At 42.1% G+C, this 144,179-nt stretch overlaps 2 protein-coding genes across 2 annotated transcripts; both read left to right on the top strand.

Moving 5' to 3' along the window:
* The first annotated feature begins 43,206 nt into the window (after window positions 1-43,206).
* Window positions 43,207-44,510, top strand: LOC106582867 (uncharacterized). The gene has a single exon (XM_014166433.3). It carries the CDS (start codon window positions 43,305-43,307, stop codon window positions 44,412-44,414), a length of 1,110 nt encoding a protein of 369 aa, XP_014021908.2. The 5' UTR covers window positions 43,207-43,304; the 3' UTR covers window positions 44,415-44,510.
* Window positions 44,511-49,705: 5,195 nt separating this feature from the next.
* On the top strand, window positions 49,706-143,968 carry LOC106582866 (caM kinase-like vesicle-associated protein). The gene is made up of 11 exons (XM_045705730.2): window positions 49,706-49,960; window positions 127,951-128,058; window positions 128,359-128,490; window positions 129,618-129,692; window positions 130,919-131,057; window positions 134,512-134,632; window positions 134,875-134,950; window positions 136,890-137,026; window positions 138,529-138,607; window positions 138,929-139,016; window positions 139,651-143,968. Exons 2-11 carry the CDS (start codon window positions 127,964-127,966, stop codon window positions 140,059-140,061), a joined length of 1,353 nt encoding a protein of 450 aa, XP_045561686.1. The 5' UTR covers window positions 49,706-49,960; window positions 127,951-127,963; the 3' UTR covers window positions 140,062-143,968.
* Window positions 143,969-144,179: the final 211 nt, after the last annotated feature.

The following is a 144,179-nucleotide window of genomic DNA, read 5'->3' as shown; positions in this document are numbered from 1 at the left end:
TGTTCCATTTATTAAAAGGGGCCAGTGATCCGTGTATATAGGCAGCAGCCTCTCTGTGCTAGTGATGGCTAATTAACAGTCTGATGCCCTTGAGATAGAAGCTGTTTTTCAGCATCTCGGTCCCAGCTTTGATGCACCTGTACAGACCTTGCCTTCTGGATGATAGCAGGGTGAACAGGCAGTGGCTCGGGTGATTGTTGTCCTTGATGATCTTTTTGGCCTTCCGGTGACATATGTGTCCTGGAGGGCAGGTAGTTTGCCCCCAGTGATGCGTTGTGCAGACCACACCACCCTCTGGAGAGCCCTTCGGTTGCGGGCAGTGCAATTCCCATACCAGGCTGTGATACAGCCCGACAGGATGCTCTCAATTGTGCATCTGTAAAAGTATGTGAGGGTTTTAGGTGACAAGCTAAATTTCTTCAGCCTCCTGAGGTTGAAGAGGCGCTGTTGCGCCTTCTTCACCATACTGTCTGGAACAGTTAGCCATATCCTCCTCATTCTCCTCCACCTTAACAGGACACACACTAGGCCTACATGCTGCAGGAGCTGTCAACTGCTCCTCAACGACCAGAAGTGACAAAACCGGTGGATCTGGCTTTTCCACCAAACTCACTTCTTCAAGCTCCTGATTCAAGACACAGCAGTGTCACCCCACAAAATACAGATCGGGTCTTCCAGCAGATCCTCACTAAACTCAATGAGAAGTGTGTCAGCTAAATCAAAACCTGACACCCAAATAACCTCACGGTCAGCCTGCTGAGTAACCACAACTTCCTCTGTGGCAAAGATTGTGTCAGCTAAAGGACAAAAGACTCACTGACAAACTGATTTCAACAAATCACTTGGAGGAACCAACTAATTTCTCAGATCATAAATAGAACCTAGTGGCTCAGTGTCACTCAACCACCAAAGAAATTGACACTCGACTCAACCTGCAGAGGGTACATTACATATCTCTGCTAGAGACACACATGAATCACATTCCTCACTAGGGAGAACCATTTCCTGGGAACCACTGTTTAGTTTGGTAAAGAATGTTTCTTTCATTCTCATCTGGCTTGCCATCATCACTCTACAGACTGAGTAACTTCACACACTGAGGATACCTCAACTCTCCTTGAGACTTTTCCCCCTGAGACACCTGATTTTTAACTGGGGTTACATGAACCTCATCACTTTGGTAAACTAGCGTATCACTGCTCACTGTAGAAAAAAATGCTTTATTAACAAGACTGTCTGACTGGTAACAAACTCCCCCCTCTATAATGTCCTTCATTTATCTGCTTTTTCCAAGTCCTATTTCCTCTAGCCTTGCAATTTCCAACAAGTCTTCCTCCTGACCTTTAATTTGCACAACTCCTCTGCCATTTCAACCTATAGCATTTATGTCACTTGACATAACTGATTCCTTGTTAGCTTGGAGAGAGCGAGCGAGATCATGAGCAGATTTTTCAGCATGTTTTAACAAAAAGATAGATAAACTTGGACATATACAGGACACTACCCTCCACAACAACCTTCACTCCAAATCAAAACTCCAAACTGATTTTGGACAAAATTAATTGGAAGGATGCCTCATACTAAAGATTCTTAATTCCAAGGTCTATACAGCAAATGCACTGGCAAACCAACCAGCAAAATAAGAACAAGAAACCTGAAAAAAAACATCCAACCTGGAACTGCGTGAGTAATGATTAGTCTGAAACTACTTTTAAAGCCAAGAAAAATACATTACAATTATGTATTTTACTTAAGGATGGAATGCTAAGTTAAGGCTACCAAGCTTTCTAGGACAGAACAGATCTGGCTGCAACTTCAGTTAGCACTGAGGTGTGAAGTGAGGTGTCACAGCCCTTTCAACTAACAATGGCAGGAGGGTTTCACAGCCTCCCCCACCCAAATGCTTTGAAGCGCCTTCCATCTGTGCAGAGGTCATTACAATACAGTACCCCCTGTATTCATCTCTATTTTGAACTGATATGCAGCCAGGACACTTCAATTGTAAATTACCTCAATAAGAAACAATATTGTTGCTTTGATCACATCAAAAGAGATCCTCCTCACAATCTCAAAACAACAACAGCCACAGGACAACTTTGTTTGGATGTTGTAAAGGACCATTCGCCGAAACTGAAGAGATATAGCTAGCTAACCACCTCCCTTTCCACGTGGGAAAAAAAATGTTGGCCAGAGACTTGCTAGCTGTGTTAGCTAGCTGGGATATTCTAGAAGGAAACTATCTCCTGAAAAAAGCTTATCTCAAGTGGGCGGGACACCTACTCCCGTTGGAATCCAAGCAGCAATGCAGCAGCCACCTGGCGATCTGTTCACCGTTTGCCTTGGCCTGTCTCCCCATCTGGTACAGGTACCCCTGCCACACTCCTCCGTCTCTTATGAGCTTTCGCTTACCTCCAGCACACACGCACTGTTGGGGCAAGTGACTCTGAACTTACAATGGCTAGCCCCAAGTCGTTATATTTTTTCTTGTGCTTTATGATTCCTGCATGCTTTGTTGACTATGAACTTGCTTGTTTACCTAACCCGTGGGACAGACTCTTCCCCCCCCCCCCCCCCCCACACACACACACACTCGGGACTCTGACTTTTGGTTACACAGACTCTTGGCATCGCATCCTATTCTAACTACCTCTCGCCAGCTTTGTATTCATGTTACCTGATGAAATTGCTGTACAACATGATCTTGTTGCCATCTGATGCACATGTCAAAAAGAAAATCAACACCGCAAAGCTCTCCTTGTCCTCTGCCGTGCCCTGATTGTGTTACTGCTGATGGCATCTGGAATTGTGCATGTACCCCCTGGCCAATCTACTGTTGCTAGCTCCAATACTGACTTGTGCTCTGATATCTGGTTCACTGATTTCTGCTCTCGTAAAAGCCTGGGTTTTCAGCACATTAACACTAGAAGCGTATTACCTAAAATTGATCAATTGAAAGTGGGTTCACAGCTCCAATCCAGATGTGTTGGTCATTACTGAGACGTGGTTTTGAACACTGATAACCTTTCTCAGCAAGACAGATCTTCCAAAGGTGGTGGAGTGGCAACTTTACAAATGAACACCTTCAGTGCTTGGTTGTCTCCACCAAGTCTGTCCCCAAACAATTTGATCTGTTGGTTTTAACATTACACTTTCAAATAGCTTTTTGTTGACTGTTGCTGATTGTTATCGTCCACCATCAGCACCGGCCTGTACCATAAATGCCCTAAGCTCTCTCCTGGCCCCTTACACTAAGTCTGAATTTGTCCCACTAGGTGACCTAAACTGGGACATGCTTAAACTACCTGACCAAGTCCTAAAGCAATAGGCCTCCCTAAATCTTTCTCAGATTATTACCAATCCCACAAGGTATGACTCCAAACACCTAGAAAAGGCTACTTCACTTGATGTTTTCCTCACAAATAATCCTGATAGGTACCAGTCTGGTGTTTCCTGTAATGACCTTAGTGATCACTGTTTTACAGCATGTGTTCGTAATGGCTGCTCAGTGAAATGACCTGTCCTGATTTGTCGTAGAAGCTTGCTAAAAAAACTTTCATGAAGGAAGGCTTGTTCATTACTTGGCCTCTGTAAATTGGTATAGAATCAGCTTGATCCCCTTTTGTCGAAGATGCTTGGACTTTTTTTTCTCCCAAATATATTTTCAGGGGTATTGTTAACAAACATGCCCCCATAAAGAAATGTTGATTTAAAAACAGGTTCAACCCTCTTAGGCCTCACTCCCCCCTATCTGAGATACCTACTGCAGCCCTCATACTCCACACGACACCCGTTCTGCCAGTCACATTCTGTTAAAGGTCCCCAAAGAACACATCCCTGGGTCACTTCTCTTTTTAGTTCGCTTGCGACTGGAACGAGCTGCAAAAAAAACACTAGAAACTGGACAGTTTTATCTCTATCTCTTCATTTAAAGACTCAATCATGGACACTCTGGCAGTTGTGGCTGCTTCACATGATGTACTGTTCTCTACCTTCTTGCCCTTTGTGCTGTTGTCTGTGCCCAATAATGTACCATGTTTTGTGCTGCCATGTTGTCACGTTGTGTTGCTACCAAGCTGTGTTGTCAGGTGTTGCTGTCATGCTGTCTTAGGTCTCTCTTTATGTAGTGCTGTCTCTCGTCGTGGTGTGTTTTGTCCTATATTTTTTTTTAAACAATTAAATAGCTTGAGAAAACACTAACTATCCTCTAAATCTGCCCAAAACACTACTAGTCAAAACAGCACGCTAAAGAGAACCAATAGACTGACAAGTCAGTTAGCCACTAGCTCACCGCTAACTGACCAATATATGCACACGCGCCAAATCCCAGAGATAAACACTCCTACCAGGCAAAAGCCAAACCAGAATGCCATACACAAATGCTAAAATCTATAGTCACAGTTAGCCACTAGCCTAGCACTAACATATGTGCCACGGAGTCCTCCAGACTCCAAACTGGGAAATCTAATCCTGCACACAGCACTAAGAAAACCATAGCCAGAGTAGTCAACATAAAATGTTTTGGGCCCTGAGCAAAATACCTCATCAACCCTACAGTAGCTAAAACAAATACCAGCTGAAAGCAATTGAATACCATCGTGGGCTTGGCCACACCACACATTTCTGTTGATCAAAGCCATCAGCTATCTTGCTAACATGCAACTCACACTAGCACTGCTGAAAACCTTACCTAGCATGCTAGCTCAACACAAACACCTGCTACAAACTTTGTCAACCAATGCCCAACCACACTGGTTTACAACCACCCGGACTACAACCACATATGTTAACATTTATCCCAGATGAGCCCCAATATGTTACAAACCCCAAAACTAGCCTCCTAATATTGTTGCAATCACTAAGACAAGGGATCATAAGCATAGTTACATGGTCTATAACCTGAATGAAAGTGTGTATTTATGTGAGAAATCAGTGTATGTGCCTATGAAGACAGCAACCTTACCTTGGTCCAGGGCCAGCTCTGTCTCTTTTTGATCACCAGTTCAAACAGATTATTATTTGTTCAGATGGTGACAAAACACAAATATGTACAAAAATACTCTGACAATTCCCTTTAATTGGCAGTACCTGATGTGCTTCTCAAGCTTTGGCTCAGAACCTAGACCTGGTTGCTGCCACCTGGGGATGGACTGTGGAAGTGTATCCTGGATAGTGTGATAAAGGAGATTATTACCTGCAGGGCTCCAGTAGTGTCTCCCGCTTCTTCAGTTTCTCCAGTTCAGCTGTAGTTGGCATGGTAATGTTCATTTTCTGTTGGGCCAGAGCATCTTTCAGTGGTTGTTGGTTTCTGTGTCAAAGCTTGACCATTTCCAGAGTGGAATTCCATCTCCTTCTGTTGCCCATTTGCATCTTGCTGTTGTCCTAGGTCGGCAGCTTTTGGTGGGCTGTGTTTGAAATTCCCAACAACATTTCAGCATTAGGCTAGGGCATTGTCAAACCCACTGTTCACAGTCTTCACAAACACTGCTGCTGCTCTGTTTATTATCTATCCTGATTGCCTAGTCACTTTTACCCCTACATACAGTACATGTATATATTACCTTGTACCCCTGCACATTGACTCGGTACCGGTACTCCTTGTATATAGCCTCGTTATTGTTATTTTATTGTTTCTTACTTTCTAACTCTGCATTGTTGAGAAAGGGCTCGTAAGTAAGCATTTCACTGTAAAGTCTACTGCCCTACAAAGGCAAAACGCAGTAATTATTTAAAAGAAAATCTGACTTCAAAGTAGTTTTCTGTCTAGACAAACAGCAATTTCCAATACTCCATGATATATTCTGATCAACTGGCTTGTTCTTGTGTCACGAAACTAAATACCACATTAATCAGATAATATACCTGGCTATTACAACAGATCAAAGATTTTTGACTCTGTTTTGCCTTTGTAGGGCAGTCCGCACCTGTTGTATTCGGCGCATGTGACAAATCAAATTTGACTTGATTTGTGCTATATTAAAGGGCATGTGTTCAAAAGGCAGGTGTCTCGCAGCTGCATTCACGTTCCGTGCACGGTCTGTGCCAAGTGTGGTAACTTTCTGGTCAATGTTCCACTGTTTTGCTACATCCTCTCAGCAAAGTGCGCTGTAACCCCGAGGTAGCTGTGTTTACTCACCGACGTCCAGTGGTCTCCTGTGAGAGCAACAGCCGTTGCATGTTTAAACTCTTCCGCTTTTGTAGCCCTTTCGTTTTCATACAGCTTGTGTATTCACCTACGGTGGATCTCGAGGGTAAATCATCTGTGAAATTCTTCGATGTGATCCAAATGATATCCCTCAAGCCTTCATCCTCCACAATGTGAATTGGCTTGCAAGCTGTAGCTATCCACTATGCAGCTTTTGTTAACTTGCTGCTCCTTGACTTGTGCATAGGCCTCCCGCTCGCACTCTCGTCTAGAGTAGCCTACCGAAGATATCTACTGCCGGCCCTCTCACTACTAACGTTACTAGTATTGACGGCCTCAACGGTGTGTTTTGCTTGTAAATGCTACCTGAGACCTTTTGCAGTTTTCTCCATCACTCACTCATAGCAAGTGGGTGACAAAGCAAACTAGCGTGAGCGTGTGGGCTTGAATTTGATCTATTTAGGTTCAAAGGGTAAAAAATATGAAAATGCATTAATGGCGTCCCAAAAAATTATGCTGTTGTGCATTTTAAATTAATTGCACACATTAACACGTTAACTGTGACAGCCCTACTATTTACTGTTGGTAATAGTTCATGATATTTTTTAACATTTTTATCTAGCCTTGATCTATATAGTCCTTTTAATATAGTCCTTTATGTTTAAACAGTCCTTGGGAAGAAAGAGAGGGGGAAGAGAAATCTGGAATGATGGATGATGCTACACTTGAGTGTGTGAGATAACATCCTCTCTATGGTCTAAACAGCATGCATTATGAATGGTTTTGTGCAGCTCAAATGTCATTTCTTCATCTGAACATGCTGAGCATCTCTAACTGCACCTAATCCAGAACCTTGGAGACAGGCAGTCTTTCATTCATGGCTGCACTCTGCTGTGGCCCAAAGAAGATACACTTCGTGTGAGGATTCATTCATTTATATTTTTAGCAGAACTCCAATGATTAATTTGTAATCTTAGATACTTTTTTATTTATTTTTGACAATCTATGTAGGTGCACCTACGAATCTGAAATGAGGCAGCATTATTATTTTGTGCCTCTCCAAAATTCAAATCTCGATCTAACAACATCTCACCCATTGAGTCACCAGCTTGGAACTGTTTCAGGCAGCACTCAACAAACTTTCATCCTGTTTTCTTCTCTGCATCCTCTTAACCAGAGAGGAGGAGAGGAGAGAGTGAGTGTGTTATAGCCAGAAGGCCTGGTTGTCTAATGGTGCGTGCCAGTGGGAAGTGTGTTGTGGTCCAGCAGGTCCCTGCAGGGCGCTACTGACTGTCACTCCTCCCCCAGGGCTGTGCCTGTGCCACCATCACTTCCTGCCCCTCAGGCAAACAGGCTCTGTTACTCTGCTCTTAATGCTTTATTGCTCAAATCAATAGTGATACTTGCATGGCAGGAGGCATAGTGTGTGTGTGCACATAGAGGGACAATGCCTGAGTTGACAGACTAATCGGGATCAGCTCCTGCATAATCAATGCAAAGGAAAGAGTAATGCTATTCAAATATACAGTAGTCTGCCTATGATTTACCCTCCATTCCTTTAGGAACAAAGAATGTCACAATGTCATATACAGGATTGGATATTATGTAATCATGGGTCATCAAATCACACTGACAGCTTTATGTTAGAACAAGAATGCAGACTTGAGCAATATTAATTTAATTTGTCAAGATTACAGACTGGGTCTTTTTCAATATAATTAATGTTGCACATGAAACTCCTCATTGTACATTATTTAAAAATATGCTGAATTCAGCTCTGAGAGAGGTCTGTTGCTGTAGTTGATTCCATTTCTCGTCACCTTTTCCACAAAGGCCAAAAGCACTTCCAAACCCCACAGATTTGGATGCTTATTGCATTATCCGCTATATGCCCAGGTTTACCCTCACACCTGTACACCCCCTGGCAGCGTTGTAGTCTCCACACACTGAGCTTACTGAGCTTTTTCAAAGAACAAGTTAACTACTGACTTTCAGCATGCATATACGGAAGGTCACTCAACTTGTACTCCACTGACTCAGATGACTGATGATTGGCTAAAGTAAATGGATAGTAAGATGATAGTTGGAGAGCTGTACTGTTAGATTTCAGTGTAGCCTTTGATGTTATTGATCATAATTTGTTATTGAAAAAACTCATCTGTTATGGCTTTACATCACCTGCCATCACATGGTTGGAGAGTTACTTATCCAATAGGACTCAGATTATTCTTTAATGGAAATTCTTTAACATCAGATATGTACAGTGCGACCGTTACTCTTCTCTATTTTACAAATTATTTTCCACTTGTTTGACAAGAAGCTAAAATGTATGCTGATGATTGCACACTACACATCAGCACCTACAGCCTGTGAGCTCACTGAGACTCTTAGCAAAGTGTGTCAGAATGGGTCTTATAGTTAGAGTCAGAATAGGTCACTAACAATAAACTGGTCTTAAATACATCTAAAACCAAAAGCATTGTATTTGGTTCAAAACCTCAACTGGAGTTGTGCATACATGGGGTTACCATTGAACAAGTTGAAAAAGCTGAACTCCAATAAGTAACTATGGATGGTTAGTTATTATGGTGAAGTCATATTGACAAAGTTTTGTAAATATGGGGGAGGGTATATCTGAAGAGTGCTGTAGGATTAGTTAAGATACTCTTTGAAGAGGTAGGGTTGATGTTTTCGGAAGATGGGCAGGGACTCTGCGGTCCAAGCTTCAGAGGGAAGCTGGTTCCACCATTGGGGTGCCAGGACAGAGAATAACTTGGACTGGGTTGAGCGGGATCTGCCCTCCCGTTGGGGAGGGCAGATCCCCAACGGGATCTGAGGTGGCAGAACAGAGTGTTCGGGTTGGGGTGTAGGATTTGAGCATAGCCTGAAGGTAGGGAGGGGCAGTTCCTCTTGTTGCTCCGTAGGCAAGTATCATGGTCTTGTAGTGGATGGGACATTCGACTGGAGGCCAGTGGAATATGCAGAGGAGCAGGGTGACATGGGAGAACTTGGGAATGTTGAACACCAGACAGGCTGCAGCATTCTGGATAAATTGCCGCGGTTTGATGCAGAAGCGGGGAGCCCAGCCAACAGCGAGTTGCAGTAGTCCAGACGGGAGATGATAAGTGCCTGGATTAGGCGCTGCTTCCTGTGTGAGGTAAGGTCATACTCTACGGATGTTTTAGAGCATGAACTTGCAGGAGCGTGTCACTGCTTTGATGTTTGCAGAGATTTATTTTGTATTTTTATTTCACCAGGTAGGCCAGTTGAGAACAAGTTCTCATTTACAACTGCGACCTGGCCAAGATAAAGCAAAGCAGTGCGACACAAACAACAACACAGAGTTACACATGGAATAAACAAACGTACAGTCCAATAGCACAATAGAAAAGTATATATACAGTGTGTGCAAATGAAGAAAGATTAGGGAGGTAATGCAATGAATAGGCCATAGTGGCGAAATAATTACAATTTAGCAATTAAACACTGGAGTGATAGATGTGCAGAAGATTAATGTGCAAGTACAGATACTGGGGAGAAAAAAAAACAGTATGGGGATGAGATAGTTGGGTGGGCTATTTACAGATTGGCTATGTACAGGTGCAATGATCTGTAAGCTGCTCTGACAACTGATGCTTAAAGTTAGTGAAGGAGATATGCAATTCGTTCCAGTCACTGGCAGCAGAGAATTGGAAGGAAAGGCGGCCAAAGGAGGAATTGGTTTTTGGGGGTGACCAGTGAAATATACCTGCAGGAGTGCTGGCAAATGGTGGGTGCTGCTATGGTGACCAGTGAGCTGAGATAAGGCGGGGCTTTACCTTGCAAAGACTTATAGATGACCTGGAGCCAGTGGGTTTGGCGACGAATATGAAGTGAGGACCAGCCAACGAGAGCATACAGGTCGCAGTGGTGGGTAGTATATTGGGCTTTGGTGACAAAATGGATGGCACTGTGATAGACTGCATCCAATTTGCTGAGTAGAGTGTTGGAGGCTATTTTGTAAATGACATTGCCGAAGTCAAGGACTGGTAGGATAGTCAGTTTTACGAAGGTATTTTTGGCAGCATGACTGAAGGAGGCTTTGTTTTGCGAAATAGGAAGCTGATTCTCGATTAACTTCTATGGGCTACGTGGGATGCTAGCGTCCCACCTGCAGGACACAGCCAGTGAAATATCAGGGCGGCAAATTCAAAAACAACAAAATGTCATAATTAAACTTTCTCAAACATACAACTATTTTACACCATTTTAAAGATACACTTCTCCTTGATGTAACCACATTGTCCGATTTCAAAAAGGCTTTACAGCGAAAGCAAAACATTAGATTATGTTAGGAGAGTACATAGACAAAAATAATCACACAGCCATTTTCCAAGAAAGGACATGTGTCAATAAAACCCAAAACACAGCTAAATGAAGCACTGACCTTTGATGATCTTCATCAGATGACACTCCTAGGACATTATGTTGCACGATACATGTATGTTTTGTTCAATAAAGTTCATATTTATATCCAAAAACAGCATTTTACATTGGCGCGTGATGTTCAGAAAATGTATTCCCACCAAAACTTCCGGTGAATGTGCACATCAATTTACAAAATGACTCATCATAAATGTTGACAAAATATATAACAATTATTTAAAGAATTATAGATAGACTCTCCTGGATGTAACCACTTTGTCAGATTTTAAAATAGCTTTACGGAGAAAGCACATTTTTCAATATTCAGAGTACATAGCTCAGCCATCACAGAGAGCTATACAGACACCCGCCAAGTTTGGGGCAACCTAAACTCAGAATTAGTATTAGAAATATTCTCTTACCTTTGCTGATCTTCGTCAGAATGCACTCCCAGGACTGCTACTTCCACAAGAAATGTTGTTTTTGTTTGAAATAATCCATATTTATGTACAAATACCGTTTTGTTCGTGCGTACAGATCACTTATCCAAAGGCATAGCGCGCGAGCGCGGAACCAGAGACGAAAAGTCAAAATGTTCCATTACCGTACTTAGAAGCATGTCAAACGCTGTTTAAAATCAATCTTTATGGTATTTTTAACGTAAAATTGCGATAATATTCCAACCGGACAATAGCATATTCATTCAAGAAGAAAAAGAAGGAACGGCACGCTCGCGTGACCGCGCATATCCAATCCCTTTGTTGCCAGGCAGACCACTCAGTAACTGAGCTCCTATACTCTGCCCAGTGACAGGAGAATGCTCAAACCACTTTCTGAAGACTTTTGACAGCCAATGGAAGCCTTAGGAAGTGCAACGTAACCCCACAGATACTGTAGTTTTGAAAGGGACTAGAAAGAAGAACTACAATTCTCAGATCCTCCACTTCCTGGTTGACTTTTTCTCAGGTTTTTGCCTGCCATATGAGTTCTGTTATACTCACAGACACCATTCAAACAGTTTCAGATACTTCAGAGTGTTTTCTATACAAATCCACTAATAATATGCATATTCTATTTTCTGGGCCAGAGTAGTAACCTATTTAAATTGGGTACGTTTTTCATCCGGCAGTGAAAATACTGCCCCCTTGCCCAGACAGGTTAAATTTTGGATTGGATATGCTTAATGTGAGTCTGGAAGGAGAGTTTACAGTCTAACAGACACCTAGGTATTTGTAGTTGTCCACATATTCTAGGTCAGAACCGTACAAAGTCGTGATGATAGAAGGGCGGGCAGGTGCGGGCAGTGTTCAGTTGAAAAGCATGCATTTAGTTTTACTTGCATTTAAGAGCAGTTGGAGGCTATGGAAGGAGAGTTGTATGGCATTGAAGCTTGTCTGGAGGTTAGTTAACACTGTGTCCAAAGAAGTGCCAGAAGTATACAGAAGGGTGTCGTCTGCGTAGAGGTGAATCAGAGAATCACCAGCTGCAAGAGCGACATCATTGATGTATACAGAGAAAAGAGTCGGCCCGAGATTGAACCCTGTGGCACCCCCATAGAGACTGCCAGAGGTCCGGACAACACGCCCTTCGATTTGACACACTGAGCTCTGTCTGAGAAGTAGTTGGTGAACCAGACGAGGCAGTCATTTGAGAAACCAAGGCTGTTGAGTCTGCCGATAAGAATGTGGCGATTGACAGAGTCGAAAGCCTTGGCCAGGTCAATGAATATGGCTGCACAGTATTGTCTTTTATCGATGGCGGTTATGATACCATTTAGGACCCTGAGCGTGGCTGAGGTGCACCCATGACCAGCTCTGAAACCAGATTACATAGCGGAGAAGGTACAGACTGGGAACCCTCGCTGGAGGCTCCGGACTAGGAACCCTCGCAGGAGGCTCTGGACTGGGAACCCTCGCAGGAGGCTCTGGACTGTCGACCGTTGCTGGAGGGTCTGGACCGCCGACCGTCGCTGGAGGCTCTGGACCGCCGACCATCGCTGGAGGCTCTGGACTGCCGAACATCGCTGGAGGCGCTGGACTGCCGACCGTCGCTGGAGGTCTGGTGCGTGGAGCGGGCACAGGACATACCGGGCTGGGGAGACGCACAGGTGGCCTGGTGCATGGAGCTGGCACAGGACATACCGGGCTGGGAAGACGCACAGGAGGCCTGGTGCGTGGAGCTGGCACAGGACGTACCGGGCTGTGGAGGCACACTGGAGGTCTGGAGCGTAGAGCTGGCACAACGTGTCCTGGACAGATGACAACCTTCGCACGGCAAGTGCGGGGAGCTGGCACAGGACGTACCGGGCTGTGAAGGCGCACTGGAGACACGGTGCGTAGAACCGGCACACATTGTAGTGGAATGATAACACACTCCTCAAAGTAATTTGAGTGAAGGACTTGCGGGGCTGGGAAGGCGTACTGGAGACCTGGTGCGTGGGGCCAGCACAGTCTTCACCAGACGGCTAGTACGCTCCTCAGGACGAGTATGGAGAGCTGACTCAGGTGGCATTAAACTAAGGACACGCTCCTTAGTGCGAATGTCGTGCCTCATGCACCAACACAACAGCTCTCTCATAACTCTCTCCTCCAATTTCCCCATCAACTCCTTAACTGTCTCTGATTCACTCCCTTCACTCCCCTCCAAGTTCACCTTCCTCTCCCAGACTGGCTCTGGTTCACACCTTGGCTCCTCTGACCACCCCGTGTGGACTGGCTCTGGTTCACACCTTGGCTCCGCCAACCACCCCGTGTGCCCCCCCAAAAAAGTTTTTGAGGCTGCCTCTCGGGCTTCCTACGTTGTGGCCGCGAGCCCCAATGTCGTCACCTTTCCTCCTTCGCTGCTTCCGCCTGCTTCCATGGCAGGCTTTTGTCTCCTGCCATTATTTCATCCCAAGTCCATCGATGTCCTCCACTCCTGGCTTTCCTCCCAGGCTCAGGATCCCTGCTGCTCCTGGGCACGCTGCCTGGTCCGTGGGTGGTGGGATCTTCTGTAACGAACGTCGTTGTAATGATGGTCGGACCAAGATGCAGCATTTGGTAGGTTAATCATATTTATTAATGATAACCAGCAACAAAACAATAAAGAGTAACCAACGAAACGTACAGCTCTGTAGGGCTAAAAGCTACAATACAAAATCAAGATCCCACGAACAACAGGTGGGAAAAGCCTGCCTAAATATGATCCCCAATCAGAGACAATGATAGACAGCTGCCTCTGATTGGGAACCATACCAGGCCCACATAGAAATACAAAAAACTAGAGTACCCACCCTAGTCACACCCTAACCTAACCAAAATAGAGAATAAAAAGGCTCTCTAAGGTCAGGGCGTGACAGGCAGTTAGGAAAGCAAAGGCTAGCTTTTTCAAATAGAAATTTGCATGCTGTAGCACAAACTCCAAAAAGTTCTGGGACACTGTAAAGTCCATGGAGAATAAGAGCACCTCCTCCCAGCTGCCCGCTGCACTGAAGCTAGGAAACAATGTCACCACCGATAAATCCACGATAATTGAGAATGTCAATAAGCATTTTTCTACGGCTGGCCATGCTTATTTAAGATGGTGAGGAAAACACTTTAAAAAAATAACCAGGCATCCTCTACTGATGGAATGAGGTCAATATCCTTCCAGGATACCCGGGCCAGGTCGATTAGAAAGGCTTGCTCGCTGAAGTGTTTTAGGGAGCGTTTGACAGTGATGAGGGGTGGTTGTTTGACCGCGTACCCATTACGGATGCAGGCAATGAGGCAGTGATTGCTGAGATCCTCGTTGAAGACAGCAGAGGTATATTTAGATGGCAGGTTGGTCAGGATGATATCTACGAGGGTGCCTGTGTTTACAGATTTGGGGTTATACCTGGTAGGTTCCATGATAATTTGGGTGAGATTGAGGGCATCTATCTTAGATTGTAGGACGGCCGGGGTGTTAAGCATATCCCAGTTTACGTCACCTAACAGTACGAGCTCTGAAAATAAATGGGGGGCAATTCATTCACATATGTTGTCCAGGGCACAGCTGGGGGCTGAGGGGGGTCTGTAACAAGTGGCAACAGTGAGAGACTTGTTTCTGGAAAGGTGGATTTTTAAAAGTAGAAGCTCAAACTGTTTGGGCACAGACCTGGATAGCATGACAGAACTCTGCAGGCTGTCTCTGCAGTAGATTGCAATTCCACCCCCTTTGGCAGTTCTATCTTGGCGGAAAATGTTGTAGTTGGGGATGGAAATTTCAGAATTGTTGGTGGCCTTCCTATGCCAGGATTCAGACATGGCTAGGACATCCGGGTTGGCAGAGTGTGCTAAAGCAGTGAAAAAAACGAACTTAGGGAGGAGGCTTCTGATGTTAACATGCATGAAACCAAGGCTTTTACGGTTACGGAAGTCAACAAATGATAGTGCCTGGGGAATAGGAGTGGAACTGAGGGCTACAGGGCCTGAGTTAACCTCTATATCACCAGAGGAACAGAGGAGGAGTAGGTTAAGGGTATGGCTAAAGACTATAAGAGTGCGTTGGGGACAGAGAATAAAATGAGCAGATTTCTGGGCATGGTAGAATAGATTCAAGGCATAATGTACAGACAAGGGTATGGTAGGATTTGAGTACAGTGCATTGCATAACGATGAGAGAGGTTTCATCTCTGGAGGCATCAATTAACCTTGGTGAGGTCTCATGTGTGTGGGGTGGGACGAAAGAGTTATCTAAGGCATTTTGAGCGGGACTGAGGGCTCTACAGTGAAATTAAACAATAAAAACTAGCCAAGACAGCAGTAGACAAGGCATATTGATATTAGAGAGAAGCATAAAGCAATCACAGCTGTTGATCAGGAGAGATAAGACAACAATGGGTAAATGGTGATGAATGGGCAGAGTGGGTCAGTTAGGTACATACAGGACTGAGTTCGATGCTGGGGCTGACAGGTAAACAAAGTGATGTACCGTGTTGTTGAAACAGTCCAGGGGGCATCAGCTGTGTAGCCGAGTGATCATAGGGTCAAAAGAGCAACAATAGGTGAGTCAGGATGCTGTTCGGTAGTCACTACTAGCTGGGCGAGCAGGGGACACAGTGTTCAGAAAAGTTAGCGGGCCAGGGCTAGTAGATGGTTCTGCGGCGATATCATAACAGAATAGCCTGTTGAGACCACATCGGGCGATCACGTTGGCAGTCCAGTCGTGATGGATTTGCGGGGCTCCGTGTCGACAATACTGGGTCCAGGCCAAATGGCAAAGGAGGTATTATAGCCCTAGAATTAGCTGGCATTTGGGCCTAGCCCGAGGCTAGCTCAAGGCTAGCTGGTGCTTGCTCGGGACAGAGGCGTTAGCTAACAGTAGCCACTCGTTTGCAGCTAGCTAGCTATGATCTCGTGTGATGATCCAGAGTGGCAGGAATCTGGTGATATGGTAGAGAGAAGCAGTCCGATATGCTCTGGGTTGATATCGTGCTGTGTAAGACTGGTAGGTGTTGTCCAAGCTAAGGCTGGCTGATGCCGGGGGAAAAAAAGGTGAGGACCGCTAGCCATGGCTAACAAAGACTAGAAGCTAGTTAGCTGACTAGCTCCTGATAGAAGTTCCAGTTATAAGGAATAAAAATAGCAGATCCGTACCACATTGGGTGAGGCGGGTTACAGGAAAGTATATTTAGTTTGTAAATAGAAAGTGAGATTAAGATATATAGGAAAAAGACCGGATATTTACAAGGGATAAGACATGGGATAAGACAAAGACAGATATACACGTCCTACTGTCTAGGGTCACGCCAAGGTTCTTTGAACTCTGGGAGGGGGACCCCGTGGAGTTGTCAACAATGATAGAGAAGTCTTGGATTGGACAGGCCTTCCCCTGGAGGAAGAGCAGTTCTGTCTTGTTGAGCTTGAGGTGGTGGGCCGACATCCAAACTGAGATATCTGTCGCCACCTGGGTGTCAGAAGGGGGGGAAGAAGAAAAGTAGTTGATTGTCATCTGCATAGCAATGATAGGAGAGACCATGTGAGGATATGACGGAGCTGAGTGACTTGGTGTATGGAGAGAAGAGGGCCTAGAACTGAGCCCTGGGGGACACCAGTAGTGAGAGTATGTGGTGTTGCAGACAGAGGTTTTCTGTCCATTATATAATTTCAAGTCTTTTTACATTGTGTTTTTTGTGATTTTATCTTGGTTTGGTAATATAATTTCTTCTTTGTTTTGTTAAATAAAGACTCAGTAAGTCTTATTTATGTAAATTGTGATTATGAAATATCAAACTGTCAGGGCAACAAAACAATCCCAGTCAAGACATAATGTAAACAAACAAAGACAAGACATCATAAGGTGCTCTATCTGAGAGCTCCAGCGGCCGCTGGGCCAGCCCTCCTTCGATCAGTCAGTATCAGACAGCTGGTATTCTCAGTTGCTTGTATCCTACAACAAGCATGTAGATTACGCTACTGTATCAAAATTACAATTTACAAGTGGAGTCAGCTATGGACGTTACAACAGTAAAATGTTATTCTAATTTGCATTGACAAGTTCAACAATATAGGCCGCCAACTGAGGTTCAACGGTTGAGTCATTATCAGCTTGATCTCTTGATGTGCAAACACTTGCCTGGAAAAGTCGACCCTCAGCAACTATAGGGTTGAATAACTTCGCTATCAAAAGGTTGCAATATTAAACTCCATATCCAATAGGAAATCAATTAGCCAGCTAGCATCTCCAGCAAAGTTTGCAAGTGCATGAACGTTTATTTGGCTTTTGGCTAATCACCCACCGATAGGCTGTGGACATTTGCAAGCAATGTGTGTGGATCAATCTGTTTGCTAGCTTGCTTCACTTATCAGTGAACAGAGCTGGCTTTCGTGATTATTATCCATAGTGTCCAGTATGCTGCTGGCAATGGTCATGCTGAAAAGTCTCAAATATGGTTCAACTAGCAAGTGTTGTGCTAGGAAAATATTCTCAATCTCTTGATGAATTTCACCCACAATTCACCCACAATTCCAGTTTTTATTCAAAAACTCAAGTTAGCAACAAAGCAACTTTGTAACAACAGACCCAATAGTGTTTTCAAATCTGTGCTCCTGTGTATCGTCAGTTGTCGCACAGACAGGCAGACGCACAGACGGACTGACAGCCAGGAGCCAACATTATTAAACGTTGCGACATGCATGTGTCAGCTACATGCTAATTCTGAATCACTCAACTCTCATTTATGAGTCTATGAGGGATATAGCTACAGTTGAAGTCGGAAGTTTACATACACCATAGCCAAATACATTTAAACTCAGTTTTTCACAATTCCTGACGTTTAATCCTAGTATAAATTCCCTGTCTTAGGTCAGTTAGGAACAATGTGAAATGTCAGAATAATAGTAGAGAGGATGATATATTTCATCTTTTATTTCTTTCATCACATTCCCAGTGGGTCAGAAGTTTACATACACTCAATTAGTATTTGGTAGCATTGCCTTTAAATTGTTTCACTTGGGTGAAACATTTCCCACAATAACTTGGGTAAATTTTGGCGTTAGTGTATGTAAACTTCTGACCCACTGGAATTGTGATACAGTGAATTATAAGTGAAATAATCTGTCTGTAAACAATTGTTGGAAAAACTACTTGTGTCATGCACAAAGTAGATGTCCTAACCGACTTGCCAAAACTATAGTTTGTTAACAAGAAATTTGTGGAGTGGTTGAAAAACAAGTTTTAATGACTCCAACCTAAGTGTATGTAAACTTATTGTCACGTCCTGACCAGTATAGGGGTTAAATCAAGTTCAATCAAGTTCATATTTATATCAAAAACCAGCTTTTTACATTAGCATGTGACTAGCATGTGACTAGCATTCCCACCGAACACTGCCGGTGAATTTACTAAATTACTCACGATAAACGTTCACAAAAAGCATAACAATTATTTAAAGAATTATAGATACAGAACTCCTCTATGCACTCGATATGTCCGATTTTAAAATAGCTTTTCGGTGAAAGCACATTTTGCAATATTCTCAGTAGATAGCCCGGCATCACAGGGCTAGCTATTTAGACACCCAGCAAGTTTAGCACTCACCAAAGTCAGATTTACTATAAGAAAAATGTTATTACCTTTGCTGTCTTCGTCATAATGCACTCCCAGGACTTCTACTTCAATAACAAATGTTGGTTTGGTTCAAAATAATCCATTGTTATATCCAAATAGCGGCGTTTTGTTCGTGCGTTCAAGACACTATCCGAAAGGGTAAATAAGGGTGGCGAGCATGGCGCAATTCGTGACAAAAAAATTCTAAATATTTCATTACCGTACTTCGAAGCATGTCAACCGCTGTTTAAAATCAATTTTTATGCCATTTTTCTCATAAAAAAAGCGATAATATTCCGACCGGGAATCTGCGTTTAGGTAAACAGACGAAAGAAAATAAAGCATGGGGTCGACTCGGGCACGCGCCTAAGCCCATAGTACTCTGATCGGCCACTTGCCAAATGCGATAAAGTGTTTCAGCCAGAGGCTGCCTCGATATCGTTCAGCTTTTTCCTGGGCTCTGAGAGCCTATGGGAGCCGTAGGAAGTGTCACGTTATAGCAAAGATCCTCAGTCTTCAATAAAAAGAGCCAAGATGAAACACAATTTGTCAGACAGGCCACTTCCTGCATGGAATCTTCTCAGGTTTTGGTCTGGCATATGAGTTCTGTTATACTCACAGACACCATTCAAACAGTTTTAGAAACTTTAGGGTGTTTTCTATCCAAAGCCAATAATTATATGCATATTCTAGTTACTGGGCAGGAGTAGTAACCAGATTAAATCGGGTATGTTTTTTTATCCGGCCGTGTCAATACTGCCCCCTATCCCTAACAGGTTAATGCTCCTTGGTTGGGGTCTGAGCAGATTATTTGTTGCAAACGCAATAAAATGGTGGTCCGATAATCCAGGATTATGAGGAAAAACATTAAGATCCACCACATTTATTCCATGGGACAAAGCTAGGTCCAGAGTATGACTGTGGCAGTGAGTAGGTCCAGAGACATGTTGGACAAAACCCACTGAGTTGATGATGGCTCCGAAAGCCTTTTGGAGTGGGTCTGTGGACTTTTCCATGTGAATGTTAAAGTCACCAAAAATTAGAATATTATCTGCTATGACTACAAGATCCGATAGGAATTCAGGGAACTCAGTGAGGAACATTGCATATGGCCCAGGAGGCCTGTAAACAGTAGCTATAAAAAGTGATTGAGTAGGCTGCATAGATTTCATGACTAGAAGCTCAAAAGACGAAAACGTCATTGTTTTTTTTTTTGTAAATTGAAATTTGCTATCGTAAATATTAGCAACACCTCCGCTTTTGCCGGATGCACGGGTGGTATGGTCACTAGTGTAACCAGGGGGTGAGGCCTCATTTAACACAGTAAATTCATCAGGCTTAAGCCATGTTTCAGTCAGGCCAATCACATCAAGATTATGATCAGTGATTAGTTCATTGACTATAACTGCCTTGGAAGTGAGGGATCTAACATTAAGTAACTCAATTTTGAGATGTGAGGTATCACAATCTCTTTCAATAATGGCAGGAATGGAGGAGGTCTTTATACTAGTGAGATTGCTAAAGCGAACACCGCCATTTCTAATTTTGCCCAACCTAGATCGAGGCACAGACACGGTCTTGAGCTGGTAACTTAATAACCAGGTAAAACTCTGGACCTTATACGGTATGGCGTGATTCAGCTCTTGTAAAAAGGTTTAATATGGGCTATGATGGGACCAGAGTTTTTCAAATAAACTCCTGGCCTTGGGGAAGATGAAAACCTTGTCAAACTGCAGCAACCTTGTACTTGTTCATATTACTTATACTGTATTTTAAAGAAGAACTAGTGGGGTTTCCTATACAGAGACACCAGTGGCGGTCGGTGCCATTTAAGATGAGGGAGGAAGATTTTATGAGCATGGCCTTATTTCTATTACAGCATATTGGATGACTGTCATTCATATTCCATTCACCCAGCTCAATGTAACTTCGATAGGTTTAGGCTACTACATGATACTCACATTTTCCCTGTACCCATCATGAGGTTGCTATAACCTAGCCTATGAATTAAAGTTTGCAACGTAGGTGCACAGGTCGAGAGAATTTTGAGTAATCAAGATGACAGGCAGTGACACATTCAATACCACCTTGCACACTCTTGTCTGCATCTAGCTGATCTTGGGTGTAATCATTAGTCCAACAGTTGCAGATGAGAGTTTCTTTTGGACAAATTCAGGTATGTTTATCCCCATTTCATTCCGTTTAAGAAACGCTTTTCAAAGGAACCCCTGATCACACGCAAACTGTTAACACGTTACGGCTCGATCATACCGACAGCATCATTGCGCAAAATGGTATGCAGCATCATCTGGATATGTTTGCAACAAGAGTTGCACCACACAGAACGCCCTCTGCAATGCAATGCTGCAAGGTAAACACAGAGTTCCATTGGAAATGAATCAACTTCTGGTGTACCAAAACACAATGTCATTGTCGGTGTGATCGAGGCGTTAATACATCTGCTACAATCATGCAGTACAGTGTACGGTTAGAAAGCAGTGGGCCCCGATGGCAATAAATTAATGAAACCAAAAGCTTTCCTTGACTTGGAAGAGTTCCAGTGTTGGATAGCCATAGTCAGCTAGCTAACATAGCATGCATCTCTGATTGAGCTAGGTGTTTGAGTAGGCTAAACTAGCTAGCTGCATTTGCTAGCTAAGTGAAAGTTAAATATCTCTCTCTCTCTTGCTTCTCCTTAATTTTCGAAGAAATGAATTTGTTCAAAACTGTTGTCTTTCATTCTCTGATCATTGATTAGGTGGACAAGAGCTCTGATAGGTTGGAGGATGTCCTCCGGAAGTTATCCTTATTACTGAATAAGTCTATGAAAGGGGGTGAGAACCATGAGGACAAAAGCTCGCTAGCAACACCATGTTGCTACCCTACAGAGTGCTGCTGAGGCTACTGTAGACCTTTATTGCAAAACATTTACATTTTAGTAATTTAGCAGACGCTCTTATCCAGAGCTACTTACAGTAGTGAATGCATACATTTAATTTCATGCATTTTCTTTTTTTTTTGGACTGGGAATCAAACCCACAACCCTGGTGTTGCACACACCATGCTCTACCAACTGAGCCACAGTTGTGTTTTAATCAATTATTTGGTTACATGTGAATATATTTTGTATAATTTTTATATTTTGCTCAATCTAATATTTATATATTTCTTAATTCCATGATTTAACTTTTAGCTGTGTGTGTATTGTTGTAAATTGTTAGATTCCACTGCACTGTTGGAGCTACTGTAGGAACACAAGCATTTCGCTACACCCACAATAACATCTGATAAATATGTGTATGTGACCAATAGAATTTGATTTTGATTTGAGTATAGTTTTATCTAAAAATAATAACTTTTTTAAATGTTTCACAAATTTTTATGAAGTTCAGTGAGGAGGCTGGTCCTCCACTTCCTCCTCTGAGGAACCTCCACTGAAAGACACAGAGAAAGCAACATGATTGTACAATAAAACTCCCAGGGCTGAGCTTGCTTTATGAAGGCTTGCATCGTGTAGTCCTGCCCTATGCAACTGTAGGCCTAATTAAAAATTAACGCACAGTCTATCTAAGCTATTGTGTTTATTGTTTAATTCCAGTTAATAATTTTGAATTTGAAAAAGTCTAGTTAGCGTAATCAGCCCAAGTTTTAATATAAACCAAGTTTGATCCCATTCACATTTTATGACAAACAAATGGGCTATATATACACAAGGTTACCGATTAATTTACCATTGCCAGAGGGACAGGGTGCGTACTATAGTAGCTTAGACTATGCAGCTGCTGTTGTTAGTAGCCTACAGTTGATCAGGCTGAAAAACAGTCTCGTTTCTATGCAATATACCATGTCAGATCACTAATGTTTAGGTGTAAAGGCTGCTACATTTTGTATGATCTTTTATAAGTTACTTTATGCCCAACCTTTAGCACTTTGACATTCCTTGTTATTGCCACAATGTTATGGTCACTACATCAAATGGGAAATGATATTACTGTGGAGCAAAGCTTTGCAGTATTAGTGAAGATATGATCAATACAAGTGGATGTCACAGATCCAACACTATTGATATGCACTCTAGTTGTTTGAGTGATAACCTGGGTCATATTGCAGGCATTAGTCACAGTTAGAAGCTTCCTCTTGGGAGGACAGCTAGTTGCTAATCAGTCAATATTCAGGTCAACCAGAAAATAGACCTCTCTGTTAACATCACACACATTATCAAGCATTGCACACATATTATCCAAATACTGACTGTTAACACTTGGTGGCCTAAAAGAAGAGACTTTAGATGAGGCAGGTGAACTTGCAACCACAGCACTTCAACAACGTTTGACATGAGATCCCCTCTAAGCTTTACAGGAATATGGCACTGGACACATACAGCAACACCTCCCCCATAGACATTCATATATTTCCTGTAGATGTTTTATCCTTATATTGCTACTGCATTATAATCAAAGGAAATATCTAAGTGAGTTCCAGAGATGGCCAGTGTGTGAATGTTATCCGATGTTAGCAAGTTATTGATTTCATGAACCTTATTTCTAAGGCTACATACAGTATATTAATATGGGCTATTTTTGGCCAATTCCTGGGTAGCTCATTGGAGATAGACATAATATGGAGAAAATAAATAAAAACATTGTTTGGCTAATAGTCAGTCAATCAGGCACTTGTCAGTGCTAGTTGGTGTATGTGTGTGTGTGTGTGATGTTGGGCTGAAGCTATGGACTCAGAAGCTTGGCTCTCTCACTCCTCCCAGGCTTTTGGGAGGGAGGGTGGACAATGAGCTTTTCGTAGCGTATGTAAGCAATGTCCCCACACTCTCTGGCAGCTTTCTTTGCTGGGATAGGTCCTTTCTGCCTTTGGCGCACAGCTTCAGAGAAGCCCTCATTGATGTTGCCCATTGGGCACAGATGTCAATTCAACGTCTATTCTGAGTTGGTTCAAAGTAATTTCATTGAAATGATGTGGAGACAACGTTTATTCAACCAGTGTGTGCCCAGTGGGTGGTTCCTCTCAAGTTCTAGGCTCTCTCCAGAACAGACATCTTGCATTGAACCTTAGGAACTTGATCACTATAGGCCTGGGTCTGTCACCTGGGCTGGTTACAGGTTTTCCAGACCTTTGGGCGTGCTCCACCTCAATCTTCCTATGATCCATCTGCAGTTTTTCGGTAATAATTTCTTACTTTCTCCATCTGGGTCTCATGTGGAGACTCAAGGATGTCATCCACAACAGTGTTATTGTTCCTGGATTGTCCCTCTAGATATGTTTTCCCAGTCTTACAGTTTGTTGTAATTTTGCTTCAAGTCTTTTTCAGGACATCCACCTCTCCCCGGGAGAAATGCAAACTGTTCTTAATGTCTTAGACCTCTTTGGTCAGATCGTCCTGTCACGGATCCCCCCGGTACTGCTGCTAATTCTGTTCACCAGTCTACGTCACCGGCTTTCTAGGCTTCACTGAACGGGATTCATTATCATCAACACCGGACTGTCTTGTCTGATTATACACACCTCGTTCCCATTTCCCCTGATTAGTATGTTATATATGTGCCCTCTGTTGCCTTTGTCGGTTATTGTTCCCATGTCTGTTGGTCGTGTGAACACCTGTGTTGGTGCAGCTGTTATGCTGAGGGCTTTATATATTGTGTATTACAGATATCGTCCCGTGTCGTTCAACGAGGTTTACCCTCGCTTTTTTGTTTGGGTACAGCCCAGTGTTTTTGTACACATGTTTGTTTTGGGTGGATTAAAAACCCCTATTGTGTATTCCTGCGCCTGTCTCCAAATCCATTATACCAGCGTGACACATCCTTTCTTTTCTTTGTTGAGCACCAGTATTTGGACAAAGCTCTTGAAGCTATTTTACTGTTGCTGTAACAATGGCTTGTAAATATATTTTGTATTGATTTAACCCTTGTGTGGTGTTTTTGTTTTCACCCAATGTTCACGGGTCTGATGGACGCACAACATTATTGAGTTTTTAAAACAATTCAGCCATAACAATTTATGTAAAAATACTTAATTCTTAGATGTTGAGTTATATCAATTACAAGCACTACAGACAGCATACATGGTTAATATTTGCCATTTACCTCTGCTAGATCACATTTATCAATAAAAGCACATAGTTTTCTTTATAAAATGTGGTGTGTGTGTAAACAAAAATCAATTATAATCAAGACATGGGTGGAATAAATCATGTTTATCTTTATCAAATATAAATTAAACAATGTTTTCATCACTATTGATGTTTATTGCTTTGCACTGAACAAATTGGAAGGACAAATTTTACATACAGTATTTTTGGGAAATGATAAATGAGCTCCATTGAACACAAATTAAGGCCCATCTACACACCACATGTGGGACAGAGTTTTACTGTCTGTGTGTTGCAAATGTATTTCTTGCCCTTGATGCATGTGTACCCTGTCTTCCTGTCCTTTTTGGGTCCACACACATTGCAGCGCTTCTTCTTGTTGCTACCGGCTAAAATCTAGAATGAGGAAAACACTAAGACCAGGCCATTCCAAGACATTTAAATGTTTCCCCTTAAACCACTCGAGTGTTGCTTTAGCAGTATGCTTAGGGTCATCGTCCGGCTGGAAGGTGAACCTCTGTCCCAGTCTCAAATCTCTGGGAGACTGAAAAATGTTTCCCTCAGTAATTTCCCTGTATGTTGCGCCCTCCATCATTCCTTCAATTCTGACCAGTTTCCCAGTCCCTGCCAATGGAAAAACATCCCTGTGGAAAAATATCCCGATGGAAAAACATCCCATGTGGGGATGGAGTTTTCGGGGTGATGAGAAGTGTTGGGTTTTCTATTTGAATTTCATGTAATGGACATACACAAAATAGTCCAAATTGGTGAAGTGGAATAAAAATGTGAAAAGTGGTGTGTGCATATGTGTTCACCCCCTTAGCTATGAAGCCCCTAAATAAGATCTGGTGCAACCAATTACCTTCAGAAGTCACATAATTAGTTAGATTGCACACAAGTGGATTTTATTTAAGTGTCAAATGATCTGTCACATGATCTCAGTATATATACATCTGTTCTGAAAGGCCAAAGTGTCTGCAACACCACTGAGCAAGGGGCACCACCAAGCAAGCGGCACTATGAAGACCAATATCTGAAACTTTGAACATCCCATGGAGCACCATTAAATCCATTATTAAAAAAATGGAAAGAATATGACACTACAACAAACCTGCCAAGAGAGGGCCAGCCACCAAAACTCACGGACCAGGCAAGGAGAGGGCATTAATCAGAGGGGCAACAAAGAGACCAAAGATAACCTTGAAGGAGCTGCAATTTGCAATCGTTTTCTCAAATTTGAAAGTGTTCATTGACACTTTGAGCCATTCTGCAAATGAGGGTGATTGTTCCTCTTTCCAATTCCTTAAAATGACAATTTTAGCCAGGAGAGTTAGTTACCTGAGCATTCAAGCATTTGGTGTATTTACTGGGAGGTTAATTCCCAGCAAGATAAAGGCTGCATTTGTGTGTATTCCATTTTCTATTGCTCCTTGAAATAGAGAGAATATAATTTTCCAATATGGTTCCAATTTAGGAAACTTGACCAACATATGCACAAGCCCAGTATCGTCTGATTTACATCTCCAACATATGCTATTGGTTGTCATTTTTGCCTTGTACATTTTAGAGGGAGTCTAGTAAGTTCTATTCATTATATTACACTGAACAATGTGTTTTAGACTCTCTGCACATTTTAAAACAGTTATTCCACACCTTTTTCCATTACATTTCTGGTAGAGTCATCTTCAAATCTTTACCCCATTTCTCTCTTTGGGGAAGGTATAGTCCCCTTGTTTTTTTCATTTAGGAATATATACACCCTAGATGCCAGGTGTTTTTTGGAATGCATATCCTTTATGAAACTTTCCTATTTGTTCAATTCATGTTTAAATGAAATTGTTCTATCTGCTGACTTGACTGCCTATAAAATCGGAATTATTCTCAAATGGTTGGTAAACCTGGTCTTATCCTGTAGTTCATTCAGTTCCATAATTTTACCATCTTTACACAAATCAGAAACTGTTGAGAAAATCTGGCTATTTTGATAGCTAGCAGCTAGGCTAGCTGCTTTGCCAAGCAGCAGCTCTTCAGGCTCTTCAGACTGGAAAAGTGCTTGGCTGAAGGCAGTATCTACTGGCCCCAATGAACTCTGGCCCCAATGACCAGTGTTTGAATATACACTGACAGACGAATGTGTTTGACTGAGGGCTTTGAAGGTGTGTCTCACTGCAAAGGTCATGCACTGTGTATCTGTGGCTCAATCCATCAATATCTCCCCCACTCCTGTAGAGCAGCTGAGGCAGTGATGGATAAAGTGATGTGGTGGATATGGAGCTGTACAAGGCAGCAGAGCGTCAGGGAACCATTGCCTGTAAGGCCTGGCCTGAATTACAGAGTGGCTCATTGAGACCAAAAGTCATTCTGAGACAGAGGTAAAATAAGGATAACGGTCTTGCTCTAGTCTAAAAGCATACTGGTGGGTGTAAACGCATAAATCTCCCTCTAGTATCCTCTCCTTTCCATTAGAACAATATACAGGAGCTCCCTCAGGGACTGTGTGCTGTGGTTCAGATGGGTGTGAGTGGGTGTGACTGTCTGGGAGTGGCCTGTCACGTCTGTTTGAAGCCTCTCTGGCACCCTGACTTGGGAGACCCGTGGGATGTAATCTCTTTCACTCACGGTAGCATCCCACCTCAATGAGATTTGGATTAGCAAGTCAATAAAGGTTCATTGATATTATATGGGTTACTTATCATATAGCCCATCTGATTGACACTACACTAGACAACAACTATAGATTGAAAATACCCCCCATTCTGCCATTTTCCAATGAAATGTGAAAAAGTGAAAGACACCAGTTTAGTAAAGATTCAATTTCCTATATACAGTATACTACACTACTGTCTTATTTTTCTCTGTGTGCGTTTGTGTGAGTGTGCAGGGATTTTGTTGCCTCTGAATCTATCTATCTGAATAATATAGTATTTCAGGGGAATGTGTTTATGCACTTGGTGAAATTGGATTTGGACTGTTATTTGACACACAGTCTCCAATACCTTTTGCCCACACATTGATTCAACTCATGGATGTATTGAATTTGTATTGATAGTGTGGAATATGGGCTATATTACAAGGTCCTCATAGTGGAGGTAGTATCTGCACCTTACACAACACTGGTTTATTCATTTTATTTAATTTATTTATTTCACCTTTATTTATAGCTTTATTGGTTTATTCATAATTGATATGGGTTGACAGTTGAATAGAATCATATTCAGATATAGCATGTTTTCTAGTACACAGATGTTGTTTCTCAGCCTCTGAGGCAAGATCCATTAGAACAAACTCCATCGAAGGTCAATGCAAACCTGTGTCATAATTACAGCTGTATGATAGTGCCAATCACTATCACTGCCAGTGTGTGTGTGTGTGTGTGTGTGTGGAGAGAATCCCTTCCTTTTCCCCCCCACCACTGAGTGTGTTGAAAGTGAGGACACAGAGAAGTGAGGTTGGATGCCATAACACACATGGATCCAGGAGTACGTGATGAGGATAAAGTGCTGATCCAGTTTCTCCTCTCTACAGCTCCTGTTACACGTATGCTGGGCCAGCCAGGCTCCTGAGAAACCTACCATGTCAGTAATCACCTCTCCATGCTGAAATATTCATGCCCTGCCTTGAAGCTGGGAAAAGCTCAAAATTCCAGTTTTCAACACAGCTTCATTAAAAGAGCTGGTGACAAAGAGAGACGGATGGTGCGAGAGATAGAGCCACTGCGCCGGAGGCGTACAGTACATTATCCCTTTTCTCTCAGGAATCGCTTTTAATTAACAGGAGAAAAGGAGGCCGTTCCTGGGGTCAGTTCCTCTCCCCTCCACCTCTTATCCACCCCCCACCCACCCCGGGTTGTGGAGGATCTCAAAGACCCATGGGAGTAGAGGCTTTTAATTGCAACTTCCATTGCATCCTGCATAGAAACCTGGTTGTTACACTTTATAGTTCCACCAATAACGGAGCAGAAATGCCAGCAAATAGGCAGTGGAAAGACAGTGCTCGTGACTGAGTAATAGGGTTAGATTAACATAAAGAGTGTGATTAAAAGTTGGGTGAATCAAGCTTTCATGGTCGAATTGCTGCAAAGAAACCACCACTAAAGGACACCAATAATAAGAAGAGACTTGCTTTGGCCAAGAAACACGAGGAATCTGTCCTTTGGTCTAATGTTTCCAAATTTGAGATTTTTGGTTCCAACCGCCGTGTCTTTGTCAGACGCAAAGTAGGTGAACGGAACAGAATAGATGATCATCTCATCTTGTTTGCGCTTAGTGGGACTATCATTTGTTTTTCAACAGGTCAATGACCCAAAACACACCTCCAGGCTGGGCTATTTTAAGGGCTATTTAAGGGATATTAAGGGCTATTTTACCATGAAGTAGAGTGATTGAGTGCTGCATCAGATGGCCTGGCCTCCACAATCACCTGATATCAACTCAATTGAGCTGGTTTGGGATGAGTTGGACCGCAGAGTGAAGTAAAAGCAACCAACAATTGCTCAGTATACAGTGCCTTGCAAAAGTATTCATCCCCCTTGGGGTTTTTACTATTTTGTTGCATTACAACCTGTAATTTAAATATATTTTTATTTGGATTTCATATAATGGACATACACAAAATAGTCCAAATTGGTGAAGTGAAATGAAAAAAATGTTGTTTGTTTAAAAAAAATTCTAAAAAAAAAAAACGGAAAAGTGGTGTGTGCATATGTATTCACCCTCTTTGCTATGAAGCCCCTAAATGCCCCTAAATGAGATCTAGTGCAACCAATTACCTGTGTGCAATCTAAGTGTCAAATGATCTGTCACATGATCTCAGTATATATACACCTGTTCTGAAAGGCCCCAGAGTCTGCAACACCACTAAGAAAGGGGCACCACCAAGCAAGCGACACCATGAAGACAAAGGAGCTCTTCAAACAGGTCAGGGACAAAGGTGTGGAGAAGTACAGATCAGGGTTGGGTTATAAAAAAAACATCTGAAACTTTGAACATCCCACAGAGCACCATTAAATCCATTCTAAAAAATTTCAAGAATATGGCACCACAACAAACCTGCCAAGAGAGGGCCGCCCACCAAAACTCACGGACCAGGCAAGGAAGACATTAATCAGAGAGGCAACAAAGACACCAAAGATAACCCTGAAGGAGCTGCAAAGCTCCACAGCGGAGATTGGAGTGTCCATAGGACCACTTTAAGCTGTACACTCCACAGAGCTGGGCTTTACGGAAGAGTGGCCAGAGAAAAGCCATTGCTTAAAGAAAAAAATAAGCAAACATGTTTGGTGTTCTCCAAAAGGCACGTGGGAGACTTTTCAAACATATGGAAGAAGGTACTCTGGTCAGATAAGACAAAAATGTAGCTTTTTGGCCATCAAGGAAAATGCTATATCTGGTGCAAACCCAACACCCCGAGAACACCATCCCCACAGTGAAGCATGGTGGTGGCAGCATCATGCTGTGGGAACGTTTTTCATCGGCAGGGACTGGGAAACTGGTCAAAATTGAAGGAATGATGGATGGTGCTAAATAGAGGGAAATTCTTGAGGGAAACCCGTTTCAGTCTTCCAGAGATTTGAGACTGGGACGGAGGTTCACCTTCCAGCCGGACAATGACCCTAAGCAGACTGCTAAAGCAACACTCGAATGGTTTAAGGGGAAAGACTTAAATGTCTTGGAATGGCCTAGTCAAAGCCCAGACATCAATCCAATTGATAACATGTGGTATGACTTAAAGATTGCTGTACACCAGCAGAACCCATCCAACTTGAAGGAGCTGGAGCAGTTTTGTCTTGACGAATGTGCAAAACTCCCTGTGGCTAGATTTGGAAAACTTACAGATACATACCCCAAGAGACTTGCAGCTGTAATTGCTGCAAAAGGTGGCTCTGCAAACTATTGACTTTGGGGAGCGTGAATAGTTATGCACACTCAAGTTCTTTTTTTTGTCTTATTTCTTGATTGTTTCATAATAAAAAATATTTTCCATTTTCAAAGTGGTAGGCATGTTGTGTAAATGAAATGATACAAATCCCCCAAAATCCATTTTAATTCCCAGTTGTAAGGCAGCAAAATAGGAAAAGGGGGTGAATACTTCCGCAAGCCACTGTATGTCGGAACTCCTTCAAAACTGTTGGAAAGGCATTCCTCATGAAGCTGGTTGAGACAATGCCAAGAGTGTGCAAAGCTGTCCTCAAGGCAAAGGGTTGCTAGTTTGAAGAATCTCAAATATAAAATATTTTGATTTGTTTAACACTTTTGATTACTACATGATTTCATATGTGTTATTTCATAGTGTTGATGTATTCACTAATATTCTACAATTGTAGAAAATAGTCATAATAAATAAAAACCCTTGAATGAGTAGGTTTGTCCAAACTTTTGGCTGGTAATTTATATATATTTTCTTAAAGAGTGCAGCACCCTTCCACCCCTACTTCCCGTGGCTATGCCTTGACTGCAAAGCGCTACAGAGGGTGGTGGGACAGCCCAGTACATCACTGGGGCCAAGCTCCCTCCCATTCAGAACCTCTATCAGGCGGTGTTAGAGGAAGGCCCGAAAAACAGGCTCAGAGATATCTTCTACCCCCAAGTCATAAGAATGCTAAATAGCCAGACTACTAAATAGTCAATTAATTGTACCCAAACTATCTGCACTGACTCTGTCTTGCACTTACCCTATGCACACTCACTAAAAAGTATGTGTCACGCCCTGATCAGTTCTCACCTATCCCTGTGATTGTCTCCATCCCCTCTTGGTGTCGCTTATTTTCCCCAGTGTATTTATCCCTGTGTTTCCTGTCTCTCTTTGCCAGTTCGTCTTGTATGTCTTAAGTCAACCAGCGATTTTCCCGTTCTCCTGCTTTTTCATTTCTCCTTTTTCTAGTCCTCCCGGTTTTGACCCTTGCCTGTTTCTGGACTTTGTACCTGCCTGCCTGACCATTCTGCCTGCCTTGACTGCCGCTCTGTACCTCTCTGATCTGGTTTTGACCTTTTGCATGTCCACGACTATTCTCTTGCCTACTCCTTTTGGAGCTTTCCACCTGGTTAGCCAGGTGGAAAGCGTGGCCAGCCGTAGAGAAATGCTTATTGCGATTCTCGATTATCGTGGATTTATCGGTGGTGACAGTGTTTCCTAGCCTCAGTGCAGTGGGCAGCTGAGAGGAGGTGCTCTTATTCTCCATGGACTTTACAGTGTCCATAAACATTTTGCTATTAGTGCTACAGGATATACATTTCTGTTTGAAAAAGCTAGCCTTTGCTTTCCTAACTGACTGTGTATATTGGTTCCTGACTTCCCTGAAAAGTTGCATGTTGCAGGGACTATTCGAAGCTAGTGCAGTGTGCCACAGGATGTTTTTGTGCTGGTCAAGGGCAGTCAAGTCTGGAGTGAACCAAGGGCTATATCTGTTCTTAGTTCAACATTTTATAAAAGAGGCATGCTTATTTAAGATGGTGAGGAAAGCACGTTTGAAGAACAACCAGGCATCCTCTACTGACAGGATAAGGTCAATATCCTTCCAGGATACCCGGGCCAGGTCGATTAGAAAGGCCTGCTCGCAGAAGTGTTTTAGGGAGCGTTTGACACTGATGAGGGGTGGTTGTTTGACCGCGGACCCATAACGGATGCAGGCAATGAGGCAGTGACCGCTGAGATCCTGGTTAAAAACAGCAGAGATGTATTTGGAGGGCAATTTGGTCAGGATGATATCTATGTGGCTGCCCATGTTTACAGATTTGGGGTTATACCTGGTAGGTTCATTTATAATTTGTGTGAGATTGAGGGCATGTAGCTTAGATTGTAGGACGGCCGGGGTGTTAAGCATGTCCCAGATTAGGTCACCTAACAGTAACATCTAATTTAGTTGGATGGGATCTTTAGCCTTTTAATTGTATTTAAACTATTGCTGAGCATTTTCTCTCAGTTTGACCACATTAATCAGCTATGAATACCACCTGTATTTAGCGGCGTACTGTTATTGAGAGAGAAAGAAAGAGAGATATTCTCTTTGATATGTAACACCAACATCAAAGGCATTTCAACAGTGAGACAAAATGTTTACTCATTTTACAACATATTACATAGTTATCTTATGCAATGCAGTACTATGTGGATCTTTATTCAGCTTACCCCAACCTAGTCCACACAGTTTCAAATCTTATCATTATGATTTTTCTATTTAAAGGGCCAGTGCAGTCAAAGGTGTTATTTTCCTCTTCTTTTTTTCTCTGTTTCCACGCTATGAGGTTGAAATAATACTCTGAAATCGTTAAAATTATGATAATGCCCTTTTAGAGTAAGCGCTTTTTGGAGAAAAACTTTGAAGGGGTAAATGGGGTTGGCTCAAGTCCTATCAGGGCTGTGTATGTAAATATATTATATACATATATTATATACATTTGTATCAACACACCCACATGATCAGACGGAGCATTTCAATGGCAAAAGGAGGCTCAGGGAAATAAATTATAAAAAATATATTTAGAGTTATTTTCATGAAATAAACACAATGATTTTTTTAGACATACAGAACATACAAAATGTATAGCTTAGATACCTGATGTAAAATGCATCAATTTACACCTCTTGCACCACTAATCCATTTTCACATTTAGCAGTAAACGAAAACCATTTGGGTACTCAGTAGGAAGCCTAGGAGCCTAGTTTGTGGTGTCACAGCATGATGTGTTCCTCCTCTGAGTCATGGCGGCGGGAAGGCAGGCGGGTGGAGATGCACTCATTACCACATGGCTGACCTGCCCCTCGCCCAAGGGTACACAGACGGTCACCACCAAGCATCAGACACCACTTAACGGTCCAGCTCACTCAGAGGGAGACACAGGTTACTATTCCTGACTGTCAGGTACATTTGTTCTGTCGACTGGACACTGATTTTGGGATGGGTCGGCCGATGTGGGAACAGCCTCTGCTAACCTCAATCGACTGTACTGTGGAGATGGACCCCGCTGGGGAGCGCCCCTGGCAGGAACACAACTTCACCTCTGCTATAATGGTTCACTGCTCAAAAGGCCACGTCTTTCGGCAAATGCATTTTTTAAAGCCTTTGAAAGGCTTTTAGAAAGCATTTTTAAAGTAGGTGAAGTGGATGGTGCCCATTTTGCCAGCTCCTCCTCAACTTTGCTATTTAGTTTTGTATTTTCACGTTAATTTTGACTTTATGTCACATGTGCTCCCTCTCCGGCATCGAGCTCGCCAGGCTGCTCGTTATGGCACACACTTGTCACCATCATTACGCGCATCTGCGCATAATGACACTCACCTGGACTCCATCACCTCCTTGATTACCTGCCCTTTATATGTCACTCCCTTCGGTTTCTTCCCCAGTCGTCATTGTTTCTGTTTCATGTTGGTGCGCTGTTTGTGTTTCTTGTTTTGTTCATTTATTAATTAAATGTATTCACTCCCTGAACTTGCTTCCCGACTCTCAGCGTAGATCGTTACAGAATGACGACTCAAAGGGAAGCTCCTATGCCTCAGCGGGTTCGATAGGCTCCCATGCCTAAGCTGGATGAACAGGTTCCCGTGCCTCAGCCGAGACAACCGGGGAGGTCTCAGCCGGTTCATCAGGTTTCTGTGCCTCAGTGAAGGCGACCGGTCTGCTCCAGATCCCCGGGATCGTCATCTTCGTTGGCATTTTGCGGCTGGAGTCGCATGTCAGGGAGGGGGTACTGTCACGTGTGCTCAGGCCTCTAGGTCACCAGGCTGCTCATTATGGAACACACCTGTCACCATCGTTAAGCGCATCTGCGCATAATGACACTCACCTGGACTCCATCACCTCCTTGATTACCTGCCCTTTATATCCTCTTACATCTAGACGTTCCGCTAGCGGAACACCTGCTCCAATATCCAATGATAGGCGTGGCGCGAATGACAAATTCCTCAAAAATACAAAAACTTCAATTTTTCAAACATATGACTATTTCACAGCATTTTAAAGACAAGACTCTCCTTTATCTAACCACACTGTCCGATTTCAAAAAGGCTTTACAGCGAAAGCAAAACATTAGATTATGTCAGCAGAGTACCAAGCCAGAAATAATCAGACACCCATTTTTCAAGCTAGCATATAATGTCACAAAAACCCAGAAGACAGCTAAATGCAGCACTAACCTTTGATGATCTTCATCAGATGACACACCTAGGACATTATGTTATACAATACATGCATGTTTTGTTCAATCAAGTTCATATTTATATCAAAAACCAGCTTTTTACATTAGCATGTGACGTTCAGAACTAGCATACCCCCCGCAAACTTCTGGGGAATTTGCTAACAATTTACTAAATTACTCACGATAAACGTTCACAAAAAGCATAACAATTATTTTAAGAATTATAGATACAGAACTCCTCTATGCACTCGATATGTCCGATTTTAAAATAGCTTTTTGGTGAAAGCACATTTTGCAATATTCTAAGTACATAGCCCAGCCATCACGGGCTAGCTATTTAGACACCCGGCAAGTTTAGCCTTCACCAAAATCAGATTTACTATTATAAAAGTTTGATTACCTTTTGTTGTCTTCGTCAGAATGCACTCCCAGGACTGCTACTTCAATAACAAATGTTGGTTTGGTCCAAAATAATCCATCGTTATATCCGAATAGCGGCGTTTTGTTCGTGCGTCCCAGACACTATCCGAAATGGTAAATCAGGGTCGCGCGCATGGCGCAATTCGTGACAAAAAAATTCTAAATATTCCATTACCGTACTTCGAAGCATGTCAACCGCTGTTTAAAATCAATTTTTATGCAATTTATCTCGTAAAAAAAGCGATAATATTCCGACCGGGAATCTCCTTTTCGCCAAACAGAGGAAAAATCACAAAGACGGGGGCGGCCAGGGCACGCGCCTAAGCCCACAGTCCCTTGATCGGCCACTTGAGAAAGGCGATAATGTGTTTTAGCCTGGGGCTGGGATGACGACATTCAGGTTTTTCCCGGGCTCTGAGCGCCCATGGAAGACGTAGGAAGTGTCACGTTAGAGCAGAGATCCTTTTTAAAAGATAGAGATGGCAAAGAAGTTCAAGAAATGGTCAGACAGGCCACTTCCTGTAAAGGAATCTCTCAGGTTTTGACCTGCCATTTGAGTTCTGTTATACTCACAGACACCATTCAAACAGTTTTAGAAACTTTGGAGTGTTTTCTATCCAAAGCCAATAATTATATGCATATTCTAGTTACTGGGCAGGAGTAGTAACCAGATTAAATCGGGTACATTTTTTATCCAGCCGTGAAAATACTGCTTTGAATATTGCAAAATGTGCTTTCACCGAAAAGCTATTTTTAAAATCGGACACCGCGATTGCATAAAGGAGTTCTGTATCTATAATTCTTAAAATAATTATGTTTTTTGTGAACGTTTATCGTGAGTAATTTAGTAAATTGTTTTCGTTCAAACACTGAAAATAGAAAATGGAGTCTTCACATGCACGCGCGCACCCGTGTCATTGTTCTCAGAACGACCACTTTCCAAAAGCCCAACTGTTTTTCGCCCAGGGACTGCAGAATCATCATTCCCCGTTCTGGCGCCTTCTGAGAGCCTATGGGAGCCTTACATACACACCCCTGAGGGGCCCCAGTGTTGAGGATCAGCGTGGCAGATGTGTTGTTGCCTACCCTCACCGCCTGGGAGCGGGCTTTTAGGAAGTCCAGGATCCAGTTGAAGAGGGAGGTGTTTAGTCACAGGGTCCTTAGCTTAGTGATGAGCTTTGTGGGCACTATGGAGCTTAATGCTGAGCTGTGGTCAATGAACAGCATTCTCACATAGGTGTTCCTTTTGTCCAGGTGGGAAAGGGCAGTGTGGAGTACGATTGAGATTGCATGTGGATGACATTTTAATATAATACAGGAAGGAACAATTTATAGTCCAATATTTACTTGTGTGTTGAGGAAGGGGGGGATGGGGGGGCAAGCATATAAGGGGGGGGGGGGGGATGGGGGGGCTGGGGGGGAAAGCATATAAATTGAGCAGTATAATAAGAGCAGTTGTGATGTGTGTAGCATGAATGTATATGTGTGTGTTCTGTATATATGAATTACAAATCAGCCCTTACTTAAGACATGTTTCTAGTCTATTGCATAGTTACAAAGTGTAATCCTATTGTCCCAGGAGCAGGAGTGGTAAACACTGTTGAAGTGTATAATTGTAATACATTCATGCAGACATAGCATTATTCAAAGAATTGAGTTTGATATGACTGAAAAAGAATGTCTCAGAGATTCATACCTGAACCGCACCTTCATTTGCCAAGGAAGAGTACATGATCAGTGAATATATTCAATGTACAGGCTACAATGTGGGGATCTCATGCGTGGTAATAACTACAGTACATGTATATAGTTATTATATTCTACTCTATCCATAGGCTCAATTAATGCCATTCAGACTTGAAGTTGATACAACAACCATGATAGCTGAGGTTCATAGATTGGTATGAATATTAGTTCAGAACCTAACATTTTAGGGTCCATACATCGATCGGCTACATACTGTAGCTAGCTACACATCCATAGGCATACAGTTATTTTTCTCCTCCACTACACAATAAGCAAGTAAATAGTTAGCTACCTGTTTTACTTCAGCTGCATTGCAAAGCAAGCTTACACAATTGTACATTCAATTTGCAGTAAATGCTTTAGCTAGCTAGATTCTTTACATCCACTGTTTCACAAGACGACAGCCTGGTTTGCTGGTTTTCTCAGGACTCCCGAAAACATTAAACAACACAAACTACAAATTCATTCTCATGTCACAACACTAGCTAGCTAGCTGGCTAATGTTAGCTAGTCAGATAACTTGCTAAATAGCGATTTTCGTAAATTAAGTTTATGACAAAAACGTATGCACAAACGTTTGTCTCTACATTAACTAACATATTCCTCTCAATTGTAAATGTTTCGCTTGACTCGTTATGACATTATAACTACTTACATTTGCTTCCACCGTAATGTTTTGTCAGCCATCTTCACCCAGGGACGGGTGGCTCGCGTCAAATTTGTCATTGGAACCACTCGATATGATTGTTCATATAAAAACCTTGGGACCCAAATGCATAATGAGTGCTCTAACTCCCCCTTGAGGTGATCTCGAGCAATGAAGCTGTGACACTGGGTACCTCCCGTGGTGTAAGCTCGCAACTTTTAAAGGAGGAACCACTGTATGTATGTGTGGGTGTGTGCATGATGAGGAGTGCATGTGTGCTAAGGTGCGGAGAAACAGAGCAAGTGGTCAGTCCAGCTCAAATGTTCTGCAGTCTGGTGGCTTGTGGATAGAAATTGTCTCTGAGCCTGTTGGTATCAGACCTCATACTCCGATACCGTCAGCCCGATGATAAGGGAGAGAACAGCACGTGGCTGGGTGTGTGGGGTCTTTGATGATGCTGTGGGCTTTCCTCAGGCATCATTTGTCCTGGATGGGTGGGAGCATGGTCCCAGTGATGTACTGGGCCGTCTTCATCACCCACAGAATGGCCTTGGGGTCATGGATGGAGCTATTTCTGTACCAGGCTGTGATTGAACCGGTCAGGACGCTCTCAATGGTGCATCGGTAACATTTGGAGAGGACCTTTGGCGGCATGCTAAATTTCTTCAGACGCTTTAGGAAGTAGAGATGCTGTTACGCTCTCTTGACAAGAGTGGTGGTGTTTGTGGTCCATGTCAAGGCCTCATTGATGTGGACGTAGAGGAATTTAAAACTTGTGACTCTCTACTGGAGTCTCGTTGACGTGGATTGGGGCATGTTCCCTCCTCTGCTTCCTGAAGCCAAAAATCAACTCCTTTGTTTTGCTGACGTTGAGGGAGAGGTTGTTGTCATGATACCACAATGACAGTTCACTTACCTCCTCCCTATAGGCTAACTCGTTGTTGTTGGTTATCAGGCCTACAACCGTGGTGTTGTCAGCAAACTTGATGATGGAGTTGGTGTCGTGCAAAGCCACGCAGTCGTCGATGAACAGAGAGTACCTCAGAGGACTCAGGACACACCCCTGGTGTGTCCCTGTGGTAAGAGTCAGTGTGGAGGAGGTATTGTTGCCAATCTTCATAGCCGGTGGTCTGCGTGTCAGGAAGTCCAGGATCTAGTTGCAGAGGATGGCTTCCAGACCCAGGGCTCTGAGCTTGGTGTCGTGCTTGGAGGGAACAATAGTGTTGAATGCTGAACTGTAGTCAATGAACAGCATTTTCACATATAGTGCCTTGAATAGCCATACCCCTTGATTTATTTTACATTTTCTTGTGTTACAGCCTGAATTCAAAATAGATTAAATATTTGTTTTCCTCACCCATTTACACACAATACTGCATAATGACCAAGTCAAAACATGTTTTTATAATTTTTTGCAAATTTATTGAAAATGAAAATGACATATCTCATTTACATAAGTATTCACACCCCTGAGTCAATGTTAGAATCACCTTTGGCAGCAATTACAGCTGTGAGTCTTTCTGGGTGAGGCTCTAAGAGTTTGCACACCTGGATTGTACAATATTAGCATTATTATTTTTTTAATTCTTCAAGCTCTCTCAAGTTGGTTGTTGATCATTGCTAGATGGCCATTTTCAATCTTGCCATAGATTTCCAAGCCAATTTAAGTCAAAACTGTAACTAGGCCACTCAGGAACTTTCAATGCCATCTTGGTAACTCCAGTGTATATTCAGCCTTGTATTTTAGGTTATTGTCCTGGGGAAAGATTAATTTGTCTCCCAGTGTCTGTTGGAAAGCAGACTGAACCAGGTTTTCCTCTAAGGTTTTGCCTGTGCTTAGCTCCATTTTTGTTTATTTTTATCCTAAAAACCTCCCTAGTCTTTAATGATTACAAGCATACCCATAACATGATGCAGCCACCACAATGCTTAAACATATGGAGAGTGGTACCCAGTGATGTGTTGTGTTGGAATTTACATAAAGTAAATGTTTTTGCTATATTCTTTGCAGTTTTACTTTAATGCCTTATTGCAGAAAGGGTGCATGTTTTGGAATATTTCTGTTGTGGAGTAACTACAATGTTGTCTATCCATCCTCAGTTTTCTCCTATCACAGCCATTAAACTCTGTAACTGTTTAAAGTCACCATTGGCCTCATGGTGAAATCCCTGAGCGGTTTCCTTCCTCTTCAGCAACTGAGTTAGGAAGGACGCCTGTATCTTTATAGTGTCTGTGTGTATTGATACACCATCCAAAGTGCAATGAATAACTTCACTATGCTCAAACAGATATTCAATGTCTGGTTTACCAATAGGTGCCCTTCTTTTTGAGGCATTGGGAAACCTCCCTGGTCTTTGTGGTTGGATCTGTTTGAAATTCACTGAGGGACCTTACAGATAATTGTATGTGTGGGGTACAGAGATGAGGTAGTCAAAAATCATGTTAAACACTATTACTGCACACAGAGTGAGTCCAAGCAATGTATTATTTGACTTGTTAAGCACATTTTTACTCCTGTTCTGATTTAGACTTGCCATAACAAAGGGATGAATTCTTATTGACTCAAGAAATTTCAGCTTTCATTTGGCATTGATCCTTTTTGCACTAACGTTTTGACTCATCACATATGCTGCTGCTACTCTTTATTATGTGTCACTGTATTCATAGTTATATGTACATATCTACCCCAATTACCTCGTACCCATACTCTTTACTGGTACCCTGTGTATATAGCCAAGTTATCATTTCTCACTGTGTTTATTATTATCTTTATAATTACTTGTTTAACTTTTCTATTATTTCTCTATTTTCATTCAATTTGCATTGTTGGGAAGGACACCGTAAGCATTTCACTGTTAGTCTACACCTGTTGTTTATGAAGCATATGACAAATAACATAATGCACGACTACTGCTCCATCATTAAACTTTCTGAGGACACCACTGTTGTAGGCCTGATAACCAACACCAATGACAGCCTATAGGGAGGAGGAATGAGCCCTGGCAGTGTAGTGCCAGGACAACTACCTCTCTCTCAACTCTCTGCAAAACCAAGAAGCTGATCGTGGACTACAGGAACATAACCTGTACTGGATAATCTGTCTGGAAAGAATGGGATGCGTGGGATAATGCAGAGCCTGAAGTGCAACTGAATTCATGTATAAAAAGGGCCTCCAGCAGGTGGATGTCTAATCTAATAGTTGGCTGATGCTTGATTAGAAGTGCCAGAAATATACTATAACTGCCAGATTGCAATTGTTATGCTCTGACTTTTTCGACACATCTTTTTTTTCTTCCCACAGGAGTTATTTGAAAATCTCCCAAACGATGACAGTTAGTAAGGAATTAGACATTGTTTTCCACGGCAAGGATCTCTTTATTTGCTATAATTAGAGCCGCTTAATTATTAGGTTCTTTTAAAGCTCTGTTTGTAGCCTTAGGAGTCAGATTGGAAAGCTATTACCTTGGTCAATTATCCTTAAAAGCAATGGGTGAAAGCTTTGCTGAGTGTCCTTAGGCATGGACCATATAAAATGTTACAATTCATTTGTTTATGACATGGTTGGTGTATTTGTCCTTTTTATTATTACCCTCGTCATCATTCTTATCATCATTAGGATGCAATCAGTTTCTCTTGGTTGCACACACTGACCATGGATATTCATCACCATATACTATATAAAACCGTCAAAGCGGGAGCCAAAAATAGCCCAGAGGATCCTGGCATACAAATATACAGTACCTGCTATATGTAAATAGACTGTGGGAGATTTAAATGAATAGTGTGAGAGCTCTGCCATTTGGCTGCATGCCTGTCATTGTGCAAGCCTGTGAGCCCCATCATTTTTCTGTTTGATACAAACACGCTTATCTGGTTGAACATAATCAGCTTTACTGAGCTGAGGGATGGCACTGTCCACTTTGATTCCACTTCTTAAATTCAACATCCACTCAATGCAGAGCGTAAGCCGGCCATAAAACAGCTCATCTAAAGCCTAGACGTTTTATGACAGACTGTGGGCAGACTTGACTGCTATTGGGCCTGACCAATGTTGAATAGATTAGTGATGTATACCTGTACAATGACATTTATATGATATGAAGTACTGCATTGTTGTCATTGAATCAATGGGGCAGATGAAGCATCTACTTTGTTAGATTTAACCATTCTGAGACTGGGTATTGTGACGCAATATCTGTATTACATTTACATTTTAGTCATTTAGCAGACACTCTTATCCAGAGCGACTCACAGTAGTGAATGCATACATTTCATACATTTTTTCCCGTACTGGTCCCCAGTGGGAGTCGAACCCACAACCCTGGCGTTGCAAACACCATGCTCTACCAACTGAGCCAGATAGTCTTAATCAGAGAGTTTCTCATTGATTTACCTTATATTTAATAGGATTCACTAACAGGGTCCAGTACTTATAGGGTCCAGTACATGTGGCCCCTCTCCAGAGAATGTATCACTCTCCCTTGTGTGTAATGGAAAGTGAATACCTTCCCGTGCTCTCAGGCTAGTAGCGACTCGGTGAACTGTTGACTCCTACAGCCAAAATTTCTGTTGCCCAAGGGTCAGAAACAAACAGCTTCTAATTATACTCTTCCACTGCAGTAGCCACGGAGGGGTGACACTTGTAGGTTAACTCTATCATAGGAAGGATTGGATGCATGCGTGTGTGTGTGTGTGTGTGTGTGTGTGTGTGTGTGTGTGTGTGTGTGTGTGTGTGTGTGTGTGTGTGTGTGTGTGTGTGTGTGTGTGTGTGTGTGTGTGTGTGTGTGTGTGTGTGTGTGTGTGTGTGTGTGTGTGTGTGTCTGTGTGTATGTGTGTAATTAGATCAGTGTGACTGGAGCCTGTCCACTAAAATGTAGTGTGTTAACCCAATGCAGATTGGTAGTGTAAAAAGTGCTATTGGGGGTCAAATCTGTCTTCAATAACAACTCTTGGTCTGTGCGTTTCCTACTTTCCTTGTTACTGTAATACAGAATCATGTTCAAAATTAGAACCACTCTCATGCCCTGTTTATTGCATGTGAGGAATCCAGTTCAAACTGGTCCATACAATGCTTGAAGCCTCTATTATTCATCCTTATCTTAATCACATAGTGAGGGATGATGTGTACTGGATGCAGAAACATTTCACCTCAAGGTTTACAGCAGTTCAATGATTATACAGGCCATCAAATGTCCTGTAAGTGCTATGATGAGTTTGGATGGGAACATTCATCCTCTCTCCCATTATAGATGTTGAAGAGGCGTAGGTAATGATTGCCCAACTCACAGAATCAGCCACTCAAAGACATTTTTTTTTTTACCAGGCGTGTGTGTGTGTGTGTGTGTGTGTGTGTGTGTGTGTGTGTGTGTGTGTGTGTGAAGCTATCCTTGTCAGCTAATGTTCACAAATACTGAGAAATAACCCTGTGATCATCCGTTGCCATAGTCACCCAGACTGGAGCACTGTGGTGATGCTACAAGGCCATTGATGCCATTGTGATGTCACAGGTTTTGTGACAAACATGTTTTTTCGAGTAATAAAGCAGTCTTTCAGACCATTAGTCTCCGTTCATAAGATTGTTGCAGACCTGCTTGGGGACAACTAGAGAGAGAAAAATAACTTCAACTTTTGCTTTCATTGTTGAAACAAATTACAGACTGTCTAATGACTGCAGTGGATAGCAGTGAGGACTTCAAGCAGAATGTGGCTATTGTAATCGACCCAGGATCAGGCTCCATCAAAGCTGGCTTCTCTGGAGATGAGAAGCCCCATAAAGTTCTGAGGTCAGTGGTTGGATTGTCCAAAAAGGACCAAACGGAATGTTATTTTGGAAACAACATTCTCTGCAAAGACTCAGATGATCTCATTCTCAAGAGGCCCATCACCAGTGGAATGATAAGTGACTGGGATTCCCTGGAGAAGCTGTGGAGCCATGTGCTCTATGAGGAGCTGCAAGTCTGCCCTGAAGAGCATGGCATCCTGATGACTGACCCAGCCTTCTCTCCCATCTCCAACCGAGAGAAGACAGCTGAACTCCTGTTTGAAGGGTTTGGGGCCCCAGCGATGTATGTTGGTTACCAGCCTGTGCTGTCCATGTATTCTTATGGACTGGTTACTGGTCTAGTGGTGGACTCTGGGGCTGGCTGCACCTCTGTCTCTCCAGTGTGCAATGGCTACTGCTTACCACATGCCACATTTCACATGGACGTGGCTGGAAAGGGTGTGTCTGACTATCTGAGCAAACTGCTGGCCGACGTTGGACATGGGAGTGCTCTCCAGCAAAAGTCCTCTGTGCAAGAGATGAAGAAGCAGAGTTGCTACGTCTCCCAGCTGAGTTCTGAGGACAAAGGCACACCTCTGGACTATCAACTCCCCGATGGCACCACCATTACCCTGGGCGACGAGCGCTTCCGTGCCCCTGAGATCCTATTCTGTCCATCCGACGCAGGAATGTCGCAGCCCGGAGTTCACATCCTGGCCATGAACAGCCTGCAGAAGTGCGCCCCCGAGTGGCAGGCGGCCTTGATGGCCAACGTGGCCCTGTGTGGCGGCTCCTCGATGTTCAGCGGTTTCCCGGAGCGGCTCCAGGCAGAGATGGAGAAACTGGCCCCGAGGGACTCCATTATTGGGATGCTATCTGGGGTCCACAGGGAGTTTGCCTCCTGGGTGGGGGGCTCCATCATCACCTGCCTCAGCAGCTTCCAGCCCATGTGGGTGAAGGGGCAGGAGTACCAGGAGGAGGGCTCCAGTGTGGTGCGCAATAAATGCTATTAGAACTCAGACCTTCAGAATTTGTACTTTTGGCCTATAGTATGCAATGATTCTGGAATACATGAAAGTGAAAAATAAATTGGATATTGATTTAAATAATATGCCAGGCTTTTTTTTATTGTATGCTTTAGTGCACTGGTAAAATGGGCCATTCAATGCCTTATCATTTGTTTATTCGATGTTCTCTCCAATATCAATTAAACATCATTGTCATCTGAGTTGAAAGTTCTAGAAAGATACATCATGCAGTATGACATTTTTCTTGTATGAAAAGGGAGATTCATTGTCTTCATTGAATCTACTATGATGTCTTGTTGGATTAACATCTTTCATTCTCTTGCAACATGGGAAGGTACTTAAATAAAAAATATATATTATGCTTCATCTGTAATCAGCATGGAAATGGATATCCTAGGGGGTTTGGTTAAGTAGCAAAATGTTCGAGGTTTACTTAATTTCCAACAACAATCCAATGCCTTGTGGAAACAGTGTATTTTTTCTGTGCATTGTAGTTTAGACAAGGCTGGCGATCACACTATAAGATCCAACTATGCATAGTGGGAACAGGTATAGCATAGAGCTTAAAATTGTGTATACACACACACACACACACACAGTAACCTGCATTCGACCTTTAACCCAGCTAGGTGCTCCTCTGATGTGGATCTCCACTACAGTGGAAAAAGATTAAGCCTGACACCACCACTGACATCCCCTTAGTCCCAGTTTGCACACATGAGCGACAGGGGAGCCTCTTCTAATCAGCAGCCCAGAGCCAACAGGGTCTTTTAACAGCTCCTTTCAACATGACTTCTCTTCATGTCAAACATTAACAGGAGTTATTTGGCTTTGAGTTGGCTACATGCGAGGTGACACATGTAAAAACAATGCCTGTGTGATTGCTGGAGGTTGGTACTGTAGAGAGTATGAGTTAGTGGAGGCTCCTCAGAGGAGGAAGGGAAGGACCATCCTACTCAGTGAATTTCAGAAAACCAATACTAAATATAATCACGTCAACAAATAACTGATTAAAACCCAATGTTTTGTAGTGAAGGTCTACATTAGCCTCAACAGCACTCTCTGGGTAGCACCATGGTGTAGCCGGAGGACATCTATTTTCCATCCTCCTCTAGGGATATTGACTTCCATATAAAACCTAGGAGGCTCATAGTTTTCACCCCCTTCCATAGACTTACAGAGTAATTATGACAACGTCCTATCAGAGCTCTTGCAGAATGAACTGACATATTGTCCACCCAATCAAAGGATCAGAGAATTAATATAGTACTGAAAGCATAGCTATCACTGCAGGGCATAACATGTGGGGAGTAGTTGACTCAAAGAGAAAGAAAGACAATAGTTTAACAGTTTTGAACAAATTAATTTATTTGAAAAATAAGGAGAAGCAGCAGAGAGAGAGAGAGAAAGTGAGCTATATTTTGTTGTATATGTTTAACTTTCACCTACTTAGCTAGCTAATGCAGCTAGCTAACTACTCAGAGAATAATGCTAGCTAGGCTATCCAACACTGGAACCAAAGATTTTTATAACTAACCCAGACTGTCATTGGAAATGGGAACAAATTAGTCATAGTGGGCAGAACAAGCAAGGAGAGGGGCAGAGCCAATTAAGAGCTAGCGTTCTAGCATGTATTTGCATATTTCTGTTAGGGAACGCCTACTCTGTGAAGTGAGAGATGCATTAAGTCAATTTGCAATTGCACTCCTAAACAACACTTAAAAAAAAAAAAATATTTGGCAAAGGATAAAATCTACAGAACTTAGTCCACTCTGTTCATAACAGATTCTAGTTTTGGGCACAGAAAACTGTATTGAAATCAAATGTTTCATTGATGAGAAAATGTGCAAAATGTCGGCCAAAATCCATCTCGCTCCATTTTCTCCCACTGCCTTCCACTGGGCGTCCTCGCATCACAATATTTGGTAGTGAGTGGAAACGCCAACCGGATGCTTCACTCATACATCTGGTGAAATATCTTGCTTATCATTCTATCTGTGTTGGAACTCTTCCAAGTCACTTTAAGGTTATATTAATTTAGAGTAACTGCAAAACTGCTTGATGTACATTGTACTGCGTGATTGTAGCGGGTTTATTAGCACGTTAGTTCAAAATCAAATCAAATTGTATTTGTCACATACACATGGTTAGCAGATGTTAATGCGAGTGTAGCAAAATGCTTGTGCTTCTAGTTCCGACAGTGCAGTAATATCTAACAAATATTCTAACAAATTGACAACAACTACCTTATACACACAAATGTAAAGGGGTGGAATAATAATATGTACATATAAATATATGGATGACCAAGATGCAATAGTAGCTATGATGACTATGACGATGTACGCTGTGTTTCATTTAGCAGTTATGGTATGAAGGTTTGGCTTGGAAAGGTTTTTTCGCCTGGTCACAGACAGCCATTGTGTTGTGCACTGAAGCCCACAAGAGAATGGGTAAAGTTGAGAGGAAAGCACGTAGATGAGAGAAGGAATTATACAACGAGCAAAGTGATGATGCTGTTTGTATGTCGCTGCTCTGCCAATTCTGTTTAAAAAAATGTTTCTTAAATGGAAGCAAACAGAACGAAGCTGAATTTGTCCAATAGAAACTATAATTTGCAACTTTTTGGACTAATCACTGTGTCACTTTGATGAATCCAATTTGTCTCTCGATTTGTTAAAAAGTTTCATTCGTAGGCTAGGTTATATCAACCTCATGATGGATATAGGGGAAAATGTTGTATCATGTAGTATCCTAAACCTATCGATGTTACATAGAATGGAATATGAATGACAGTCATCCAATATGATGTAATAGAAATAATTGTAAAAATCATCCTCCCTCTCTTTAACAGCATCGACCGCCACTGTTCTAAATAGATGCCTGAAGATTTGACTGCTAAAATTATTAATCATAAATGTTGATTGTCAAGCAATTATGGGGTTTTACTTTCTGTGTACTTGTATTATTGACTATAATGCATGCTCACAGCATGAATGACACTGAAAGTGAGGTAGTCCTACATTTAATATCAATTAAGATATCTACCCAATATGTCCCTTGAGGCACCACACTAAATGCTTGTGGCACAGGACACTTACTGTAGTCGTGCAATAACTATTTATTCCATATATTCCAAACATACCTTCGTAAAACTGACCATCCTACCGATCCTCGACTTTGGCAATGTCATTTACAAAATAGCTGCCAATACCCTACTCAATAAACTGGATGCAGTCTATCACAGTGCCATCCGTTTTGTCACCAAAGCCCCATATACTACCCACCACTACGACCTGTACGTTCTCGTTGGCTGGCTCTCACTTCATACTCGTCGCCAAACCCACTGGCTCCAGGTCATCTACAAGACCCTGCTAGGTAAAGTCCCCCCTTATCTCCGCTCACTGGTCACCATAGCAGCACCACCTGTAGCACGCGCTCCAGCAGGTATATCTCTCTGGTCACCCCCAAAGCCAATTCCTCCTTTGGCTGTCTCTCCTTCCAGTTCTCGGCTGCATTTCTACTTCTACTTTGCACTTTCCTCCACTACAAATCTACCATTCCAGTGTTTTACTTGCTATATTGTATTTACTTTGCCACCATGGCCTTTTTTGTCTTTACCTCCCTTATCTCACCTCATTTGCTCACATTGTATATAGACTTATTTTTCTACTGTATTATTGACTGTATGTTTGTTTTACTCCATGTGTAATTCTGTTTTGTTGTATGTATCGAACTGCTTTGCTTTATCTTGGCCAGGTCGCAATTGTAAATGAGAACTTGTTCTCAACTTTCCTATCTGTTTAAATAAAGGTGAAATATTATTTTTTTTAAATAAAATATATAGTGCATTCGGAAAATATTCAGACCCCTTGACTTGTTCCACATTTTATTACGTTACAGCCTTATTTTAAAATTGATTTAAAAAAATAATAATCCCCCATCAATCTACACACAATACCCCCATAATGACAAAGGAAAAAACGGGTTTTTAGAAATGTTTGCTAATAAATATAAAATACTGAAATATCAGATTTACATTAAGTATTCAGACAATTTACTCAGTATTTTGTTCAAGCACCTTTGGCAGCGATTACAGCCTCGAGTCTTCTTGGGTATGACGCTACAAGCTTGGCACACCTGTATTTGGGGAGTTCCTCCCATTCTTTACTGAAGAAATTGTAAGGTGAACCTTCGCCTCAGTCTGAGGTCCTGAGCACTCTGGAGCAGGTTTTCATCAAGGATCTCTCTGTACTTTGCTCCGTTCATCTATTCCTCAATCCTAGTCTTCCTGCCGCTGAAAAACATCCCCACAGCATGATACTGCCACCACCATGCTTCATCGTAGGGATGGTGACAGGTTTCCTCCAGATGTGATGCTTGGCATTCAGGCCAAATAGTTCAATCTTGGTTTCATCAGACCAGAAAATCTTGTTTCTCATGGATGAGAGTCCTTTAGGTGCCTTTTGGCAAACTCCAAGCGGGCTGTCATGTGCCTTTTAATGAGGATTGGCTTCCATCTGGCCACTCTACCATAAATGCCTGATTGGTGGAGTGCTGCAGAGATAGTTGTCCTTATGGAAGGTTCTCCCATCTCCACAGAGGAACTCTGGAGCTCTGTCAGAGTGACCATCGGGTTCTTGGTCACCTCCCTGACCAAGTTCTTTCTCCTCTGATCGCTCAATTTGGTCAGGCGGCCAGATCTAGGGAGAGTCTTGGTGATTCCAAACTTCTTCCATTTAAGAATGATGAAGGCCATTGTGTTCTTGGGCACCTTCAATGCTGCAGAAATGTTTTGATACCCTTCCCCAGATCTGTGCCTCCACACAATCCTGTCTTGGAGCTCTGCAGACAATTCCTTCAACCTCTTGGCTTGGTTTTTGCTCTAACATGCACTGTCAACTGTGGGACCTTATATAGATAGGTGTGTGCCTTTCCAAATCATGTCCAATCAGTTTAATTTACCACAGGTGGACACCAGTCAAGTTGTAGAAACATCAAGGATGGAAACAAGATGCACCTGAGCTCAATTTCGAGTCTCATAGGAAAGGGTCTGAATATTTATGTAAATAAGGTATCTCTGTTTTTTGTTTTTAATAAATTAGCAAAACAATTCAAAACGTAACAAAATGTGGAAAAAGTCAAGGGGTCTGAATACTTTCCGAATGCACTGTATATATGCAAATTGCGTGGGTTCATTAATTTGCCACACCCATTAGGTTCATATCAGATTAACTCGTTGTAATTCGCTCCTCTATGCCCCCCCACTCGTGTGTGTTCCATCTCTTCATTGTGCGTATCCTACTGTATGTAGCCTATTCCGTCCCTCGTTCCCTCACGGTGCTGAACTCGACGCGAGAGGCATAACATATGGTAAAAAGGAGCGCTGGAATTTATTTGCATTGTTTTAGAAATAAGTACTTCGTTCAAAGCTAAGTAGAAAGGTCGTTCTATTTGCAGTAACAATCAGGAGAACAGTCGAGTGGAAAAAGTCAGTGGATTCAACGTTTATTGAGACATTTGCTGATAAGGTAAGTTCTCGCAATTTGAGTTGTCTAGGTTATCACAAAGAGTTCAGCTCGCTAATTAATTTTCCCTTTGGTTTGTTTGGGAAACTTAGGCATTTCCCTTAATTAAGCGATTTTTTTCTCCTCAAACGCATTACATGTTAATAACATAAATGTAATCGGGTTAATTGTGCCGTTTAATATCAAGTATATAATGCTTGCACATTTTGCCGATAAAGTGATGGAGAACGATGCACCAGAATTTACGCATTATGATAGACTAGACTGGTCGAAACTTCGCAGTCAAATAGATTTTTCCCATGCTCGCTTTTACGCCTACTGTAAACGAAGCGCTCGAGACACGAGACTGCACTTGAACAACCTAGTGAAGCATATCGTGAGGTAGTTTCCTATAATTTGGTAAATCTAAAGGGCACAGTTATTTCGTCGATACATCTCTGTTGAAAAAAGTTATATAATAGCCTATATTTCAAACACCATCGCACCTAACCGGTTTCCAAGACGAATTGAATAAAATGTAACATTTGAGTGAGAATTTAGCTCTTCAAGTATTTTTTTAAGATATTGACTTTTGACTTGCTAAACTTGTGATGTTGGACTGTGCGTGCCAACAAGTTGATAGTAGCCTAAATAATCGTGTAGCCTATTCGCATACCCGTTTTTCTGTATTCATATTTTCATTAATCTCATCTGCAACACCATGTTTTGCATGACATTGGCTATTTAATATAAAAAGGGGTGTATCAGTGATGCTGACGCTTGCTAATCAAACGATAGGGCAGCGTTTAACACCTCTGTAACAGTTTAATCAACAAGTTCAAGTTTGTTAAGCCACTTACTGGTAATATATAGCATATTTATATGGTATATTTGACTATTTTCTATAGGAAAGTCAAGAGAACTTTTCACCCCTGGTGAGAAGAATTGAGAAGCTGATAGAAAGGATGTGCAGTTCCAAGCACTCATCCCAATGACGCTGGCACTTTCTTTTTATGCCATGACAGTGCCAGATTAGTTAAAAAACAACAACTCCTACACTCAGTCATGCTATTAATTTGTATTACTTGTATTGTATAATGCGTGACTATGTCTGGGCACACAGTGCCAGTGGATATAGTAATATATCAGTAATACTTTTTTTCTTCATGTAATCTCTAATCCAAAATCAATATAGTAATGGACTAACATACATTGACACATTTTCTTTGTCCTCATCTATTTTTTTGTTTGTTGACAGATCCCATAACCACTATGACATTATCATATTCTTAGAGAAGCAAGTTAAAGATGCATTCTAAGGGTTTTGTATAATTTCATCCAGTAGTTTTGAAAGTAGTGTTCACGAGCCAAAACGGTATGGAAAATTGAGAACAATTGTATGACATGTTATGAATTCCAATTCGTACAATGTTTACGAATTTGTACGTTCCTAATATCACATTCAATCTCGTTAATGTATGTCCAATTCAATAGTCAACCCAATAAGCCCCACAATCTATTGCTACAATCTTGTGAGGTAGCTAATGGGGATGTGAGAAAGTGAATAGATTCGTTTTTTTTATTGCAGCTGGTGAAACACTGTGGCGTGACACATTAACACCAGTGTACAATGATCTGGGTTTGAAAGGACTGTATAGCTGGTTTTGTGAATGGCACTTATATGGTGTGTGTGTGTGTGTGTGTGTGTGTGTGTGTGTGTGTGTGTGTGTGTGTGTGTGTGTGTGTGTGTGTGTGTGTGTGTGTGTGTGTGTGTGTGTGTGTGTGTGTGTGTCTGTGTGTGTGTGTGGCGTCAGTATGCATGTGTGAGTGTGTGGGCAAGAGTTACTGTAAAAAAGGTAAATGCAGGTAGTCCGGGTAGCCATTTATTTAGCTATTTATCAGTATTGTTTAGCAGTCTTATGGCTTGGGGTAGAAGCTGTTCCTGACTTCATGCACTGATATTGCTTGCTATGTCATGAGTGGCTGGAGTCTTTGACAATTTCTTGGGCCTTCCTCTTACACCGCCTTGAAGCACCTTGCGGTCAGGTGCATTGCAGTTGCCAGATCTTTTCAACTTCCTGAGTGGGAAGAGGCGCTGTCGTGCCCTTTTCACAACTGTGTGGGTGTTAGTGGACCATGTTAATTTCTTAGTGATGTGAATACAGAGGAACTTGAAGCTCTCGACACACTCCACTACAGCCCCATTGATGTGGATGGGGGAGTGCTCAGCCCCATCCACCAAAGGGCTCCTGTCAGAGAGACTCAGATTCAGGACTCAGATTTGGTTTTATTATGGCAGTTCAATATTGCTGAGTGATTAACCAAAATGTCTGTTATTCTTTATAATTAAAAAAAAAGTAATTGACCAACATCTGTTCAAATTCTTTAATTCCATTTAGGTCTGTTTTTTTCTGTGAACTTAAAACTTAAATCAGATCAAGCCTGAACTGTGCGATGTAGTAGGGAGTTGTCGTTTCCAACAGGCCAATATTCAATATATTTATAGTTTATAGTTCAGTGCAGAAAATGTGGTAATTAACTACAATGGCGATAATCTATTACACGCCTACTTGTCCGGTATGTGTGGAGCAGACGTGGAGAATGAGAGAAGCGACAGAAGATGCATGATCGAGAGGGATAGAGAGTAGTTGCTTTGCAAGGTATTTCTACCGGGAAATACATGATCTATAGTGCCTTGCAAAAGTATTCATTCCTGTCACGCCCTGACCTTAGAGACATTTATTTTCCTCTAGTTTGGTTAGGTCAGGGTGTGATGTGGTGTGGGCAATCTAGTTTTTCTATTTCTTTGTTTTGGCTGAGTGTGGTTTCCAATCAGAGGCAGCTGTCCATCGTTGTCTCTGATTGGGAACCATACTTAGGCAGCCCTTTTTCCTTCCTTGAGTTGCGGGATCTTGTTTTTGTGTAGCTGCCTTGGAGCAGCCCCAGAACGTCACGTTTCTGTTTATCCTGTTTATTGTTTTGTTCGGTTTTACTTAAAAAAAAGGATGTGGAATTACCGGCACGCTGCACCTTGGCATATTTATGACAGGGAGTTCGAGGACAGTGATCGTGACAATTCCCCTTGGCATTTTTCCTATTTTGTTGCATTACAACCTGTAATTTAAATAGATTTTTATTTGGATATTATGTAATGGACATACATAACACTGTCCAAATTGGTGAAGTGAAAAGAAAAAATAACTTGTTTCAAGAAATTCCAAAAAATAAAAAACGGAAAAGTGGTGTGTGCGTATGTGTTCACCCCCTTTGCTATGAAGCCCCTAAAAAAGATCTGGTGCAACCACTTACCTTCAGAAGTCACATAATTAGTAACAAAGAGACCAAAGATAACCCTGAAGGAGCTGCAAAGCTCCACAGCGGAGATTGGAGTATCTGTCCATTGGACCACTTTAAACTGTACACTCCACAGAGCTGGGCTTTATGGAAGAGTGGCCAGAGAAAAGCCATTGCAACCTGTTACGGAAAGGAGTTCCGCTAGCGAAAACGTTGATAAACTTTACAACAGTTATTGAAAGAATTATAGATACACTTCTCCTTAATGCAACTGCTGTGTCAGATTTCAAAATAGCTTTACGGCGAAAGCACATTTTTCAATATTCTGAGTACAGAGCTCAGCCATCAAAGCAAGCTATACAGTTACCCGCCAAGTTCTGGAGTCAACTAAACTCAGAAAAAGTATTATACATTTTCCCTTACCTTTGCTGATCTTTGTCGGAATGCACTCCCAGGACTCCCACTTCCACAAGAAATCTTCTTTTTGTTCGAAATACTCCATATTTATGTCCAAATACCTCCTTTTGTTCGCGCGTTCATATCACTATCCAAAGGCAAAATGCGCGAGTGTAAAACCAGAGACAAAATGTCAAAATGTTCCATTACCGTTCGTTGAAACATGTCAAATGATGTTTACAATCAATCCTTAGGGTCTTTTTAACATAAAACTTTGATAATATTCCAACCGGACAATAGCATATTCATTACAGAGGAAAAAGAAGGAGAGGCGTGCCCGCGCAGTAAATAACTCACTGCTCCCAGGCAGTCCACTGATTGACAAGTTTCTAAAGGCTGTTGACAGCCAATGGAAGCCTTAGGAAGTGCAAAATGACCCCACAGACACTGTAGTTTCGATAGGGATTAGAAAGAAAAACTACAAGCCTCAGATATCCCACTTCCTGGTTGGATTTGTCTCAGGTTTTTACCTGCCATATGAGTTCTGTTATACTCACAGACATCATCCAAACAGTTTTAGAAACTTCAGAGTGTTTTCTATCCAAATCTACTAATAAAATGCAAATATTTGACTCTGGGCCCGAGTAGCAGGCAGTTTACTCTGGGTATGCTTTTCATCCGAACGTGAAAATACTGCCCCCTATCCCGAACAGGTTTTAAAGAAAAAAATAAGCGAACACGTTTGGTGTTCGCCAAAAGGCATGTGGGAGACTTTTCAAACGTATTGAAGAAGGTACTCTGCTCAGATGAGACAAAAATGTTTATTTTTGGCCATCTAGGAAAACGCTATGTCTCGTGCAAACCCAACACCCCGAGAACACCATCCCCACAGTGAAGCATGGTGGTGGCAGCATCATGCGGTGGGGATGTTTTTCATTGACAGGGACTGGGAAACTGGTCAGATTTGAAGGAATGATGGATGGCACTAAATACAGTGAAATTCTTGAGGGAAACCTGTTTCAGTTTTCCAGAAATTTGAGACTGGGATGGAGGTTCACCTTCCAGCAGGACAATGACCCTAAGCATACTGCTAAAGCAACACTCGAGTGGTTTAAGGGGAAACATTTAAATGTCTTGGAATGGCCTGGTCAAAGCCCGTGTCACATCTGCTCCTGCAATGCCCTCTACTGCTCATCCTGTGTCTCCTTGACCTGCCGCCACTCCCCCAGTACTCTCTCCCTCTCCCTCTCTCTCTCTCTGTGTGTGTGTATGTGATTGTGTGGGCGGAGACAGGTGTGCTGGAGTCAGAGCAGATCCCCACCAGCTACAACCTGTTCCATAATCGTAGTCTCTGCTCAGTCAGTCTATGTTTCTAGCCGTTTGTTACTATTCAGATCCTGTCATCCTGTTGTGCCTGTTTTCCTTGCCTGACGCTGTTTCCCGCTACGCTACAGTTCTGCCCACTCTGACTCTGGTCCCTGTCTCCAATCCCACATCTCGTCATCCTGCTACTCTGTCCTGCATTCCCCACAGTTTTCAAGATGGCGTAGCAGTTCAGACGTCTTTGTCTTTGTCTTGTCGTGTCCCGTGTATATATCTTTTTTTCCCTTCGTATATATTAAGTCTATATTTTTTCTATTTTTAACCTCAGTTTCAACATACTCTCCTGCAACCCGCCTCACCCAATGTGGTTTGGATCTCCTATTTTCTATACTTTAGAACCGGATCCCCCAACAGAAGCTAGCCAGCTAACTAGCTACTAGCTAGTAGTCAGTTGGCCACTGCTAGTGGTCATCAGCTAACCTTAGCCCGGTCAACTCCTGCCAGTCTGCACAGCGCAATTCAACCCAGAGCATACCGTACTGCTTTTTCGCCACATCTCCGGATTCCTACCACAAGCTCTGAACCTTTTCACCTGGATCATCGCAGCTAGCTAGCTGCTATCCGAGTGGCTACCCCTGGCTAATGCCTCTGTCCCGAAGCAAGCACCAGTGAGCCAGGAACTAGCCTCGTGCTAGGCCCATCTCACGGCTAGCTGAAGAGGACCATCAGCCACTCCTTGGGCTACAATACCTATTTTGCCAATTGGCCTGGACCCCTTTTACTGCCGACACGGAGCCCTGCCGATCCATTACGACTGGTCTGCCGACGTAACCGTCCGAGGGGGCTACAACAGACTGTTCCATCGCGACGTCCTCCTAAGGCCCTTCGGCTAGCCTGCTAGCCCCGGCCCGCTAGCTGTCTGAATCGCTGTGTCTCCAGCTTGCCTAGCTACCCACTGGTCCCTATGATCACTCGGCTACGCATGCCTCTCCCTAATGTCAATATGCCTTGTCCATTGCTGTTCTGGTTAGTGATTATTGTCTTATTTCACTGTAAAGCCTCTAGCTCTGCTCAATATGCCTTAGCTAGCCCTTTTGTTTCACCTCCCACACATGCGGTGACCTCACCTGGTCTAAATTATGTCTCTAGAGACAAAACCTCTCTCATTGTCACTCAATGCCTAGGTTTACTTCCACTGTATTCACATCCTACCATACCCTTGTCTGTACATTATGCCTTGAATCTATTCTTCTGCGCCCAGAAACCTGCTCCTTTTACTCTCTGTTCCGAATGCACTAGACGACCAGTTCTTATAGCCTTTAGCCGTACCCTTATCCTACTCCTCCACTGTTCCTCTGGTGATGAAGAGGTTAATCCAGGCGCTGGAGCACCTAGCTCTACTCCCATTCCCCAGGCGCTCTCATTTGTTGATTTCTGTAACTGTAAAAGCCTTGGTTTCATGCATGTTAACATTAGAAGCCTTAGAAGTTTGTTTTATTCTCTGTTTTAGCACACTCTGTCAACCCGGATGTCCTAGCCGTGTCTGAATCCTGGCTTAGGAAGGCCACCAAAAATCCTGAAATTTCCATCCCTAACTATAACATTTTCCGACAAGATAGAACTGCCAAAGGGGTTGGAGTTGCAATCTACTGCAGAGACAGCCTGCAGAGTTCTGTCATACTATCCAGGTCTGTGCCCAAACAATTTGAGCTTCTACTTCTAAAAATCCACCTTTGCAGAAACAAGTCTCTCACCATTGCCGCTTGTTATAGACCATCTTCTGCCCCCAGCTGTGCCCTGCACACCATATGTGAATTGATTGCCCCCCATCTATCTTCAGAGCTTGTATTGTTAGGTGACCTAAACTGGGACATGCTTAACACCCCGACCGTCCTACAATCTAAACTAGATGCTCTCAATCTCACACAAATGATCATTGAACCTATCATGGACAACCCCAAACCCGTAAATACGGGCACCCTCATAGATATCATCCTGACCAACCTGCCCTCTAAATACACCTCTGCTGTCTTCAACCAGGATCTCAGCGATCACTGCATCCATAATGGGTCTGCTGTCAAACGACCAGCCCTCATCAGTGTCAAAAACATTTCAGCAAGCAGCCCTTTCTAATTGACCTGGCCCTGGTATCCTGGAAGGATATTGACCTCATCCCGTCAGTAGAGGATGCCTGGTTGCTCATTAAAAGTGCTTTCCTCACCATCTTAAATAAGCATGCCCCGTTAAAAAAAAATTGAACCAGGAACAGATATAGCCCTTGGTTCACTCCAGACCTGACTGCTCTTGACTAGCACAAAAACATCCTGTGGCGTACTGCATTAGCATCAAATAGTCCCCGCGATATGCAACATTTCAGGGAAGTTTGGAACCAATATACACAGGCAGTTTGGAAAGCAAAGGCTAGCTTTTTCAAACAGAAATTTGCATCCTGTAGCACAAACTCCCAAAAGTTCTGGCAGTCTCATGATGGTGCCACAGCGTTCAATTCTCGGGCCGACGCTTTTCTTTGTATATCTCAATGATGCTGCTCTTGCTGCTGGTGATTCTCTGATCCACCTCTACGCAGACGACACCATTATGTATACTTCTGGCCCTTCTTTGGACACTGTGTTAACAAACCTCCGGACAAGCTTCACTGCCATACAACTCTCCTTCCGTAGCCTCCAACTGCTCTTAAATGCAAGTAAAACTAAATGCATGCTCTTCAACCGATCGATGCCGGCACCTGCCCGCCCGTACAGCATCACTACTCTGGACGGTTCTGACTTAGAATATATAGACAACTACAAATACCTAGGTGTCTGGTTAGACTATAAACTCTCCTTCCAGACTCACATTAAGCATCTCCAATCCAAAATTAAATCTAGAATCTGCTTCCTATTTTGCAACAAAGCCTCCTTCACTCATGCTGCCAAACATACCCTCGTAAAACTGACCATCCTACCGATCCTTGACTTTGGAGATGTCATTTACAAAATAGCCTCCAACACTCTACTCAGCAAATTGGATGCAGTCTATCACAGTGCCATCCGTTTTGTCATCAAAGCCCCATATACTACCCACCACTGCGACCTGTTGGCTGACCCATGTTCGTGGTCAAACCCACTGGCTCCAGGTCATCTATAAGTCTTTGCTAGGTAAATCCCCGCCTTATCTCAGCTCACTGGTCACCATAGCAGCACCCATCCGTAGCACGCACTCCAGCAGGTATATTTCACTGGTCACCCCCAAAGCCAATTCCTCCTTTGGCCGCCTTTCCTTCCAATTCTCTGCTGCCAATGACTGGAACGAATTGCAAAAATCACTGAAGCTGGAGACTCATATCTCCCTCACTAACTTTAAGTATCAGCTGTCAGAGCAGCTCACAGATCATTGCGGGTGGCAGGTGGTTAGTGGTTAGAGCGTTGGACTAGTAACCGGAAGGTTGCAAGATTTAATCCCCGAGCTGACAAGGTAGAAATCTGTCGTTCTGACCCTGAACAAGGCAGTGAACCCACTGTTCCTAGGCCGTCATTCAAAATAAGAATTTGTTCTTAACTGACTTGCCTAGTAAAATAAAGGTAAAATAAATACAATTTGCACCTGTACATAGCCCATCTGTAAATAGCCCATCCAACTATCTCATCCCCATATTGTTATTTATTTTCTTTGCTCCTCTACATATTACTCCAGTGTTTAATTGCTATATTGTAATTACTTCGCCACTACAGCCTATTTATTGCCTTACCACCCTAATCTTACCTAATTTGCACACACTTATATAGATTTTTTTCTATTGTGTTATTGACTGTACGTTTGTTTATTCCATGTGTAACTCTGTGTTGTTGTTTATGTCGCACTGCTTTGTTTTATCTTGGCCAGGTTGCAGTTGTAAATGAGAACTTGTTCTCAACTTGCCTACCTGGTTAAATAAAGGTGAAATAAATCAAATAAAATAACTTTACTACTCCCTTGGATTCCCCTGCGGACCTGCTTACCCTGTCTCAACCCCTCTCGCTTCAGCCTCCACACCTGGTTTCCAGCAACCCGCCCGAGCTTCCCCTGACCTGCACTCCATCTCCCCCCTGTGTGTCAATAAATACCTTGGTTACTTCATCCCAGTCTCCTCGTCTGATTCTGCTCTTGGGTTCCCCTGTTCCCCTCCGCATAACAGGCCAGACCTCAATCCAATTGAGAATCTATGGTATGACTTAAAGATAGCTGTACACCAGCGCAATCCATCCAACTTGAAGGAGCTAGAGCAGTTTTGCCTTGAAGAATGGGAAAAAATCCCAGTGGCTAGATGTGCCAAGCTTATGGGGGGGTTATGCATGCTAAAGTTATATATATTTTTTTACTTATTTCTTGTTTGTTTCACAAGAAAAAATATTTAGCATCTTCAAAGTGGTAGGCATGTTGTGTAAATACCCCCCAAAATCAATTTTATTTCCAGGTTGTAAGAGAACAAAATAGGAAAAATGCCAAGGGGGTGAATACTTTCGCAAGCCACTGAAAGTGATTAATAGTCAGCAGTCATAAAAGTATGCCTTATTTACTTTGATGAGCAACTAAAATAGTGATTTTTTTTTCAGAAAGCATAGACAGCAGCTCTATAGAGATGAGATGACTTGGAATGAAGTAATAAAGTCATCAAATAAAACAAATGTAGGCCTGATATACACAACAGCTGAAATATTTTATTACAGTTATGTTAATAAATGATGGTTAATATTCATGGGCAGTCACACCATCATGGGACTTTTATGAATTGTTTCATTCTGTGTTGTTACAGCATTTAACCCGCATAATGCAAAGTGCTTGTAATTTGTAAAAGCACTAATCGCTCAGCACTACAGTTCGATCATCTGAGGACAATAGTTGAATGTATGTTTCTGAGAGCAAAAAGAAACAAGTGGCAGTTATCATAATCAACATTATGCACAATCAAAATAAAAAGAAGGCTTCAATTACCCTGGCTTCACACAGTTCAAAAATACACATTTCCGGTTTTAAACATGAGATAATCTGCAACAGCTGCCCCCACATTAGTGCAACTAATGTGTGCCCTAACTGCTCTTCAGGCATCCTACTTTGGGATGGCTGGCAAAAGCATGAGGGCCGCTGGTCTTGTGTAGACTGTTCCCTACAGAGATCTCCGCAGCTCTCTGGGCCACCGACCCTTGCGCTAGGGTTTTTTTCCACTTGTGGCGGGATTGTAGTGTGGGTTAGTACTCACGGATGAGTCCAAAACCTATCTGCCAGCACTTGACTGTGGCGCCATCTCCGCCTCCTCATGGAGTTAAGGGCATAGGCAACTTGAGGCAGGGGTGTATCGCGCTGCCCCTCAAGACCAGGTTAGGGGTCACTAGGGATCCCCCTTTCCCTTCAACTCATATCCATAAGGACCTTCCAAGGATAGCAGCATGCTCACCAGCAGAAGGACATGTAGATAGCAGCTCTGAAACCCCTGAAAGTCACCGACTTTTAATTCTGGGGCAGTGATGAGATTGGCCATACTGGAGCTGGAGTGCCTGAATAGTAGCTGTGTAGGGTGATGACGGCAGGACTGGTTCTTCATCTGTGCTTCAGGGAGCTTGAGATTTTCCAGTAGGACATGGTACTTTCTCAGTCAGCTGTGTAAATGAGTCAAGGAGATTGTCCAGTGGCAGTTTTAGGTGAGCGGTCCTTCTCACCGTCATTGGTAAAATCAGGTAAGGTGGGTTCAGGGGGGTGACTTACATGGAAGGCTGAACCCATCTGCTGAGCTGGACCCCAGGAGAGGGGGTGGACCTTGCTATGGGTGAGCTGGGTAGTCTGGCAGTGGAGCAGGGTATGGAACTTGCTTTGGGTAAGCTGGGTACTCTGGCTGCAGAGTATGGAACTTGCTTTGGGTCAACCAGTGAGCTCTCATCGGGTCTCAGTACCAGTCTACCCAGCTCACCCTCAGCAAGTTCCATACCCTGCTCCAGAACCAGAGTACCCAGCTTACCTGCACACTTTACATGTTGCATTTATATTTTTGTTCAGTGTATATAATCATACAATCAATTTGACTTTGTTTTTACCAATGTAACTGCGAAACAACATAATGGTAATAATTTATTTGAAAGGTAAATCTCTTGATAATATGGGTAAATCAAGATGTCGGTCTAGTCACATATTATTCAATAGGAGTGTGTGCATACATTGAGTTATGGAGCTTGTTTTAGCTGATATTAGGGCCTAGAGATGACAAACAATCCCTTCCGTTAAGGACTTATTTTATTGGCAACTGTTAGAAGATATTATTGTACTGATCAACAACATTTATATAGAAGACACATTCTCTTCTTTTATAAAAGTGTGTGCCATTTGCACGGCATAATGTGGCTGTGGAATCTGACTTTGTGGCTACAGAATCTAGTGATAACCAGACGGGGGGAGATGAAGAAGTACATTTGTTTTCGTTGGCGAGGGAGACGAAGTGATTTCATACCTTTTTTGGGTGACAATCAGCTTGGAAATCAGCATATTTTGCGTTATGATTTAATATTATCACCAAAAAAGTACTAGGGTAGTGAATTCAGCTGTAAGCTAGCAAGGAAAGTTAGCCTACAATTAAAGCTACAAGCTACCGGTATCGTCTTGCATTGTAAAAGTGTTGTATGCACATTATTTTAGCAAACAGTAACATTTCTACATGCCGTGTGCATTACAAAGTGTGTTAACTTCTATGGGCTAGGTGGCACGTCACGTCCCACTCTATTCAACAGCCAGTGGAAGAGCGTGGCGCGAAATACAAAACCTCAAAAATGCAATAATTTAAATTTTTCAAACATACGACTATTTTACACCATTTTAAAGAAAAGACTCTCGTTAATCTAACCACATTGTCCGATTTCAAAAAGGCTTTACAGCGAAAGCAAAACATTAGATTATATTAGGAGAGTACATAGCCACAAATAATCACACAGCCATTTTCCAAGTAAGCATATATGTCACATAAACCCAAAACACAACTAAATGAAGCACTAACCTTTGATGATCTTCATCAGATGACACTCCTAGGACATTATGTTATACAATACATGCATGTTTTGTTCAATCAAGTTCATATTTATATCCAAAAACAGCTTTTTACATTGGCATATGATGTTCAGAACATGCATTCCCACCCAAAACTTCCGGTGAATTTACTAAATTACTCACCAGAAACGTTGACAAAATACATAACAATTATTTTAAGAATTATAGATACAGAACTCCTTTATGCAATCGCTATGTCAGATTTTAAAATAGCTTTTCGGCGAAAGCACATTTTGCAATATTCTGAGTACATAGCTCAGCCATCACGGCGAGTTATTTTGACACCCGCCAACTTCGAGGCTCACTAAACTCAGAATTACTATTAGAAAAATTGTATTACCTTTGCTGATCTTCGTCAGAATGCACTCCCAGGACTGCTACTTCCACAAGAAATGTTGTTTTTGTTCCAAGTAATCCATAGTTATGTCCAAATACCTCCGTTTTGTTTGTGCGTTCAGGTCACTATGCAAAGGGTAATGCGCGAGCGCATTTCGTGACAAAAAAATTCTAAATGTTCCTTTTCCGTACTTAGAAGCATGTCAAACGCTGTTTAAAATCAATTTTTATGGTATTTTTCTCGTAAAATAGCGATAATATTCCAACCGGACAATAGTGTATTCATTCAAAGAGAAAAAGAAAAAACAGCATGGTCGCGGGACCGCGCATCTCCAATCTCTTTGTCACTAGGCAGACCACTGAAAAACTGTGCTAGTATACTCTGCCCAGAGACAGGAGATGCCTCAATCTGCTTTCTGAAGGCTTTAGAGAGCCAATGGAAGCCTTAGAAAGTGCAACGTAACCCCAGAGATACTGTAGTTTCGAAAGGGACTAGAAAGAAGAACTACAATTTCTCAGACAGGCCACTTCCTGCTTGGAATTTTCTCAGGTTTTCTCTGCCATATGAGTTCTGTTATACTCACAGACACCATTCAAACAGTTTTAGAAACCTCCGAGTTGTCTATCCAAATCTACTAATAATATGCATATTCTCATTTCTGGGAAAGAGTAGTAACCAGTTTAAATCGGTTACGTTTTAGCCCAGACAGGTTAACTTCCGTGCAGTATGTGTGGGGAGCTAATGCAGCCCACACAGCTCTAGCAATGAATGAGTAAGTGGAACAGGCACTTTGCTCTTCACCCTATAATGAATCTGCGCTGATAGACAGACTTGATCCTCTCAATCACGTGAGACACATTTGACAGAAGTATCGAACGTAACAAAAATTCTAGTACCAAACTATATACCGTGCAACACAAACGCTGTGTGATTGGTTCTTCCTGTAGTGAATCCACTTAAGGGACTTCCCATAAGTGATACACATCTCACCTATATTATCATAGAACTGGGGTTACGAAAGTAACCTTGAGTTTCCTCATGCCTCTGTGTGACGTGCTGTCCACAGTGTATGTGTATGTTTGAGAGATGTGAAAACAAGCAGTTGCTAAAGTAATGGTGGTTCTACAAAAGTTATGATGTGATTGCCTCATTACAATTCTTGTGGAATCCTAAAGGTTGATCACATAAATATTAGCAGGATGTGTTTTCTTCCTTCATCTTCATTTCCGGAGACATTTTTGGGGATACCTCTAAATTGTCAAACCCATATCGACAGATTCAACGGAAGAAAGATGACTAGAAAAGTAATGGGTTGTACGTAGTCCTCTCAACTCTAGTGGTGGTTGTAGTTGTATGGCATGCAGCTCTCGGATTTACTTAATTCCAAATGGATGGGAGTTGAGACTGGGAGTGCGAGTGTCTTTCTCGACAGCAGGCTGCGCAGTGGGCTGCCTCCCTTCCTGTCTGATGGCAGCAAGGTCATTCATTCCTCCACTCAAGAAGATGAATTACGTCTTGACACACAGCTTAGACATTGACAGTGTGGGGAGGCAATGGCAACAGCATTAGAGTGCAGCGAAACATTTCCCTGTGGTCTGTCATTAGATTGAAGTGTGAGTGATTAGACTGTGATGAAAGTGAGAATAGCAGGCTTTTGGGTGGAGTAAAAGGTATATATTTCCGCAGACGAGTGTATTTGTAAGTAAGAGTCAGAGTGTTTAATGATTGACGGCAGAGATAACGTCTAAAGAGTTTATAAGCGTTGGATCTATTCAAGTAATAAGATAAGGCTACAGTTATTTCACAAGAACAGTATTGAGAGTATAGTCTCTTCCTTTGATGTAGAGAATCAAAGATATTCAACTTCTACAGTCTGAGAGAGTTATATTGACTTATGTCATTGGCCTCAATCTAATCTTATACATACAATGCATTCGGAAAGTATTCACATTGTTTTGATGTTACAGCCTTATTTTAAAATGGATTAAATACATTTTCTTCCTCGTCAATATACGCATAATACCCCATAATGACAAAGTGAAAACATGTTTTTAGAAATTTTTGCAAATGTATTAAAAATGAAAAACAGAAATACCTTATTTACATAAGTATTCAGACCCTTTGCTATGAGACTCGAAATTGAGCTCAGGTGCATCCTGTTTCCATTGATCATCCTTGAGATGTTTCTACAACTTGATTGGAGTCCACCTGTGGTAAATTCAATTGATTGGACATGATTTGGAAAGGCACACATCTGTCTATTTAAGGTCCCACAGCTGACAGTGCATGTCAGAGCCAAAACCAAGCCATGATGTTGAGGAATTGTGTTGAGGCAGGATTGTGTTGAGGCACAGATCTGGGGAAGAGTACCAAAAAATGTCTGAAGCATTGAAGGTCCCGAAAAACACAATGGCCTCCATCATTCTTAGATGGAATAAGTTTGGAACCACCAATATGCTTCCTAGAGCTGGCCGCCCGGCCAAACTGAGCGAGAACCCGACAATCACTCTGAAAGAGCTTCAGAGTTTCTCTGTGGAGATGGGGGAATCTTCCAGAAGGACAACCATCTATGCAGCACTCCACCAATCAGGCCTTTATGGTAGAGTGGCCAGACAGAAGCCACTCCTCAGTAAAAGGCACATGACAGCTAGATAGGAGTTTGTCAAAAGGCACCTAAAGGTTCTCTGGTCTGGTCTGATGAAACCAAGATTGAACTCTTTGGCCTGAATGCCAAGTGTCACGTCTGGAGGAAACCTGCCACCATCCCTACGGTGAATCATGGTGGTGACAGCATCATGCTGTGGAGATGTTTTTCAGCGGCAGGGACTGGGAGACTAGTCAGGATAGAGGGAAAGATGAATGGAGTAAAGTAGAGAGATCCTTGATGGAAACCTGCTCCAGAACACTCAGGACCTCAGACTGGGGCGAAGGTTCATCTTCCAACAGGACAACAACCCTAAGCACACAGCCAAGAGAATGTAGGAGTGGCTTCGGGACAAGTTTCTGAATGTCCTTGAGTGGCCTTGAGAGGCTGTAATCACTGCCAAAGGTGCTTGAACAAAGTACTGAGTAAAAATACTGAGTAAGAATACTTATGTAAATGTAATATTTAAGTTTTTAATACATTTGCAAAAATGTCAACAAATCTGTTTTTCCTTTGTCATTATGGGATATTGTGTGTAGATTCATGAGGGGGGAAAAACTATTTAATCCATTTTAGAATAAGGCTGTAACTTAACAAAATGTGGAAAAAGTCAAGGGTTCTTAATACTTTCCGAATGCACTGTATGTTCTATTCTATCTTTTTTTCAAATATGTAACAGCCAAGCACAACAAGGGCATGTTTTTCACCTGCCATAGTGATAGGTATGGAAAATTGTCTAATGTTACCCTGTTCTCCCCTTTAATGTTATCCAACTCTTCATGTCTGAGTCAATGTGTAATATTGTTTGTTAATGGCCCCCATTATAATGCACTGTGTTTCGTTTCTGTTATTGATTGACCAAATGTAAAGTATCTGCTGTCCTCATTTGCCCTGGACAGGAAATAGAATAGGAGGAAAGGTTATCTTTCCGCTGTTGAATGTGTCTCCTAGAGATGGATACATGGATCGTGTCACATTCCATTACTCTCATCATTAGTGTTATTTTCTTCTCCCTCATGTTGATTGGAGTCGATAGGCTGTTTGGAGCAGCAACATATTTGCCTTGTTTCCCTCTTAACCCTTAATCCTTAACCCCCCAAAAGGAAGCTGTAGATGATATATCTGAATGAATAATCCTTTAGGGCCAAATTCTAATTTGTGATTTTGCACACATAACTCAGATGTTTTATTGTCAATGGGAGATTTGTGTAAAAATGTAATATAAGAACCTATTGATTAGTCAAGGTGAGAAAGTCCATCCACAGCATTATACATTCTACACCACATCGGGCAATACAATAAATTACCAAACACATTTAACCATGTTGTATATTATTATTAGCACTTATGATGCCAATTTCTTCTTACACAGTTGGACATACTGTTAATGAGGTCTGTCCTAGAGATGATCATGTGGAGAGCTTTAGTTTTTAAGTGCCCATCAGTTCACATAGTGACGAATGTAATCTTGGTCTGCCAGTTAATTATTTACCATATGTGTCAGTAAATGTTACTGGCTCTAAGTGGTCACATACAGCATCACCCATATAAGCTATTATCCAGGCAGCATCTGTATGAAGATAGTTATGTTAGTGAAGCCTGAAAATGGAGCTGCATTATGTCATTACAATTTCAATACCAGGGGTGTGCATTGATTTAGTTTACGTTGATAAAGAATATTTTACTATAGTAGTACTACTACTGTTCAGTATTTGGGGCTAACTACAAATGTCACTGGATTGGTTGTTTAGAGCAGTGTTGGATGAACAGAGAGAGTCCTCAGCTACTGTGTTGCATCATTGATGCCTTTTCTATTCTCTTTTCACTGGTCCATGTTACAGTAACTTCCTTTACTCTCTGTCTCTGCCTCCTGCTATCTGATATTGAAGTCGGTCAGCGTTGGTGCATCAGTCACACAAGGCCAAGCAGATCAAGGCTGGGGAACACAGTCATAGTTCACATCGGTCACATTTCACAATGCTTGGAGAGAGTGGCAAGAGGCTGTGGATGGATTCAGACTGATGTGGAGAAAAGCTAGGATGATAGATCACCGCTGACACGATGTGCCAATACATTTTCTCAGCTTCAGTACTTCTGGGTAGAGAATGGAGCAGCAAAGGATAGCTGCCTTTTTAGGGGCTATTTCGTGTATTTTTTTGCACTAATCATAACTTTGTTTGTACATAATGTTTCCACCATCGTTTCCTATGACCGAAAAGAGCTTCTGGACATCAGAACAGTGATCACTAACCTTGGATGAAGATTTCTACTTCAACAAGTCGGCGGTGCAGAACATACCGCTCACCCCGGACCAGGCCATGATTCCAGAGACTCGGAAAAGGAAAAGACGCCATAAAAGAGGCTGATGTGCGGGCACCCTGACAAAACTACGGTAATCCACCTCTAACCTCCGTTCTATTAGCGAACGTACAATCACTGGTGAACAAACTGGACGAGCTCCGTTCGAGACTATTCTATCAACGGGACCGGAAGAACTGTAATATCATATATTTCACGGAGTCATGGCTGAACAAGGACATGGATAATAGTACAGTGGTACATCTAGCTGGTTTTTCTATGCATTGGCAGGATCAAACAGCAGCATTGGTTAAGCTTAAGGGGGAGGTGTGTGTCTCTTTGTTAACAACAGCTAGTGCTCGATCTCTAATATTTAGGAAGTCTCAAGGTTCTGCTCACCTGAGATAGAATAACTAATGACTAGCTGTAGACCATACTATTTACCAAGAGAATTTTCATCTATATTTTTGTAGCTGTCAATGTACCACCACGAAGTGAGGATGAGGATTATTTAAGATACTGTTTAAAGAGGTAGGGTTTTAGATGTTTTCGGAAGATGGGCAGTGACTCTGTTGTCATAGCTTCAGGGGGAAGCTGGTTCCACCATTGGGGTGCCAGGACAGAGACGAGCTTGGACTGGGCTGAGCTGAAGCTGCCCTCCTGTAGAGGTGGGAGGGCCAAGAGACCTGAGGTGGCAGAACAGAGTGCTCAGGTTGTGGTGTAGGGTTTGAGTATAGCCTGAAGGGAGGGAGGGGCAGTTCGTCTTGCTGTTCCGTAGGTAAGCACCATGGTCTTGTAGTGGATGCGAGCTTCGATTGGAAGCCAGTGGAGTGTGAGGAGGAGCGGGATGACATGAGAGAACTTGGGAAGGTTGATAACCAGGTCGGCTGCAGCGTTCTGGATAAGTTGATGGCACAAGCGAGGAGTCCAGCCAACAGTGAGTTGCAGTAGTCCAGACGAGAGAGGACAAGTGCCTGGATTAGGACCTGCGCCACTTCCTGTGTGAGGTGAGGTCATACTCAATGGATGAGCAGGTCACTCCTATGATGTTTGCAGAGAATGACAGGGTGTTGTCCAGCGTCACGCCAAGGTTCTTTGCACTCTGGGAGGGAGACACTGTTGAGTTGTCAACCAGGTTGTCAACCCGGAAGGAAGAGCCGTTCTGTCTTGTCGAGGTTGAGCTTAACCTCTCTAGGGTAGGTGGCACCAAATCGTCCCACCTACGTAACAGCCAGTGTAATCCCGTGGCGCGTTATTCAAAAACCTCAAAAATGCAAAAACTTCAATTTTTCAAACATATGACTATTTTACACCATTTTAAAGACTAGACTCTCGTTAATCTAACCACACTGTCCGATTTCAAAAAGGCTTTACCATGAAAGCAAAACATTAGATTATGTCAGCAGAGTATCTAGCCAGAAATAATCAGACACCCATTTTTCAAGCTAGCATATAATGTCACATAAACCCAAACCACAGCTAAATGCAGCACTAACCTTTGATGATCGTCATCAGATGACAACCCTAGGACATTATGTTATACAATACATGCATGTTTTGTTCAATCAAGTTCATATTTATATCAAAAAACAGCTTTTTACATTAGCATGTGACTAGCATGTGACTAGCATTCCCAACGAACACTGCCGGTGAATTTACTAAATTACTCACGATAAACGTTCACAAAAAGCATAACAATTATTTTAAGAATTATAGATACAGAACTCCTCTATGCACTCGATATGTCCGATTTTAAAATAGCTTTTCGGTGAAAGCACATTTTGCAATATTCTCAGTATATAGCCCGGCATCACAGGGCTAGCTATTTAGACACCCAGCAAGTTTAGCACTCACCAAAGTCAGCTTTACTATAAGAAAAATGTTATTACCTTTGGTGTTCTTCGTCAGAATGCACTCCCAGGACTTCTACTTCAATAACAAATGTTGGTTTGGTTCAAAATAATCCATAGTTATATCCAAACAGCGGCGTTTTGTTCGTGCGTTCAAGACACTATCCGAAAGGGTAAATAAGGGTGAAGAGCATGGCGCAATTCGTGACAAAAAAATTCTAAATATTCCATTACCGTACTTCGAAGCATGTCAACCGCTGTTTAAAATCAATTTTTATGCCATTTTTTCTCATAAAAAAGCGATAATATTCCGACCGGGAATCTGCGTTTAGGTAAACAGACGAAAGAAAATAAAGCATTCGGTCGACTCGGGCACGTGCCTAAGCCCATAGTACTCTGATCGGCCACTTGCCAAAAGCGATAATGTGTTTCAGCCAGAGGCTGCCTCGATATCGTTCAGCTTTTTCCCGGGCTCTGAGAGCCTATGGGAGCCGTAGGAAGTGTCACGTTAGAGCAAAGATCCTCAGTCTTCAATAAAAAGAGCCCAGATGAAACACAACTTGTCAGACAGGCCACTTCCTGCATGGAATCTTCTCAGGTTTTGGCCTGCCATTTGAGTTCTGTTATACTCACAGACACCATTCAAACAGTTTTAGAAACTTTAGGGTGTTTTCTATCCAAAGCCATATTCTAGTTACTGGGCAGGAGTAGTAACCAGATTAAATCGGGTACGTTTTTTATCCGGCCGTGTCAATACTGCCCCCTAGCCCTAACAGGTTAAGGTGGTGGGCCGACATCCAAGTTGAGATATCTGCCAGGCACGCAGAGATGCATGTCACCACCTGGGTGTCAGAAGGGGGGAAGGAGAAAAGTAGTTGAGTGTCATCCGCATAGCAATGTTTGGAGAGACCATGGGAGGGTATGACAGAGCCGAGTGACTTGTTGTATAGACATCAAAGGAGAGGGCCTAGAACCAAGCCCAGTGAGACACCAGTAGTGAGAGTATGTGGTGCAGACACAGATCCTCTCCACATCACCTAGTAGGAGCTACCTCCCAGGTAGGATGCAATCCAAGAGTGTGCAGAGCCTGCGACGCCCAGCCCTGAGAGGGTAGAAAGGAGGATCTGATGGTTCACGGTGTCAAAGGCATCGGATAGATCTAGGAGGATGAGAACAGAGAGTCAGCTTTGGCAGTGCGGATAGCCTCCGTGACACAGAGAAGAGCAGTCTCAGTTGAGTGACCTTTTTTAACTGGTTAGGGTAAAGAAGATCGTTCTGAGAGAGATCAGAGACAGCACACTCAAGTGTTTTGGAAAGAAAAGAAAGAAGAGATACAGGTCTATAGTTTTTGACATCAGATGAGTTGAGTGTTGTTTTCCCAGATACCCTGGACCCACTCCAATTCGCATACCACCCCAACAGATCCACAGATGACACAATCTCTATTGGACTCCACACTGCCCGCTCCCACCTGGACAAAAGGAACATCTATGTGAGAATGCTGTTCATTGACTACAGGTCAGTGTTCAATAGCATAGTGCCCTCCAAGCTCATCACTAACTAAGGACACTGGGACTGAACATCTCCCTCTGCAACTGTATCCTGGACTTCCTGACGGCCGCCCCCAGGTGGTGAGGGTAGGCAACAACACATCCACCACGTTGACCTTCAACACGGAAGCCGCTCAGGGTGTGTGTTTAGTCCCCTCCTTTTTTGGCATGGGCCCGCAGAGCTTCAAAAAGTTCAACAGGTGCACCATTGAGAGCATCTTGACTGGCTGCAACACCGTTTAGTATGGCAGCTGCTTAGCATATGAACGTAAGGCGCTACAGAGGGTAGTGCGTACGGCCCAGTACATCACTGGGGCCGAGCTCCCTGCCATCCAGGACCTCTATACCAGGGGGTGTCAGAGGAAGGCCCCAAAAATTGCCAAGGACTCCAGCCACCCGAGTCATACACTGTTCTCTCTGCTACCACACGGCAAACGGTACCGATGCACCAAGTCTGGAACCAACAGGACCCTGAACAGCTTCTACCCCCAAGACATAAGATTGCTAAATAGTTAATTAAATAGTTATCTAACTTTCTGGACTCATCACATATGCTGCTGCTATTGTTTATTATACTGAACAAAAATATAAACGCAACATGTAAAGTGTTGGTCCCATGTTTCATGAGATGTTTTGAAATGGGTGGCCAGTAATAAACTAGTCCTAAACATCTCTAAAACTAAGAGCATTGGATTTGGTACAAATCATTCCCTACATTCTAGACCACAGCTGATTCTGGTAATGAATGGTGTGGCTGTTTTACAAGTTGAGGAGACTAAATGACTTGGAGTTACCTTAGATTGTAAACTGTCATGGTCAAAACATATAGATTCAATGGTTGTAAAGATGGGGCGAGGTCTGTCCATAATAAAGAGATGCTCTGCTTTTTGACACAACACTCCAAAAAGCAATTCCTGCAGGCTCTAGTTTTGTCTTATCTTGATTATTGTCCAGTCATGTGGTCGAGTGCTGCAAGGAAAGCTCTAGTTAAGACCTAGTCTCTCTTTAAGAGTTGAGGAGAGACTGACTGCATCACTTCTTTTTATAAGAAACATTGTGTTGATAATCCCAAATTGTTTTCATAGTCAATTTACACACAGCTCTGACACACACACTTACCCCACCAGACATGCCACCTGGGGTCTTTTCACAGTCCCCAAATCCAGAACAAATTCAAGAAAGCGTACTGTATTATATAGGGCCATTATTGCTCCGTTCCATCTCATATTGCTCATATGAGCAGCAAACCTGGTTTCAAAAAACAGATAAAGCAACACCTCACGGCACAACGCCTCCCCACTATTTGACCTAGATAGTTTGTGTGTCTGTATTGATATGTAGGCTACGTGTGCATTTTGTAATATCTTTTTTTAATGTAGATCTGTCCTTGAGCTGTTGTCTATTAATATTCTGTATTATTTCATGTTTCATTTTTTGTGTTTATCCCAGGAAGAGTAGCTGCTGCTTTTGCAACAGCTAATGGGGATCCTAATAAAATACCAAATAAAATATCCCAGAAATGTTCAAAAGGCACAAAAAGGGTTCGATCACCAGGCTGTGTCATAACTGGCCGTGAATGGTAGTCCCATAGGGCGGCGCACAATTGGCCCAGCGTCTCCCGGGTTAGGGGAGAGTTGGACCGGGGTGCTTTCCTTGGCTCATCATGCTTTAGTGACTCCAACGGGGTCAGGAGAGGCAAAACATGACCCGCCAGACCGCGCTCCTTAACACCCGCCCGCTTAACCCAGAAGCCAGCTGCACCAATGTGTCGGCGGAAACACAGTTCAACTAATGACCGAAGTCAGCCTGCAGGTGGCCGGCCCACCCCAAGGAGTCACTAAAGCATGATGAGCCAAGGAAAGCCCCCCGGTCCAACTCTCCCCTAACCCGGGAGATGCTGGGCCAATTGTGCGCCGCCCTATGGGACTACCATTCACGGCCAGTTATGACACAGCCTGGTGATCGAACCCGGGTCTGTAGTGACACCTCAAGCACTGCAATGCAGTGCCTTAGGCCACTGCGCCACTCGGGGGGGCCACTGAGGAATATTTCTGTCGGTAATAAAACACATTCTGATTAGCTGGACCTGGCTCCCAAGTGCGTGGGCCTGGCTCCCAAGTGCCCTAGGGCCTAATGAATTTATTTCAATTGATTGATTTCCTTATATGAACTGTAACTCAGCAAAATCTTAGAAATTGTTGCATGTTGCGTTTATATTTTTGTTCAGTATATATATCCTGTTACCTAGTCACTCTATTCCTAGTTATATGTACATATCTACCTAAATTACCTTGTACCCCTGCACATCGACTCATTGTGTATTTATTTATTATTACGTGTTATTACTTCTCCTATTATTTCTCTATTTTCCTTCTCTCTGCATTGTTAGAGAGGGCTGGTATGTAATCATTTCACTGTTAGTCTACACCTGTTGTTTACAAAGCATATGACAACTTACATTTGATTTGATTTCTCATTGTTATACGGAGTGGAGTATTTTTTTATTTATTTTATTTAACCTTTATTTAACTAGGCAAGTCAGTTAAGGACAAATTGTTATTTACAATAACAGCCAACAAAAATGTGTGGCTGTTTCCCTCTGTTTTATAGAGATTGATTCCATCAATTGAAGAGAGGACAGAGGAAGGGGAGAGCAGAGGAGAAGAGTGAATTGGAAGATACAGTACCAGACTAGCGCTTTTTCTGCCCTCAGAGCTCCTCTTTATTGAAAGGGTTACTTGTGGCGCCAGGTGGCTTCAAAGAGCCACCCCAGCTAGCATCCACAAATAGCAAATTTAAAGGAGAATTTTAAATGTAAATTGATTAATATTTCACCTCGGTATTGATTCATGCTGGCACTGTAGACATTTTAATATTCCAGTGAGTCGCTTATGCAAAGAGGAGTGGTGACATTACTGCCTTCTTGATCTGCTGCATCTTCTTATTTCCACTGCATGAAAAATGACATTTTTCAAAAAGCAAATTATTTCCCAATCAGGGTCGGACATGGACAAGAATTAATCCCTGGCATTTTATCCACTCCGGCCCACATCACTGCGCGCGTCGCCAACTCACCCCCTCTTTTTATACATTATAAAAGCCAAGCTAATGACTTAGGCTATATTGCAAATGAGTGCCTGTCATATGTCTTCTCCTGAATCAACACCTACCCTAAGTGTTAATTACTATTACAGGGCTGTAGGCTAACATTTTGGCCTGGTGTCACTGGTGCCACTAACTTTTACAGTTGGTGGCACCAGCCCATAATTTTTGGGGGACCAAAATTATGAGTAATCATCTTATGAAGTCATTCATAGTGCTTTATGAAGAGGTATAAAAAATGTTGTTTTATCTAACATGTCCAAGCAGGAATGCGTGATTCAATATATTTTTATGTGCAACCTAATCCAGTGATGTCATGAATTTTGGGTTAACTAGGACAACAAGGACAACAACCACCCGAGCCACTGCCTGTTCACCCCACTACCATCCAGAAGGCAAGGTCAGTACAGGTGCATCAAAGCTGAGACCGAGAGAGTGAAAAATAGCTCCTATCTCAAGGCCATCAGACTGTTAAACAGCCATCACTAACACAGAGAGGCTGCTGCCTTCATACCGACTTGAAATCATTGGCCACTGTAACAAATGCTCACTAACAGGGATGTAAACAAATTTGTGCACAACATTTGAGAGAAATAAGCTTTTTGTGCATATGAAAAATGTCAAGGATCTTTTATTTCAGATCAGGAAACATGGGATCAACACTTTACATGTTGCGTTCATATTTTTGTTCAGTGTAGTTTGCAGCTATCACTGTCTAGTTGGCTAAGTTTAGAATATTTACTACCCCATATCAGCGCCAAGTTTAGCTATCACTTATTTTGCCAGCAAGAAAGAAACAGCCACAAATTCATTCAAAACGTAGGGAAAGGATAGCTAGCTAGCTAGAACAATAGCTAACACTACCTGCTGCCTCTTCAAGCAGCATTGCAACCAACATTATTCAGCATTGCAAATACAGATATTTAACAAAATTGCATTTTTTTATAAAACGTTGTCATAACCAATTTTAACAACTTTCTTACCTCAACTGATATCCCCTGGTTTCCACTTTGAAGCTGACTGGCTGACAGCCGTGGTATATCAGAACGTATACCACGCGTATGACAACATGTATTTTTACTCCACTAATTATGTTGGTAACCAGTTTATAATAGCAATTAGGCACCTCAGGGTTTGTGGTATATTGCAAATATACCACGGCCAATGGCTGTATCCAGGCGCTCCGCGTTGCGTTGTGCATTAGAAAAGCCCTTAGCCATGGTATATTGGACATATACCACACCCCCTCGTGCCTTATTGCTTATTTAGACAACGGGTGGGTCTAATCCTGAATGCTGATTGGTTAAAACCGCATTCCAGCCAGTGTCTTTTCCACAAGTTACCACAGGCTAAATCTATTAAGTTAAAATGCCCATTTACTCTGTTCCATCTGACTGCGCAATCCACTTTCTTATCAGCTTAGCCAAGCAATTTATCATCTTGCTCTCCACTATAAAAAGCATCTAGACATTATCCAACATTTCTTTTAGACTAAAATGTAGTTTTTAACTGGAGATTTGTATAAACCTTGATGTCTGTCTCTCTGACATTTGCAACATATTTTAAATATTCAAATTCGATCTCCTGCTGACAGGCAGGTAGCATTTCTTAGCCAGTCGAAATCATGAACCAGCTTGCATAATTTGTATGGATATATACATAAAAAACTATATTGAAAAAATGTAAAACAAAATGAAGTGTTGCTAGTTTGCAGTCTTTCCAGCTTCAGTTTGAAGTGATTGTGTTAGCTGTGTTGTTGGCTAGCTCCTCTGAACAAGTGTCCTGACGAGTGAGCACATTATCTATGCCAGGCGAAATATCACCTCGTTAGCTCATTATTATGGATATATCCAAATAAATGTCACGAGAAAACAGCTTAAACAAATGCAAATGCAGCTACTTTGCTGTTATTCTGGTTGCAATTTTTGACGTGACTGTAAGTTAGCCGTAGTTGGCTAGCTAGCAAGAAAGGGATAAGAACGTTGCCAGCCAGTATGGCAATGGAAGATTTAGAACGAACTACTGGGTCACGTCTATAGATACAGAACAAAAAGACTGAACGACTGGGTTGCATCTCTAGCTACCGAACCGATAGAACAAACGACCAGCCGGCTTGGGTAGCAACCCTAGATTTGTGTCGGGTCTATATCTTGTGGAAGGATTAAATAGCATGAATAAATTAATCAAAATAACTTTTTTAATGAAAATATGTCAACCATTATTTGAATATGTTGGTAACCCGACTTCATCTCGGGCCCAACAACACTCATGACAATATATCCTCCAAACACCGGTGTCTCGGGCATTATCACTTAAATATTTACATATACTTTTAAATTCATATTGGCTAGGGAAATTTCAGGAGCCGAGAGAGGGTTTGATTCATGTTCTTGATTTGCAGCTTAAAAGTACTGTAAATGTCACAGTATCCACTAGCCAGGAGGCTAAGCATTGCAAACTATTCAACTAGTTAGCTACAGTACTAGCTAATGTTAGACAACAAGCTAACTTTAAGCAAGCAACTCTTCATGCATCCAACTTATTGCAATAAAAACATATTACACTCTTGAATAATGTAACAATTCATAACCATGGCAGACAACTAAATCAAATCAAATAAAATGTTATTTGTCACATGCGACAAATAAAATGTGATTTGATTTTTTTTAAATGCTTCAAGACAAAAGCACAGAGTTAAAGCCAGTTAAAGCTAACAATGTCTTCATCAATTAACATTAGCCTGTCAAAAATGAACGTTTACCCCTTACTGTACTTTTTATACGAATATAAAAGTACAGTAAACCTACCTTACAACATTGCAAAAAAACATGCTTAATCTCTATCAATATCATGCAAATCATTACGTTGCATGTGATAAAACAACCTGGACTCAGGGGTAGATGTAACAAAGTAAATGATAATATGGGACACCCAAATTAGTAAGATATGTTACGTTTGTTATGGTATGTATTCATTTGTGGACATCATCCATTTCGTATGATATGTTGCGAATTACAATTCTTAAGATATGTTACGAATCGCAATTCATACAATATGTTACGAATTTCAAAATGTATTATATGTCACAAATTTCTATTTGTTGTGGATAACGTTAGCTAGGTGCTTAATGCTAATGTTAGCTAGGCTAGGGGTTAGGGTTAAGGTTAGGGGAAGGCTTAGTTAAAATGCCTTGTAGTTGCAAAGTAGCAAGTAGTATGCTAAAGTTGTTTGTGATGAGATTCAAACACACAACCTTTTTAGTTGCTAGATGTTTGCGTTATACGTTATACGTTATAGTAACCTTCTGTCTTATGTAACCATACCAAATGTAGCACATCATACTAATTTTAGCATCCGGGATTTCCGTTTACTATGTTACGTCTACTCTATGTGACCAGACTGGGTAAAAGCAAATTGAGTTTGAAAACGTGAGGTGTTGAGCTGTTTTATATGCAAGCCCATAGACGGGTTAGCTGACAACATCACGACAATGATGCACACGCATCAATGTTGCAGAAGTCTGCGTGTTGTTGTGACTCTGGATGGCCAGATAGCTAGCAACAAGGACAAGAAACTGCCATGTGGGGAATCGTAGGTGGCTCGTTTCAGCTAGTTTTGTTCTTGACACAATGTCTTGTATTGAGGTGTTTTGACTGGTGTCACGTCTTTGCTAATATGGCTAAAATTCGCTAGCTAGCTAACCAACAACTGTAACGATGTATTTGCGAGACAACAAGTGCTCATAGGGCAAATCTATTAATGTTTTCAATAAACGTTGTAGACAAAATATAGTTTACATGTTGTCAACAATCTAAGCCAACCCCCATAGTTGCGCACACGTTGATTTTGTTGTTAAACAACCAACCTGTCTATTCCCGCCACCCAAAAATAAAATACATATAGGTTATGTTTCTTCATTTGTAGCATTGTGGGGCAATTTCCAACTATTCACGTTGCAGAGATCAGCAAGGCCGCCTGCAAATGTGTGGCGAGCTGGCATTTGCCACAGCACTTTTGATTTGGTTTAATAAAACATATTGACACAAGTGTTTAAAAGAGTGACAAAGTACTGTTGTTTAGACTGATTCATTGCATTATTTGTTTGACAGGATTTTAATGTTTTCATCCTCGCTAGGGCTTCCATAGTTTTATGTGACTGCAATTTCAGATAACTCAATAAAACAAGTCTAAAATATAAGGAAAATGTCTATAAATTTCAGCTGTTTCAAAGACATTGCTCTGCTAGTACCATTTATGCTGTAGGAGTGTTGAGCTCAACGAGACAAATTCTACCCTGCTCGTAGGGGGGCAACTGTCAGGCGAGTGTCGTGCGTGACCTCCGGAGGTAGCACTCGAGACGTGATAATTTAGCAAGTTTACACAACAGTTTTGATTCTTCAGAATCGATACTTCGAGAGACTCTCGAAAATGTACCTTTTGGTCAATGTGAAAAAAGTCATAGAACGTTCAGATTAAAAGGTGTGAAGAGGAAGCATTTTTGATTTTCATTTAAGCCGGTAAGGTTTATTGGTTTTAACTCATCCCTGACCACTGGCTGCGTCCCCTCTTCAAAATGGCCCGAGTTGCTCCCCTCCTCAAGAAACCAACACTCGACTCATCTGACATCAAAAAATATAGACCTGTATCCTTTCTTTCTTTTCTTTCCAAAACACTTGAGCGCGCTGTCTCTGATCAACTTTCTCGAACGATCTTCTTTACCCTAACCAGTCAGGCTTCAAGACGGGTCACTCAACCGAGACTGCTCTTCTCTGTGTCACGGAGGCTCTCCACACTGCCAACATTGACTCTCTTTCTTCTGTGCTCATCCTCCTAGATCTATCCTCTGCCTTCGACACCGTGAACCATCAGATCCTCCTCTCCACCCTCTCTGGGCTGGGCGTCTCAGGCTCTGCACACTCTTGGATTGCATTCTACCTGGCAGGCCACTCTTTTCAGGTGACGTGGAGAAGATCTGTGTCTGCACCACGTACTCTCACTACTGGTGTCCCCAATGGTTCGGTTCTAGGTCCTCTCCTCTTCTCTCTATACACCTAGTCACTCGGCTCCGTCATATCCTCAAGTTCTCGTCTATCATTGCTATGCGGATCACACTCAACTACTTTTCTCCTTCCCCCTTCTGACACCAAGGTGGGGTCACGCATCTCTGCGTGCCTGGCAGATATCTCAACTTGGATGTCGGCCCACACCCTCAAGTTCAACCTCGACAAGACAGAACTGCTCTTCCTCCCGGAGAAGGCCTGCCCGCTCAAAGACTTCTCCATTATGGTTGATAACTCAAAAGTGTTGCCCTCCCAGAGTGCAAATAACCTTTGCGTGACCCTGAAGAGCACCCTGTCATTCTCTGCAAACATCAAAGCAGTGACCTGCTCCTGCAGGTTCATGCTCTACAACATCCATAGAGTACGGCCCTACCTCACACTGGAAGCGGCGCAGGTCCTAATCCAGGCATTTGTCATCTTCCGTCTGGACTACTGCAACTCGCTGTTGGCTGGGCTCCCCGCTTGTGCCATCAAACCGCTGCAACTTATCCAGAACGCTGCAGTCCACCTGGTTTTCAACCTTCCCAAATTCTATCATGGCACCCCGCTCCTCCGCACCCTCCACTGGCTTCCAGTCGAAGCTCGCATCCACTACAAGACCATGGTGCTTACCAACGGAACGTGGCCGTCATTGTAAATAAGAATTTGTTCTTAACTGACTTGCCTAGTTAAATAAAGATTACACACACACACACACACACACACACACACACTGACCAAAAAGTTATTTTGTTGGAATTTACATATGTCCCCATTACCAGTAAAACATAATCAAAACCTATTTCTTTCACTTACTTGCTATGCTGTTTCGTTGTTCATTTGTTCAGTCGTTTCATTCTCAACCAGGATTTCTATGAATCTGTTTCAGTAGCTATAGTTAGCTAGCTAACTATATAACTAGGTGTCACCATCTAAAATAACCGTCTTTTATAAGACAGTTGTTATTTGATTAATGGTTGTCAGATCCATCTATGTGAAGTTAGCCACAATAGTGGACTTTGCGGTTTGCTTTCAAAATAAAATTATGGCATAATTCTACTATTTGTATTCATTTGCATTACTGTCAATGGCATACTTTTATTTTGAAGGCAAACCGCAAATTCCACTATTGTGCCTAATCCTTATTGTGGCTAGCTTCACAACACATACCCCTGTGCGGTCGAGCCTCAGTAGCCAGATGAAACTAGCTGGCTGCTTATAACGTTAGCTTTGGGCAATAGGGTTAAGTTGCTGACTAGCTATTTATTTTCATGAACTGAAGTTTAATTTCAATAGGCGAACAACAAGTGGCAACCTAGCTAATACTTACTCACAAGGATTCCTAAATAATTTTTAAGAATAATGAAAACGATTGCAGGTTCTACTGGTCATTGTTTTCAGGCTGGTTGTATTGGTGCTAGCTAGGTACCAAGCTAAAGCTAGCTACCCCAGAAGTTGCGGTTGAACAAATGATGCTTTATTACCAACGCGGTATTGTAAACACATTGTTCGTAGCTGGTGTTTGCTTGTTTGCAGACTTTTTTTTACAGCTTTGACAGTGCTACTGTATCTTTTTTGACACGCAAAGACCCAAACAGCAGTGACGCTATTACTGTGTAACTCCGGTAGGGCAACATCTGAAAAATAGCGTACTTGGTAGTGTGTACCGATGCTCGACCAGTCAGCGAAAGCCAACATCACCCACGACAGAGAACGGTTGATTGTCAATGGCAATGAATTCCATTATCTTGGCTTTAATGGATTTTGCCTTTGAGTTGTCTCGCTGAAATTTTGTTACTCTTTCAAATGACTGCTCGATCCACACAGCAGACATTGTGGGCTAGTTTAGGAATGCTGTGTTGCACCTGTAAGCGCAACATTTTATGTGGCGTCATTATGTCATGTACCTACATTATATAGGTATGCATGTCAGCTTTGACATCAGTTTTGCACATCGGGGCATTAAACTAGACATCGGCCGATACCGATGTTGGCATTTTTAACTAATATTGTCCGATTCCGATATGTTCACTGATATATCGTGCATCCCAATCTGAAACCCTACCTTTTGATACAGTATCTTAAATAATCCTTCTCCTCACCTGGACCCCCTCCTGTCTTCAGCTGTAGACACTGCTTAGGAACGAACTAGTAGGTTGTAAGGGAGGAAGGAGCTGTACAGACCAGATCTTTGCCCTCAGGAACATCATTGAGCGTCAACGGCAGCTATACATCAACTTTATTAACTTCTAGACAGCATCCACTGCAAAAGCCTATGGAAGTCCTTAAGAATTCATAGAATCCCCACCCATGTTGTTAACACCAGGAAACAGTTTTACAGCAACTTTTCATGCATTCTGGGAACACACGCTGTGAAGTCTGGAGTTCATCAAGGTTGTGCGATGTCAGCCTTACTCTTCAACCTGGCAATAGACCGGGTCATGCGGTGAACAACAGAAGATCAGGCAAGAGGAATACGATGAACCTTGTATTCTATTCTAGAAGACCTTGACTTCTTTTATTACTCACACACACACACACCATCATCTAAAAGACAAGACTGACAGACTCCAGTCCTTTGGCCAGCAAGTCGGCTGGTTATCAACTTCAGCCAAACAAAGATCATGCCCATCTACATCAACAGCAAAAGCAGTCAATATCAAGGAACAAGACCTGGGCCCGGTTACATAAAAACTCAAAAGTGTTTCACTTAAGGGTTTACCTTAAGGAATAATTATCCCTTACCTAAGGGAATTGTTTAAGGTTGTTGCATATAGCCCATTAAACATTTCCTTAGGTAAGGGAATAAATGAAGGGTATTACGGTAGTCTGAAGGCATGTACAGCAGAAAGAGTCGCTGGCTAATATGGAGATGACCTGATTCACTGAATGAACGTCTTGTCAAAGAGATCATTTATTTTGGGAGATCGCAAAAAAAAAAACTAGATTGAAGATAGGAGAAACAAATTGATTCAGAAGATAATAAAACACGTTTATTTCACATATACTTTTTCTCAACTCGTTTCTATTACTTTCTAGGACTTCAATATAATTTACAGCGTAAGTAGCTAACTAGCTAGTTAGTGGATGTTTTTCTTTTGAAACCAGGGCAGAGGAAAGCAACATTCAATCCACAAATGTTGTTTACATTGATATCCATACCGAATGAAGCACTTAGGGGACCTCGTGTGCACCCTTCTAGTTTGCTAGTAGATACCCATAGACTTCCAGTCATTCCATTATCACTAGTTAGCATTGGCTCACAAAACTACCTTTAACTTCCTTCATACTGGACACCGAGACACAAAAATGTTATCCATGAGTTCATCTGACTCTGGGGAAGTAGATAAAGGGCCTTGTTGCAAAAAGGGCCAGTTGCAAAAAACATCTTAAGTAAATGTTCCCCTTTATCTTTTACTTAAGAGGTTTTTTGCAACTGAGTCCTGGAGTTGACCTGCAGTTTTACTTATCTTGGGAGCACCATATGCCATGATTGAGGCACCAGAAAATCTGCACCAGAATCAATATAGCAAGAGCAACCTTTACGAAGTTCAATAAAGTCTGGAAATACGGAAAATATAGCACAAACACAAAACTCTAAATATACCAGGGCTCTGTACTGGCAGCTCTCCTTTATGGTTCGGAATGCTGGAAAATGACCTGAAAAACGATCTACCTTCCACCAAACTTGTCTCCGGAGAATAATGCACATTTTCTGGCCAAACACAATATCAAACACCAACTTCCTCAGACTGACGAAACAGGAATTTGTGGATGCCGTACTCAAGAGACGTCGCTGGAGCTGGATTGGACACAACCTGAGAAAGAGCACAGACACCATCCCAAGAATAGGTGTCCATTGGACTCCAGAGGGCAAACGTAAGAGGGGGGAGGCTCAAGACAATGTGTCAGAGAACAATTGAGACAGAGCTACAACAACATCAGCAGAGCTGGGGCACGGCGGAGAAGATTGCCAGAGACAGACAGAAATAGAGAGCCATTGTAACTGTAATCTGTAACGTAACCAGAAATCATTTTGTAATTCAATTACAGATACTTTTGAAATCTAGATGATTGCTTTTAGGATTACTCTTTAAATTCAGAAAGGATGTTTGCGAAAAAAAATGTTGGGCACCTTTCTGTTTTCTCAATGACATTCAAATCAGCATTGAAAAAAGGCACAAGTTTAAGTTTGTTCCACCTGAGCAAGTCTGACCATAGGTCAGAGACCACTATGCTGACACACCAAATGCGTTTGATGGATCCCGGGTAAAGAGCCGGAATAGGCTTTTGTAGGCTACAGTCCAAGCTATGTCTTCCAATGGAGCGAAGGCTGTCGGCATCCAAAGATTATCCAACTTGAATCAACACATGGTGGTAAGGACGACAGCAGTGGGGTAGCCAATGGGTGATACGGATATCACTTATTATTGATATCTACATAGCGTATTGATGTGTATCACACTGCTGCTGTCTCATTTAGCTACAGTATTTGCAGCTTACTGATTGTGGTTGTTGTGGCTGGCTGTTCACAAATGTATATGTGTATTTTAACCCAATAATGGTTCAATTGAAGAATTTTAAGCTGCCTATCAATCATTGTTTTTGCGACCAGTGTTCAGCCAGTGACAAATACACTCTTGCAACTGCTACATATTGTGTTTTCAGCCTATGGAATAAAAGTTTTTGGGAGTTCCTCCCAACTCCTCCATAGTATTGTTCTCCATACTGGCAAAAACGAGTTTAAATTAAGAAAACCACAAGTGGGGCTTTTATTGCTCAATCTAATTTGTGCTAATATATATTTTTTTCATGGGGCTTATGGACACATGCTCAAACTCGTGCACTTTTGATAAAGTTAAACAGCAGGAAATTATCGAGATATCAAAGTGTCACCAATAAAAACGTAAACAATAGGCCTATTGTCACGTCCTGGCCAGTATAAGGGTGAATTGTCATTGTAGTTTGGTCAGGACGTGGCAGAGGATATTCGTTTTATGTGGTTCGGGGTGGTGTGTTTGTTGAAGGGGCATTTGATTTAAGTATTCCGGGGGGTTTTGGGCACTGTTTGATTTTCATGTATTCTATGTTTAGTCTAGTGTGTCTATTTCTATGTTTGGTTAATTGGGGTTGGGACTCTCAGTTGAAGGCAGGTGTTGTCTATTTGCCTTTGATTGAGAGTCCCATATATTAGGGTGTGTTTGTGTTTGTCATTTGTGGGAGATTGTTCTGTGTTTAGCCTTGTGCCTTACCAGACTGTTTTGTTGATCGTTCGTTCTTTTGTTATTTTTGTGTTCATTTTGAATTTATTAAAACGTCAAGATGAGCATAGACATACCTGCTGCGTTTTGGTCTCATCACTACGACAACTGTGACAGAATCTCCCACCACCAAAGGACCAAGCAGCAGAGGAAGGAGCAAAGGGATTTCGAGTTGGACTGGCGGGAGAAATGGACCTGGGAGGAAGTTCTGGACGGGGCTGGACCTTGGCACCAGGCTGGGGAGTACCGTCGCCCACGGGAGGAAATTGAGGCAGCCAAGGCAGAGAGGCGGATGTACGAGGCCTTGGACGCGCTGAGGGAGAAGCACGAGAGGCACCCCCAATAATTTTTTTGGGGGGGCACACGGGTAGTTTGGCTAGGCCAAGGAAGAGCCAGAAGCCAGCTACCCGTGGTTATATGGAGGAGCGTATGAGGTGGAGGGCGCCATGTTTCGCTGAAGAGCGCACTATCTCACCCATACGCACGCACAGTCCGGTGCGCGTTATTCCAGCCCCTCGCAGGTGCCGTGCTAGAGTGGGCATCCAGCCTGGTAGGAGGATGCCTGCGCAGCGCATCTGGTCGCCAGTACGCCTCCGAGGACCAGGCTACCCAACTCCCGCTCTACGCACGGCTACCATCAGGCCCCTGCACAGCCCAGTCCGCCCTGTACAAGCACCCCGCTCGTACAGGGCTACTAGTTCCATCCAGTCAGGACGGGTTGTGCAGGAGGTAAGATCAAGACCGCCTGTGCGCCTCCATAGCCCGGTGTTTCCAGTTCCTGTCTCTCGTGCGGACCCGGAAGTGCGTCAGCCCAGTCCGACTCGTCCTGTTCCCACTCCCCGCACTAGCCTGGAGTCTGGTACGTCCAGTACCAGCACCACGCACCAGGCTTCAAGTGCGTCATCCCAGTCCGACGTCGCCAGGGCTGCCCGTCAGTCAAAAGTCGCCAGAGCCGCCCTTCAGTCAAGAGTCGCCAGAGCCGCCCTTCAGTCGAGTCGCCAGAGCCGCCCGTCAGTCAGGAGTCGTCAGAGCCGCCCGTCAGTCAGGAGTCGCCAGAGCCGCCCGTCAGTCAGGAGTCGCCAGAGCCGCCCACTAGTCAGGATTCGCCAGAGCCGCCAGACTGCCCGGAGATGCCAGAGCGGCCAGACTGCCCGGAGATGCCAGAGCGGCCAGACTGCCCGGAGATGCCAGAGCGGCCAGACTGCCCGGAGATGCCAGAGCGGCCAGACTTGTCGGAGATGCCAGAGCGGCCAGACTGCCCGGAGATGCCAGAGCGGCCAGACTGCCCGGAGATGTCAGAGCGGCCAGACTGCCCGGAGATGCCATAGTGGCCAGACTGCCCGGAGATGCCAGAGTGGCCAGACTGCCCGGAGATGCCAGAGTGGCCAGACTGCCCGGAGCTGCCAGAGTGGCCAGACTGCCCGGAGCTAAATTCATTTTGAATTTATTAAAACGTCAAGATGAGCATACACATACCTGCTGCGTTTTGGTCTCATCACTACGACAACTGTGACACCTATAGCAAATGCATTATATAGCAATAATTTTTCACATGCAAATAGCACTTTTTGGTTGGTAGTCCTTAAAGCATGCCATTCCATGAGAGCAGCATTTATTTTTCAACTCGAAGCAATGAGCCCAATCAGTCCTCCATGACAACAAAATCATAAACAACAGAGTAGGCTCCTGAGTTTTTGGGTTATGCTCAGGAAAAATAATTTGGCTAATCTACAGTACCTTCAGAAAGTATTCATACCCCTTGATTTATTCCACATTTTGTTGTGTTACTGCCTGAATTCAAAATGGATTTAATATATTTTTTAGAAAGGTTAGCAAATTTATTGATGAAATACAGAAATATCTAATTTACATAAGTATTCACACCTCTGAGTAAATACGTGTTAGAATCACCTTTGGCAGTGTTTACAGCTGTGTCTTTCTGGGTAAGTCTCTAAGAGCTTTGCACACCTAGATTGTACAACATTTGCACATTTTTCTTTTTAAAATTCTTAAAGCCATGTCAAGTTGGTTGTTGATAATTTCTAGACTTCCATTTTCAAATTTTGCCATAGATTTTCAAGCCGATTTAAGTCAAAATTATAACTAAGTGACATAGGAAAATTCAATGTTGTCTTGGTTAGCAACTCCAGTGTATATTTGGTCTTGTGTTTTAGGTTATTGTCCTGCTGAAAGATGAATTTGTCTCCCAGTGTCTGTTGGAAAGCAGACAACCAGGTTTTCCTTCATTATTTTGACTGTGCTTAGTTCTTAGTTTTACGTTGGATAAAAGTAGTGACTCAGAGCTAGAAAATTGTATATCATACACTAGTTGAGGAACAATGGGAAAGGAATTGTGCTTTGAAAGTGAATAAACTGGTAACCTCACTTTTGAGAAAATGGCCCTTGAATGTTTTGGTAAACCTACTGGAGAGCGCTTCTTTATCTACACCCATTCAGCATTGTTCACACCCTCTTAAGCCTTAGCCCCGCAGATCTCTTTAAAGATTCATATGTGAGGTCATGTACTAAAAAACCAAAGATTTCAAGACTAAAGGCTGGTTTATACTACTGGTGTATTTGTAAATTCGACTTTGGTGATGTCATCTATAAAATAGTCTCCAACACTCTACTCAACAAACTGGATGCAGTCTATCACAGTGCCATCCGTTTTGTCACCAAAGCCCCAGACACTACCCACCATTGCGACCTGTACGCTCTCGTTGGTTGGCCCTCGCTTCATACTCGTCGCCAAACCCACTGGCTACAGGTTATCTACAAGTCTCTGCTAGGTAAAGCCCCGCCTTATCTCAGCTCACTGGTCACCATAGCAGCACCCACTCGTAGCACGCGCTCCAGCAGGTCTATCTCACTGGTCACCCCCAAAGCCAATTCCTCCTTTGGTCGTCTTTCCTTCCAGTTCTCTGCTGCCAATGACTGGAACGAACTGCAAAAATCTCTGAAGCTGGAGACTCATATCTCCCTCACTAGCTTTAAGCACCAGCTGTCAGAGCAGCTCACAGATCACTGCACCTGTACATAGCCCATCTGTAAACAGCCCATCTATCTACCTACCCCATCCCCATACTGTATTTATTTATTTATCTTGCTCCTTTGCACCCCAGTATCTCTACTTGCACATTCATCTTCTGCACATCTACCATTCCAGTGTTTAATTGCTATATTGTAATTACTTCGCCACCATGGCCTATTTATTGCCTTAACTTACCTCATTTGCACTCACTGTATATAGACTTTTTGTTTTCTTTTGTTCTACTGTATTATTGACTGTATGTTTTGTTTATTCCATGTGTAACTCTGTGTTGTTGTATGTGTCGAATTGCTATGCTTTATCTTGGCCAGATCGCAGTTGCAAATGAGAACTTGTTCTCAACTAGCCTACCTGGTTAAATAAAGGTGAAATAAAAAAAATAAAAAATAAAAATTCAATCTGGAGTGCGTCCTCGGTGTAAACTCGTTGTTAGATTGTTCAGTTGTAAATTCAGAGCTTTTCACTCTTGGAGTGTTCAGAGCGCACACTGGATGCTCTGGCTGAGGATTAGGGGTTGATCCGAGTGTTCTGCCCTAACAACAGCAGTCAAGCTCCCTAGCTAACTAGCTAACGTTGGCTAGCTTGCTAGCTACTTCCAGATACAAAAGAGAACAGCTCACTCTGACCATTTTACTCACCTTAGCAGAGCTGGTTAGGCTGTTTTTATGTTTCCAGAGCATTGGTGACTGTAACTGTGCTGCTGGAAACAATTTAATTACCCTTTTTTGCCAACGTTTACTGACACCGGCCATATTCAACGGGTGTTGAGTGTTCGTTAGTTCGTCAGTTGTTCTGCGCTCTGGTACCCTCAGACGAGAGTGCTCTTAAATCGGAGTAGAGAGCCAGAGCGAATTTACCAGCTACGTCTATCGAAAGTAGTCGCAGTGACATCATGAACATTCTATTGAAATGGTTACTTGCATAGTGGAGTCTTTTGTTTAGACTTGTAGCTAGATTGCTAAACCATAATCCCAACTCATAACATTACTACCCTGCATGAATCTGCAGGTAGCTAACCAACTAGGTTCAATATTAGCTAGCTAACATTAGGTTATAACTACCAATGCAAATGGCTCTGAGATACGAATAATATTACTACTATTAGCTAGCAAGCCAGCCAGCTAACGTTAGCCAGCTACCTAACAGTACGCTGTAACTTGAAATGAAAATTAGAAATGTGTAATGTCTGAAAATGTAGCTAGCTAGACTATCTTACCCGTATACATGGATGGACACTTCTCCCTCTCTGTTTGAAGATGTAATCCAGAGACAGGTGTTTTATACAGCCTTTTGTGTGTTCTCTTTTCAACTCTGTCTGCATATTTGCAATCAAATGCCAGAATTTCCCCATCTCCTTAGCTATCATGTTCTAATTCCACCGGGCCTTCCACTGATTTCAAAACTCGGTCCTCCAGAAAGTGGAGCGCAACACCACTTTGATATCTTTAAAAAAAGCCACGTTAGAACGGATTACCTGCACACACTGACCAGCTCATGTTATAGACAGAAGCTTGCTACATGGCAGACCAATCCGAACTCATCTCTCGGCATGTCCAGCCCATCCATTATCTCATCCAATCATGGCTAACGGGAAGGTTCCAAACTTTATCCATGGCTAAACCAAATAGGCTCGTAATTTAACAATTGTATTCATATTTACAGATGGCATATACATTTGTTATTAAGGCACATGAAAGTTCACGTTCCAGAAGGCATTTCTGCCAGAAAATGCATTTTGATCCCCCCAAAAAAGTTTACGTTCAAATGGCGCTCCTGTGAAGTAGTGACATGCGACATACTCCTAGTTTCCTGAAACGAGTCACGTGAAGATTGTTAGTGATGTGTTGTGTTGGATTTGACCCAAACATAACGCTTTGTATTCATTACATAAAGTTGATTTCTTTGCCATATTTTTATTCTGTACAGGCTTCATTCTTTTCACTCTGTCATTTAGCATAGTATTGTGGAATAACTAGAATGTTATTGATCCATCCTCAGTTTTCTCATACAAAGCCAATAAACTCTGTAACTGTTTTAAAGTCACCATTGGCTTCTTGGTGAAATCCCTGAGCGGTTTCCTTCCTCTCCGGCAACTGAGTTAGGAAGGACGCATGTATCTTTTTACTGATACACCATCCAAAGTGCAATTAATAACTTCACCATGTTGAAAGGGATATTCAATGTCTGCTTCTTTTTTTTCACGTATCTACCAATAGGTGCCCTTCTTAGCGAGGCATTGGAAAACCTCCCTGGTATTTCAAATCAAATTTATGTATAAAGCCCTTCTTACATCAGCTGATATCTCAAAGTGCTGTACAGAAACCCAGCCTAAAACCCCAAACAGCAAGCAATACAGGTGTAGAAGCACGGTGGCTAGGAAAAACTCCCTAGACAGGCCAGAACCTAGGAAGAAATCTAGAGAGGAACCAGGATATGAGGGGTGGCCAGTCCTCTTCTGGCTGTGCCGGGTGGAGATATTTGTGGTTGAATCTGTGTTTGAAATTCACTGCTCAACTGAGGGAACTTACAGATAATTGTATGCGTAGGGTACAGAGATGAGGTAGTCATTCAAAAATCATGGTAAACACTATTACTGCACACAGAGTGAGTCCATGCAACTTGTTCTGTGACTTGTTAAGCAAATGTTTACCCATTAACTTATTTAGACTTGCCATAACAAAGGGGTTGAATACTTACTGACTCGAGACATTTCAGCTTTTCATTTCTAATTCATTTGTAAAAATGAGGAAAAACATAATTCCACTTTGACATTAGGAGGTGTTGTGTGTAGGCTAGTGACACAAAATCTCAATTTAATCAATTTAATATTCAGGCTGTAACAACTAAAATAGGACTAAGTCAAGGGGTGTGAATATTTTCTGAAAGCGCTGTACATATCCCTTTTTCCAAGTCCTATTCTTGAAGATCAAGGAGTATTGAATTAATTGGAATGATTTAGATGTTTTATGTAAAGATATAGCCTAATCATATCTGTAGTAGAAAGCAATGGGTTAGAAGAAGCCAACATAACCCTCCCATAAAGTAAAATTAATCATCCATGTATGGCCAGCTTTGTAAACTCTAACATTGATTTATCCTGCAATCGATGTTGTTCAATTGGTAATATTTATCTTTTTCTTCTTCTAATGCCTCTTAAGGGGAAAGTTATGTTACTGATGACAATTTTGGACAGGTAACTAGTAACTGTAATGGATTACCGGCCTCCCGAGTGGCGAAGCAGTCTAAGGCACTGCATCGCAGTGCTTGAGGCGTCACTACAGACCTGGGTTTGATCCTGATCCCAAGCTGTGTCACAACCGTCTGTGACCGGGAGTCCTATAGGGCGGTGCACAATTGGCCCAGCATCGTCCGGGTTAGGGGAGCGTTTGGCCGAGGGGGCTTTACTTGGCTCATCGCGCTCTAGCAACTCCTTGTGGCGGGCCGGGCGCCTGCAGGCTGACCCCAGTCGTTGGTTGAATGGTGTTTCCTCTGACTCATTGGTGCAGCTGGCTTCTGGGTTGAGCGGGCGGGTGTTAAGAAATGTTGTTTGGTGACTCAACCTTCGCCTCTCCCGAGCCCATTGGGAAGTTGCAGCGATGAGACAAGATCGAAATTATGGAGAAAAATTGGGTAAAATACACAATAACAACAAAAAAGTAAAAAGAAAGTAACTTACCCAACCCTGCATCTCACCACATCCTCCTGACCCCTGTCACATGCTATGAGTCACCTCCCTCTGCTCTGCCTTGACTGCCTGTTCCCTGTGTGTTATGTGAGCCTCTCTCTCAGCGCTGGCTCCAAACATAAGTGGTCGCTTCTTTTAGGAACTCAGTCGTGATCTCAACTTACTGTTAAGAGTTAGAATAGTAGAATACACAAGGTGCATAAGCAGTTTTTCTCTTATTTTTTCAGTCACTGACAGTCACTCAATAAAGCATGTCAGCTAACAATTTTTGGTTTGGTGAGTTAGTCTAGCCACATATCTAAACTTGTATTAATCATGGCTAGAATACCGACCGGGCACACAGGGCAGGTGCCCAAGGGTCCTGACCTCCATGGGACCCCCATTGATTTTGTTAGTCACTCTCACTCAATTATCAACATGGTATAAGTCTTGCAAAATGTGTAGAATTGCAGGCAATTTGCTTTAAACTACAAATATTTAACTCCACCGCATGGCAAAAATCTGCAAAAATGTTCTCTCCCCCTCGGCAAAATGAGTGGAATTGCATGAAATTTGTTATAAAACCCAAAAGGGTTACAGTACCCAGAGAGGATTAATTGTATCTGTGCCTCTAGACTGTACGAATCACAAAGGATATATTTTTAGATTCAGACTGCTACAATTGACTGGAGAAGAGCCTCAGAGGTGAGCTTTGTCATCCACGTAGGCGTAAGGAAGCAAAGTTTCAGCTTTATGGTGGATAGAAGGTTTTGTAGAGCAATGCCAGTGAGGCTGCTCTCCCAGCACCATTAACATACACTGTATAGGGCAAGCCTGTTGCCTCAGAAAACTGACCCATGGGCTTTCATTTCCCTGGCCCCAATTCTCTCAGCTCACATTTGTACTGTGCCCTTTTTCTGCTGAAATTTGAAACGAGCCCGACTCAGTTTTCAATCTGCTGAATCTATTGCGCCTGCATTGCCAGTTGTAGTCTACTTCAAGTTACAGTGTAAACATACTGAACGTTTATGTAATAGTGGATTTTTGGCTGCAGTGTGGATCTTATATGCATCACTGACAGGATCATACCCTTTCGGAAATAGCCGACAAAGACACATTTAGTCTTCACTGCTCTAAACTACTGTCACCCAGGGGAGGATGGCCCATCCACAACATTCAAGTTAAATATTAAAGCCTGAGCTTTTGGTGCAGGGATGAAGACACACTTCAGCAACCATCCCAGTGTAGAGTGCACAATAAACTGCCTTGGTCTGAGGGGGAGAAAAAAGGCAGCATAGAGGCAGGAGGGGGAGGCTTGGCTGTTGGTTGGGCCAAACCCTCTTAGACCTTGGTGCGTATCTAGGGACAGAACAAATGTGATCTCACTGTGTGTGTGAGACACGCATCAGTGCCCATAATGATTTACATTTTGGGTTGTGTGTCAAACACAATGACGTACTGTGTGTGTGTGTCCCTAAGTGTATTAGTCAGAAAGTGCGCTCAGCATGAGGACAGGGTTTGGTTGGCTCTGGAGGGAAGCTGGTGGGCAGGGGGTAACATGATTTATCCAGGACTCTGGGCCATATGCAGAGCTGCTCTCAACCCCTTCTTGTGTCTTTCCCCTGGCCCTGAGCTCAACACATCCACCATCCAGCCCTGTTGCCTTACTTCCCTTAGTAACACGTGTTTTTCATATAAATACTAAGTGATGTGTCTATACAATACACCCTTTTGATCAATATGGTTCAGGCCATAATGTACGTACCATTAGCATACACTATAGTCCTACAGTACAATAACTTTGCCTCATGTTTTAATGCCTTTATCTGGTTTTGTATACCCTTTGAATTGTCCCTGCCTTTGTTCAATGCTTTATGTCCTTTGTCAGCCCTAGATACAGATTTAAGAGGGACAAAGATGAACGTAATTAGAATCTTGGAACGTGTTACAATGGCCATATTAACCTGTTGTCTGCTGGCACAACTCACGGCACCTGAAATCATCAGGGGAGGAAAATGTTTAAAATCCCTGGATGTATATTAATACCTTTTAGCTTTCTTAGCATTTGGCAATGAGCCACCAAGCTGTTCCCAATCCAATGAACAAGTCTCCACCAGTTCAGTAATGGATCCTTTGCACATAGCTTGGCTATTTAAGGGAATAGGTCATTTAAAGATGCTATTTTACTCATCGTTCAACCAACCAGCAGCAACAGATTCAGCAGCAGAGTCTCTTGGACTGTTGCAGTATACTGTGGTTCTGTGCTTACCTTGTAGTTATGAAGCCTAGATTTAGGGATGAAGGACACTACAATGCAGCATTTCAGCTTGTGCTGTAAGGAGATTGCTTTTTCAGCTCCCAAAGCTTACAAAACATCCCACTAAGTCTCTTTATTATTTTCGATTTGGATATAAAAACTCCTCTCCTATCGTAAGAGTAACTGAAAAAACGCTTTCCTCATCCAGCTAATGCTACCACTGCTGTGTGGGGTGAACGGGAGTGCTTAGTGAGTAGATATTTAAGAGATAAAGGTAGAGCAGAATGAATGTAATTAATCCCCAGTGGTCCATGTGTTAATGTGTAGTAAGCTAAAGTATAACTCGTAAACACTTTACTTGACACCCTGCATCATAACACATTATGCCATGGTCATAACATGTCATAACAGCTGACATAACTTGTCATAACCTGTCATAATATAGTCCTAACACTGTCATGACCAATATATTTACACCTGTTGTGACATATGTTGTGTTATTTTATGACACTGTCAAGAAGCATTATGACCATCCTGTGTCACTTTACTTGGACTAAGAAAAGACACTATGACACTGTCTAGAAGCATTATGACCATCAGAATATTATAAACCAGATAGGCCTATCAGGTACAGTTGAAGTCGGAAGTTTACATACACCTTTGCCAAATACATTTAAACTCAGTTTTTCACAATTACTGACATTTAATCCTTGTAAAAATTCCCTGTCTTAGGTCAGTTAGGATCACCACTTTATTTTAAGAATGTGAAATGTCAGAATAATAGTAGAGAGAATGATTTATTTCAGCTTTTATTTCTTTCATCACATTCCCAGTGGGTCAGAAGTTTACATACACTCAATTAGTATTTGGTAGTATTGCCTTTAAATTGTTTAACGGGTCAAACATTTCAGAGAGCCTTCCACAAGCTTCCCACAATAAGTGGGAACCCATTCCTCCTGACAGAGCTGGTGTAACTGAGTCAGTTTTGTAGGCTTCCTTGCTCGCACACGCTTTTTCAGTTCTGCCCACAAATTTTCTATGGGGTTGAGGTCAGGGCTTTGTGATATGCCACTCCAATACCTTGACTTTGTTGTCCTTAAGCAATTTTGCGACAACTTTGGAAGTATGACGGCTGCGTGGGCCCATGGTGTTTATACTTGCGTACTACTGTTTGTACAGATGAAGGTGGTACCTTCAGGCGTTTGGAAATTGCTCCCAAGGATGAACCAGACTTGTGGAGGACTACAATTTTTTTTCTGAGGTCTTGGCTGATTTTCTTTTGATTTTCCCATGATGTCAAGCAAAGAGGTACTGAGTTTGAAGGTAGGCCTTGAAATACATTCACAGGTACACCTCCAATTGACTCAAATTATGTCAATTAGCCTATCAGAAGCTTCTAAAGCCACAACATCATTTTCCAAGCTGTTTAAAGGCACAGTCAACTTAGTGTATGGAAACTTCTGACCCACTGGAATTGTGATACAGTGAATTGTAAGTGCAATAATCTGTCTGTAAACAATTGTTGGAAAAATGACTTGTGTCATGCACAAAGTAGATGTCCTAACCGATTTGCCAAAACTATAGTTTGGTAACAAGAAATTTGTGGAGTGGTTGAAAAACAAGTTTTAATGACTCCAACCTAAGTGTATGTAAACTTCCCGACTTCAACTGTACATGCCCTTATGTCAGTCATCAGTCAAAAAGACGGTGTCTTGTCCTGCTCCTGAAATCTGCTCCTACATTCATTCGGGCTCCCGACTGGCGCAGCGGTCTAATGCACTATATCTCAGTGCTAGAGGTGTCACTACAGATCCTGGTTTGATTCCCGGCTGTATCACAACCGGCCGTGATTGGGAGTCCCACAGGGCGGCCCACAATTGGCCTAGCATCGTCCGGGTTAGGGTTTGGCCGGGGTAGGCCGTCATTGTAAATTAGAATTTGTTCTTAACTGGCTTTCCTAGTTAAATAAAAAATAAAAATTCATCCCAGTTATCAGAAATAGAGCATTGGGGTAGGTGCATGTGTGACATCAATGTGTGCACAATTACAATGATAGTTTAATATGGTACAGTTATGAAAATGTTATATAACAATAACACACTGGTGACAAGTAGGCTATGGTGTAATGGAAGGTTTTGCCTTGTGTGGTAGGTTTTGTGGGTTTTGACAAGTTTTATATCACATGCACAAGTACAGTGAAATGCCTTTCTTGCAAACTCAAAACTCAGCAATGCAATAATCAATAACAATGTATTACTAGAAAAAAAAAACACACGAGAAATAGGTGTCATAACCAGCCATAAAATAACTACTGTGGTAGGTTTTGACACTCTTATGTAGGTGTCATAACCAGCCATAATATAAAGCAATATATGTCACAACAGGTCTAAATATATGTGTCATGACAGTGTCATGACCATATTATGACAGGTTAGGACAAGTTATGACAGCTGTTATTACATGGTTTTGACCGTGTCATAATGTGTTATGACGCTGGGTGTCAAATAAAGTATTACCTTTAACTCTTACTCTCTGGGTCAGATCTCTTCATATTCGTGGGATTGTTGTTTTTCATAGGATGTGGGAAAACAAGTGAAAGCAGTTATCTGACTTAACAAGAGACTCGAGCTACTTGTAGAGTGATGTAGTAATTCTCAATTATCCCAATCTTATGGGCCTCATCCAGAGTATGTTCAGAATCATGCATTACATGGAATCATTGTAATCGTTATTCCAGTTGTTGGAAGAACAATACACTGAGAAAACCTGGAAGGCAGAATTGGAATGAGTTGCTCCATTTTCGTGGCTCGTCCATTCTCAGAAGAACGCAACAACGTTAAGAATTTTCACTTTGATTTCATGCTGAGGCCCCTACAAACAACAGCGGCTCCATAACACTGAGATCCACCAGCATCTATCTCCCCTTAAATCCAGTGCAACACTCTTAATGAGTCTCTCCTAGGTGCTCCTGCCCTGTCCTCACATGCAGTGTAGAAGAGCACTGATCTTGCCAATTGAAAGAGAATCCAAATGAACACTGCAAGGCTTTCAAGATTAAACTGTGGAAATGGACCAGATGGCCCTTTGATTTTCTTTTTGAACAGGGGAAGACAAAAAAAACTTAATTAGGATAATTCACAGTGTGGAAATGAGTCCTTACTGGCCTTCCGCCAATGTTTGACCAATAGGTGGCACCACTGATCAAAACAAATGACCGCTGGCCATACACACATTATTTATGAATATTGGGCTATAGCGATCTTAATTCACATAGATTTATATGTTATTTTGTGTTCAACCCATGCACACATCAATAGTTGGGTAGTCGCTCTTTGCCTTTATGCTAGCCTTATCGTGTCACATCCTGACCAGTAAAAGGGGTTGTTTGTTATTGTAGTTTGGTCAGGGCGTGGCAGGGGGTGTTTGTTTAGAGTGTTTCGGGGTTTGTTTGGGTTATGTTCTATGTTAGTGTATTTCTATGTTATTTCCAGTTGGTCTATTTCTATGTGGTGTTTATTGGGTTGACCTTCAATTGGAGGTAGCTGCTTCTCGTTGCCTCTGATTGAAGGTCCTATTTATAGGGGTGTTTGTTCTATGGGGGTTTGTGGGTAGTTGTTTCCTGTTTAGTGTTTGTTGCACCTGATGGGACTGTTTGGAGTCGTTTGTTTTGTATACGTGTTTATTTTGTTTTTCCTTCTTCAAAATAAAAAAAAGATGAGTATACATTTTCCCGCTGCGTTTTGGTCCACTCCTTACGACAATCGTGACAGTATGATTCCACTGCAGTAATTCTACAGTACTCCCTCTTGCTGACTCACTGCTATGCACTTTATCCTCTACAACACTTCTGCACTACTATAATATGCTCCTTATGAACTACAACAGCCGCATGACAGACTGACAGAGGAGATCCAAGCAAGTTCAATGAGTAAAACACTGAAGTGTTGTGTCCTGATTTGGTTTTGATCTCAGAAATGCTTATTTAGGTCTTTAGTGGCTTACCCTGCATTCATAACCAGGTGGGAAGGCGGTATTTCCCAGATACGACTGGGAAAAATACACTTGAAAACTCTTCCAACTGTCAATTACTAGTGGGAAACATGCATATCATCCCTTCGCTCCGTCTTCTCCCACATGCTGACCTCTGACGTCACCTACCTTGATATCAGCAACAACAAAACATTCTTTATAAAAAGCAATCTATTCATATTCATATTTTTTTAACAATATAATTTGTTTACAAGCATGATACCAGTCATTTTAGTTTATGGTTGACACAGCTTGTTGGCCATGAGCCAATCGACGTTTCTCAACGAGTTCAAAGCACTTGAATGCGTTCAACTGGGATACAGTATATCTCAAAAGTGAGTACACCCCTCACATTTTTGTAGATATTTGAGTATACCTTTTCATGTGACAACACTGAAGAAATGACACTTTGCTACAATGTAAAGTAGTGAGTGTACAGCTTGTATAACAGTGTAAATTTGCTGTCCCCTCAAAATAACTCAACACACAGCCATTAATGTCTAAACCGCTGGCAACAAAAGTGAGTACACACCTAAGTGAAAATGTCCAAATTGGGCCCAATTAGCCATTTTCCCTCCCCGGTGTCATGTGACTCATTAGTGTTACAAGGTCTCAGGTGTGAATGGGGAGCAGGTGTGTTAAATTTGGTGTCATCGCTCTCACACTCCATCATACTGACTGGTCACTGGAAGTTCAACATGGCACCTCATGGCAAAGAACTCTCTGAGGATCTGAAAAAAAGAATTGTTGCTCTACATAAAGATGGCCTGGGCTATAAGAAGATTGCCAAGACCCTGAAACTGAGCTGCAGCACCGTGGCCAAGACCATACAGCGGTTTAACAGGACAGGTTCCACTCAGAACAGGCCTCGCCATGGTTGACCAAAGAAGTTGAGTGCACGTGCTCAGCGTCATATCCAGAGGTTGTCTTTGGGAAATAGACGTATGAGTGCTGCCAGCATTGCTTCAGAGGTTGAAGGGGTGGGGGGGGTCAGCCTGTCAGTGCTCAGACCATACGCCGCACACTGCATCAAATTGGTCTGCATGGCTGTCGTCCCAGAAGGAAGCCTCTTCTAAAGATGATGCACAAGAAAGCCCGCAAACAGTTTGCTGAAGACAAGCAGACTAAGGACATGGATTACTGGAACCATGTCCTGTGGTCTGATGAGACCAAGATAAACTTATTTGGTTCAGATGGTGTCAAGCGTGTGTGGCGGCAACCAGGTGAGGAGTACAAAGACAAGTGTGTCTTGCCTACAGTCAAGCATGGTGGTGGGAGTGTCATGGTCTGGGGCTGCATGAGTGCTGCCGGCACTGGGGAGCTACAGTTCATTGAGGGAACCATGAATGCCAACATGTACTGTGACATACTGAAGCAGAGCATGATCCCCTCCCTTTGGAGACTGGGCCGCAGGGCAGTATTCCAACATGATAACGACCCCAAACACACCTCCAAGACGACCACTGCCTTGCTAAAGAAGCTGAGGGTAAAGGTGATGGTCTCCAGACCTAAACCCTATTGAGCATCTGTGGGGCATCCTCAAACGGAAGGTGGAGGAGTGCAAGGTCTCTAACATCCACCAGCTCCGTGATGTCGTCATGGAGGAGTGGAAGAGGACTCCAGTGGCAACCTGTGAAGCTCTGGTGAACTCCATGCCCAAGAGGGTTAAGGCAGTGCTGGAAAATGATGGTGGCCACACAAAATATTGACACTTGTACTCACTTTTGTTGCCAGCAGTTTAGACATTAATGGCTGTGTGTTGTGTTATTTTGAGGGGACAGCAAATTTACACTGTTATACAAGCTGTACGCTCACTACTTTACATTGTAGCAAAGTGTCATTTCTTCAGTGTTGTCACATGAAAAGATATACTCAAATATTTACAAAAATGTGAGGGGTGTACTCACTTTTGTGAGATGCTGTATATGACTTCACAACTGGAAATGTCCACTTTCCCATGTGGTTATGAACGCAGCATAACAACACACCTTTGCAATGAACAGCTCTGTGGCCTTCTTAACATATTCATAAAACGATCCTCCCTTTTGGATTTTGGGTTATTCAGGATAAGGATATCACAGCCAAACAATATAATGCTATGACCATTTATATTCATGCCACATCTATAGCTTTGTGCAATTTATTTATCATATTCAATTCATGTTTTGGCCATCTTGAAGTTTAGACAAAACCCTACAGGTTTTCCTTGATTAAAACATCAGTCTTTGGGCACAGTTCTGTTTTTTCCACCTCCTCTGGCATGTTTCACACTCTGCACTTCTCTTTTCCAGTTCAGTGGAGGGATGTAGTTGACTCATAACCCGCAGTCCCTGTAGTTATATGCACAGGGAGGGTGGGTTTAGGGTTATGAAATATTGTGTGGATGAAGGGTGGCGGTTGGGTTGAATAAAGAGAAACAATACATAAAAAAAAGTCATAAATGTATCATTCTTGTGTAATTTATATCTATAGGCTACATTGACATTTTTCTTTCGTTATTTGTAGGCTATTAGTTCATAAGCCTTAGCTTTAGGGCCTAATTTTACACGTGCCAAATAGCCTACACGCCAATCACCGAACGCTTTTGGTAATGGGCAGAAAAAGTTAACTTTGATCCACTGAGGCAAAAAGGACAATATCTGACTTTAATTCAATAAGAGAAAAGCTGTGAAATGAAAAGTTGAAAATAAAGAGAAGGGAGGATCAGAAAAGTAATGTTTGGGAAAGATTTGGTGAAGTGGTAAAATAATTTGATAGCTTATGTTATGTGTGATGATTGTGAGGCGCTTTACAAATTCCACAGTCAGAAGACAGGGACTTCAAATAGGCCTATGGCACTGTCATGGGAACTGTAACCTACTGTTCAGATGGGTTAAATGCACACTGACTGTACAGTACCAGTCAAAAGTTTGGATACACCTACTCATGCCAGGGTTTTTCTTTATTTTGACTATTTTAAGCTAAATATGATGTGACTGTTCATGGTTCTGATTTCTGTGTGTGCGTGTGTGTGGGTCCATGCGCGTTCCTGCATGTAGAAAAACATGTTGTAGAGAAACGCTAATGCCATCCTCCTCTCTTTCATGTTGATTAAACAGTCTATCACTCAGTCATACAGCACACTCTTTTATTTTTTGTTGTCCCAGGCTACCTGGCTAAAATGCTTGCTCGCTAGCATAACTTCCATTCATGGGTAACGTTAGCTAGTTAACATTAACCTTCTACATCTAGCTACATATTGCACTTCCATCCTCTCAGGCCAGGGGCGTAACAATGTATGAATTAATGGTTGGATCAGAATCGCCGTTAAAATCATTGGCCAGTACAGAGAATTAAGTAAAACTACAAGTCCAAATCCCTATCTCCATCCATGGCTAATTTAGAAAAGGGACAATTTTAGCTAGCTGGCTAGCTAGCCACCGGAGGACAACAAAACAACGAGATGCAACAATTCAAGTTTTTCTATCATTGATGTATGCCCTCAATGGTATTTGATAGGAGTGATGCCATATCCAAGCTGGATTCCCTTGAAACTTTTTTTGATGCGCCAGAACCAGTCACAGCTCAACACTGACTGGCAATTTTTTTTAAACTTTTTGTCAAGGGAGGCCAGATGCTCGCAGGCTTCACTTGTCTTCAATGCTACGGACGACAACAATGTCATACTTGTTTGGACCAGACAGCATCAGATAAATGGCCTACACGTAGCGAGACAGAGGGGCACTGTTTCTCTCACCCAGAGAAATTACAGTAATTAGACCTTGGCTATAGTTTCGACTGCACTTTCTCTTTGATCCAAAACAGTGACAGTGTAGTGAGCAGATGGACAGCAGAAACACTTTTTTTTGTTGCACTGTCTACTTGGCTCAAATAATTTGTTTCCAGCATAACATTCTTGAAAGGGACCTTGAGATACATGATGGACACTGAACTGAACCTGTAACAAAAAAAATGTGATGCCTTTAATTGCATCTCCATTTCTTCAACGCACAGAACCTTATAAGCACACGTGTTTCCGAACAGCCCTTTTTAACCGCACGACACGACACGACACGGAACAAAGCTACAGTCAATGCTTGCGCCTTTACATCTCTGAAGACCGTGTGCCTCTAGCCAAAATCCTATCTTTCATATCGGCGAGAAAGAATATTTCAAATATAAAAGATACACTTAGGCCACTGTAACAGTTTTGTACAGATCCACAAGCGGCGTACCTCCAGTTGACGAACTACACTTCCTCCCCAGTTACGATGACACACAGGTGTTCGGAGCACGCTAGATAGCTAATAGGCACAGGTGGCAACCTATGTCTTCGTTCTGTCTACCGTTAATGTAAGATGGAGATATGGCAGCATGGGAACACTAACCCTATGAAGGTGTGTAGTAATTGAACCTTTTGTTTTTGAAAATAATTTTTGATTTGAAAGATACGTTTCTTATGTTTCCAAAACTGTACCACAAGCGATGCGTGTTAATGTTAGAATTGGGGCTCTTAACAAAACTCCCCCGGTTATAAGATACTATCGTCAATAGGCGCGAATGCAGATAGCGTCTATGAATGGGGTACCTGATAACTTGACCACTGACTAGGCTCTGCACAAATTTGGATGGCACAAGAAGAACTGGAAAGGAATAGGTTACGCAAAGAGCTGTGTCAAAGGCAGCATGTATATATGCAACAATGCGGTGTGTGTGTGTGTGTGTGTGTGTGTGTGTGTGTGTGTGTGTGTGTGTGTGTGTGTGTGTGTGTGTGAGAGAGGATGTGTGAGAGGATGTGTGTGAGAGCGGGAGTAAGTGAGAGAAAGAAGGTGTGGGAGGGAGGAAGAGTGTGTAAGACTATGTATGTAAAGTTATCTAAACAGTACAGATGGTTACAGTGTTTTCATAACATTGTTGGACAAGTTTTAAATCTCTTTGTTCTTTGTATCCATAGAGCCAGTTCTTTTGTCCTATGGTCACACTCATTTAGAATGCCTGAAGCTTTAACAGTACTAAAAGCTGTGTGTGTGCGTGTGTGCGGGAAAGAGAGAGGGAGAGTGTGTGCTGTGCACAAGTATAAAACTTCAAGAACGTTGATAAGAGGGATTAGGCCTACTTAAACATTGGGAGTATTAATAGCTAGCTGTATGTTACAGTGACTTTTGTGTTGTTTATGATGTTGTTTAAAATGCAATTCATTTTGTGTTTCTGTCCCTTACAATCAAGGCATAGTATGCCTGTAACTCAATGCACTGCTTTGTAAATGGAAAAATATGTATTTAGGGCCACATTTTAGTAAATTCAAAAACTGAGATTCCAGTAGGTTGAACAACAATACAGAGGTGTCTATTCCCATCACTTCAGCAATAGGAAGCAGTTCATCCCCACCACTTCAATGGGAAGCATCCATCCTCGCTTGGCATCTTTTTTCATAATGTGCTTTCTTGAATTTACTGCACTAAATTTGTCTCTATTTTGCACTCTCAACACTGTAGTCAGCGCTTTGAAGGACCTTCAATTAGTGTGGAGCCCACATTTAAACTGTTTCTGCTATTATTTATCTGTGGCATGAGACATGTAATGTCAATTTTATGTGAGACAATTAAAGTGTGTAGCTGAAGCAGCATTGAGGAATAGCAATCTAATGAGTTTAGATGTGCAAGTGGCTCTGTTTGGAGGGGGAGAGAGGAAGGGGTCCAACCAATGGATGCACTCGTCTCCCAAAAACTAGAGACATACACTACATGGCCAAAAGTATGTGGACACGTGCATTATAATGGAGTTGGTCCTCCCTTCACCGCTATAACAGCCTCCACTCTTCTGGGAAGGCGTTCCACTAGATGTTGGCGTATTGCTGCGGGGACTTGCTTCCAGTCAGCCACAAGAGCATTAGTGAGTTAGGGCACTGATGTTGGGCTATTCGGCCTGGCTCGCAGTCAGCGTTCCAATCAGTGGAGGCTGCTGAGGGGAGTATGGCTCATAATAATGGCTGGAATGGAGTATAATGGCTGGAATAGAGTGAATAGAATGGTATCAAACAAGTGAAAACCATTTTTGATACCATTCCATTTACTCCCTTCCGGCCATTATTATGAGCCGTCTTCCCCTCAGAAACCTTCCAATTCATCCCAAAGGTGTTCGATGGGGTTGAGGTCAGGGCTCTGTGCAGGCCAGTCAAGTTCTTCCACACGATCTCTACAAACCATTTCTGTATGAACCTCGCTTTTTGCATGGGAGCATTGTCATGCTGTTGCCACAAAGTTGGAAGCACAGAATTGTCTACAATAGGGGCTCCTAAACATTTTCAGCCTGGGACACAAATTAGAAATTGTGTTTTCCTGGGACCCAAGCTTAGGAAAATATGCAACTATACGTAAATATCGATACATTTCATTGCCCTTATGCCTAAAAAAAAGCAATATAGACGAAAACAAATAACAATTATATACCCATAAATATATTTTCATGTTTATTTTTCCCCATTAAAAACACTTACATACTGCTGTTAAAATACAATAAATAATTTCATTCTGAACTGGAATAAACAGATAGATCACATCACACAGATGTATAACAGAATACACACACACACACACACACACACACAGTGCAACACTGAGGTCATGCTCAGCATTGACACTGTTTCTGTACTTGAGAACCCTGACTCGCATATGTGGTGCCAAACTGGATCAGAACATCTACTGCTTTCTCAGTCAGGCAGGAGACCGCTTCCTGCTGCAGATGAGCAACCCAGAACTGTGTGAGTGTTTGCCTCAAAAAGTATCTTGCTTCAATCAGTTTATTCCAGTTCAGAATAAAAAATATTACTTGTAACAGCAACAGTTCCAACCTAGACTTGTTTTCAACAATAATTTCTACAGTACAATGTACAGTAGGCCTGATCACTTTTCATCTTCATCTGTACTGTTTCTTAGGGTTGCACTATCAGTAGCTAGTTAGCTTGCTTTGGCTAACGTTACAAGGCCAGGGGATTATTTGAAAGAGAAACTCACATCTACTCCTATGATAGATAGTACTCCCTTATTTCTACTTATCGTCACCTGTTATAAAATGACAACAATGCCTTGCTAGTTGACTTACTCTTCCACTTTCGAAGCACTGTTTCCTGAAGCATTCTGCCCTGTTCTGAAAGAACTGCCTGGGTTTACCGTCATGTTGTGCCTGTATGTTTGATCAGGACGTGTCGTTTTATTAATTTGTTCGTTTTGAGCGACTCATTACTAAGCACTTCCCCACACAAAACACATTGTGGTCGCTCCTCGTTATTTCTCAAAGTTTGTAAGAAAGAGACAAAAAAGTAATCGCTGTATTTGCGTTTCATGACGATTGAGTTCAGTCAGAACTTGTGGCTAGCATGAGTCCATTTCATGACAGTGGTGAGTGATGGCGAGTGGGAATAACAAGTCAGTGGCTTGAATGACATCGCTGCAGCGTGTGGGTCGCGGAGGAAAACCAAGTAAACCCAATTCATGAAGCTCCCAACGAACAGTTCTTGTGCTGACGTTGCTTCCAGAGGCAGTTTGGCAGTGTTGCAACGATTTTTACGCTCTACGTGCTTTAGCACTTGACGGCCCCATTCTGAGAGCTTGTGTGGCCTAACACTTCGCGGCTGAGCCATTATTGCTCCTAGACGTTTCCACTTATAGGGGTAGTTCTAGCAGGACAGCAATTTGACGAACTGAGTTGTTGAAATTCACTGAGCTCTTCAGTACGGACCATTCTACTGCCGATTTTTGTTTATGGAGATTGCATGGCTGTGTGTTTGATTTTATACACCTGTCAGCAACGGGTGTGGCTGAAATAGCCGAATCCACAAGTTTGAAGGAGTGTCCACATACTTTTGTATAGTGTATATTGTAGTGTATACTGCCATTTCAGAATGTCTCCCCAGAAGTCACTACATTACTGCTAACATCATGTACAGTGTGTCTGTGTAAATTAATTTGATTTTGTTTCTGATTAATCATTGTAAACTTCAAAGAAAGAAGAAAACAGTTATAAGTTAGCAAGCAAAAAGCTTTTGTGTGTGTGTGTGTGTGTGTGTGTGTGTGTGTGTGTGTGTGTGTGTGTGTGTGTGTGTGTGTGTGTGTGTGTGTGTGTGTGTGTGTGTGTGTGCATATGTGTGCGTGCGTGTGAATGTACATTTCCTCCAAGGTTGTCAGGCGTAGTAAAAGCATAGCCACAGGAGAGCAGTATATCTGTTTTTTTGCTGGAGAGTCAGATATCTCTGTCGGGGCCTGAGTTATACCAGTCATGCTCGTTAATCGCTCAGCCTCCACGGGCCACCCTTCATCATGAATAATTTGCTGTGATATTGAGCTCCTTCGGAAGAGAGCTGTGAATTTTAATGTAATTAGGTGTCCAAAATGCACTACCATCACCTCACATTGATATCTACACACACCCACACCCTTTCATCTTCCACTGCACTGTAGAGTTGACACAGTACTACTAAATAACCTCGGACAGACACACATGTGCAGCTAAATTTAGACAAGGTATTAGTTTCCTATGCAGATCTGAAAAGACACATACACGTGCCGGATACACTTCACACTTAAATGCACATGTGCATGCATGCGCTCACTCAGGCATACTGTGCAGTGCAAAGTATTGCCACACACACACTGTCCCTTAGGAAGTATTGTCTCTAACTGTAGTATCATCAACACAGATCTACATTGTATTCTAACATGCTCTATTTCAGTAATAAGACACGGGCGGTGTGTGGTATATGGCCAATATACCACAGCTAAGGGCTGTTCTTAAGCACGATGCTACGCAGAGTGCCTGGATATTGATATATTGCCAAAATACAACAAACTGGTTACCAACGTAATTAGAGCAGTAAAAATGAATGTTTTGTCATACTGTAGCTGTGGTATGCGGTCTGATATATCACTGCTTTCAGACAATCAGCGTTCAGGGCTCAATCCACCCAGTTTATAATTAATCAATAAGGCACGAGGGGGTGTGGTATATGGCCAATAAACCACGGCTAAGGGCTGTTCTCTTATGCACGACGCAACACAGAGTGCCTGGATACAGCCCTTAGCCGTGGTATATTGGCCATATACCACAAACCCCCGAGGTGCCTTATTGCTGTTATAAACTGGTTACCAATGTAGCAGTAAAAATAAATGTTTTGTCATACCCGTGGTGTACGATCTGATATATCACCCAGTTTATAATGTAGAATATTGTCTAGCATCTCTCATCGTGACAAGGGCTGAATACAGTCTAGATTACCTGAGGTATAACCTACAACTTTTGCTACCAACTAATACAATGTTATGATCTATACTAGTGATGCACCGATATTACATTTTTAGCCGATACCGATATCCGATATTTTCCTTGCCAAAAAAAACGATACCGATAACCAATATTACATTTTTTATCAGTCTTTTAAGCATTCTAGTACAGTTAAATAGTTAACACACACACACATGGATGCAGCGGTCTAAGGCACTGCATCTCAGTGCAAGAGGCGTAACTACAGTCCCTGGTTCGAATCCAAGCTGTATCACATCCGGCCGTGATTGGAAGACCCATAGGGCGGCGCACAATTGGCCCAGCGTCGTCCGGGCCGTCATTGTAAATAAGAATTTGTTCATTACTGACTTGCCTAGTTAAATAAAGGTTACACACACCACACTGACCAAAAAGGTATTTTGTTGGCATTTACGTATGTCCCCATTACCAGTAAAACATAAACAAAACCTATTTCTTTCACTTACTTGCTGTGCTGTTTCTTTGTTCATTTGCTCAGTCGTTTCATTCTCAACCAGGATTTCTATGGAACGCAGTTTGGGTCTTTGCGTGTCAAAAAAGATACATGTTAAATAACACTACTTGACGTGTTAAATAACACTATTTGACATGTCAAATAAGCTTGTTGACCAATCAGGACCTGAATATGACTGCACGTCACATAATAATTGAACGCGTTCATACATTTTTTACATAGTTATTTTACATTGATTACACTAATCACTCGTATTTCATTTGCCACAACGATTCATCGATACGTATGCTATGATGCTGGTAAAGGTGTCTCGCGCACCTACAGTGCTGGTCATAAAAAATGGGTGCAAACAATGTTCTTCCCCAAAAACATAGCAAAACAACATAATCTGTTTCAGTAGCTATAGTTAGCTAGCTAACTATATAGCTAGGTGTCATCATCTAAAATAACCCTAATTTATAAGACAGTTCTTATTTGATTAATGGTAGTCGGACCCATCTATGTGAAGCTAGCCACATTAAGGATTAGCCACAATAGTGGACTTTGCGGTTTGCCTTCAAAATAAAAGTATGGCATAATTCTACTATTTGTATTCATTTGCATCACTGTCAATTACATACTTTTATATTGAAGGCAAACCGCAAAGTCCACTATTGCCTAATCCTTATTGTGACTAGCTTCACAACACATAACCCGGTCCGGTTGAGCATCACTAGCCAGATGAAGCTAGCTGGCTCCTTATAACGTTAGCTTTGGGCAACAGGGTTAAGTAGCTGGCTAGCTATTTATTTTCATGAACTGAAGTTCAATATCAATAGGCAAACAACAAATGGCAACCTAGCTAATACTTACTCACAAGGATTCCTAAATCATTGCTAAGAATAATGAAAATGACTGCAGTGTCTAGTGGTCATTGTTGTCAGGCTGGTTGTATTGGTGCTAGCTAGGTACAAAGCTAAAGCTAGCTACCCCAGAAGTTGCAGTCAAACAAATGATGCTTTATTACCAACGTGGTATTGTAAACACATCGTTTGTGGCCGGTGTTGCTTGTTTGCAGACATTTTTGTACAGCTTTGACAGTGCTACTGTATCTTTTTTGACACGTAAATACCCAAACGGCGTTCCATAGTATGTATGTCGTGAAGCAAATCGCAGTGACGCTATTACTGTGTAACTCCGGTAGGGCAACATCTGAAAAATAGCGTACTTGGTAGTGTGTACCGGTGCTTGACCAGTTGGCGAAAGCCAACATCACCCACGACAGAGAACGGTTGATTGTCAAGGGAAATTAATTCCATTATCTTGCCTTTGAGTTGTCTCGCAGAAATGTTCTTACTCTTTCAAATGACTGCTCGACTTGTTGACTCCTCGATCCACACAACAGACATTTTGTGGGCTAGGTTAGGAATGCTGTGTTGTGCGTCTAGTGCAACATTTTTCGTGGCGTCATTCCGTCATATAGGTATGCACGGTAGCTTTGACATCGGTTTTTAACATCGGCGTTAAGCTAGATATCGGGCCGATACCGATGTTGGCATTTTTAGCTAATATCGGCTGATTCTGATATGTTCACCGATATATCGTGCATCCCTAATCTATACATGGTTTGCAGGAATTAACTTGCATGTACATTTAAAATTTCTGATACAGTATCAGGATCATTGTGAGTTTGAATCATATATAGACAAAAGTATGTGGACACCCCTTCAAATTAGTGGATTTGGCTACTTCAGCGACACTCATTGTTGACAGGGGTATAAAATCGAGCACACAGCCATGCAATCTCCATAAACAAACATTGGCAGTAGAATGGCATTACTGAAGAGCTCAGTGACTTTCAACATGGCACCTTTCCAACAAGTCAGTTTATCATATTTCTGCCCTGCTAGAGATGACACGGTTAACAGTAAGTGCTGTTATTGTGAAATGGAAACGTTTAAGAGCAACAACGGCTCAGCCGCGAAGTGGTAGGCCAAACAAGCTCATAGAATGGGACATCCGTGTGCTGAAGCACGTAGAACGTAGAAATCATCTTTCCTCGGTTGCAACACTCACTACCGAGTTTCCAACTGCCTCTGGAAACAATGTCAGCACAATAACTGTTTGTCAGGAATTCCATGAAATGGGTTACCATGGCCAAGCAGCCACACACAAGCCTAAGATCACCATGCGCAATGCCAAGCGTCGGCTGGAGTGGTGTAAAGCTCATCGCCAATGGACTCTGGAGCAGTGGAAATGCGTTCTCTGGAGTGATGAATCATGCTTCACCAACTGGCAGTCCTACAGACGTATCTGGGTTTGGTGGATGCCAGGAGAACGCTACCTGCCCAAATGAATGGAAGCAAATCCCCGCAGCAATGTCCCAACATCTTGTGGAAAGCCTTTCCAGAAGAGTGGATGCTGTTATAGCAGCAAAGGGGGGACCAATTCCATGTTAACGCCCATGATTTTGGAATGAGATGTTTGACAGGCAGGTGTCCACAATCTTTTGGTCGTGTAGTGTATATATAGGTTAAAACATATTGATTTATCAACTACCAACACTGAATATAACACTCCCGTAGTGTCTCACATTCACTGTCTCTCTGTGACTGTATTACCACTGCCATGGTTAAAAAGGAGAGGGTGGCAAAAAGGGATTTCTTCTGTTCACCCTGGCAGCTTACAGGATGCAGAGAGGAGCTGCTGGCATACATAGATCTCTGGTTATCTCTGTTATGAAACAAGAATAGTCAGATTAATGCCTCTGGCTCTGACTGTAACAAATTACAATTCGTATCATATGTTACAAATATTTTTTTTTTGGGGGGGGCTAACGTTAGCTAGGAGGGTAACATTATTTATGCTAGGGGTTATGGTTAGAGGAAGTTTCATATTTAACCAGGCAAGTAAATTAAGAACAATTTCTTATTTACAATGACAGCCTACCTGGAAACAGTGGGTTAACTGCCTTGTTCAGAGGCAGAATAACAGATATTTCCCTTGTCAGCTCGGGGATTTGATCCAGCAACCTTCCGGTTACTAGCCCAACACTCTAACCACTAGGCTACCTGCTGCCCCGAAGTGTTACCTGACATGCTACGTACCAAAAAAATTATAAGTAGTTGCTAATTAACTAAAATGCTCAAGTTGTCCGTGATGAGATTTGAACATGCAGCCTTTCGGTCACTAGACATTCGCATTTTACACCCACCCACTCTCCTTCCTTTAGTTTTTGCCTTAAGTAACCTTATGTCTTATGTAACCATATCAAACACAACATATCATACTAATTTGAGTGTCCCGGATTTTTGTATGTTACATCTAGTCTATGAGACCAGCCTGGACAGTTGGGAGGTTTGAGAAGGGAGCACAGCTCAGAGGGAATGACTGACAATGCTGCTGTGGCAAAGCTGCATTGGAGAAACTGTAAGAAGCAGCAGTTCCAAGGGCTGTATAATGCACACAGGCTTCGAGGAGCTGTCAGTGATAGTGATGGGAAGTTTGTCTCTTTTTACTGAATCTGATCTTTTCTACTCGTTCAGTGAAAATAACAAATCGTTTGACTCATTTCGTTAATTTGTGTGTAGGGTTGCAAAGGGTCAGAAACTTTCAGGTAAATTTCTTGAAATTTTTGGGAAATTTTACATGGGAAGATAAGTCTGGGAATTTGGGGAATTTTGCTTAAATTCATAAAAAAAAGTTAGCTTATAACAGTGAACCTTTTTTGTGGGATACACATAAGGCAATTCTAGGTCTTGCGGCATATTTTGGTTGAACTATCCTCAATTCAATGGAATTGCAACTCTGCATGCACAGTGCATTCTTCCATCACATGTGCAGTGCACTCTTCCATCACATGTACAGCTGATTCTCAAGATCTTGCACACTAATGAGATGCTATTGAGCCCACACTACTACACTGTCTGAGCCAAGGACTACATGCTTTCTGGTAAGTTTTGATTACGATACTGGGTGGGGTGAATACATTTTATATGACATACATGCTTTTTTGTTAACTAGTAAATAGTAGCCTACAGCAAAGTTGTTAACAATTTCTGCTAGTTAGTTTTTGCCACCATGTGGGTTTTAGCTTGCTTGAGCCTGCTAACTGAGGAGTGTTAATTCACCTGTTTCCATACATGTTTCATTTTAAAACATTGTTGTTTAATCTAACTGCTTAACTATTTTTCTGTACATGGAATTGTATTCGTTTTTTTTACTCATGTTTTCCTAATCTTTACAGGAAAATGCCACGGACACTGTCTGATGTGTGGAGACATTTCACTACTGTTAATGTAGAAGGAAAAGCTGTGTACATTTGCAAATACTGTGCCAAATCATATGTGAGGAATGCAACAAAGATGCAGAATCATCTGGCCAAGTGCTTAAAGTTCCCTCAGCGTTCACGACAAGCAACCTTTGACAAAAGTCCCTTTACTTCTATTCGAGGTGAAAATTATGAATCAGACACTTTATCGATAGCAACAGCTCATGGTCCTCCTGGAATCAGAAGTTTTTTTGACTCAATGGAGGAACGTAGTCAGAGAAATGCTGATGAATGTCTTGCTCAATCCTGTGTATGCAACTGATTCACCTCTGATGCTCACAGGCAATGTGTATTGGAAGAGATTTCTGAATGTTCTTTGCCCAGCATACACCCCTCCAACCAGACATGCTTTATCTACTCATTTGCTGGATGCAGAGTTCAACAGAGTTCAAGTGAAGCTCAAGCAAATCATAGAGAAAGCAGACTGTATTGCAATCATCTCTGATGGGTGGTCGAATGTTCGTGGGCAAGGAATAATTAACTACATCATCTCCGCCCCTCAACCAGTATTCTACAAGAGCACAGACACAAGGGACAACAGACACACCAGTCTCTACATTGCAGATGAGCTGAAGGCAGTCATCAATGACCTTGGACCACAGAAGGTATTTACGCTAGTGACAGACAATGCTACGAACATAAAGGCTGCTTGGTCTAAAGTGGAGGAGTCCTACCCTCACATCACACCCATTAGCTGTGCTGCTCATGCATTGAATCTTCTCCTCAAGGACATCATGGCACTGAAAACAATGGATACACTCTACAAGAGAGCCAAGGAAATTGTTAAGTATGTGAAGGTCATCAAGTTAATACAGCAATCTACCTCACCAAGCAAAGTGAGAAGAATAAGAGCACCACATTGAAGCTGCCCAGCAACACCCGTTTGGGTGGTGTTTTTGTCATGTTGTACAGTCTCCTGGAGGGGAAGGAGTCTCTCCAATAAATGGCCAAATCACAGTCTGCCGATATGGACAGCCCCATCAAGAGGATGCTCCTGGATGATGTATTTTGGGAGAGAGTGGTAAGCAGCTCGACACTCCTGAAACCTATAGCAGTAGCCATTGCATGGATTGAGGGAAACAATGCCATCCTGTCTGATGTTCAGACTCTGCTTGCAGATGTAAGAGAATAAATCTGTACTGCCCTGCCCACTTCACTGTTGCTCCAAGCAGAGGAAACCTCCGTTCTGAAATACATCAAAAAGCGTGAAGACTTCTGCCTGAAGCCAATACACGCCGCAGCGTACATGTTGAACCCCAAGTATGCTGGCAAGAGCATCTTATCTGGTGCAGAGATCAACAAGGCCTATGGTGTCATCACTACCGTGTCTCGCCACCTTGGTCTGGATGAGGGCAAGATTCTTGGCATTCCGGCGAAGTACACGTCGAAACAAGGGCTTTGGGATGGAGATGCAATATGGCAGTCGTGCTAACATATCTCATCAGCCAACTGCTAGATCTGAGGCTCTTTCCCCTGTTGCCGCCATCATCCTCCAAATCCCACCAACATCAGCCGCCTCAGAGCGCAACTCGTCCGTGTTTGAGAACACACACAACAAAGAACGCAACAGGCTGACCAATGCAAGGGTTGAAAAATTGACAGTGAAGATGAGGCCTCAGAGTTTGATGTTCAAGAGGTGGACTTTGAGGAGGTCCAGGGAGAAGACGTGGAAGCCTGAGAGGAAGACAACCAAGCTTTAGTTTCTAGACTCATTTTACAGATGTATGATGAAAAGTTTTTGAGAGATGCGATGGATCATTGGGGGATCATTCAATATTCCCTTTTGTTGTTCAGTGAAATCTTCCCATGTGAAGTTTCAACTCATTTAATTAAAGTTAAATTCGTAACTAAATATATTTTTATTTCTATTGGAAGGATTTAATAATTTGCAATTATGTTTACTTATTATAAGGTAGAAGGTTTATGTTTCTGTCTCCATATGATATATTAAATATAACCAATGCAAAAAACATCTACATTTAAATGGTATTAATATTAATTTGCCCATATTCCCGTTAATTCCCATATTCCCGTTAATTCCCACAGAAAGTTTCCACGTCTGAATATTCCCCAAAATGTGCATCCCTATTTGTGTGGATGTTTTGGTTCTACAAAGCTGTGTACATATTCAATAATCAGTTAATTGCATTCATTCTTGCACCATGCGATCAATTATCAGTTCTAAACATGTATTTCTCTTCTTTATGCTGCCTGCAGCATGATCAATTTTTTCTGTGCGCATATATGACAGACAGCTGTTGGTCGGAGCACGTCTCCGCAGCCGCTGAGCTCGTATTAACGCTGCTGTAGAATTATGGCAGCCAGCCAGCAGGTCAAACTAGTGACTAAAATGAACGAGTCACTCAGAAAAACAAATGATGACTCTCGAGTCAGTAAACGCACCAGTCCCTCCAGTAAACGAATCGTTCGCGAACTGCACATCACTAGTCAGTGAGCTGCCTTTGAGAGAAACGGGAATAATTGATAGAGAAGCCCTCTTATTTTACCTTCTCATTATTTCTCTCTCTGTCTCTGTCTCCCCCCGACATGCAAAGGCACAGAGGAGCATCAGTGGCAGTCTCTCAGACCTGAGAAGGTTTGACGTGGTTTAGAATATACCTCATGATGGGCTTCGATGTCATTTAGACACTGTAGCACTAGCAAAGTGGACAGAGCTACAGTTGAAGTCGGAAGTTTACATACACCTTAGCCAAATACAGTTGAACTCAGTAATTCACAATTCCTGACATTTAATCCTAGTAAAAATTCCCTGTCTTAGGTCAGTTAGGATCACCACTTTATTTTAAGAATGTGAAATGTCAGAATAATAGTAGAGAGAATGATTTATTTCAGCTTTTATTTCTTTCATCACATTCCCAGTCGGTCCGAAGTTTACATACACTCAATTAGTATTTGGTAGCATTGCCTTTAAATTGTTTAACTTGTGTAAAACGTTTCGGGTAGCCTTCCACAAGCTTCCCACAATAAGTTGGGTGAATTTTGGCCCATTCCTCCTGACAGAGCTGGTGTAACTGAGTCAGGTTTGTAGGCCTCCTTGCTCGCACATGCTTTTTTTCTGTAGGATTGAGGTCAGGGCTTTGTGATGGCCACTCCAATACCTTGACTTTGTTTTCCTTAAGCCATTTTGCCACAACTTTGGAAGTATGCTTGGGGTCATTGTCCATTTGGAAGACCCATTCGCGACCAAGCTTTAACTTCCTGACTGCTGTTTTGAGATGTTGCTTCAATATATCCACATACTTTTCCTCCCTCATGATGCTATCTATTTTGTGAAGTGCACCAGACCCTCCTGCAGCAAAGCACCCCCACAACATGATGCTGCCACCCCCATGCTTCACGGTTGGGATGGTGTTCTTTGGCTTGCAAGCCTCCCCCTTTTTCCTCCAAACATAACGATGGTCATTATGGCCAAACAGTTCTATTTTTGTTTCATCAGTCCAGAGGACATTTCACCAAAAAGTACGATCTTTGTCCCCATGTGCAGTTGCAAACCGTAGTCTGGCTTTTTTATGGCGGTTTTGGAGCAATGGCTTTTTCCTTGCTGAGCGTCCTTTCAGGTTATGTCGAGATAGGACTCGTTTTACTGTGGATATGGATACTTTTGTACCTGTTTCCTACAGCATCTTCACAAGGTCCTTTGCTGTTGTTCTAGGATTGATTTGCACTTTTCGCACCAAAGTACGTTCATCTCTAGGAGACATTCCTGAGTGGTATGACGGCTGCGTAGTACTTGCGTGCTATTGTTTGTACAGATGAACGTGGTACCTTCAGGCGTTTGGAAATTGCTCCCAAGGTTGAACCAGACTTGTGGAGGTCTACAATTTTTTTTCTGAGGTCTTGGCTGATTTCTTTTGATTTTCCCATGATGTCAAGCAAAGAGGCACTGAGGTTGAAGGCAGGCCTTGAAATACATCCACAGGAACACCTCCAATTGACTCAAATGATGTCAATTAGCCTAACAGAAGCTTTTAAAGCCATGACATAACTTTCTGGAATTTTCCAAGCTGTTTAAAGGCACAGTCAAGTTAGTGTATGTAAACTTCTGACCCACTGGAATTGTGATACAGTTAATTATAAGTGAAATAATCTGCCTGAGAACAATTGTTGGAAAAATGACTTGTGTCAAGGTAGATGTCCTAACCGACTTGCCAAAACTGTAGTTTGTTTACAAGACATTTGTGGAGTGGTTGAACGAGTTTTAATGACTCCAACCTAAGTGTATGTAAACTTCCGACTTCAACTGTATACTGTATTCCACACAAAAAGATGGGGCCGGAACATAATTACAAATCATTTGTAGACTGTAAATTGACTGCAAGATGCCCAAACAGATTTACATTTTAGTCATTTAGCAGACGCCCTTACCCAGAGCGACTTACAGTAGTGAATGCATACATTTCACAAATTTTTTCCGTACTGGTTCCCCGTGGGAATCGAAACCCACAACCCTGGCGTTGCAAACACCATGCTCTACCAACTGAGCCACACGGGACCTGAGCCACAGATATACTATTTGACTAAAATATTATAATTTCAAACCTTGCTTCCATTTGTATACGATCACATATCTCTCTATGATGCGTGGGAATATTTTGTAACAGATCTCCAAAATTAAAATCACTTGGAGCTGATTTGCTGGTGTTATTACAGTCTTGTATGTCCAACATTTAAAAAAGGATACAAAAAAAAGTTGTATTTCGTTTTTTGTTTGCTCAGAAATCTTGGGGGGGGGGCAAATAAAATCACCCACAGGCCAATTTCGGCATTCAGGCAGCAAGTTGGGGAGCCCTGCTGTAGTCTTCAGTTCACTGTAGATGAATAGTCATGGACTCCTAGCAGGACTAAAGTTACGGTAATAGAGGTGACACAGGATGAGTGAAGTAAATGAAGAGGGTGTGCATGGGAGGCACAAAAAGTGGTATATAGGAATGGTTGCAGGAGATGTCAATGCCAAGATATCTTCTACGAATGAAATTGGAGATTCACTGAAAAGAAAAATAGTCACACAGATATAGAACTCTATGAATTGGTGAGGGGAAGAATCTGTGAAAATGCATGACTACAGTGTAGTTGTGACATGTTTGTCTGACTGGATACAAAGCAGCTGTACAGGGAGAAGCTGAACATTGGGTCATGGTTTTTGAATCAGCTCCAGGAAATAAAGTATATTTGGCTGCTTTGCAAAACCGTCAGTCACCAATTGTCCTTGACAGGCACTGTCTGGTGAGCAAATGAAGATGTAATATATTCATCAGAGAGGCCGGTACAGACAGACACAGACAGTGGGCAGAAAGACGCACAATCTGAGCTAGGAGTGGATAGAGAGAGAGAGGGATGGTAATTATGACACACAGAGAGAGAGAGCGAGAGAACTGCCTGCCTTCTTGTGCTCTGAGCCGACTGTTGCGCAAATGTCGCGGGACACACGGATTCTCATATACAAGAGACATCAACCACCGCAGGCCCAGACCGCCAGGCATCATTAATTAATCTGACTGTCCCTCTCTCCTCTCTCCATCTCTCCCTCAGTCTTCATTCTAATCCTCCTTCCTTTACACTGATGAGATGCCTATTCCCTTCACCTCGTTTATTCCCAATCCGGGGTTGTTATCCTGCTCCTGTTTCCTTGTTATACTCTTTCTTCTCTCTCAGCTCAACATTCCTCCCTGGACTGCAATGCTTGAAACAGCAATTCTAATATGCTGCATTGCAACTTTCATTAGTAGGCTAAAAGCCAGCAGAACTGTGCAGTAAAAGTTTTTTTTCTTTAAAATATACTGAACAAAAATATATGCGCAACATGTAAAAATGTCAAAGATTGTACTGAGTTAGTTCATATGCAGAATGTTGTTCTTCCCCAGCGAACTTTTTCAAGGAAGCGCTGTCTCAGAATTCACTACTTGAGTAAAGTAATGCAGTTTTGTACACACTAGGAAATAACCCCTAACCAATGTATAAGGGCTTGTTTTCCCCCGTAACTCACATAAAGGCTTCAATGTTTACTAATTTGCTTGCTTTTTCTAGTTATGTTCACTTTCATTCCAAAAAATGATTCAACAAACAATGATGGGATGGAGGTAAGTGCCAAAAACATTTGAGTTCATGAGGGATACATAGTATATTGAAAGCAGGTGCTTCCACACAGGTGTAGTTCCTGAGTTAATTAAGCAATTAACATCCTATCATGCTTAGGGTCATGTATAAAAATGCCCAATTGGCCAGTATTTTGGCTACCATGGCTAGAAGAAGAGATCTCAGTGACTTTGAGGGATGTTAGAGTGGGTCTCAAAGGAGCATAGGGTGTTTAAAGTCTGTGTGTGTGTGTCAGGGTTTCCGTTAGCTGGTAATAGCCGGCTTTTGGCCCCCCAGAAAATATGAAAAGCCGGTAAATAAAATTGCCGCTGGCCAATTGTCAGGGAGGAGAAAAAGAATCCCATTGCAAAATAATGCATTTTAGCCTACTAATTGATTTAAATACCAGTCGATGTACTGTGAGGGCTGCTGATGCATCTCAAACAGCTGTTTGTTACTGCTGGATGAAACATGCACTTTAATAAGCCCAATCATTGCGTAACAATTCTAAAGGCATGCGTGTAAAAAAAACAATGGCCACGATTAAAAATAGCTACTATTTTTATTTCTTAACTGGTAATTGAAGCGTGCTTCCCATTCGCCATTCACACATCACTTTGAAATGAGCTGGAGGCAGTATGCATTTAGATTTTTTGAAACCTGAGCGTTTTACTGCATATTATGAGGCATGTCTTTGCTTCAAAGTAGCCTAGCCAAAATCAATATATTTTCTGAAGACTTCCATATGCCATTGAAACCAGTAGCCTTTTTATTTTATGTTCTATTGGTTTTCATATCAACTTTCTTTCATTGTCGAGTAGCCAAAGCCACAATCCTAGTCATATTAGCAACCCATGCTAGTTGTTGCATATATGTAATGGATATTTTAATCTCTCACATGAAAGCGCTCACAATGGTGTTTTCCCGCTAATTGCATTATGGAACTAACGTTCGCTCGAAGCCTACTGCCTCATTGCATTTTAATCTTTTTTTACATGTAGTCTCGGCCTACTGGTTGTATGATTTTGGGATCTATCATCCTACAACTTTCCCAAAGTCTGTTTGGAATAGGCTATTTCTTTCTTGCACAGAACCGTAAGCTGACCAATAGAATAGGTCAACTTTTGTACTATGGAGGATAGTAAATGTGGGCAATTATTCTTACATAGGCGGTGCGTGGGTTTCAAGTTTAGGGAAGCTAATTTAGACCATAAAAATGCACCTTTATAATGAAGTGTTCCTTGCATTTGCAGACTTATGTAAAATAGCCTACTATTCCTAATGTGATGATTAGATTGGATAGTCATAATTTTATATGACTGGGGACATTAGCAGAATCTTTTTTAATAAGACAGATATTACACGGTAGGTAGGCTACTCTGCTGATACTGACAAACAGATCAATAAAAACGACGTTGTCTGATCCATATAATCGGCCTACGAAAAAGGGAGACACAAATACAATATGACGTCCATCTAACCTGGAGGAGGAAATTATTGTCCAAAAACAAACAAAAGTGTCACTGACCCAATGATAAAGACAGTGAATATGCACACTCACTGGGGATATGACCGATGTTCTCCACTGTTGAGAATTTTGATAACTAAAAGCCAGATTGGAGTCTTTTCATTGTCTTCTTTTTACAGCAATAGCCATTTGTTTTCCAAACTGTTTTTCAGCAATTGTATTTTTAAATATTGCAATATGGGTTGCTCTGCTTTTCACTGACACTCGCAACTCAACAATCAACTATTTGGTATTTGCAGCGTGCTCTTCCCAACTATGCAATTTAAGACAATCCACTTTTTTTTAAGAAGCTAATGATCAATCCTCTGTGGCCAAATCATGCTTTCTGGTGTTGAAGCCTATTTTGAATGATGTATTTATTTCTCTATAGACAGGAGTTAGCTAGTTAAGCTATATCATTTTGGCAATTTAATTCAATTTACTTGCCGGAAAGCTTCCCCTAGCCTTAGGGACGCGTGGCGCGTTGTAAAGATGGGGAGAGGTCTGTCCGTAATAAAGAGATGCTTTGCTTTTTTGACACCACACTCCAAAAAGCAAGTTCTACAGGCTCTAGTTCAGTCTAATCTTGATTATTGTCCAGTCGTGTGGCCCAGTGCTACAAGGAAAGACCTAGTTAAGCTGCAGCTGGCCCAGAACAGAGCGGCACGAAAATTCAAAATTGTTTGCATAGTGTACTTACACACAGTTCTGACACACACACTTACCCCACCAGGCATGCCACCAGGGGTCTTTTCACAGTCCCCAAATCCAGAACAAATTCAAGAAAGTGTACAGTAATATATAGAGCCATTATGGCATTGAACTCAGTTCCATCTCATATTGCTCAAATAAACAGCAAACCTGGTTTCAAAAAACAGACAATGCAACACCTGACTGCACAACACCTCTCCCCTATTTGACCTAGATAGTTTGTGTTTATGCATTGATATGTAATTGAAAAAATGTATGTAGTTCTGTCCTTGAGCTGTTCTTTTCTATTCATGTTCTGTATTATCTCATGTTTTGTGTGGACCACCAGGAAGAGTAGATGCTGCTTTTGCAACAGCTAATGGGGATCCTAATAAAATACCTAAAAATGTCATGGTGGGATTAGGCAGGAAGGCTGTACTCTACCATCTTCAAATTGCTCATCGGAATTCAGTAAAAATGATGCACGCCGTTGCATCCGAGTTGCATGTTCTTTTAAGATGAATTACCATAAACTAAATGTGATTTCTGTCATTCTGAGAACCGTGGGTGGATGCTCTAATCAGGTTACACAACCAATGCATAAGGTTTCGGTAAATTTCTTAAACGTCTGGTGAATTTAAATGCTGCCGGTCAAATGTCCGGCGCCATATTTTCCTAACGGAAACTCAGATGTGTGTGTGTGTGCTTGCGTGTGTGTATATGTCTCAGTCACCAGATCTCAACCCAATTGAACACATGGGAGATTCTAGAGCGGCGCCTGAGACAATATTTTCCACCATCATCAACAAAACACTAAATTATAGAATTTCTCGTGGAAGAATGGTGTTGCATTCCTCCAATAGACTTCCAGAATCTATGGCAAGGCGCATTGAAGCTGTTCAATGCTGATTCACCTTGAATCGGAGACATCCATGACATATTTAGGACTTTTTTCTGTTATACAACCAGGCTGGAAAACAGTCCATTAGCATATCTGCGTGCAAGGCAGCTTTACCCTTCACAGCGTAATGGTTGCAAATGCAATAATTCACTTTTGTATTGCCTTTGGTAAAAATAAATTAGATTTCACCGAATTGGTTGGGCAACTTTCATTTCATTTAGACATTGTGATAGGTATTAAAAGGTGTTTATGAAACCCTTGCATTTTCTCTGTCTCCAGTAAGGTTGCAGGGAAGGTGGGCGAGGCCCTTACCTCATATGGTATACATGGCTAGAGAAATAGGCTCTGGAAAGTATGTACTACTGTATGGAAAGATTGTACTATATGGATATTGTCCACATTGTGTACCGTTGAAGTCCGTCAGAACTCTGTAATTGATTGTTTTGTTGCCATACTCTATTGCTAGCAGTGCACTTATTCAAGCCACAAGGATTATGACTAAACACACAAAACATCTCAGGGAGCATAAAGAGCCATCCGGAAGATGTTGTGGATGTGAATCAGAAAATATGGTGCCCTTTTGGTTTACTTCTTTATGGCTAGTTGCAGCGTTTAATTTGTTTGCCAGGGGTGATCTTTGGCTGGGCCTGCTTTGCCTCTGACAGCACTGACATTCAGCCCACACTTAACCAGCCAGCAAGCCCGCCAGCCCCTAGCCTGGTCCCCTCCCCTCTCCTCTCCATCACACTCTCAAGCCTCACACTAAGAAAGCAACACACCATTCTCTAGCCTGTCTCCACAGTGGCAATTTTCCTGCAATTATCACGTTACTTGTTAATCTAAAAGGCCAATTCAAGAGAATACAGTAGGCTCTCTTCAATTTGCGCTAGACTCCACTGCACTTAATGCTTGATTGGTTCTTTTCTGCCATCTTCATTGTATTTCAAGTTGCTAATGCTGGAACAAGCACATCAGTTTTGCTCCTTATAAGAATACTTTTCAAAGTCACTCACACCATCAGAGCATGTATTTCAATGTCATGGTTACAGGCTGACTACACCGCTCGCGTCACGTACGCGTGCGTTGCAAAATACATTTAGAAATCTATATTATTCAATTATTGCACCTACACTGCTCGCGCGCACCAACGAGCGTCTGCTTCTCCAAGGGCTAAAATAGAAGTCAGTTCTATGTGTGATGCAGATCGCACTGCAAGTCCTGCCTCTCCCATCTCCTCATTGGTTTATAGAAGCAGGTACCCACGTGCCATCTCCTCATCATTGGTTATACCCACGTGGGTGACTGGAAGACGAACGAGGTCAGTGGCGGTAATGCACCTAATTTCTGAAAGTTGCCAATTCGCAATATAAAGTCAAGAGAAGAAAAAGCCAAGGAGAGATGACTAGAAACGATTCGGTTGACCATTTTATGTGTGGATTAATTGTCGGAGCAGAGGACCTTGTGCATTTCAGGTAAAATAACAACTCAATGTTTATATCCCAGGACAAATTAGCTAGCAACAGCAAGCTAGCTAACTAGGACAAATTAGCTAGCAAGTGCAAGCCAGCTAGCTAAATTGCCATAAATGTTTAATGCTTTTCGACCTGTCTCCAAATTAATGTAATTGGTTCAGAGTTTGTTTTGATATTTTAACCTGCCTGTCGTGATCACGTTTGGTGTGGGGGGACAAAATAAATGTATGCACGATGGCGCACGATTGTGCATGCGCGCAGCCGGTTTGGGTTGATGTGGAGTAATAACATGTCAAGCCCTCATAGCCTTTATTTTCGGTGACCCTCTCTCTCATTGGAGTGCGAGACAGTAAACGGCAAACATTAGAACATCAGCGACCTTCTGACACCAGTCTTTTTTTAGTCCATACGGTTGTTGTCCCTAGCCCTCCATATTGACCGTATCATAGCCACTCAATTCCAGGGATGGAAAGCCATATCAGAGTCGTCCTGACCCTACAGCAATCCCCAGGGTTCAGGACGGATGAAATAAATGAATGTCAAGAATGTTCGTCTTAGAATGGTGGGAATGTGTGCAAGAAAGAGGGAGGAAAGAGAGAGGGAGAGAGCACAGACAACACTGCACCAATTTCACAGACTTTGTCCATATGCATGAGAGAAAAAGGAAAGGAAAGGAAAGGAAAGGAAAGGAAAGGAAAGGAAAGGAAAGGAAAGGAAAGGAAAGGGGGATACCCAGTCAGCGTTCAACTGAGTGCCTTCAACTGAAATGTGTCTTCCGCATTGAACCCAACCCCTCTGAATCATAGAGGTGCGGGGGGCTGCCTTAATCGACATCCATGTCTTCGGCGCCCAGGGAACAGTGGAGAGCTAGAGAAAGAAAGAAAAGTAGATAACAAAGGTATATTTCACTCAACACTGACACAAATGACCGATGATTGGTTGAAAGAAAATGATATTAGGAAGATTGTGGGAGCTGTACTGTTAGATTTCAGTGCAGCCTTTGATATATAGTAACCTGTTCTTGAAAAAAAGTGGCTTTTCAACCTCTGCCATATCGTGGATTCAGAGCTATCTATCTAATAGAACTCAACGGGTTTTCTTTAATGGAAGCTTTTCTAGTGTCAAACATGTAAAGTGTGGTGTACCGCAGGGCAGCTCTCTCTAGAAATCATTCCTTAAGTTCTGGTAATGAATGGTGTGGCTGTTGAACAAGTTGAGGAGACTAAATGACTTGGCGTTACCTTAGATTGTAAACTGTCATGGTCAAAACATATACATTCAGTGGTTGTAAAGATGGGGAGAGGTCTGTCCGTAATAAAGAGATGCTCTGCTTTTTTGACACCACACTCCAAATAGCAAGTTCTACAGGCTCAAGTTTAGTCTAATCTTGATTATTGTCCAGTCGTGTGGCCCAGTGCTACAAGGAAAGACCTAGTTAAGCTGCAACTGGCCCAGAACAGAGCGGCACGTCTTGCTCTTCATTGTAATCAGAGGGCTGATATAAATACTATGCATGCCAGTCTCTCTTGGCTAAGAGTTGAGGAGAAACTGACTGCATCACTTCTTTTTATAAGAAACATTAATGTGTTGAAAATTCAAAATTGTTTGCATAGTCTACTTACACACAGTTCTGACACACACTTACCCCACCAGACATGCCACCAGGGGTCTTTTCACAGTCCCTAAATCCAGATCAAATTCAAGAATGCGTACAGTAATATATAGAGCCATTATTGCATTGAACTCCATTCCATCTCATATTGCTCAAATAAACAGCAAACCTGGTTTTAAAAAACAGATAAAGCAACACCTCACTGCACAACGCCTCTCTCCTATTTGACCTAGATAGTTTGTGTTTATGCATTGATATGTAGGCTATGTGTGCCTTTAAAATAAAAAATGTCGTTCTGTCCTTGAGCTGTTCTTGCCTATTAATGTTCTGTATTATGTCAGGTTTCATGTTTTGTGTGAACCCCAGGAAGAGTAGCTGCTGCAATAGGGATCCTAATAAAATACCGAAAAATACAAAAAAATGTCATGGTTGGATTAGGCAGGAAGGCTGTTCTCTCCTGTAAGTAGAGTTTTCCTACCCAGACAGATACCATTTGTCTGGGTTGTAAAACAATCCCCTACTGCAGTACCTTGTGTTAAACTTAATTCAGCTTTATCCCGAAACATGAAGTAAGAGAGTTTCACATCGATTTCAATGGGCAGGAGAAAAATTCTAATTTGCTCATCACCTTGCCTCATTGGAAAAAGCATGCTGCTTCTAACAACCCTTGCTCTTTATCGTTATCAATTTTCCTTCCCATAATTCTTTGCTGTGTCTGCAAAAAAACATCAGGGATATAGAAAGCCCCCCTTGCAGGGCTGCTGTCTGGGTAAGGGTCACACTGCAGAGTGCTGTAAAGTGTCTCACACAATCGATCGCTTCTCCCCGTTGGAAGATTAAGGTAGGAACACAGGAAGATAATGCTGGATAATGCTGATGGTGGTCAATCCAAATGTGCTATTACATTGCGTCATTGCATATTTCATACCTCTGCCTTGTGCCTCTGGCGTCTACGTGAATTAATCAATATAAAAAGGAAGCAGCTTTGGGTGCTTTAGGTTCATTCTTAGCCTTTTTTCAGAGATTCTAAGAATAAGTACTATGTCTTTTTTTCTCTAATGGAAATAGTTTTGCGTTTGCAGTTAGATATCAAAGAAAGAACACTCTCTGTGAACCCGTGTGTTGAGTGACTTCAGAGTGACTGAGAGTAAAAATCTTATCTGAAATCACTTCCATTTTTATTATTCATGTTTGATTAGACGTGTTACTTTAATGGACCTGAATTTGACCTTGGCAGCATCCAATAGAACTAATCAGAGCTATAAAAAAGAGAACCGTAACAGACAGGCTTTTATTTAATCTCTCTCTTCTCTCTTTCTCTCTCTCTCTCTCTCTCAGTCTGTCTGTCTCATTCTTTCTTTATAATTTTCTCTGTCTCTTTGGCTGTTATTGCCACTTGGGGAATGAACATGTTCCTTTTATAGTCTTGTATGTGCATTAGTAGAATATATTTTTTCCTGATGCGTTTGTTAATGGCATGGCCTGCCAGACCAGCTCTGCTCTCAATTAAATGATGCTCCTGCAGGAGTCTCTTTCTCTAACGGAGGGAGAGATTGAGCAGAGAAAGGTCAACGCTTTGCCTCACCTGCGCTACACAACACAGGCTCTCTCCTCAAATGAAAAACATATCTCAGAGAGAGCACCGTTTCCTCTCCGCATTTCAGATGTCTCTGATTGACTTTCCAGTCAGTTCACAGGGTTCTTTTGAACAGATTGCCCTCACTTGGCTGCTCTCGCTCACTGATCTCTCTCTCGCTCTCTCTGGTTTCCTCCATCCAATTTATTCTCACAGACAATAATTGATTCACTAATAGCTCATAGTCAGATATTGTGTGTGCATAGAGACATTCACTCCTGGTGTGCCATACAACCATGTCAGACAGATCAGGGAAATATTGGGATAGATGATCCAAGGTAATTGTAATAACATTTTCCCTATTCAAAGGTATGAGATGTTATCTATTGGGCCTTCTAACATCGAACACAATATAATATATTTCAGACAATGGGAGATACTATAAATAGAGCTATTAAGTCATTCACTTATCCAGATTCTCTCCAAACTGACCACTTCATAGCTGGGATGACTGCATACTGCAGAGGCTGCGGAGAAGAGTCACAGTGGTCGAAAAGTTGCTGCATTGGAACTATGTCAAAATTTGTCCATACCCTCCTTTCTTTTCATGACTGCATACTGTAGCATCACTATTAGAGGAAAGGAAATGAAATGAAGGAGGAAAGGAAATGAACATCCCATTATTGCAGACTCTTAAAACAACTAAACTCAGCAAAAAAACAAACGTCCTCTCACTGTCAACTGCGTTTATTTTCAGAAAACTTAACGTGTAAATATCTGTATGAACATAACAAGATTCAACAACTGAGACATCAATTGAACAAGTTCCACAGACAAGTGAATAACAGAAATGGAATAATGTGTCCCTGAACAAAGTGAACAAAATCAAAAGTAACAGTCAGTATCTTGTGTGGCCACCAGCTGCATTAAGTACTGCAGTGCATCTCCTCCTCATGGACTGCACCATATTTCCCAGTTCTTGCTGTGAGATGTTACCCCACTCTTCCACCAAGGCACCTGCAAGTTCCCGGACATTTCTGGGGGGAATGGCCCGTGCCCTCACCCTCCGATCCAACAGGTCCCAGACGTGCTCAATGGGATTGAGATCCGGGCTCTTCACTGGCCATGGCAGAACACTGACATTCCTGTCTTGCAGGAAATCACGCACAGAACGAGCAGTATGGCTGGTGGCATTGTCATGTTGGAGGGTCATGTCAGGATGAGTCTGCAGGAAGGGTACCACATGAGGGAGGAGGATGTCTTCCCTGTAACGCATAGCGTTGAGATTGCCTGCAATGACAACAAGCTCAGTCCGATGATGCTGTGACACACTACCCCAGACCATGACGGACCCTCCACCTCCAAATCGATCCCGCTCCAGAGTACAGGCCTCTGTGTAACGCTCATTCCTTCGATGATAAACGCGAATCCGACCATCACCCCTGGTGAGACAAAACCGTGACTCGTCAGTGAAGGGCAATTTTTGCCAGTCCTGTCTGGTCCAGCGACGGTGGGTTTGTGCCCATAGGCAACGTTGTTGCCGGTGATGTCTGGTAAGGACCCGCCTTACAACAGGCCTACAAGCCCTCAGTCCAGCCTCTCTCAGCCTATTGCGGACAGTCTGAGTACTGATGGAGGGATTGTGCGTTCCTGATGTAACTCGGGCAGCTGTTGCCATCCTGTACCTGTCGTGATGTTCGGATGTACCGATCCTCTGCAGGTGTTGCTACACATGGTCTGCCACTGCGAGGACGATCAGCTGTCTGTCCTGTCTCCCTGTATCGCTGTCTTAGGCGTCTCACAGTACGGACATTGCAATTTATTGCCCTGGCCACATCTGCAGTCCTCATGCCTCCTTGCAGCATGCCTAAGGCAATTTCATGCAGATGAGCAGGGACCCTGGGCACCTTTCTTTTGGTGTTTTTCAGAGTCAGTAGAATGGCTTCTTTAGTATCCTAAGTTTTCATAACTGTGACCTTAATTGCCTACTGTCTGTAAGCTGTTAGTGTCTTAACGACCGTTCTACAGGTGTATGTTCATTAATTGTTTGTGGTTCATTGAACAAGCACGGGAAACAGTGTTTAAACCCTTTACAATGAAGATCTGGGAAGTTATTTGGATTTTTACGAATTATCTTTGAAAGACAGGGTCCTAAAAAAGGGAGGCTTCTTTTTTTGCTGAGTTTATGTTACCATCTGGTCTTTAGACTCTATGATCCGGTCTTTAAGAAAGTATACAAACTACCCAACAAACATAAAAATAACATGCCAATTAAGCTTGCCATAAAATCCTGATTCTCAGCAGTAAACTTAGTTAGGTTTTCTTCAGTTTCACTCAGTGCTGTTAGATAGAGAGAAAAGCAGTACTGAAATTAGATCTGTAAGTGTGATGCGGAGCTCATAAAGTGCTTTAATTTGTGTTTTCGGATGCTCTGCTCATAATCGCTCACTCCTCTTCCCTAATTGGAAATGCTTCACTTGTTGCTGTGGCACACTGGCAGCCTCGCTGAGTGAGCACAATTGCATTAGTGTTTCTCTTCTCCTGCTCTGCCTCCTTTAGCACCCGGATCCCCAGTTCAGACTCCTCAAAGGAACCCTGGTGCTGACTGACACAGTTGCATGCTGTAAATGAGATCTGCTTTTAAAGTTAAGTCCCCTAGCAGCTCCTCACATCACGCTCAGCAGCCCATCAAAGTGGTGTTTGTTAATACAGGATTATCAAAGGCTTGTTACAGTAGTCAAGTGAAACAATCGGCTCAACAGTGATAGCATCAGCTGGCGTTGGCTGTTTATCAGTCCCTTTACTCTGGAAAGACTTTCTCGCTACCAGTGCAGTGCAATATTTCATGGTTGAGGGATTCTGTTTGATGTGGTGTGTAATAATGTACACTAATGGCTAACAGTGTGTGACATTACATGATACCAGGTCGTTCTCTCGCTCTCCTTCAGGGCAGGATTGGCCATGCCATTTGGCTGTTTGACGCTCGGGGAAAAGAAGGATTACAACAATCCCTCAGAGGTGACAGATAAATATGACCTGGGACAGATTGTTAAATCGTAAGTATACTCTTAGTAGTCCACCTGACTGAACAAACAGGAAATACAGTAAACCCAATATCAGCCCTCTAGTCTGGGTTTTTCTTTGTCCAATATGGAACCAGATAATTTGAAAATTAACTCACTTTAAAAAAAGACTTAAATACAGACAAATGCTTTATTCAAGTCCACCTAGGGATGCTGTTACCATGGCCAATAATTATGAAATTGTAATCAAGGGCTTTACAACATTTATTTAGAAATCCATTAAATGTACTTTTGATCTTTATAAATGTGTGGTTTTGTGCATTTCCTTTTCAGAGAGGAGTTCTGTGAGATCTTCAGGGCCAAGGACAAAAATACACTGAAAATGTTTACTTGTAAAAAGTTCCTGAAAAAGGATGGAAGGAAAGTTCGGAAGGCTGCAAAAAACGAGATCCTTATTTTAAAGATGTGAGTTTTTGTTCTGAACTTTAAACTCTGCTTTCTGTCATTTTGCATCTGCGTTCACAAAACTATTCTCTGTAAATGCTTTTTGTTTCATAAGAGATGGTGTATTATTCTACGAGGCTATGTGAATTTGCTGACAACCATTAGAGCAAAGAACAAAGAAAACAAAATATGTCTGCAGCATTTTTTATGAAAAAGTAAAGCAAACTACATTCCACTGAATGATCACACTGGGTAGCAATATTTACTCCAACTTGTTAAACTTGTTAATCCTCAAATATTTTTCTCACATTAGGCTTCTTATTCATCATCAGTGTGTGGCAGCCTCCCTTTCATTGCCTCCCTCTCCAGTAAACATTAGCATAACCTGAGCCTTATCAAACAATTTGTTGCAGACAGTAGGGACCTCAAAGAATACAGATGAAAAAGCCAATGCACGTAATGGAAGATGAAAGTGTCATTTCTTGAAGGGTTGGTTATCTAATACGTGGAGTCTTTTCTCCCGATACACAAAAGCATGACCTTCATAGGGCTCGCTATTTCAATTGGTTTCTTCAAACTCTGGAACTGAAGGATTTGATCAATCTTCTTGTGGTTGGCGGCCATTACTTTCAGTGAATGGAAAATATACCATTCCATCAGTCCAATCCCCTGAAGCACCATTGAAAGCCAGCAACACACAGACCACATACGGCCAATGGTTTCCATGTTGTCTAACACATTATGCGAAGCATTAAACTCTTCATTGCTCTTAGCCTCGCTGACAAAACTCACCATGAAGTTTCTTAGCCGGTGCAGTTGTTATCGTGGTCACGGTCAAACACGCCAAACACGCCACACGCCATGCCGCGTGGTCTTGATTGCACATATATGCCCTCATCAATTCAGATGTTTAAGCATGCAGATCTCACTGTTCTTTTTGAATTAAATTGATTATGTTTATTGCTGCATTTCTTCCCTGCACATGGTTGCTGTTCCTCTTGGCATGGTTGACTGTCGTTGTGTTTTATTCATCAGCATTATTATACCGTTATACCGTACTGTGTATCTCAATGAAGGCACTCCCATTTCTCTCCACCTGTACACTCCTTCTAACTCTCCTCTCTCCCCCTGTGGCCTGCTCTCTCCAGGGTGAAGCACCCCAATATTCTTCAGCTGGTGGATTTCTATGAGACCAGAAAAGAGTACTTCCTCTTCCTTGAACTGTGAGTTGAGTTATCTGATTGGTTGAGATTGTGCTCCTGTTTTTGTGGCAGCAGGGGTCTATGTGTTGATTGTGCACTTATAGGGAATGAGCTGTAGTAGCCTAAGGCCCTGTAAATATGAGCACAGCTCTGAACCACCCTTCTGCAGCCTTCATTTGGTATTCAGATATGATTCATTTCTGCATGCTCCATTTTTTCATTAGTCTGTGTTCTTGGGGATTTGATACATTACCATAGAAACATTAAATGTGACATGCTCTATCATAATCAGTCGTAAGTCGTGCTAGTGCATTAGCATAAAACTTGCACATTTCGTAAAAAATATTGGCATGGCCTGTTGTTGGATTAAAACAGAATTCAATAGAACAACATGTTTTCTAGCCAACCCAATTCAATTGAATGTCGAAATCATAGTTTCAGTACACTTTGAAAGCCTCAGATGATAAGAAGATCCACCTTTCAAATCGAGTCAATGGCTAGCTAACAGTCAACTGACAAGCTTGCTAACTAGCTGTTTAGCTGGCAAATACAACCACAAACTCATTTTTAAACATATTATCTAGCTAGTAGTACATTATCTCGTCAAACTGTTAAATAAGTAGCAAGCCAGCTACAAGTGATGCCAAATAATATGTTTTATACAGTGGGACTTGCATTGCGACGTGCAGATTGCAATCGGAAAACCAACAACAAACTTTGGGGGTGATTTTCTCTAAACAGCTGATTAGGGAGACCTCTGTTGTAACTAGCTATGCTGTGCTCAATATGAACAGTTAGTACACAAGTTCTGAATTGTTTTGAAGCTAATAATCTCCTCTTTCCAGCAGTGTATAAAACTCTAAATCTGTTTTGGGGTCTATATGACTGATTCACAAATTCACAAAATATATGATACTCATATCCTCCAGGATTGCATTGATTTGTGGGTCTTTTATTCTGATAATGAGATAAACCATCAGAAATAATCACATTAAGCATGTTTGGTGATTCTGTGATTTCGTCAAATGTTGATGTATTCGCCCTTGGCAAGGTGTCATTTCTATGGTAATTGCATAGTAATGCAAACATATTTTTCCACAAAGTGTCTCTGTGTCAGAGACATCAAATGAAGTTGTATTATTAGAAAGGATCTGTGAATTATTTGAACCAGAGACAGTCAGGCTCAAAGCACCTACAGTAGGTCAGCACCATGCTTCTGCTTCATGCCACTCACTTTCTCCCCACAGTGCTACTGGCAGAGAGGTATTTGATTGGATCCTGGACCAGGGCTACTATTCAGAGCGCGACACCAGTAATGTGGTCCGTCAGGTGTTGGAGGCCGTGGCCTATCTTCACTCACTGCACATTGTCCACAGGAACCTCAAGGTACTAAGCCCTGGGCCCTTTGATGGCCAAGAGGAGGACTACAATATTCTGTAAACGCCTGAATGTTGAGCGCCACTGCTTATTTTAAACGCCACTGGTTCTTTTAAATACATTTTTGACTTGTTTAATTGGGTTGAAGTATATATATTGGGTATATATATATATATTGGGTATATATATATACAGTACCAGTCAAAAGTTTGGACACACCTACTCAGTCCAGGATTTGTATTTATTTTTACTATTTTCTACATTGTAGCATAATAGTGAAGACATCAAAACTATGAAATGACACATATGGAATCATGTAGTAACGAAAAAAGTGTTAAACAAATCAAAATATATTTTATATTTGACATTCTTCAAAGTAGTCACCCTTTGCCTTGATGACAGCTTTTACATTCATGGCATTCTCTGGAATGCATTTCAATTATTAACAGTTGTTAAAATTGAATTTGTGGAATTTCTTTCCTTCTTAATGCGTTTGAGCCAATCAGTTGTGTTGTGACAATGTAGGGGTGGTATACAGAATATAGCCCTATTTGGCAAAATACCAAGTTCATATTATGGTAAGAACAGCTCAAATAAGCAGAAAGCAGTCCATCATTACTTTAAGACATGAAGGTCAGTCAATCCGGAAGATTTCAAGAACTTTTAAAGTTTTTTTCAATTGCAGCCATAAAAACCATCAAGCTCTATGATGAAACTGGCTCTCATGAGGACCGCCACAGGAAAGGAAAACACAGAGTTACCTCTGCTGCAGAGGATAAGTTCATTAGAGTTACCAGCCTCAGAAATCGGCAATTAACTGCACCCCAGATTGCAGCCCAAATAAATGCTTCACAGAGTTCAAGTAACAGACACATCTGAACATCAACTGTTCAGAGGAGACTGTGCGAATCTATCAGAACTCAGGAGAAGAGCCAGATGCAGACAGCTAGAGTCACAGATCTTTATTGACCCAAACAGGTTGCAGGCAAAAGACATGTCAAAGGCAGGCAGAGGTCCGTAATCCAGGGCAGAATTAATAAGGTATGGAACAGCAGGCAGGCTCGGTGTCAGGACAGGCAGAGGTTTGTAAACGGGTCAGAGTCAGACAGGTACAGAACGGCAGGCAGGCTCGGGGTCAGGGCAGGCAGAATGGTCAGAACCAGGGAAACTAGGAAACAGAACTTGAGAAAGCAGGGAGATGGGAAAACACGGTGGTAAGACCTGACAAGACAAGACGCACTGACAACAGACAAACAGAGAACACAGGTATACAATGCCTTGCAAAAGTATTCATCCCCCTTGGCGTTTTTCCAATTTTGTTGCATTACAACCTGTAATTTAAATATATTTTTATTTGGATTTCATGTAATGGACATACACAAAATAGTCCAAATTGGTGAAGTGAAATGAAAAAAATAACTTGTTTAAAAAAAAATCTTAAAAATACAAAACGGAAAAGTGGTGCGTGTATATGTATTCACCCCCTTTGCTACGAAGCCCCTAAATAAAATCTGGTGCAACCAATTACCTTCAGAAGTCACATAATTAGTTAAATCAAGTCCACCTGTGTGCCATTTAAGTCTCACATGATCTCAGTATATCTATACCTGTTCTGAAAGGCCCCAGAGTCTGCAACACCACTAAGGAAGGGGCACCACCAAGCAAGCGGCACCATGAAGACCAAGGAGCTCTCCAAACAGTCCAAGGACAAAGTTGTGGAGAAGTACAGATCAGGGTTGGTTATAAAAAAATATCTGAAACTTTGAACATCTCACAGAGCACCATTAAAATCATTATTAAAAATGTTAAGAATATGGCACCACAACAAACCTGCCAAGAGAGGGCCGCCCATCAAAACTCACGGACCAGGCAAGGAGGGCATTAATCAGAGAGGCATCAAAGAGACCAAAGATAACCCTGAAGGAGCTGCAAAGCTCCACAGTGGAGATTGGACCACCTTAAGCCGTACACTCCACAGAGCTGGGCTTTATGGAAAAGTGTCCAGAAAAAGCCATTGCTTAAAGAAAGGGATGTGGGAGACTCCCCAAACATATGGGAGAAGGTACTCTGGTCAGATGAGACTAAAATGTAGCTTTTTGGCCATCAAGGAAAACGCTATGTCTGGCACAAACCCAACCCCTCTCATCGCCCCGAGAACAACATCCCCACAGTGAAGCATGGTGGTGGCAGCATCATGCTGTGGGGATGTTTTTCATCGACAGGGACTGGGAAACTGGTAAGAATTGAAGGAATGATGGATGCCGCTAAATACAGGGAAATTCTTGAGGGAAACCTGTTTCAGTCTTCCAGAGATTTGAGACTGGGATGGAGGTTCACCTTCCAGCAGGACAATGTCCATAAGCATACTGCTAAAGCAACACTCGAGTAGTTTAAGAGGAATTCCAGGTTGTAAGGCAACAAAATAGAAAAAATGCCAAGGGGGTGAATCATTTTGCAAGCCACTGTAAATACACTGGGGATAATCAGGAAGATGGGCTACACCTGGAGGGGGGTGGAGACAAACACAAAGACAGGTGAAACAGATCAGGGTGTGACAGAATCAGACCTTCATAGTGGAATTGCTGCAAAGAAACCCCTACTAAAGGACACCAATAAGAAGAAGAGACTTGCTTGGGGCCAAAAACATGAGCAATGGACATTAGACAGATGGAAATATGTCCTTTGGTCTGATGTGTCCAAATTTGAGATTTTTGGTTCCAACTGCTGTTGTCTTTGTGAGACGCAAAGTAGGTGAACAGATGATCTCTGTGTGTGGTTCCCACCGTGAAGCATGGAGGAGGAGGTGTGATGGTGTGGGGGTACTTTGCTGGTGACACTGTCAGTGATTTATTTAGAATTCAAGGCAGACTTAACCGACATGGCTACCACAGCATTCTGCATTCTGCAGCGATACACCATCCCATCTGGTTTGCGACTATCATTTATTTTTCAACAGGACAATGACCCAACACACCTCCAGACTGTGTAAGGGCTATTTGACCAAAAATGAGAATGTCAAATATAAAATATATTTGGATTTGTTTAACACTTTTTTGGTTACTACATTTTTCCATATGTGTTATTTCATATTTTGGATGTCTTCACTATTGTTCTACAATGTGGAAAATAGTAAAAATAAAGAAAAACCCTTGAATGAATAGGTGTGTCCAAACCTTTGACTTGGACTGTGTTTTTAGGCAAACTTTTCTGAAAAGGCACATTTATAATGCAAATGTATTATGCAAATGTACTTGATCAGATTGACACCACACTGATCTTGCTTTGTTTGATCAAAAAAAATTGGACTGTCATTTTTAGACACTTGTGTGATGCTAAAGTAAGAGTTTGACTGCTTCAATATTTACCAATGATGAAGTCTGCTCTAAGTCTGTGTAAGTTTTGAATGAGATTACTTTAGCAAAACTTGGGCAAACGTCGGCTGTCGCCCTGTTCCTTTTCTCAGCTGGAGAATTTGGTGTACTTCAACCGCCTGAAGCACTCCAAAATAGTGATCAGTGACTTCCACCTGGCAAAGCTGGAGACCGGGCTCATCAAAGACCCCTGTGGAACGCCAGAGTACCTTGGTAAGGACTGGGGAAGGAGCGGGGGAGGGATTAGTACCTGGTTAAGGGGGAGCACAGACTGCCTGGGAGAGGGAGCAGTGAGTATCTTCGAGAGTTGGTTTTGGGGAGCAGTTTATGGGAGTGCAGGAAAGCATATGTGAGAAGAACATCAACAAAAAATTCAACAGAGACCTTGCTGTATATTGTATTGTTTTGTTACTGATATAAAGAGAGAATCTTTAACTGTGTTTGTGTCCCTGCAGCACCAGAAGTGGTTGGGAGACAGAGATATGGCAGGCCAGTGGACTGCTGGGCCCTGGGTGTCATCATGTACATACTGTGAGTGGTTTGATTATCAGCATAGGGAGCCATGGGCCCATATACAGCGGTTGCTCAACTAAAAGTTTTGAGATTATGCTGCAGGATTTAGAGGTAATTTGTGGTTTAGTACGGTACCCTGCGTCACTGCTTCATTGCTCCAGACCACCTCAAGGGGGAGTTAGAGCACTGACTTTTGGGTCCCAAGGCGCTAATGTGTCTCTAACTGACAATGAATGGGTGACATAAACCAAATAGAAACTGATAATTGTGCACGACTTCAAAAATTGAATTTCAGTGAACTGAATGATGAGGATGAAGAAGATGATTGAATTTAGAACAATAGTGTAAGAATTGCTATTCCTCTGTGCTGCACGTGCACACCCTGAAAAATACACTTATTTTTTGGTTTCTACTCGTCAGTATTACTTACTAAAACTGTTGTTACACTAAGGTTTTTATTCTAAGAGAAATTAAAATGTTCAATTATATTCCATGATATTCTTAAGATATATGTGTTGACTGAATATAAGCAAGTGATGTCTGCTAAATAATCAAGTTGATGGCGCGGTCATATAGCCTCAGCACCTACATAAAGCTGAGTGACTCACTCATTCATAGCTTTGGATCAAAATAAATAAGTACCAACATTCTTTCTGAAAGTCTTTAATAAAGAAATGTTTTGGTTATCCTGACCTGGACACCATGTATTATAATAGTCCATTATGGGCTGTTAGGAGGACAACAGACTCTTGCCAACACCTCTCTGTATTTTGATACTTTGTGCAAGGCAATTGATCAGCATTAAAAACTTTGTGGATGGGGCCTCCCGAGTGGCCTAAACAGACTGCGTTGCTGCAGATGCTGGTTTGACACCCGTGCCGGCCGCGCCCGGGACACCCATGAGGTGACGGTGGTCTTTTGGTTTCTCTCCCTCTAAAAACTGAAATAAATAATTCTAAATAACAAACGGACTTTATTTACAAATTAGTAAGAATGTCTCACCCTACTGTATGTTCAAGAATGGCCTTTTTCTCACTCAATTTAGGTTATTTTAAAACAAAATCATCTCCAAAATATAGTTATTTTTAAACAATCAATTATTATTAATTAATTTAGAATTATATAAAAGCCCCTTAGATATTCTCACAGATCAGATTTGCCCTAACGAAAAATGCCCCTTAGATATTAATTTAGAATCCTCCAATCCTCTAAATCTAATTATTGGCGGAGAGTCACGTCATTGAATATAAAAAATATTTCAGTTTGGGTGTATGTTAGACTACAATTAGGGTGTGGAAATGTTATGCTCTTAGTACTAGCCTCTTAGTAGCCTACTCCCTACTGTCACGTTGTACATTGCCATATTTTCCGGCCCATCCTAAGGGAAACGCGGAGGGTTTAATTTTTCATTTTTCTTGGAATAGAAACACCATAATATTAATCAAATGCATTAAGTTACATTTATTAAAATCAATCCCATATACTATGTTCTTACAAAAAAAGGTTTTAAATTCTCAGGTACAGCCAATATTAAAGGCTATCAAATGCTTCTCAAAGATGCCCTCTGTTGGTCTAACTAGCACTAACTAGTATTAATGGTAACAATGGCTGACAATTAAATAATGTGCCATAGAATTCTGCGCCAGCCCGCAAGGTGTGCTGCAGTATGACGCAACTTTTAAAGGAAGAACCACTGTATACTACTGCAAGAGGGTGGGTTGTGAGTCTACTCAGAGGATGGGAGATTTGGAATTATACAGACGGACAACAGGAATGGTAACTGTACTTTACTGAAAGAGACCATCACTGTGCTCCACATGGTATGCTCAAAAGCAGTACGGGTATCTTATTTTTAGAGTATTACCTACTGCAATACATCAAATCTTTACATGACATTTGTGCACATGGTATAACAATACAAGCTGATAAAGAGCTCCTTTTGTTTTGTGGCCCTCAGGCTTTCAGGCAACCCTCCTTTCTATGAGGAAACTGATGATGATGATTATGAAAACCACGACAAGAACCTGTTCAGGAAGATCTTGGCGGGGGACTATGAGTTTGACTCTCCGTACTGGGACGACATCTCAGAGTCAGGTACTTTTAAGATGAAGTAGAGACACAGGGGACTATAAACAACAGCTTACTGGGTAAACAGAAATTCAAAAGGGAGGATTTTATCTGTTCACTTTTTCACGTTCAAAAGCATATCCTGTTTGTTTTCTGATTCCATCAGGAGTATTACAGTTGAAGTCAGAAGTTTACATACACCTTAGCCAAATACATTTAAACTCAGTTTTTCACAATTCCTGACATTTAATCCTAGTAAAAATTCCCTGTCTTAGTTCAGTCAGAATCACCACTTTACTTTAAGAATGTGAAATGTCAAAATAATAGTTGAGAGAATTTTCATCACATTCCCAGTGGGTCAGAAGTTTACATACACTCAATTAATATTTTGTAGCATTGCCTTTAAATTGTTTAACTTGGGTCAAACATTTTGGGTAGCCTTCCACTAGCTTCAAACAATAAGTTGGGTGAATTTTGACCCATTCCTCCTGACAGAGCTCGTGTAACTGAGTCAGGTAACTTGAGTCAAGCTCCCCTGCAACATGATGCTGCCACCTCTGTGCTTCATGGTTGGGATGGTGTTCTTCAGCTTGCAAGCATCCCCCTTCTTCGTCCAAACATAACAATGGTCATTATGGCCAAACAGTTCTATTTTTGTTTCATCAGACCAGAGGACATTTCTCCAAAAAGTACGATCTTTGTTCCCATGTGCAGTTGCAAACTGTGGTCTAGCTTTTTTATGGCGGTTTTGGAGCAGTGGCTTCTTCCTTGCTGAGCGGCCATTCAGGTTATGTCAATATAGGACTCATTTTACTGTGGATATAGATACTTTTGTACCTGTTTCCTCCAGCATCTTCACAAGGTCCTTTGTTTCACAAGGTCCTTTGCTTTTCGCACCAAAGTACGTTCATCTCTAGGAGACAGAACGCGTCTCCTTCCTGAGCGGTATGACTGCTGCATGGTCCCATGGTGTTTATACTTGCATACTATTGTTTGTACAGATGAACGTGGTACCTTCAGGTGTTTGGAAATTACTCCTAAGGATGAACCAGACTTGTGGAGGTTTACAATATTTTTTCTAAGGTCTTGGCTGATTTCTTTTGATTTTCCCATGATGTCAAGCAAAGAGGCACTGAGTTTGAAGGTAGGCTTTGAAATACATCTACAGGTACACCTCCAATTGACTCAAATGATGTCAATTAGCCTATCAGAAGCTTGTAAAGCCATGCCATCATTTTCTGGAATTTTCCAAGCTGTTTAAAGGCACAGTCAACTTAGTTTATGTAAGCTTCTGACCCACTGGAATTGTGATACAGTGAATTATAATTGAAATAATATGTCTGTAAACAACAGTTGGAAAAATTAATGGAAAAATGTCCTAACCGACTTGCCAAAACTATAGTTTGTTCACAAGAAATTTGTGGAGTGGTTGAAAAACGAGTTTTAATGACTCCAACCTAAGTCTATGTAAACTTCCGACTTCAACTGTAACTGCTGTTTGTTTAGATATTGCTTTTATTGTGTTGCAGCAAAAGGCCTGGTCGCCCGTATGATGGAGGTAGACCAGGATCAGAGGCTGACTGCTCAGGAGGCCATCAACCATGAGTGGTATGGAAATACACATTAACACAGTAGCCTACTATAGGGATATACCACAAGGCCACAGTACTAAGGAGATATACCAGATGTGAAGTGAAAATTAACCAGATTAATCTAGTTGATTGATGAGTCCGTATGATGTGTCCGTGATAAGTATGATGTGTCCGAGTGTTCTTATAAATAAATACATTAAAACAGGTTGTCAGTGATGTTGTTTTATTAGTATTACTCACCACCATCTGCTGAGCTGTCACTTGTACTGTACATGTCAAGAGATGATTACAAAGCCCAATTATAGTGAAGTTGCCTTTTCCCCTTTTATCTCCTCAGGATTTCTGGAAATGCAGCCTCAAATAAGAATATTAAGGATAATGTCTGTGCACAGATAGAGAAGAACTTTGCCAAAGCTAAGTGGAAGGTAAGCCTCTCTTTTTATCTGTTCCAGTTCTTCATCACTGAAGGAGAGATGGGAGGGAACTATTGTAACGGCCGTAGGTTTATAAGCGCTGATATCGACTCTGCCGCTTGAGCATGCTATTGCGGCACAGTCGATAGCGCGCTGGACTTCGGGCTAGACGGTCGAGGGTTCGAGGCCTGCTCCCTGCCTGTTTCATTACATTGGTGTCAGAAGTGGGATTGAACCTTGCATCCACGAACATGCGTGTGCTTGGCTGGTGAGCGTGTTCCTATAAGACGTTGAGTCGCGAGGACGCGCTCTTTAAAAAGGAGGGAGTAGTGTAACGACCCTGGGTTTATAAGCGCGGATATCGACTCTGCCGCTTGAGCATGCTTTCGCGGCACAGTCGATAGCGTGCTGGGCTTCGGGCTAGAAGGTCGAGGGTTCAAGGCCTGCTCCCTGCCTGTTTCATTACACTATCTATCACACATTTGCTATATATGTTTTATGGGCCTTGAGAATTTGAAATGGGATAAATGATTGGTGACAGTGCAAGTATAAGGCTTTAGAATTGGCTACATGTTCTGTAAAAGCTTTAAAATATATAGTAACTAGGTGCCTTGAGTTGAGTGTGTTCTGCGACTGCCTCCCACAGAAAGCGGTGCGGGTTACTACCATCATGAAGCGACTGAGAGCTCCAGAACAGAGTGCTGACTCGGGGGCAACCATCCCAGCAGTAGCAACCAGCCCTGCAGCAGGAGAACCCGCCCCAGCTCCAGCAGACCCCCAGGCTCTCAGTGACCCCTCTCCAGCTACCTCTGCTGCAGCCCCTGAGGGGGAGCCTGCTGCTGTCACAGAGCCCCCTGCTGGCATGGAGGCTGTGACTTTTGATGCCACTCCCCAAGGTGCAGCAGAGGTCACAGCTCCACCCCCGGCCCCTGAGGAGGCCAGCCCGGTGGAGGCCCCAGTGGAAGCCCCGGAGGAGGTTGATCTGTTGTTACGGTGTAATGGAGAGTCCCCGACTCCCCTCCAACCAGCAACTGAAGCTGATGATGAGCAGGGTTAGACGGTGAACTCCCTCCTATGACCTCCCTCCTATGTCCTCCTTCACTCCCAGTGATCGTCTTTCCTGCACACTAGCATGGTGACACTGACTTATCTCTCTCACTTGCAGCATGAGTAACATCTCACAGAGCCTTTGTCCTATCTTTCCTGAGTGTTGAATTGATCTGGCTACATGTATTCTGTATTTTTGAAACATCCCTCTGACCTTACAGGGGCTTTTTGTGTCTAATGCAGCCCAACAGCTACATATTTTCCTCTGAACTCTCCCCTTTAAAGCATATGGAAATATGTAATTGTACCAAACCTGCTTTGATTTCCTCTTTAATGAGCCAAGTTTGGGAACGTTTTTACCCAGTCTTACTCTCACAGTATTCCAATGCATTATCATGGCATACAGTAAGGTAATGAACAGCTTGGCTTTGCTCTTGTAGTGTTGGTTTTACATAATGATCTGTAGCATTCCTCCTTTACACCCCTCTCTACACATGGAAGATCCTGTTTGATCTCTTTTTGGGGGGTGAACATTGCTCTCTTTGTTATTTGTTGTATACACTCATCAGTAGTTTTGTCTGTGCTGCAGCAATTATGTTTACTGGGGGATGCAGCAGGCCCAGTGTTAGTGAAAGGCAGCATCCACAACATGCTGGGTAAAATGCAAAAGACATATTTCAGTTGAATGCATTCAGTTTACCAACTGACTAGGTATCCCCCTTTCCCTTTCCCTCGCCAGCTTTCTGCTTAGGAAAGCACCACATGGCTGTCAGTGTAAAGATTCTGTATATAGAGACCTTTGTAGAAGTAGTCAAAACGGCATGCATTCTTAACTGTTGCTGTTAATTTCAAAATTAGAAGCACTTGGTGGAAAGAACGTGCTAATCCTGCTACTGCCTTTAAACTGGAAACATTAAGGTCTTTCTGTTCGTTAGGCTCCAAGTGGAGGGCATTGTTGATGCTCATGTTTTGTTTAAATGGACTACATCATTCCATAGACTTCTAACTATTCATATAATGTACATCAAGTGCCACTACTGTAAATGTACGTTATATTAAATGAGTTGTGTTTGTTACACAGTAGTTTCTATGCATCTAGAATTAATTTTGTAGCTCATCTTTATGAATTTCACAGCAGGCCTCAGTCATAACATATCTTCATACATCCTATGCGATTAGATCAACTTTTTCTATTTCTATAAAATTCTTATTTTTTTTCATTCCATTTCTGATTTAACAGTTCTTCTGTCTTATTCATTCTTATACATCCTAAAGTACATAGATCCGTTTGTAAATAAATATAATTTAGCCTACAAGGAAAAGCATGATATTCTTTTCGCAGTTGTATAACATTAGATTGTGACTGTGTAAAAGCACCACCTGTAAAAGCCATTTTTACCCCCCACCAGCTTTTTTGTTTTTTACAAGTTGTTGTTGATTAAAGGAAACAGAAGAATTAAGAGCAATTGTGTTAAAAACATCTTTCATATTTTTACAAACATAAGTATTTGTTTATTTATCTATTTATTCATAGGTTTAATTATTCTCAAGATATTCATAACAATAACAAAAACATAATAGTAGTCAGTGTTTGGTCCCTTTCAGTCAATAACGAGGTACTGCAAGAGTTCTCTGTAATCACTGTAAGTTGAGCAATATTCTACTTGCTGCCGAAACTGTGATTCTTCTCTTGGTGTCCTCTATAAAGTGCATGTGTGTACCTGTAAGTTGAAGCCTATAGACTTTTACAACAGTCGATACCCTGTCCAGACAGTTAGTCAACTAATACATGGCCAGTGTCAAACAAGGTGGAGCCTAGATCATATTAGTCATGCTTCTGACTTGGGCCCCATCTTTCTGTTTACAGTACCAGCCATCTGTGCAGAGGGTGGCTCCTTCCTTGATACAGCAAGACAGTGATTTTATTGTCAGCAAACAGTAGCTATTATACACACTTTAATTATACAGTATATTAATGCATTTGTTGTCAAGGGACTATGCTTCTGTGTTCACCTGCACGTTCTATGGAAGTATGTATTTAAGAAAAGTTTGAGCAATTATTTTCAATGAAAGGCAGGAAGTCAAATCAAATTTGCTACTTCATTTTTTGTTGATCAGAGATAAAAGTTATTGCTCCCCCGTCTATTGCTTATGCATGTCTATGACACCTACGAGAACATATATACTGTATATATACAGTACCAGTCAAAAGTTTGGAAACACCTACTTATTCAATGATTTAGCTTTTTTCAAAACAATAAAATAACACATATGGAATCATGTAGTAACCAAAAAGTGTTAAACAAATCAAAATATATTTTGTATTTAAATTCTTCAAAGTAGCCACCGTTTGCCTTGATGACAGCTTTGCACACTCTTGGCATTCTCTCAACCAGCTTCACCTGGAATGCTTTTCCAACAGTCTTGAAGGAGTTCCCACATATGCTGAGCACTTGTTGGCTGCTTTTCCTTCACTATGCGGTCCAACCATCTCAATTGGGTTGAGGTCCGGTGATTGTGGAGGCCAAGTCATCTGAGGTAGTACTCCATCACTTTCCTTCTTGGTCAAATAGGCTTTACACAACCTGGAGATGTTTTGGGTCATTGTCCTGTTGAAAAATAAATTATAGACCCACTAAGTGCAAACCAGATGGGATAGTGTATCGCTGCCGAATGCTGTGGTAGCCATGCTGGTTAAGTGTGCCTTGAATTTTAAATAAATCACAGATGGTGTCACCAGCAAAGCAACTCCACACCATCACACCTCCTCCTCCATGCTTCACAGTGGGAACCACATATGCAGAGATCATCTGTTCACCTACTCTGCGTCTCACAAACCCACGACCGTTGGAACCAAAAATCTCAAATTTGGACTCATCAGACCAAACGACAGATTTCCACTGGTCTGATGTCCGTTGCTCATGTTTCTTGGCCCAAGCAAGTCTCTTCTTCTTATTGGATTCCTTTATTAGTGGTTTCTTTGCAGCAGAGGTAACTCCAAGTCTTCCTTTCCTGTGGCGGTCCTCATGAGAGCCAGTTTCATTATTGCGGTTTTTCGTTTCTTGCGACTGCATTTTGTTAAAAGTAATGATGGACTGTCATTTCTCTTTGCTTATTTGAGCTGTTCTTGCCATAATACGGACTTGGTCTTTTACCAAATAGGGCTATCTTCTGTATACCACCCCTACCTTGTCACAACACAACTGATTGGCTCAAATGCATAAAGGAAAGAAATTCCACAAATTAACAAGGCACACCTGTTAATTGAAATGCATTCCAGGTGACTACCTCATGAAGCTGGTTGAGAGAATGCCAAGAGTGTGCAAAGCTGTCATCAAGACAAAGGGTGGCTACTTTGAAGAATCTCAGATATAAAATATATTTTGATCTGTTTAACACTTTTTTGGTTACTACATGATTCCATTTGTGTTATTTCATAGTTTTGATGTCTAGAAAATAGTAAAAAAAAAGCTAAACCATTGAATGAGTAGGTGTGTCCAATCTTTTGACTGGTACTGTGTGTGTATATATATACTGATTGACTATGTATATTCAGATATATTACTGAGATATAGCATTACACAATGTCTTCATTTTGCCAGAACATTTGGATTTCCATGAAAAGCTTAACAGCAATATCTGAAAAAATGTGTGAGAATATACCATCCTCTTACTTATGACCGCAAATAAATACTGTTACACAATCTTAAGCAATGCTTTGTTTCAGTGCCACTGCATTTAGTATTCCATGTCTGTTAATTTCATGCTCTTTCTGATGTACCTTTTCTTTCTCTATTTAATGGTCATCTCGACCAGTGGTCACCTGTAGGTCCTGACTGTCTCTCATTTGTAGGCTCTGTACTGTACTCCTTGACTGAGTTCATAACTTTGATGGTAATAAAAGTATACTCATGGAATATGTGGTCCCTACATTTTGAAGGATGTATAGTATTATATGTCTTTCTGAGACCAGGTTGCTTGTTGCTTCGTAACTACAGTACAAAGGAGAATAAGAGGGAAGATTTACATTGATGGTTAGGTGAACTAACGACAAAGGTTAGGATAATTTACATGAAAGATGAAGTGAATATTAGAATAAGGATTAGGGGAAGGGTTAGCTAACATGCT

The sequence above is a fragment of the Salmo salar genome, chromosome 22 (genome assembly GCF_965601325.2).
Source record: "Salmo salar chromosome 22, fSalSal1, whole genome shotgun sequence".
Lineage (NCBI taxonomy): Eukaryota > Metazoa > Chordata > Actinopteri > Salmoniformes > Salmonidae > Salmo > Salmo salar.
This window is presented reverse-complemented; position numbering and strand designations above follow the sequence as displayed.

Excerpts from the sequence above, each read along its gene's own strand:
- LOC106582867 (XM_014166433.3), top strand. The coding sequence starts at position 43,305 with ATGACTGCAGTGGATAGCAGTGAGGACTTCAAGCAGAATGTGGCTATT.
- LOC106582866 (XM_045705730.2), top strand. The coding sequence starts at position 127,964 with ATGCCATTTGGCTGTTTGACGCTCGGGGAAAAGAAGGATTACAACAAT. Across the intron at positions 137,027-138,528 it reads GGACGACATCTCAGAGTCAG|CAAAAGGCCTGGTCGCCCGT; the intron begins GTACTTTTAAGA and ends ATTGTGTTGCAG. Across the intron at positions 139,017-139,650 it reads TTGCCAAAGCTAAGTGGAAG|AAAGCGGTGCGGGTTACTAC; the intron begins GTAAGCCTCTCT and ends TGCCTCCCACAG.